General features: G+C 41.9%; 2 protein-coding genes across 2 annotated transcripts; one reads left to right on the top strand and one right to left on the bottom strand.

The window, feature by feature from the left end:
- The first annotated feature begins 44,216 nt into the window (after nucleotides 1-44,216).
- Nucleotides 44,217-92,360, top strand: Palmd (palmdelphin). The gene is made up of 8 exons (XM_057794137.1): nucleotides 44,217-44,707; nucleotides 59,102-59,182; nucleotides 63,578-63,702; nucleotides 83,672-83,786; nucleotides 83,919-83,952; nucleotides 84,071-84,184; nucleotides 86,625-87,722; nucleotides 91,994-92,360. Exons 1-8 carry the CDS (start codon nucleotides 44,663-44,665, stop codon nucleotides 92,035-92,037), a joined length of 1,656 nt encoding a protein of 551 aa, XP_057650120.1. The 5' UTR covers nucleotides 44,217-44,662; the 3' UTR covers nucleotides 92,038-92,360.
- A 14,113-nt stretch (nucleotides 92,361-106,473) lies between these two features.
- Frrs1 (ferric chelate reductase 1) lies at nucleotides 106,474-143,964 on the bottom strand. The gene is made up of 16 exons (XM_057793643.1): nucleotides 143,936-143,964; nucleotides 132,817-133,040; nucleotides 130,872-131,008; nucleotides 129,202-129,296; nucleotides 127,771-127,918; nucleotides 124,868-125,050; nucleotides 119,301-119,399; nucleotides 117,539-117,686; nucleotides 113,976-114,089; nucleotides 112,650-112,765; nucleotides 110,375-110,461; nucleotides 108,732-108,829; nucleotides 108,420-108,478; nucleotides 107,173-107,316; nucleotides 106,661-106,722; nucleotides 106,474-106,583 (listed from the first exon to the last, which is right to left on the bottom strand). The coding sequence occupies exons 2-16, from the start codon at nucleotides 133,010-133,012 to the stop codon at nucleotides 106,491-106,493; spliced, it is 1,779 nt and encodes a 592-aa protein (XP_057649626.1). The 5' UTR covers nucleotides 133,013-133,040; nucleotides 143,936-143,964; the 3' UTR covers nucleotides 106,474-106,490.
- Between the last annotated feature and the right edge of the window lie 215 nt (nucleotides 143,965-144,179).

Here is a 144,179-nt window from a genome sequence, read left to right as displayed (position 1 = left end):
GAGAGAATTACATCAGACTTTTCTTTCTCGTCTATGGAAATCTCTTCCTTCTGTGTGACAGGGTAAGACAGCACAAATGCCCCTTCATCCTGGATTCTTGCAGAGGCCATTTCTGGTTTAACTAGAATTTTATTTCCTTGATGGAAAATCACACACTCTATTCTAGAAAGCCGAGGTTAGGATGTTCTAGCTTGGTTTCTGTTAAACAACCTGCTCATGAAGAACCTACCTTCAGCTAACTGCTTATCCTCGCTTCTGTCAAATTGCTTTCTTATTTAGCTGTCCACCCCTATGCACCCCGTGCAGCTGCCGAGTGATCTGAGATGCGAGGAGTGCCCTGGACACTCAGAGTTACACAGAGGCCCTGAATACCTGAGTGTAGTCCCAGCCAACTGGAATATAAACTGTCTGAGTGGTTGTCTCTCGTGGGCTTCCAGTAACATTAAAAATACAAACTTCTACTAAAAGAGAAAACAAGAATTTAACGATAGAAGAAAATATAATATTTGTTTTTAATGTAATCACTAAGTAAACTTGTATTAACCTAACTGGCAAACACATATGTCTTGTATTTGACAACATTCACAGACTTTTAAAAACTGAAAGGCATCTTAAGAATAATCATTGTAATTCTTCATCTTCACATGAACAAGAAAAAAAAAGCTCAATATTCTATAAGGGAACAATTCCTTAGTGAACAAAATGTAATAAATTAATGGACAGTCCCAAATCTCCTTTAAAATTTCTTAAATACCTAATAAATAGTTAAGTAGGTAGGAATTACCTAACATGAAAAGTGTTCAATAGAAATGTTCTCTGTGTTAATACGCTCACTGTGTTCCGGCTCCAGTTAACATTCCATATTTATTAATGTCACTGCAGGAGGTTTTTAAGAGTGTTTTAGCCCTCTGGCTCTGTCTCAAATCACCAAATAGTTTGGAACTTCCTTATTGACTTTATTCCCCGCTAAAGGGTAAACTCCGGGAATAGAGAGGTGGCCTCCTACTTGATCATCAGTTTTATAACAGTAGCTGTTTGTTAAATGAATTAACTATTAAGATTTTAAAATCAGGGCATTGAGATGGCTCTGAGGGTAAAGGTACTGTTGCCAAGTCTGAAGACCTGAGTTCAATCCCTTGAACCCAGATGGTGGGAAAAGAAGAGAGAAGAGAAACAAATGTTCCTAAAAGATTTTAACACCAAAGCTTTCTTTTAAATTTTCTTATTTTTTAATAACTTTAGGCTTATCTCTATCATTCTATTTATCAATAAGACTCAGGAGTCAAAGGCTGGGGTGAAAACCTCCTAGCTCAGAGAGGTTGAGTAGCAATTAGCTGATCTTGCTCTTTGGCCAAAGATACCACAAGAGACACATCTCTACCCTATTTCCCTTCTTCAAAAATCTCATGGTTCCTACCCTCCTGACCTACACCCAACTCATGCACACTCACACACCTGTTCAAACACACACACACACATATTTACATGGACACACACATACACTCACCCACACACATGCATACATGCACACAGACATACACACACAGATAATTTATTAGAAATTAAAATGTGCATTTGAGAGGGAACATACTGTATTTGTCTTTCTGAGCCGGAGTCACCTCACTTAATGTAACAATTCCAAGATCCACCCATTTTCCTACAAATTTTAGTTCATTTTTCTTATGGTTGAGTAAAATTCCAGGATGTATTTCTGTGTTTTCATACACCACAGCTGTGGTGAACATCTAAACTGATCCAACTGCCTTTCTATTGTGAGCAGAGCAACAATAGACATGGATATAAAAGAGTCTCTGCGATAGTGTATTGAGTTCTTGGGTACATGTATAGAGAGAGAGAGCTGAGGAGTGCTATAGCTGGATCTTTTAATTTTCTGAGAAGCCTCCACGCTGATGTCCATAGTGGCTGAACCAGTTCACACTCCCACCAGCAGTGAATAAGGACTCTACTTTCTCCCACATCCACGCAAACTATCAATCTTAGGAACATTGCTCACTAGTTTCCCAGAATCATTAGTGAAATCCATCTTTTCAATAGCTTACATTATACAATTTCCACAGACATCTTGAGTCAGAAACATCCCCCAGAATATTTGAAAGTTATCCTTTGATGGTCTACATCCTTCTTAGACCACAACCATGTGCTTTCTTAAGAATGTTTTTAAATCTGTTTGCTAAAATATAAACCAAGTTTCTAGTTCTTCAGAAGTGTGTTTCCTTTATTTATATTTCTGAAGCTCCAGAGTCAGAAAGAGAGAAAATGGAAGAAGTGACAAATTAACATACAGAAAACGTGTCTTCTCATCCCTGTGATCTCCTCTCTCTGTGAAGTCATACCAATTTCTGAGCAGACAAGCTAATTAGGAACATCAATCCTCCTTCACTGTTGGAAGAAACATCTCCTGTTCTACATGTGGCCTTTCCCTAAAAGTGGGAAAAAGTATAGAGGCAAGCGTTCCAAAGCTTCTATGTGCCTGCACACAAGGCAGGCCGAAGCTTTAAAAGCGAGCTTTGCCTGCCACTCTGCAGCCCTTTGAAGGTATGCAAACTGCCAATCTTTCAAACAAGTTATCTTCAGTATAGATGCACTTGACAGTCTGGGAGAGAGAATACACTCTCTAAGTCATAATTTCCCCTTTTCCAAAATGCCATCTAAATAAAATGGTATCATCTGATGCCCTCGGGGTCTTGGGGGTTCACACAACACCTATTCTTGCTTCCATGCTCTACTTCCTGTCGGAAAACAGCATGCTTTTGACACAGGACCTGCTCACCTTCATTTTTCTCTGGGTTCCAAAATTATATAGGTTTACATGAGAGGACCATCTTTAACCCCTGAGCAAAGCCCTAATGGGTCATTCGTAAACTGGACATCATTCTTCTTCTAACAGAATCCTGTTTCAGGGCCATAGCCTCCTAAATCGAGCAACTTGGTCCTGCCCAGAATAGAGCTCTATGAACTTCCTTTCTTTGTCAGGAACAAGGACAAGGCAGGTGAAAATAGGGAGTGGTACACAGTTAAAGTTCTTCTTGGCTGTCTTTATACTTGGAGGACTATCTCCGTGGTCCTGGTTCCTAACAAGCTTTATCGCTGAAGAGGGTGTACCTGGGAACTCCATCTCTGTCCCTAGTTAGTTCTTCCATTTTTTGCCCCAGGACCTGGGGTCAGAGAGGATAAGGCATCATGGACAAGATCTGGCACAAGACAGGTCTGAAAAAAAAAATCACTATCATATTCACTGGGCTTTTAGAAAAGTGGGCATATTATTTAGACACTGGGATCCAGTTGCATGTTTTCTGCAAATATTTATGGTGTAAATTGATGCTATGGTGTGCTATAAACTATGGAATGACTCAATTAAGCTTATTGAAGTATAGATCACCTCAACACTTGGAGCCTTTGTGGTGAGAACACTTGGGATTTGTCTGTAGACACCAAAGTGTGGAGCCCCTCAAAAAGTTTATTTTTCCCATTTTAACTGTAACTTTATGACTTTCTACAACCACCTGCCCAGTTCCGATCTTCCAGGCTCAGGTAGCCGACATCCTGACCTCTGCTAACTCTACGAGTAAGTCAGACTTCGCTGCATCCGTCCTACTGTGCTTGGCTTGTTTCACTTAGAGTCGCCCATGCCTATTCTTGGTTGCCTTTCCTTTTTAAGAATGAACAAGATTCCATTGAGTAGATCAGCCATTATGGAGGTTTAAATGAGAAATGCCTCCCACAGTCTCGGGCATTTGAACACTTGGTCTCATTTGGTGGCACTGTTTTGGGAGAACTAGGTGTGGATTTCCCGCAGCTCTGCTGAAGGAAGTACATCACATTGAGGTAGGCTTGGTGAGTAAAGCCCACACCACTTCCAGTTCATTCCCTCCGCTTTGTGTTCTCAACTTCCTGCTCTGACCACTGTGCCTGTCACTTGCTACCATGCATCCTTTCCATAATGGACTCCTACCCCTCTTAGAACCATAATATTAGTATTAGTAGAACTATACATTCTTTCTCTATATGTTGTCTTAGTTATACTATTTTATCACAGCCGAAGAAAAGTGAGTAAAATACCTATCAACAACTGGTCATTTTTATTCTAAATAATATCTAGCAACAGGGTTTTTTAATTAAAAAAAAAACTTTTAAACTCAAAAGTAGTAAGTGTCCAATAAATATTATTATAAAACTCTTCCCTCTACAAAAAAAAAAAATGCATACTCCCAGGAGGGTGATTAAATGACTCCTTGGGTTCTCCACTAGAACCTCAGATCAGGAATTTTTTTTTGATCATGAAAAAGTCCTTCTTCCCATCACTGTCCCAAACTTATGGAGCCCTCTTATTAAATTGTTGGGAAATGAATAAAAGGAGAAGAGTGAAATATGTCAACAATACCTCTTAGCACAAGTTTTTTGCAAGTTGACTCACCTCTATGAACAAAGCCAGTAAGCCTCTCCCTCTCTTCTCTCTGCTTTGTGTTTAAAATATGAAAGGTACAAAGGCAGGTAGTGTTTAAATATATAAATGTATTGAGGTACTGTGTGATGTTTTAATAAATGCATCTAATATGTACTGATCAAAATAATTGTTTCCATTCTTTTATTATAACTTTGTGATTGGAAGGAACCTTTGAGGTCTAGAAGATTGTGTGTGTGTGTGTGTGTGTGTGTGTGTGTGTGTGTGTGTGTGTGTGAAGGGCGGTGGGGTAGGTGATTGAAGAGAGAAATTGTTTTTGTTTGGGGAGGTTTCTTTTTTTTTTTTTCCCTTGAGACAGGGTCTCTCTCAATGACATAGAACTCACCAAGCTAACTTATCTGGCCAGGACACAGAGGGGTCCTCCTGTCTCTACTTCCCCAGTATTGGGATTAATCACATGCACACACCTGGCATTTTTTTTCATGGTTCTGAACTCAAATTCAGGTCTTTGTACTCACAAGACAAATTTACCAACTGATCTTGCTCCCAAGACCTAAAAGAAAGCTTTTGTAATTTAAATTTTGTCTAAAATCATTACTTCTCTTCAAGGGAAGTGGAAGAGAGAGACCCTATTTTTCACTCATCAGAATTTCCATAGAACAATAAATAACTTGGTTTTCTTCAGAAAAACAATCCCAATTTCAGTGTCTTTATACCAAAGACATCAGGTTAAAAATTAACCCTCACAATTATCAACACTAGATGATGTAACCAAATTCCAAAGCCATACCTTCATATAGAACATTGCACATCAAAGCTGTTCAGATTCATATCTGATCAATTTCCAGTGTTCGGTGGTGATAAGCTATCTAATGTTTTATTGGACTCTGTACATCCAAACCTACCCCGATAGTCACCTAGACATTGAAACTATGGCTTGATGGCTTTGTGTGCACCTCATGTTGATACTAGCCTTTGAAAACAAATAACATTAACCAAGAGGTTGGTGTCCCAAGGGGCATAGCCATAGGCTGGATCGTCCTCCCACTTTCCAGAAAAAAGATCAACTCACTCCAAACATTTTAGATTACTTTGCTTCAAGTTTCTAAAGCTACAGAAAGTCATTTCAGTATTTTTTTTTCATTTTAATATGTCTCTATGATATTCCCCAGAATAAAAACACTAATTCTGTTATTTAGTGAACCTGCATACCCACTAAAACTGTCACTGGACTTGGGAGTTGGAGAAATGCCACATCTGTTCCCATTATTTTTACAATCCAGAAAACAGAGACCACATAACTTAAGTGACCTAAGCCAGCATCAGCTTCCAGCCTTCGGGCCCTGCCTCCCGCCCACGACCTTGTGCCTTTTGCCTCCTTCCTCCTGGCTAGAATTCCTTCAGTAGAAAGTGAAGCCACTCTTAAACAGTTTATTCTTTCATATTCTTGGGGGAAAAAAAGAAAACAACTACCTCTTTGCAGAAATACAAATGCTACATATTCTCCTTTATAGCAAAAGCTGAAAAGTTGATCTCAAAGAAGTGGAAAATAGAAAGTGTTTGCCAGTGCTGGGTATGAGAGGCAGGACACTCAGCAGGTGGTTACATTGTTGCAGAAAAAATTTAGGGAGTGATTTCTAATATTCTATAACACAGTAGGGTAACTATGGGTGACAAAACCACATGCAGAGACAATTTGAAGGTGTCTGAACCCAATAAATGATATATGCCCTAGGAAATAGATAAGCCAGTTATACTGATATTATCCTTACCTATTCTAAACACAATATACCCAAGATTGTACTATTACAGAGTCAGGTAAAAATAAAAATAGATTTACAAAAGGACTGTCTCTTGCTGGGTTCCTTTAGAATGCATGCAATGTGTCAGAGAGACAAGAGATTCAAATGCAGGCAAGATTCTCAGCTACAATAACCTGTTAGTGGTTATCTACAAATTTTTGGCCTCATTTAGACAAAGAAAAAGAAGATGGGCTTTTGTTTGATTGGTTTGCTTGCTTGGCTTCATCATTTTGTTTGGCATTTTTGCTGTTGTTTGGTTTGTCATTTTGTTTTGTTCTTTGGTATAAGACCCATTCATGTGAGGTGAACAGCACTTACAAGGCACTACGTGTTTAAACACCAACAGAGTACAAGATTGGGAGTTAAGATCAGAGACTAATAATAATAATAATATAGTAATAATAATGCCTGCACCAAGTCAGAAAGATCATAGCTTCTGTTCATCATATCATCACCATTATACATGGTCCAGATGTACATTCATTCAAATATGAGGGGTTTTTTCCTTATCAAAATAAGCATGCCATATGTTGAGTTTCTTCACCAAAATCCGCAGAGCTTATACGTGCTGCAGCACTGTCCAACATCAAGAGCAAGGAAATCCCTCTGAATGTTTCCAAGGTTGCCAGTGTTTCCACGGGCAGAATCTCTTCAGAGGACTCCCTCCCAGCTGTGATGGCTCGTCCAGGTCACCCTGTTCAATCCCACCCTTAGGTCATGACTAACTATCATGGCTGTTGTTACACACCGTGGAAACTTGCTGAAAGGATATCTTCTCATGCTCTTCCTAAACATGCTGACTCAGAAGTTCATCCAATGGGAACAAGAAATCTGCCTTAGTGAAGGCTCTGAGTGGATCTTATTTGTAATGTGTCTAAAGAGACACATTGGCCTTGTCTACCTCTCTTCACCTTAATTGCCCCTGATAATAGGGAGAGGACAACTTAGGCATAATGAAGATTTGAAAAGGGCCTGAAACTCATATTTTCATTCAGCCAGAACTGAGGAAGACTTGAACGTGTTGACAGGGGTGGGAGAAAGTCTACTATAAAAATGATTTGAGCCAGTGAGATGGAAAAGGCACCTGCTTCTGAACCTGACAACCTGATTTTGGGCCCCAGGGCCCACAAGATAAGAAAGAAAGAAAGAAAGAAAGAAAGAAAGAAAGAAAGAAAGAAAGAAAGAAAGAAAGAAAGAAAGAAAGAGAAAGAGATTCCCAAAGTTGTCCCCTGACCTCCACACATATATCATGGTATATGCTTGCTCATACACATGCATATGCCCAATAAATAAATAAATAAATAAATGTAAAAGAATGAATGTTAAATTTACAGACTTCTTGAATGTTGACTTTAAAAATCATTCATAGAAATTACAAACTTAATACAGTCTTCATAAACTCCCACATCTTACCTTGTAATCCTTCAGTTAATAAGAAATAAAACCAGACAAGGAGACGTGAAGCCCATGGTACTGGCATTCCTGGGACAGAGGATTAAGGCCAGTTCAAGGTATTTAGAAAGAATGCAGGGCACAGAGGAAGCTTTGAGTGAGTAGAGTCCTTAGTTTGCATTGTTGACATGAGCACAGCCGTGACAGCACTCCAACACCTCAGCCCCAAAGAAGCAGCAAAACATTACCTGGGTGAGACTCAAGATGCATGGCAAAGCTCCCCCCAGGGTCCACGTATGAGCATCTGTGAATGACGGATCAGTGTGTGTGAAGTCTAAAAACTGTAGCTTCTTCCCCCTGAATGTGCAGAGCCTGAGAGTGCTCACCTACAAAGACCTCCTACAACACTAGCTAACACCCTCTCGTGTGCTGGGCATAATAAATACACTGAGGCTCTGGGAGAATGGAGGTAGTACATATGCTCCATCAGAGGGAGCATGCACATGTACGCACCCAGCTTTCCTGTACATGTCGATGTGTTTGACCTGTCTTCCTTTTCTCAGTGCCTCTAGTCAGAGCTGTAGGATCAAAGCAGCATGGGTCACAGCACGAGACTTTGTCAGGAGAAAGACAAAGTGAGGATAGGGAAGGAGGAGTGGGGGGGAGAGGGAAAGGAGTAGAAAGAGGAGGAGGAAGAAGAAAAAGAAGAGGAAATGGAATTAAGGATACAGTAGAAAGGAGACTATTTAGAGGAAGAAAAGAGACCATAGGAGGAGAACGGAGGACAGGAGATGGCCAATAGTGTGGTGAACTTAAGGAAATGGTGGTCATATAAGAAACTGACCAACATAAAACCCGTAATATTTATGCTACTTTTTAAAAATAATTTTAAAGTGTCTTTTTTTTTTAATGTAAGATGAACAAGTAAGTGTACCAAACTTGTACTATGTGGACTTAGTGAAATTTCCAAGCATTCTCCTCCTTGCCTAAACCCGGCAGGATTTGGAGTGCAAGAGAGAAACACACATGTCAGGAAAGGGAACCGCAGCCTCCCTGTGCTCTTTGAAGGATAGAGCCCTGTTGTTGACATGCTGCTCACCTGCTTAGCTGGAGCAGCCCAGCGCGTGATTTCCCATCCTGCTGAAACACCTGTTCCAGCTTCTCCAAGTCCTGAGCCAGGTGTGTGTTTAGCTCTGTGACCAGGGCTGCCAACTTCCCTTGCCGGACGTGCCCATCAATCATGTTAGAGGCTTAGAGTCAGGGAAAGAATGATTAAATGCCAAACTGTCTTCAGGAACAGTTGGTATTCTCTTCCCTCCCGGGATGCGTATTCTGCAAACAGCAAAAACTCCATTTCCAGATGCAAAAACATCAGCTTCGTATAAATCCTGCAATCAACTCCACAACCACACACACAAATCTCTTTTTAAAATCCTTTTACAGTACACCTGTGTCACTGGTTTTTATGCATAATAAAGCATGCTTATATGTAGACTCGGTTCTCTTTGCAAACTCTGCCCTGGTACAGGTATTTTGGTAACTGGAAATAGAATGTTCTGCAGCAAAAACCTGAAGTATAAGGGAATGATTAGAGACAGGGTGACCCACAGAACTAGGGAGACCTTGAAAAGATTATTAGTAAAAACCTAATGGACTTGGAAGAAAGGGCTGGTGAAGTCCTGGGGTGCTTCAAAGAGACTTTCAGCATACATTTTAAAGCAATTGAGTGAACAGATCACTAAACTGTGACCCATCCAGATAATGTCGTATTATTCAGGGCTAAGAAGAAATGAGCTCTCAAGCAGTAAAGGGAAGGAAGGAAACTTGTTGAAAGCGCATTACTACAAGACTGAAGCCAATCTAAAAGGGCTGCAAACTGCATGAGTCCAAACAGGTGATATTCTGGAAAGGGCAAAACTATGATGACGAGAAAAAGGATGTATGTATTGTACTGGTTAGTTGTAACCATCAATTTGACACAGACGAGAATTTCCTGGGGAGAGAGTTTTAATAAGGAATTCCATGTGAGCATGTCTTGGGCGGGGGGGGGGGGGATGATTTGTTAATCAATGTAGGAAGACTTAGCCCTCTGTGGGTGGTGCCATTCCCTAGTCAGGAGGGTTCTGAGCAGCATAAGGAAGGAGACAGCGAATATAGTGCAAGCAAGGATGTGTTTCTTCCGTTCTTGAGTGTGGATATGATATGAATAGCTGCTTGAGTTCTTGCCTTGGTTTCCCCAAAATGATTAACTATGACTTGGAATTGTAAGCTAAATAAACCTTTTCAGATCCTTTGTTGGTCTTTTGCCATAGTATTTTTCACAGTAACAGAAATAAAACCAGGAGACATAAGGGTGTGTGTATCTGTGTCTGTGCACACATGCATGCACATGTGCACTTTATATAAATGATACTACATAACACTATACCATTGAATACATATCTATGTTTGTCTTACCCACAAAGATTGAATGCTGTGACCATGCAGTCTCGCTGGTTATACAAATTCTCCAGTCCATCAAGGAAGTTGGGGGGGGGGGTGTCTCTGGATGTGTCAGGGAAGGCATGTATGGGAACTCTATTGTGCTAAACTTAACTGTTTCTAGAAAATAAGGGGAGAGATTAAAATGCAGGATTCATTACTGGAAGACTGATGAAAAGGCGCCCTACCCACATAACAACAGAAAGCTTAGCCGTGCCTCTGCCTGCAAACGGGGAAATGTATTTAATGAACTGGATGATCCACTAAGGAGGATTCCAAGCAGGGTGCTAAAAGTGCCAGCTGGCTTCTTTTTCATGCCTACAGTTAAATAGAAGAGGAGAAAGGAGCTGAAGAAAGAAGAAACGCCACATATAAAAAAGCCAGGGTTGAGTGAGCTTAAAAATGAAACTCTCATGCTCAGCTCTCTCAAGATTATCAAACTAAGGAATAAATTTAAATCGATAGCTAAATTCAGTGAAAACCTTTAACATTCTTGGCAACCAGGCAGTGGTGGCACACGCCTTTAACTCCAGCACTCGGGAGTCAGAGGCAGGCAGATCTCTGTGAGTAGGAGGCCAGCCTGGTCTATAAGAGTGAGTTCCAGGACAGGCTCCAAAGCTACTCTGTGGAAAAAAAGCAAACAAAAAAAGATCCTTGGCCAAAACTTTAAGCATACCTTATGGCATGTTCAAAGAAAGCATTCATTCAGTCAACAGGTTCTTTAAGCTGAGTCATCTTTAAAGAGAACATATTCTAAGACCCTTAAAGGTATTCCTCGGTGGCCTAGGAGGAAGATCGTGGTAAAAGGAGAGGTGGATCTTGAAAAGGCATGCCTGCTTGAGCTTTTGTCTCATGGAGAAGACTGGTCACTAGAAACCCACAAACATTTAAAAGAATTACTTTGTATTCCTAAGACTCCAAGAAACTTTCTATTCCGAATACAAAAATTAGAGAGTTTTAATGCTTCAAACCACTATGAACAAGAAGCAAGTTTAGAAGCCTACTTACCTGTAAATTCTGGCACTAATAAAAGAAAAAGAAAGAAAGCTTAGGAGGTGGAGCCAAGTCCCCATAACCCATAAAGATGCCTTCCCAGGGAATAAGACAAGTACTCATCTGGGATTAGCAAGGAATGTTTGACTGTATTTCAGAATTATAGTTGCCCAGTGGCTCATTTTCTCCCTTGCCTATTCCATAAACTAGGGGTTATGGGTGCATAGGAAACTCATACCCAAGCCTTTAAATCTAGAAGAATAATATTCAGGTAACCACAGCCTGATCCGACTGATGTAATGCTATCATAGACTTTGAGACAATACTGTAACAACATGAGAACTTGAGGGGCTTTAAGACGGCCAATACGTTTTTAAGTAAGAGGCACTGGAGAGCAGAGCTTAGCCTGTGGTAATCAGTTCTAAACATAATCTACAGTGATCCTTGCCTCCAGGGACTCCTGACCCTCTTCAGATGAATTGGGACCACTCATATGACCAGTTCAATATGGCAGAAGTGACAGCATGTGACTTTTAAGAGTAGAGTATAGACAATATTTCAGCTTCTATCTTGACCTCTCAGCTCATTCACTTTGGGGTAAAGCAGCTATATATTATGGGAAAAACTCAACCCCGTGTTATTAACCACTGCAAGAATAAGAGAGGCTGCAGGCCAATATCTCCTTTAGAAGACCACCTTGTAAATGGGATTTAACTAGCCCCTGTCAAGACTTCAGTAACCCCAGCTGGCACGTGACTGCAGTACTGTGACATGAACCGAAATTCTTGACTCAGAGAGCCATGGAACAGGATTGCTTACTATAAGAGATGATTACTATATTAAGCCACTAAGGTTGGGGAGAGCAATTTATTACATACTAAGAGATACTAAATAGAGCAAATTTGAAAAGTTAGATCACTGTAGGAAGGGACTTTATCACTGTGGATAGTCCCTCTCTGTGATGAGCGATAGCAGCATCCCGGCCATTTCAGAAAGCAAACGGCACTCCACAGGAAGGTCATAGTTTGACAGAGAAGCTGAAAGTGAAGTTTAAACATTTCGAAATACTCTGACATTCTTTAATAAAGTTACTGAAATGGTTGTACTTGCAGTGTTTAGATAAGGATGGTTGTGGAATCAGTCATTTGATCGAAAAAAGACTCTATGAGTAAATAATTTACATGTGTCTGGTACTTAGACCATTACTCTCACATTAACCCTTTGAGACCGTTATTATTATTACAATTTTTCACAGAATTCCAAGACTAGGGGTGTTCCACCATTGTCACCCAACATACAACGCAAGCTTTTCAGTCCAATCAATCAGATCATTTGTTCTTTCTGTTGTTAGGAATAGTCATGATGTTTCTAGGGAACTAAAGATGCATTTCTATGGCTTAAGGAGGAGGTGAATCAGTTATAGGAAGCTTCCCAGCTCCCCTAGGGCTTGGGAACATGAACTTTGTTTCACCCCACAGGTAAAATAGAGTCTGAGGTCAAAATGATCGTATTTAGGACATGGTGCTCTTGCCTATTCTGTTGTTCCCAACAATAGAAAATGGAAGCTCAGAGATCACATCCCAGCCACACATTTGGGTAACACAGACAATAAGCAGAAATGGGGGCAAGAACATGAACCTTCAAAGTCTTCCCCTACTGACTTACTTCCTTCAGCTAAGCTACACCTCCTAAAGGTATCTCCAACTATCCAAACACCACCAAGGAGAATCAAGTGTTCAAATACATGTATCTATGGGGACATGTCTCATTCAAACTGTCACATACACCAAGTAGATACTTCATGATGACTAGTCATCTTTTCTTATAGAAGCAAAGAAACAATGCAAACAGCAAATGTCACTGGAATTCATAGAAAAATATTCATGTGAGGAAAAAAGCTTCATAGAAAGAAGGATGGATTTAGTAAACAAAGGATAGAATTAGAACAGGGAAGGGAAAGGCTCACGCTGTGAGGAGCTACTGAATAAATCTCAGCCAAAGCTCTGTGAGCCCATATGTGCCCTGGGACTCCTAACTGAAGGAGTGGGTGGATCTCTGACCTTTTTCCTGCTCTTGGGACTCTTTTCCTCCTATCTGGCTGCTGTGTACAGTTTCTCTGCGAAGGTTCTTGCCTAGCCTTATTGTATTCTGTTTTGTTGTGTTTGGTTATTGTATCCCAGGGGTCTTCTCTTTTCTGAAGGGAGATGGAGGGGCTGTGGATCAGGGGAAGAGATAGGGACACTGGGAAAAGTAGAGGGAGGGAAATCTGTGGTGGGTTGTATGGTATGAGAGAAGAATCTATTTTCAATTTAAAAAAAAAAAAAAGAACTCAGCCAAAGCTTCAAAGTGGGAAGCATATCATGTTTAGGAAACAAACACGAGACTGCTTTGTCTGACAAAAGATTTTTATTAGAGCCCCAAAGAAGAACTGGAAGTGAGGTTCCTTGGTGGCTAAAATGAGAAGCTTGAGCTTGTTGCTGAATGCAGTAAAAAGTCGTGAGATTTCTAGACAAAGCAGTGACCTGTGCAAGTGTTGATTTGTAGAGGGGGGGGGCTGCCATCACGTGTCTATAGAGGTGAGGCTGCCTTCCAGTCTCTGTAGAGGTGAGGCCACTATTCAGTGTCTGTAGAGGTGAAGCAGTTGTCCAGTGTCTGTAGAGGTGGGGCTGCCTTCCAGTCTCTGGAGAGGTGAGGCCGCCATTCAGTGTCTGTAGAGGTGAGACTGCCATCCAGTATCTGTAGAGATGAGGCTGCCTTCCAGTCTCTGGAGAGGTGAGGCCGCCATTCAGTGTCTGTAGAGGTGAGACTGCCATCCAGTATCTGTAGAGATGAGGCTGCCTTCCAGTCTCTGTAGAGGTGAGGCCGCCATCCAGTGTCTGTAGATGTGAGGCTGCCTTCCAGTGTCTGTAGATGTGAGGCTGCCTTCCAGTGTCTGTAGATGTGAGGCTGCCTTCCCGTCTCTGTAGAGGTGAGGCTGCCTTCCCGTCTCTGTAGAGGTGAGGCTGCCAAACAGTGTCTGTGGAGGTGAGGCTGCCATTCACTGTCCATTATAAACAGTCACGTCTGTTATCTTTGCAATTGGTTACTGGACCTCCTTCATCAAAGAGCCTGCCAATGTTTTCTTAAAAATGTCACCCTCATTCTAACCTAATTGTCCAAGAATTCTAGGGAGTAGTACAGTTCAGGGCTCAGTTATTCTTCCAGGTTCTAGGAGAACAGAGAGAATGGTTGGACCTCTTGGTCCTCTTCCATCAGAGCTTGACTCAACCTTACAAAGTTTGAGAACTGTCAGAAGGACACTGTCCACTGCTAAGGTCACAACTAAACCCAAAGATCAGAGTAATGGCCCCAGTGGCTCTGCATCCTTGGATTTCAAGTTTATCTTTAGTTCTCACCTGCATAGGCACTGTCCTGCAGTATCACCTCAGACAGGAGCTGTTGGACCCAGAAAGACACTCAACACAGATGAGAAGTCAGTAGCTCCCACTTCATACATAGCTCTCTCTTCATAGTAGCTCTGAGTTCATGCATAAAAGTCAATCTCTGGCCATTCAACCCTTCCCTTAAGGTAGCACAAACATATCTTAATACCTTTAAGTGGTATCGAGAATTAAATGTGTCGATGGATGTAAACCATTTAGAGTCTAGTACTTGGTAAGTTCTCGTTAAATGTTGTTATTACTATTATATATACTTGATGTTGCCTACTGAGTGGCAGAGAATGTCTCAGAGATATCGACTAAGAACATTAGTGCTACAAAAGTTATGTCAAGCTCCTCTTGGCGCCTTGGAACTAAAACTTGATCATCTCTCCTTCCCACAGTAAATACCGAGCACTGTCCAAAAGGCAAACGTTCACACTAGGTAGTCACTGAAAGTGAGAATGGGTGACTCAGGGTTTCCAGCCCACACTGAGCTCTGTGTGTTATAAATAGCCCTTCCATGTTAGAGTGAGCACGCTGGAGCAAGGAGCTCTAGTAAAGAGAGAACAGCAGAGCGGCTCTTCCAAAAAGGGAGGGCTCATTGCTGTAGCATAAAAGATTGGGTTCACTTCATAGAAGACAGTGTGACTTTCTGTATGGCTTCTATACTGTGAATTTAATGTACAAAGTCCTTTAATATCCTGTCTTCCAGCCTGTATTGAGATGGTGCATATTAGTGTACATATGAAATTTAGAGGAGAATACTACTTCACACTCAGTATCTCTGCCATTAAGAACCACAAAGAAGAGCCAGCAAGATGGCTCAGCAGGTAAAGACACTTGCCACCAAGTTCAATGATGGGAATTTGATTCTTGAAACTCACACAGTAGAAGGAGATAACTGGCTCCCCCAGGATGTCCTCTGACCTTCTCATGCACACCAACGAACATGCACACACACGCACACACATGTTAATAATGTAATTGATTCTTCTGTTAGTAACTACAAAGGAGAGTGGGATAGTACAGGTTTCCACAGAGAAGCTGGGATGGGTGAAGGTGCTGGGCTGCAATGCTGGCACTGGTGTGGATCACTTTTCTTTCCTTTAAATTACAGTGCCCAGGTATCAATAACACCTCTGCTGAGTCCAGTTCTTAAGGATTAACCCATCCCTGGAGGAAAGGGGCTTTTAGGAGTTATTGGGGTCTGCTCCAGAAATTCCAACCTTTGAGAACTATTACTTAAATAGATCCAGCCAAAGCTGTTTCACTTCTAACTAACCCCGGCTCCCCGCTTTACCCACGCACTGAGATCACAGTTCAATAACGACAATAAAAACAGTATTTTAAATTTGTTCTTTCCTGATTCCCAGATCTATTCTGATTCATGAAAGCAGCATTTCATGCTGAGAGACCTTGAACCAAACCATCCCTTCTCCTTTAAAATTTTATTTCCTTCACTGGGGCTCTTTAGTGATACATCATGCCTCTTTTCTTTATAATATTTTCACTGGCTTTCAGTAATAAAGCTGCCTTGGTAACCAAGAAAGCTACGCTATAATCAAGTGTGACTGTGGGTGTCTGTCAGTCACATGGAAACAAAGAACATTCTAGAAAGCAGCAGGGAACTTGGTAAGTTTCCGCTGCAGGTAGTCAGCTGTGGTCCTGCCTCTGCCACTTTTTCATCTCCTGAGTCTCTGCAGACCTCACAACAGGATTCGGATGTCTGAAGTCATCCATCCTCCTACACTGGCTATAACTACTCGCTGGCCCCAAAGCAGCCAATGGACAGAGAATAGAAGGGCCTGTGTTTCTAAAGCTGTTTTAAATTACAGGAACTACCTGTAAACAGCAAAAGAAATGTCGGGGCCAGTCCCTAATGAACAGCTGATTCTCCCTCCCAACAATGACATGAACATTTCTGATGTGTCATCTAAGTGACAGGATTGGAATAGCCAGACTCCCTGGAACCAGAGGGTCAGATCCAAACAAAATTAGCTCCCTGGAACCAGAGAGTCAGATCCAGGCAAAATTAGCTTGGCTTTCCAGCAGGGTAATGACTGTAATCTTTAGCACTCCCTAGGGTGCTTTACAGTCAAGGCCCTGGGGAGAAGCCGCCAACAGTTAATCTCAGTAGGGTCCTGCCAGTTTCACAATAGACAATAACTCTCACTTGCTCTTTTCTTGTCTGTAACATGTTCTTACGTGGAGCTGCCTGTGCAAATGAGTCTTTCAAGCCACATACAATGATATTACATATTTAATAAGTTGATCTTATGGCGGATTTGATGCCCCACACTGAGTGCAAAAGGATATAGCTACATGACGGAGCTGGCTGTAAAACAGAGCCTTTAATGAGACTGAGAAATGCATGGGTATTTAGCCACCAAACGCCTTCCAGACTGTTAGGGACCTGAAAGTCACAAGCAGAAACTAGACCTGGGGCTGAACCACTTTATATGAAGTGTTCTATGAGCACAATAGTGTTTTCGGTTCAAATCCGAGTTCTGTGGAAAAAGAGAAACCAGCAAAGCAGAAGCAGTCGCTCCATAAGCATGGCAGAAGTCGTTCCCTTTGACAACCTTACCCTCAGTACTGTTCATTTTGCTCACAAAAGAGAGAGAACTGTACAATCAAAAATTTTTCAAACAGGAAAAAGATATCAACTTTAAAAAAAAAATAAAGTATTGATTCCCGCCCCCCAACAAGATTAGGTGTGCTTCAGAATGGGACGAGCAGGTACGCGGGAATGTCTTTCACTCACAGAAGAGGACAGAACTCTCAGGGAATCTCCAGGAATAAACCAGAAGCCAGGAATTTTGAAGCGAGAAATGAGAGTCCCAGGGAAGGCCAGATAGGAAAGAAGACAAAACCAACATGACTTCCCACACTCAGACCTGCTTCAAAGATTGCAGACAATAATGAAGGGCCCAGCTCTCGAACAAAGCAAATGCCTCATACAACCCCATGCTGAGTAAAACTGCCAAGCGCTTTTCCACCGAGCCTTGCAAGGGCTCCCGCAGGCCTGGCAGTAAACACGTGACATTGATCAGATACAGTCTCTGCCCTGAGCTCTCTCCTAGGGAAGTTAAGACAGTAATGAAGGCAACAGATGAAAGGGTTGGTGGTGTGGGTAATGGGGCACAGGGTCCTACAAACTTACCCGCTTAAAACAGAAAAATGCATCATAAACACAACCACTATTAGCCAGGCAGTGACACACGCCTTTAATCCCAGAATTTGGGAAACAGAGGCAGGCGGATCTCAAGGAGTTTTGTTCCAGTTTTCTCTACAGTTCTAAGACAACCAGGGCTACACAAAGAAGATGGCCACTGCTTAAAATGATAGAGTAGGATTCCCCAAGTTGTCTGACAACGCTATATGGTCTCTCCGCTTCTAAAAATTCTTTGCACAGCTGCCTCTATAGACGCTCACATTCCGAGTTATTCTCAGCTGTCAGCTAGATTTGCAGCAGTTGGAGAATTCCGAGGAGTCCTCAACACCAAATTCCAGGACTTGAAGCTAATGCCACTATTTCAAACTTGTCTTTTTGAAAATAAATGCATGGCATTTGGAAGGTTCCAGCTATCAAAAGAATGATGCTAGAAATGTAATGTAAGCAAAAAAAACTCAAAGATTTTTATAGCAAATATTACATATATATTTTATATATATTATATATATATATCATACTTAGTAATGATTCCAGCAAAGAATATTGGTATTTAGTAGAGTAGATTAGTACATTTAAATTAATTGGTATTTAGTAGAGTAATTTAGTAAATTAGTAGAACAAGTTGATCAACAAATTTAATAGGCTATACTGATGGATTATTTGCTGAGCAGCTACTATGGGATAGCATTTCTTGGGACAAAATAGTTAAAAATCCCAAGCATCATGAAGCTAGCTAGCATCATAGTGTGAACAGACAGAAAGAAAACACATCTCTGTGTGTGTATGTGTGCGCATGTGCAAGTGGGCACACGCATTGTGTCTATAGTTCAGGTGGGTGTCTCCACTTGAGTGCGCATGTGTGCATGTACTTATGGGGCCCCAAGATCAGTTCTGAGTGTCTTCTTCAATTTTTAACCACCTTGTTTTTTTGACACAGGTTCTCTTACTGACAGGGCACATCAACCTCACTAGTCTGGCTAGCCAATAAACGCCAAGGATCTACTTGTGTCCACTTCCTGTGCCTGGCTTTTACATGGGCACAAGAAGTACAACAGAACTGAAATAATATCATTTTTGTTTGGCAAGCACAAGTGAGATGCCTGCGCAGCACCCCCCAAAATAAATACTTTTAAAATGGGGAAATGATAGGGTGTATTTAAAAAGCAACAAACACTACGCAAAAACAATTAAGTGGAAAGTGTTAAGAAAAAAAATAAGAAAGGGCGGCTCCACTGGCATAAGAAATCCAACTAGGTCAAATCAAACTAAATCAAGATGCACATCATTTTATTAAGCATGACACTCTCAGGTGACCGAGCGCATGGCAGGGAGACAGGGCAGCCCATTTAAATGCCCTGTGGGAGTGGTCCTGACCCCTCCCTGGGCATGCTGAGATTTGGAGTCCAGACCAAAGCAACCCCCAGGTCAGGGAGACTGGGATGGATGCCAGGACCTGGGGCTACGCTCCCAACTTAATGGAAAGATTGGAATGAAGTTGTCATGCAGTTATAACTAAGGTAGTCTGAGTAAACTGTGTAAGAAAGCAACACAGCAAACAAGAGAGATGGCTAACGGGGGAACAGCATTACAGGTAGAGACCTGAGTGAAGACCCCGAGGTACAGCATGCCAGTTTGTGTGAATAGGAAGAGGGGTGCAGAATAGGAGAAAATGAGGTAAGGGTTGAGGGAAACTTGGTCCATACAAGTCATTGTTGATGTGTTGGCCACCTACATTAAAGGCTTTGCACAGAGGACTGAAATGCTATCTTATGCTTTACAATAGCTGTTCCAATGATAATTAGGAAAAATGGGATCAGGGAGACCAATTAAGGAGACAGAGACAGTCAAAGAGTGGCTTGTTGTAATATGTTGATAATAGAGATAGGGAGAATTGATCATATAAAATACTTAGTGTAATTTAAAACTAGGCACATGGGATTTTCTGAATCAGGGTACAAAGGAGAAAAGTACAGGGTAGGTAGGATGTGGTTCTGAGCGATTAAGAGAGTGGGATTGCCATCTCTTAGGGGATAACTGGGGGTGATGGACTAAGATCGGATGTTCTGCCTTGACACATTGGGCTTGACTATTATCAGCTTTAATAGTAGTGATCTCAATGAGCCGCAGTGGAAACTCTTTCAAAGTATTACAACAAACGAAAACCCTAAACGGGTAACAAACAAGAATGTCAAGAGTCAGCAGGAGGCTTCAGTTCTGTGCTTTGAAATAGAAAATAAGGAAATTAGGGTATATCTCAACTGGCAAAATCCTTGGTCACAGTTCCATTCCCAGAACCTACATAGAAAAAAAAATATTGGACATGTGGTGTGTTTATCAGTATTGGGGAGCTAGAGACATGCTGCTCCCTAGGACTGGCTGGCCAGCTAACCTAGCCTACTTGGCAAGTTCCAGTGAGAGACCTGTACTGAAAAAATAAAAGGGGGCAGGGTAAATGATACCCAAAGTTATCTGCCTTTTATATGCACACAAGTACACACACTCACATAAATACGCACACACACTCAACATAAAAATAAAGTGTATGTCTTATACCTACCATAGAACACCTCTCTATTCATATTAAAAGGAGATACTGTTTAAGCAAACTGGAGACTTGATGAAGCAGGAGAGGCAGGTGAGGCTACGTGAACAATGGTTTTCCGCAGGTGAGGAGAGATGAGCTGAGCACACAAGTGGAAAGACCAGTCTTCTCAGTGAGGAAAATGAAGAGAAGCAAGCACTCATGGCATAGTGCATGGGCAGACACTAGTGGATGAATAAACAGTACCCAGAGTCTGAATTCTTTCTGTTGTAATTGAGGATTATGAAGACATCACTTTTGAGAGAGATGTATAAATAAAAATTAACAGGAAGAGTGGGGACGTAAATGAACTGGGGAATCATCACTCAAGACAAATGTGGACCATTGTATCAACATCATTTGGTGGCAAGCATTCACTCACAGTGGGGCTTCATCCGCAGTGGGGTGGTGTTACCTAGTCCCACCAAGATTCATCCACACGGAAGTACTGTGGAGAGATACATAAACTTAGTTTACAGCCTCAGCAAGCAGGAAGCTAAAATGAAAGCAAACCACAAACTGGAATGGTTAAAGATGGTAGAAGTTGGGTAAAGAACAAAGGGAGGAGGTAAGACCTAAGATTCAGGTGGAATATAGAAAGTTCTGTTGGGACCGTGGTTCTGGAAAAAATGCTACAAGAGAGAATGCTCTCCTAAGCAAGAAATTGGGGAGAAGTTCCGGTTCTAGGCAGTAACAAAATTCAAGATAATGACCTTGTGATTGTCTCAGGGTGAAGTATTACAGAAAAGAACAATACAATGTGCTCAGAAGAAAATGAAAAAGGTCTTAACACATCTCTGTGGCTTAGTAGCTTTCCAGAAACTTCAGATTGCTGAATTGCTTCTGCTGGCACTTTGTGGGTGTGGAGAAAATGACAGACTCACATAGTGTCAGCAAAGACCCTGCAGGACTTTATTTCTCCAAAGAAAACACTCACAGTGGTTTTACAGATTAGATATTTATTGAGGTCATACACTTCCCTTTAAAAAAAATCCCGTAATGTAGAAGTGTATTGCATATTAGTGTACCAGATTAGGTGAAATCACCATCACTATGCAAACGTGGTGAACTAGTATCCTGGTTGTATAATAGTTAGTCCTTGATATTTTCTAAGTGAGCCAAATATATGGTGAAAACAGACATGCCAAGCAAATTGTTATCAAAATAAATATTTAATGGGAAATAAAATACATTTTGTGTATATTTTAGTTTCGTTCTGTCACTGTGACAAACGCTACAAAAGTAACTTGGAGGATGAATGGATTTAAATAAATATACTTCCAGGTCACACTTCATCACCAAGAGCGGTCAGGACAGGAACTCAAAGCAGAAACAACTGAGACATGCAGCTTGCTGGCTCACTAGATGGCCAGTGCTCAGCCACCTTTCTCATACAATACAGGACCACCTTCCCAGGGACTGGCGCTGCCCACAGTGGGTTAGGCCTTCCTATATCAATTAAGAACCAAGGCCATTTCCCCTAGACATGCTCACAGATCAGTCTGACCTGGACAATCCCTCAGGAGACTCTCACTGTGTCTATTTAAAGCTAACTAGTACAATGTATTAGTCATCGATACTATAGCACAAATTGTGATAATTAAACTGACCCAGTGTTCTCTAATCCCTATACACAAAGCTGCATTGAAGAAATTGGAGTTCTTGGTAGAAAAATGAAAATACTGGCTGATATTCCAATATGTATTACTCCTACTAGTCAAAACATAGGAGTATTCTAAATGTTCATCAACTAATGAGCAGGTAAGTAAAATGTGGTATATTCATAAAATGATATATTTGGCAATGGAATGTGTGAAGTTCTGATGTACACCACAACATGAATGAGATTTATTATGCTAAAGAAATGAAATCAGCCACGAACCAGACCATTTATTAAAAAATTCCATTTATGCAAAATGTTCAAAATGGGTCAGTCTGTAAGTCCTTGAGTACAAAGATTGGGAGTGACAGCTCAGAGGCAAGAGGTTTCTTCTGGTATTAACCAGAACATTCTAGAACTAATTGTGATACAAATATGCTTTTATAAAACTGTTTAAAACTGTGAGTGGATTGTATGTTATGTGATTTATAACTCATTAAAACTATTTTTAATTTAAAAATCTTTTAAGCCGGGAATGTGGCTTAGTGGCAGTGCATGTTTAGCCTGAGGCCCTGGGATCAATCCTTGGCACCACAAAAGAAAATTCAAGAGTTATGGTGGAGAGGAAACTCTGAACAAGTTCAGGTGAGCTTTGGATGGATGAAGAGTGGGATTAAAATAGACTACAAGAAAAACCTTGGCAAACACTATAAGAAGCCCTCTCTATCTTGGAATTTAACCCAGAGCCCAGCAGGTATTCTGTGCACATTGCTAAGCCACCTCTACCTTGGATCCACTGCTGCCTGAGAGGGCCTATGCTTCCCCCAGTAAACACATCCCAGTCAACCTGGAGTTTTTGGGGCACCATGAATGAAGTTCAGTATCTAGTGTTAGGCTGAAATGAATTGAAATCTTAGTTCTGCTGCAGGTTGTGGGTGTGACTTTACATAAGTCTCTATGCTGCTCCTAGTCTCCACACCAGTGGGAAAAACACCTAAAGGACCTAGCTTATAGCGTCATTATAAGAATTAAATGAGCTGAGAAAAGCAAACACTTAGGAAGTAGCTGTTGCACACTGTCTGCTGAGTCATAGTAATGGGACAACTTTAGGAATGGGAAGGGAGGTTCCAATGTGTTTTCAGATTCATACTTACAGCATTCCCCACTCCAGGCCATCAGAAGAGAGGGAGGGAGGGTGGGAGGGAGGGAGGGAGGGAGGGAGGGAGGGAGGGAGGGAGGGAGGGAGGGAGAAAGGAAGGAAGGAAGGAAGGAAGGAAGGAAGGAAGGAAGGAAGGAAGGAAGGAAGGAAGGAAGGAAGGAAGGAAGGAAGGAAGGAAGGAAAGAAGGAGGTGAAATATAGTACTTTCAACTCTCCTCCCTTCTCTCCCAGACAGGATTTCTCCTGTGACTTATACTTTTGTCTTTGGATGAAGTAATTCTTGCTGTCAAAAGAGGTGATGCTGTTACAAGGAGAGCTATATCTCCACCCAGATACTCAGAACCAATGTAGAATAACTGCTGTGCTAACCTAGGAAATGAGTCAGGCTCATTGCTACCAAAACGGCCTTTGTAAATGCATAGAAAGGTTCTCTTTAAAAAAAAAATCATATGAATTGAACGCTAATAGTTCAACAAATATTTACTACCAGGAATTACGACTTTCTGAATTTACAGACCTATGTTCTAGCAGGCAGACAGATACTCTAGTTGAAACTACAATTTATGAACTAGTGAAAGATAGTAGCTACTTACAAGTGCATTTTATTAATACTTATTATTTCATTTAATAATAATACATATTATTATTACAGTCATTGAGTAGTTACTAATAATGAAATTAGACCGAATGTGCTGTGGAGACAAATGAGACAATGACTCATGCTGTCTCTCAAGGTGGGCTTCAGAGAGACCTAGTCTCAGCAAGTCTTACAAGGTAAGAAGTGAGTGAGTGGATCTAGGAGCACCAATTAACTATCTCACCAACATGTATCAATCAGAAATTATGGGATGGGTTAAGAGGAAAAAGACCTGACACCCTTGAAAGGGTCATACAGAATTCTGTGCCCTATACAGCTGATCAAAATGAATAAAGAACAGATGTCAGTTGTGGGGCAGGACAGACACTGGGGGAATATGTTTTCTGAGGAGGCCGGTGGCTCCTCTGTAGGTTAACACTGCCTATATTAATATCCCTTTTCATATAACTAGTTTCTGCAAAGAGCTAAGATAAATTATTTGGCAACTTCTTTGAGTGAGAAGCCATCATAATCACAAAAGCATATGGAATTACTGGATCCAAAGTACTTCTCACTGGGGGGAAATATTATTATCTCTGAAAGTAGCTATTTCCACAAGTAGACCATGGCGATTGAAGTCTTGAGTCAATTTTTTAAGTACCACCAATTACCTGGAGGTAATTTTTCCTAGTTAGAAGATACTGCACTTACTAAAAGGAAACAAACATGGAAACAGAAAAAAAATTACCTGCAGCTAAAAACACCAAGCACTTTTGCTTCAGGACATGAAGAAATTAAGGTGGGATTGAGTTGGAAGCTTCTTTCATAATGGTAGTGTTTATCATGCTTCAGAATGCTCTGCAGGGTACTAGGAAAGAACTATATGTAACTCATAATTTTACTCATCTGTGGTCCCTTCATGCAAGATGTACTGCTTATGCAATTATGGCTGGACTGCTATGGTGTGACCACCAACTTCTAGGTTGATTTTGTGCCTGTTCTATAGGTATGAAATTCACATCTGGTACTGTAGACCTGGTCAAAGGTCTGTGGCTGGGGAAGTCATAGTGAAGAAGCTACTGCTATTGCTCTGTTAAGGAGATCAAATGTGCCTGTCCAAATGCCTTCTAAACAGTTATGCTTATGCCTATAGATCAGTGTGCTTATCAGTGAGAGGGGAGCTTCTTTGTGTAGTGAGTAGTAATTACGACAGATTCATAACTGGTCACAGTGCAGAGAATATGTGACTGCTGAATGTTCATATATACTCCTCTGAGGTTCAGGGTAGGCAAAGGTTGGCCTAATTTAAAAACTGTAAATAAAAGTAATAAATGGGGCTGAAGAGATGACTCAGCAGTTAAAAGCACTTGCTGCTCTTGCAGAGGACATAAGTTTGGTTCCCAACACCCACATGGTGGCTAATAATCATTACCTGTAACTCCAGTTCCAGGGAATACAGCATCTCTTTAAGTCCCCATGGGCACCACACGTATATGGAGCACCTACATAATTGCTTGAACAACACTCATAAAAAGTCAAATATTTCTCTAAACTCCACGCGTCTGTAAGTATGAAAAGAGGGAACGGACTCAGAAAGAACCCAAGTGTTCACCTTGAGAAAACTCAAGTATTACCACCTCAGAAAAACCTTCTGTAACATGAGCAGTCCTGTTTGTTGTTGGGGTTTTTGTCCCGCCCAATACAGGACCCCTCATGTTACAACCTTCATTGGGGTATCCGTCTAAATTAGATACATCCCACCAAAGTCCCTGCCCCGTCTACTAACTGTGTGAGTTCCTGCTTTGTTTTCTCTGTAGCATTGACCTCAGTGCAATACTTCGTTTGTGTCTGAAGTCTTTTTCTCATTATGCCACCTCTGCTCTTTGCCCAGTACCTGCCCACAGGAGACAGGTCGTAAATATCCATCGCATGGACAGAACCAGCTGCCCACAGCAGTCACCACTGTAAGATGCACGGCAGCAAAAGTGCTCGCCCTGTCAATAGGTGCTCATGGAAGTTTCCTTTGTTATTTGGTGCTCACAACCAAATTATTTTATATGTGTGAGTGTTCTGTCTTTGTATCACATTCATGCTTGGTACCCATGGAAGCCAGAAGAATGTGTCTGATCCCCTGGAACTGGAGTTCTGAGTAGTCACAAATGGCCACGTGAATGTTGGGGACTGAACCTAGATCCTCTTCAAAAACAACTGGAGCTCTTAACTACTGAGTCATTTCCCCAGCACCCCCCCCACAAAACAATGTGAAACCAAATTAATTTGACTCTTCGATGAATTCCTCCTTTCCAGCTAACCGCACAGACACTAATGTATGACCTACTGACACACAGAGAGTAGGTACAATGAATGTCCTGGTTATCCTATTATAGGCCTGATCTCAAGCTATTTCCTTAGGGAGAAAATTCCTTTTTAGTGCAAGGATTAACCACTCAGCAGAACAGAGTCTGAGTGATTCAATGCACATCTCATTGAAACTATGGGAAGTACTTTCACCACTAACTGTAAAATTAAAGTTAACCAAAATGCTCGGAGAAGTGATAGACTAATAAATACACCTAGACTTTTTTCTGTTTTTCCCTAAAAATAGTAAATCGATGATTAAGTGGAGGGAGGGGCTTCATTAAGAAGTGAGGATACAAGAGATAATGACCAAGAAATCTGTGCACATTTGGAGGAAAGAGATAAATTGAAACCAGCCACGATATGAGATTAATTATGCATGCTGCTTGAGTCGCTATGTTGGCTACAAGCTCTAAATGTGTTAGCACTTCTTGGTTTGGCAGCAAGAACCAAGAGCTATTGACAGAAATGGGAATAAAAGCCGCAGTGCTTAATTTTTTATCTTGATATTACAAAGGCCATTGCCCACTGCAAAGAACTTTCCTCAGGCCACCGCCCAAGACAGTTGGGCAAAGCATGAAGGAGAAAGCTGAAACTGCAATGGCCTTGGACTCTCTTCTTCCTATCCAGGGAGGACACAATACGCCTAAAAGCCCAAGTCCTTTCTTTTGACCCCAAGAGATTCCCATAGTCTCCTATTCGTCTGTTGGAATTCTCTGCCTGTCTTCTAGAGATCTCTTTCAGCTGCTAATTCAGTGATACTGGTCCCTCCTGCTGGACTTTTCTGTTATCTACTTAATCACGCTCAGAGTTTACCAAGGCTGAGAGACGTTCTCTTACCCTCCTTTGTCTTTAGAGGCAGCCCCTTGTACAGACTGTTTGAGACTTATTTTTGCTTTATTTTATGTATATAGGTGTTTTGCCTACGTGCATGTCTGTACATCATATGTAGAAACTCAGAGTAGCTCAGAGCCCTGTTATTGAAGAACCTGGCATATAACAGAGAAAAGACTTGATTGATTTAAAAAAAATTAAACAAATCATTGGTTTAGGTCAACATAAAAAGAAATACTGACTAGACATCAGCTAGCATTTAGGACTTCTCTGTAGGAGCAAAATCTTCTCCCAAGTAGGGAGGGCAGTAGGCTGCCAATGCAACATGTACTCTGTCAGATAGAACGTTTTGCAACATTCTGATCTTTAAAATAGAGATCCCTGTAAATAAAGCTAAATTTTGAGTTGTTCCCTAGGGGATATCATGCAGTCTGCTTTTGGTGGACTGTCAAGACTTAAGAGGAAAAGGGGGAGACCATCAACACACAAATGCACAGAACTAAATTGTCCCATTCCTTTTTGTGCACATGATCGTCTTCATTTGGGGCCCTATGCTAAGTCACTGCCGCTCTTCTTTATAAATAGCTTGGCATTTGGCGGCTGCCATTTGTAATAGAGTATGAGGATCCCTTTGCGCATGTCCCCTGCTGTGTACCCATCCTGTACTGTTTGTTTGCCTTCCCTTTGTCCCCATGTACATCTACACTTGCGGATTTGTAGGAAAAGGGGAAGACGCTACCGTCACCCAAAGCTCATGAAAACTGAAACTATTCACCTGGCCTGACAAGCTTACTCCTTCTGACAGCTCCTAGAAACTACTCTACTAAGTCTGCAAAGTGAGACCCACCTCCTCTCTTCTTCTCACAGATGGACCGGCTAAGTTCAAAGAAGGAAGATGGACCCACCCACTCCCAAAAAGACTGTCGTTTTGTTTTGTTTTGTTTCCACCCCTTTCCATTATCAAAGAGGAGATACAAGCAGAAGAGGGAGGTAACAATACAGTTCAAAAGGAATCGAATTGTCAAATGGAGAAAGTTTAGCAATAAAGCCTTAAAATTAACAGAAGATAGTTATCTGCCTAAACCTTGGTTTCCCGGTTGAACGGCTATTGTTACTCTACTCAGGAACTGACTTCTGTGGCTACTTATAATGTGGGCATCCTAACAGCCTCACATTTCATCTTAAAGAATTCCAAGACAGAAATAGAAAACACTATCCTGAGTGAGGTAAGCCAGACCCACAAAGAGGAACATGGGATGTACTCACTCATATTTGGTTTCTAGCCATAAATAAAGGACATTGGGCCTATAATTCGTGATCCTAGAGAAGCTAAATAAGAAGGTGAACCCAAAGAAAAACATATAGGCATCCTCCTGAATATTAACCTTCATCAGGTGATGAAAGGAGACAGAGACAGAGACCCACATTGGAGCACCAGACTGAAATCTCAAGGTCCAAATCAGGAGCAGAAGAAGAGAGAGCACGAGCAAGGAACTCAGAACTGCGAGGGGTGCACCCACACACTGAGACAATGGGGATGTTCTATCGGGAACTCACCAAGGCCAGCTGGTCTGGGTCTGAAAAAGCATGGGATAAAACCGGACTCGCTGAACATAGCGGACAATGAGGACTACTGAGAACTCAAGAACAATGGCAATGGTTTTTTGATCTTACTGCATATACTGGCTTTGTGGGAGCCTAGGCAGTTTGGATGCTCACCTTACTAGACCTGGATGGAGGTGGGTGGTCCTTGGACTTCCCACAGGGTAGGGAACCCTGATTGCTCTTAGGGCTGAAGAGGGAGGGGGACTTGATTGGGGGAGGGGGAGGAAAATGGGAGGCGGTGGCGGGCAGGAGGCAGAAATCTTTAATTAATAAATAAATAAATTTTAAAAAAAAAGAATTCCAAGTTTCCTGAAAGGGGAGAAGGGGAGACTGACCTTAGGAATTCCACAAAGAGAGAAATTTATATTTCATTTTAAATATCTCTCTTCAAAATATACTTATATAACATTTCAATTAAATATATTAAAAAGATATTTTTAGTGCCGGGATTTTAAGAATTCAGTGCCATACAGTGATGAAAGCATAAACAGGCAGCTGTCACTGTCACTGTTGGGTGACATTTTAAGTCTTCAAATTCCACAGGAAATATGGACTCTAGTTAAACCCTAAGGAGGTTCCTACAGATCTGTTTGGGGTAATTCTATTTCTTGGAGCTTGGTGCTGTTTAGGATCTCACCCCACCCACACCACAGCAAGGCAGTATAATGCGATCCTTTCAGTCTTTGCCCTGAACACACATTAAGCAATCTAACTCCTACACTGAGAATCTCACCAGAAAAGAAAAGGGAACAGAAGGAGATGAGGGGGAGGGAGAAAGAGAAAGGGGAAGGGAAGAAAGGGAGGAAAATAAAGGGTATGGACCCAAAAGAATTTCACTTGTATAATAAATTCAAAGATGAAACAACAAAGATATTTCCTTCCATTTTAGAGTATCACTTCCAAGTGGAAAATGACAAGGATTTACAGGAAGGAGGGTATTTTTTTAAGCTCTTCTCTAAAGATCTAAGTAAGACATACATAATAAACACTGGCAAAGCATCCATCTCCCTAAAAAGAAACCCATTAAATATTTTGGAAGTAAGCTTTCAGTTGGCATCTTTCAAAACACTTATTTCCAAAAGTCTTGAAACTAGGATTACAATTGTCTGGAACCCAATCTGTCAGTAAGCAACCCCCAGCCTTCATTCTTAACAGGGAAATGGGCTGAAGGGCAGACACACTGACAGCTGGCTCATTTCTTGCTTTGCCATGTAAATCCACTTTAACATAACTGGCTCACACCCTGGCTTTTCAAGTGATGGTTCTGCCTAGAAGCTGAACTAATTGGATAAGCTTATAGAATATTTCCATAATGACAAAGAATCAGACCCAACCTTCCAAGGTTTCCAGCCAGTCTAATGGAAAATCGGCTGGACAGGGAATGTTACCATTTAGTGAACTGGACCCTGCCCAAGTTGGCTTCAGTTTTCCCAAGTTGGAAATAAAATCTTTGGGTAGCTTTTTGATCATAGGGAAGGATGAGTGTGCTCTTTCCCTTGAACCAATCAGTTATGGTATTGACGTATATATGCAGAGAGATGCACTCAGCAAGTGTGAAAGCACTAAATGAGAAATAATGTACACTCTAGTTTCCTTTCTGTTGCTATGGCAACACACTCTGGTTAAACATAGTTTAGGGGATGAAATAGTTTGCTTTAGCTTACATCTCCAGGTCACAGTTTACCATTGAATGACGTCAAGGCAGGAACATGAAGGAAGGAACGCGTTTTATTATACATTGCATTACCTCCTGTTGAGGAGTTCACTTCACAGCCAAAGAGAACCAAGATTTTGATATTGGATTACAGTGCCATTAATAAATACATAGAGGTAAATGTTTTTATCCTGTATGTGTATATATACATGTGTGTATGTGATATATATATATATGCAAATATACAGAGAGACGTAATTTGAAAACCACATGCCTTTTATAACAAGCTGGTTTTATAAGCCTGTATGTGAGAGCTTGGAGCATGTCACCCATCATCTCCTAAGGAACCCGCAAAGAATAGCTTGTCTATGAAGATCTCAGAAAGCAAGGACTGTGGCTATAGACTGTCCCCTTTGCTTCCCCCTTGGACACTCCTGACTCGTTCTCGTCATTAACTCTGATTTGTACAAATCTAAGACTTTCAAACAGCCCCACTGTCCTCTGTGCTAGGCTGAACCTAACAGTCCCTCTGCCCTGACTGTGGTTTCAATGATTTTTTTTCACTTTCTTCAGTGTTTGCTGTCTCCCATTGCCTATCTTCCTCTCGAAATGAGTTCACTGTCATATTTGTCTGTAACACACGACATGTTGTCGCACAGTCAGTAGATGGTTTTTGAAGTGCGTGATGGAGGACAGAGGAGGAAGCAACTGGAGCTCAGAACTGCGAGCTTCTGCTCAGAGAGCCATCCCCTCACATATCTGTATCCAGTTTCCCAGTTGCTCACATGTGGGGTGGGAAAACGTTCTATGAAACTTCTTAGAGAGTACAGCTATTTGAAGAATCCCCAAGTCCAATTTTGAGAAGCTAATAGAGTCATGGAATCAAGAATTGATCGTGGGGAAACAGCTCCTAAAAGTATGTTCCAGGCTCTCTGGTGGCTTTTATTGGTTCTGTATAATTGCCGGATTCTTGTTTGTTTGTTTGCTTGCTTGCTTACTTTGTGTTTTGATTTTTGTTGTTGTTGTTTTTTTTCTTTTCTTTTTTCCATACCTATCAACAAATGTACTCAAGCTACAGGAAAAAAATGAAAGGGGAATGTAAGATTTTAACCAGCTAGAAAGGACTTAGCTGGGCAGTGGTAGTGCACACCTTTAATCCCAGCACTCAGGAGGCAGAGACAAGGGATGGATCTTGGTTGGAAGCCAGCCAATCTGGTCTACAGAATGAGTTCCAGGACAGTAAAGGCTACACAGAGAAACCCTGTCTTGGGGTGAAAAAATAAAAAGCAATTATTTTTGTTAATCTGGGGCTGAAACTTTCAGCTATTCAAATGTTAAAAAGTATAATCAGTTACTCTTCAAACTAAAATCACGATTTCTGCAGATAAAAAAGAAATAACTTTTCAAAGCCAAAAGCAAGAAGATTAGAGAGGTGGTTCGGCTGTTCTACAGAGGACCCAGGTTCAGTTCTCAGAACCCATCTGGTGACTCACAACCACCTGTAATTCTAATGCCCCTTCTGAACTCTGCCTGCACCAGATACATGCAAGCAAACATTCACATGCATAAAAGGCTTTTTAAATTTTTTTAAACTAATAATAAAAGGTAAATATTTTTAGTTCAAAAACTATCCGAGTACACACAGAAGCAATCTAGATATTTAAGTTTTAAAATTTAGTTTAATTCAGCTATCAAGTCCAACATTTCCATTAATTTGGCAGTCTTTGTAGTTAATCAGCCAAACCCAAAAATGTTGTCATGGAGAGGCATACTAAAAAAGAATAACTTCTTGAACAGGATAAGGGTTCCCTACCAAGCATGTTCTATGTGGCTCTCCCTCGAGCATAAAACATAGGAGGGACAGAAACTCACTTACCAAGGACAGCAGGAGATGAACACAATTCAAACTACATTTTATTTCAGAAATTTGTTTCGGTTCAAACCTTTTAACTATCACATTGGATTGGCTGTCTAAAACCGAAAGTGTCACGTGAAGGTACCACAGTGGGCCAGCATTTTGGAAAGCATCCAACACGAAAACAATACTGAGGGAAGGGCAGCTTCCTTCCCTGCTAAGTGAGGAAGGAAAATGAATAAGGCGGACGCTCCTGTGAAAATGTTCCTGCTCAGAGCAAATAGAGTCAGTTGTGGACCAGCATGGTCCTTTCCATCATCCTCTTCAGTGTCCACTGTCCAGCGGGATGCTCCTGCATGAATGTTCCTGCTCAGAGCAAATAGAGTCAGATGTGGACCAGCATGGTCCTTTCCATCGTCCTCTCCAGTGCCCACTGTCCAGCGGGATGCTCCTGCATGAATGTTCCTGCTCAGAGCAAATAGAGTCAGATGTGGACCAGCATGGTCCTTTCCATCATCCTCTCCAGTGCCCACTGTCCAGCGGGATGCTCCTGCATGAATGTTCCTACTCAGAGCAAATTTGAGTTAGATGTGGACCAGCATGGTCCTTTCCATCATCCTCTTCAGTGCCCACTGTCCAAGCGGCTGCTGCATGAGCAGTAAATTCGTAGAGGTTCTCAAATATGCTAAATGTTAGCATTTCGTTTATGTGGACAAGCGAAGAGAAATAAATAAGGAGCCATTTCACTTGGCTTAGTAGGCAGACGGGGAAAATGACTGTATAACTTTTGTCTGTTAATATGTTATTTTTTTATCTGTGGTTATTTGTAGTAGGGTGGAAACAGCTGCACCCTTTAGCTCTTGCAGTCAGACAATTGGTTCCATTAAATAGCCTTTTCCAGCAGCTGTTTGACCTCTAAGAAACCCGTCTGAAGCAATTAATAATGTTCAACGAGAAAGCAGGCTGATTAGCCACACACAGAGGTCTAAGATTGTAGTCACTTTTAGTGTGTTGGTGTGCTTTCAGAATGCGTCCTTTGCTGAATAGTTGCAGGTTATTTTTCAACAAATGCCTAAGAAAAGTGATTATGGTAATGTCCACCCTTAGAAAGTCTGATTCAGAAATCATCAAAATGATGACGTTTTCATGCTATTCACAATGCATTATTCTAGGTACATGATTATGTATTGTTTAACCTGGTGGTAAGCATCTCATTATGACTATGTAAACTTAGATTTAACCTGGTGGTAAGCATCTCATTATGACTATGTAAACAGAGGTGGGATGGATTATCACACTGAGATGAAGCTTTAGGGCTAGGTGTTCCTAGATTTAAGTCCTTATTTCATAGTTCACCATATCTATGACCTGTTCATACTTCAGTATTTTTGAGTGCTAATTTTCCAAACTATAGAAGCCCTAGTACACAGATAATGATGTATATTGCAACATAACTAAAGAAAGTCTTTCTCATCTTTTCGTCTCAAAGAAATGGTAAATGATTGAGGTAATGACTAGGCTAATGACCCTGGTTTGATTCTGGTGCAACATATACACGCATATAATATGTCTATGTCTATTACAAATAAAACCTTATGACTGGGCAGTAGTGGCATATGGCATAATCCCAGCACTCAGAAAGCAGAGGCAGATACATCTCTGAGTTCGAGGCCAGCCTGGTCTACAGAGTGAGTTCCAACACAGCCAAGGGTATGCAGAGAAACCCTGTTTCAAAAAATAAAAATAAGGGCTGGAGAGATGGCTCAGTGGTTAAGAGCATTGTCTGCTCTTCCAAAGGTCCTGAGTTCAATTCCCAGCAACCACATGGTGGCTCACAACCATCTGTAAAGAGGTCTGGCACCCTCTTCTGGCCTTCAGGCATACACACAGAATATTGTATACATAATAAATAAATAAAAAAAAAAAAAAAAAAAAAAAAAATAAAAATAAATAAAAAATAAAAACTTTATAAGTCCCCAGCCTACTAGGCAGGCTTATAAAGCACTTGATACATATTGAAAAGTCCAATTAATCAGGTGACCATCCATATGACAATTAATTGGTATCCATTAACCATCCAATCTTACCTAAGCATTTAGAAGACAAACAAAAAACTCTTTGTTATATGGAAGTTGCATTGTAGATAAAGAAGACAGACAACAGCAAAAGCACATTTTATGATATTGTAGAAAACAATAAAGGCTGTGGTGAAAACAAAAAATAAAGCGGGGTGTTGGGGTTGGGACTAGCAGAAAGATCTTGAGTGTTATATAGTGTGGTCAAGGTCGGGCCCTTTGGGAAGAGATTATCTTGGAAGATGTATAGGTAAACGTAAGTGAATGAACCACAGAGCCATGTGGGAAAGTGAACTCTGTACAGAGAGAACAGTCTGAACCCTAGGGCAGAGGTCTCAGCTGGAGCTGTAAGTAAACTTGGATCTTAGCATCTGACTGGCATGAACTCTGTAAGATACATAGAGCATAGACCAAAACCAAAAAGAAAGGAAGGAAGGAAGGAAGGAAGGAAGGAAGGAAGGAAGGAAGGAAAGAAAGAAAGAAAGAAAGAAAGAAAGAAAGAAAGAAAGAAAGAAAGAAAGAAAGAAAGAAAGAAAGAAAGAGATCACTATCAACTAGGCACCAGCCGATGACAATTTTCAGAGAAATAAAAGAAGGAACCAGAAAAGGAGGTGAAAGGGACACCAGCGACGTGGGATGAAAGTGGACAGTGAGACATTGGGCGGCCAAGAGAGGAAAGGAAGAGAGGAAGGGGAACTCTGCACAACACTATGTACAGTTACAGGAAGATGAGCAACCTCACTGGGTACCATACTGACATTAGTTTATTTTTTCAACCTTAAAGTTCAAATCATCTAGCAAAGGAATAAACATTACTGTAGCCCTGGCAATAAGAAGTGCCTTGGAGTGAAAATACACCAGCAAAAAAAAAAAAAAAAAAAAAAAGAAAGAAAGAAAGAAAGAAAGAAAGAAAGAAAGAAAGAAAGAAAGAAAAGAAAAAAGTACATCAGTACCAGAGATCTCTTGTGGCATGTGTGGTTCCCCTAGTCAAAGACCACTGTATTTCTTGGCCCACAGCAATTCAGTTCCATTGAGCAGTCCACTGTAGAAGGGTACAGTCGGGGGCGTCGGACAGTAAGAGTCAGGAAGGACTGACCCTCAAGAGGGATTAAGCTTGAAACTTGTGATTCCAGGATTGTCTGGATGAGCCATCCAGAGGTACTATAAGGAAGAAACACATGCTTGTGATGCCAGGAACAGGCAGATAAGGCAGACGATCGGGAGTTAGACACTAGTCTGATATCCATAACGAGTTCAAAGCTAGCCTGGGCTATGTCAGGAGACTCCACCCCAAATAAGATCTGTAAAGGAAAGATTTCAAAATCTTTTTACAAAGGAAATTGTAAATAATTTATAAAATTATTTTACAAAGGAAATCAAGCGGGTATGAGGACTTACAACTACAACCCCAGACTCAGGAGGCTGACACGGGAGATTACTGACACGGGAGATTACAAGGTGAGCCTAGGCCTTGAACAGCTTTGAGACACTGAGACTGTGGTAGTTTGTCTGTAATTGGCCCCCATAAATTCATAGGGAGTGACACTATTAGGAGATGCAGCTTTGTTGGAGTGGGTATGGCCTTGTTGAAGGAAGTGTAACACTCTGGGTGTGGACTTTGAGTTTCCTATGATCAAGCTACTCCCAGTGTCTCAGTTGACTTCCTGTTGTCTTTTGATGAAGGTGTAGGCAGTGCCATTTCTGCCTGCAGGCTGCCATGCTCCCCGGCATGAAGATAATGGACTGAACCTCTGAACCGTATGTAAGCCACCACCTCAATTAAATGTTTTTCATTTACGAGAGTTACAGTAGTCATGGTGTCTCTTCACAGCAATAGGCACCCTAAAACAGAGACCCTATCCGAAAACAAAAACTATTTCTAACTCTTAACCTTAGGCTTACACCAATTCAGGCCTCCAGAAGTCTGAAAAAGTTAGGAGTTAATTTCCTCACACAAGACCTAGAATCAAAGATTCTAGAAAAAATGTTTCAAATATTCATCCTAGAAATAACTACTCTAGGATGTGTGTAATTGCCTAATATTCACATTTATATCTATATGCATACCTAAGCACTGAGATCCCATTTGCTTTATCCTTTCTATTCATCCACGTTTGGTGCTGCTATAACAACTACCACCAGCTGTGTAAATTCTAAACAACAGAAGTTTATTTGGCTCTTAGTCTGAAGACTGAATATTTCAAGGTCAAGAGGTTGCATCTGGAGGGGTATCGGGCTGTATCATAGAGTAGTGGAAACTATCATATAATTAAAAAAGCTCAAGGAAGGAAAAGAGAGACTCTTCACACACACAAACACACACACACTTTTTAAACTAGTATAATACACTCACAAAGTGGCCTGTGTACATGTATTAAACTTCCTCCTGCATTTTGGAAGAGATACTTAAACCATACCTTATGTCTGTGTCTAGACCTTCTTAAGATTAGAAAGAATTCTGGGTATTTTACCTCTTAACAATCATCAGCAATGTTGTTGTTGTTGTTGTTGTTGTTGTTGTTTTTTTGATTTTTCGAGACAGGGTTTCTCCGTAGCTTTTGGTTCCTGTCCTGGAACTAGCTCTTGTAGACCAGGCTGGCCTCGAACTCACAGAGATCCGCCTGCCTCTGCCTCCCGAGGGCTGGGATTAAAGGCGTGCACCACCACCGCCCGGCATGAGCAATGTTTTAATATATTCCTATAGGTACTCAGTCCCAGAGCCTATAGCCTACCTTTTAGTATTAGTATTACAGTATTATTACTAAAAAATATTCCTTACAATATATTTTGATGATGTTTCCCCTCCCCCAGTTCCTGCCAAATCCTCCCCATCTCCCTACCCATCCAACTTTTTGTCCTTTCTTTTGCTCTCTTTTTTAAAAAGGAAACACAAAAATGAAAAGCAAATTAAGTTGAAAAACTATACAGGGAAAAAAAGCCAAAACAAAGAAATATGAAAAAATCCACAAAAATAACACTGAGTTTCTTTTGTGTTGGCCACCTACTCCTAGGCATGGAGAGTGCCCTGACTTGTGGTTGATAAACCCAGTGATCCTGGAGAAAACTGATTTTCCCTTTGCCAACAGGTATCAAGTGCAGATAGTTTCTCGGTCAGGAGCAGGACACTTTGTTCAATTTTCCTCTCAATTCTGGGACCCCATCTGACTCGAAACCGTGCAGGTCTTGTGTGTGCTACCACAGTCTCTATGAGTTCATACGTACACCAGTGCTATTGTCTGGGAAAACGGTGTCCTCAGAGTCAACCATCACCTCTGACTCTGAACCCTGAGCCTTAACAGGTGAGGTTTGATGAAAATTTTTGACTAAGTGCTCCAGAGTCTATTGCTCTCTGCTCATGGTCCAGTCGCAGATCTCTGAGTTAAGTCCCAAGAAGAAGCTTCTCTGAAGTGGGTTGAGCAAGGCACTTCTGTCAATATAAAAGTTTGTCATTGGGAATTATTTTAATGCTGTGTTCCTTTAGCATAATATCAGTATTAAGTTCTCCCCTAGACCCATGATCTGTGTAGTCTCAGGTTCCTGGCCGCTTTAGTAGTGTTAAGTTAAATAGTGTTAGGTTTAGTAGTGTTAGTGTTAAAATGGGCTCCATCTTGTTGAGAGGACCATAAATCCAATCCTAAAGTGGTTGGTTACTCCCATAACATGTATGCCTCTGTTGCATCAGTATATCTTACAGGGAGGTCGCTGTTGTAGATCATAGCATTCATAGATGGGTGATATTAATCATTACCTTTCTCCTCTGGTAGCATGAAGAGAACCTTCCAGTACCGTGAATATGAGTTATGAAGCTTCTAGTTAAACACCAGCTCAACTTCTCTGCTTTCTATGACATATATAAGCATTCTCTTCAGCAATTGGGCCTTATCATCAGGTTGTGGAGAGTAACCAATAGCTAGACAATAGATTTGAGGATTTCCATGTGGTCCCATTGAACAACTCACCAAGATGTAACCCGTTCCTGGCACTAGTGGTTTTACTTGATGGTAAAAGATGTCTAGTTCATGCCATTTTCTTTATTACTATTTAGTGACTCTGTTTATATTATTTTCAAATATTTATATATTTTAAGAAGTTTCTAAAGTCAGAGGTTTCCATATGGTTTTGCAAATGGCCTTTAGTGTAAGCAATCTTTCCCCATATTCTCTCCCTTACACTTGTCTTCCTTCCCTATTTAAGTCTCCCATTCTAGTTTCCCATTTACCTCTCCATAATACTATATCCTATGTCCCCTTCCTTTGGAGATCCTCTCCTCCTTTCCAGTACCTTATTAGGCACATAAACTCTGTGGTTGTTCTGATTATAGCACATATATTGAAAGCTTAAAAGCTAACATTCACATGTAAAAGAAAACATATACTATCAGTCTTTTGGGGTCTGAGTTATCCCACTCAGGATAATTTTTCTATCTCTATTTACCTTCAAATTCATAATTTCAAAACTCTTAACAGCTAAATTATGTCTTATTGTCACTCAGTTCTAAAAAGGTTTTAATTTCCTTCTTGAAGTCTGTATTGACTCATTTTTCATTCAGTAGTGAGCTTTTCGGTTTCCATAAGTTTGTAAACTTTCTGTTGTTTCTACTGTTGTTGATACCTAGCTTTAATTCATGGTGGTTATATAGAACGCAGGGTATTGTTTCAATTTTACTGTATCTGTTGAGATTTGCTGTGTTTCCAATAGGAGTTGCATTTTGGAGAAATTCCTGTGAGCTGCTGAGAAGAAAATATATTCTTTAGTGTTAGGTAGAATATTCTGTAGATGAATGCTTTGACTGAGCTACACATTTCTCCCAAACTGTCTTCGAGATCTGAATTCTCTCTTCCACTCTTGTACTCTGTTGGTGAGGTTTACATCTGAAGTTTTTGTTTGACCTCCTAAATTTTTCATTTCCAGCTTTAATTCAGTTTGTGTTTTCTTTCATGATTCTACTTCTTTATTAAATTCTACTCTCATGTATTGAAATGCTTTTATTACTTCATTCAACTATTTATGCTTTCGTGATCTTCATTAAGGCATTTATTGGTATCCTTTTTTAAGGTCCTTGAACATATTCATGGTTGCTATTTGGATGACATTTCAGTCCACTGACCTTAGAAAATGTCTGTTCTGCTTTCAAGTCCAGCTTTCTCCTTGAGGTAACTTGCTCGCTCCTCGCGTTCACAATCTGTGTCCCCCTCCATTCACTGTTTGTGCTGCCTGTGACTGTCACTCATATGCTCTATGAAAGGGGCCTAGTGGCAAGCCCCAAACACCACAGGATATTGCCAATATCTCCAACAGTGTGATAGTTAACACTTCATTACATCAAGATTCAATGGTGGTTGGCTTATTGGTATGTTTTATTTTGTTTGTTTGCTGATTTTTGTCAAACACATATCTTACCTCTCCATCCAGACAGTGAAATTCTTTGCAAGAAGAGGAACTGTTTCAAATCTCTTAGACCCCGCTGACTCTCAATGAAAATTAGGAAATGCTGTAGTTTGAATATACAATGTTCCCCCACAGACAAGTGTTTGAGCATTTGATCCCCAGTTGATAGTCTTGTTTGGGAAAATTGTGGACTCTTTGAAACAAGTGGCAGGGCTAGCAATGGTGAGTCAGTGGGTACTAGCTTTTAGGGTTATACCTCATCCCTGTCTCCGGCCCACACTCTTTTTTTCTTGCATCTGGACCACAAGTTCTGCCATCCCAGACCAAGCCACCTCAGCCTCCATGTCATCCCTACCACAGTCTCTATCCCTTGAACTGCGAACTTTCCTTTAAGGTGCTTCTGTCCGGCATCTGTCATGGTGATGAGGAAGGTGAGAAATGTAGGTAATAAAGAATAACTTCGGTCTCCTCATCCTCATTTATATTGGTTGACAAACACAGGAGATGTAGCTGGACAGTTTTAATAAAAGCATTGAGAGCAGGTAGAGCCGTACTGCTATTCCACAAAAGTCTCTAATCATGACTTCATAATTAATACTTAATGAAAGCTAGCTCACTAGGCTACACTGTTATGTGAGTTACGTTTATAACTCTAGTTTGTGATCCAACTTACACTTCTAGAGGTATCATAAATTTTATAAATCCATCTGAGACATTGTTCATTAATTCCAAAGTTCATAACCAATTGCTTATTAGATAATGGATAATTAATTGGCTTGGCAAAAACATAATCTCTCAATAGTCATATTCAATACCCAACCTAACCCATCTTCTCCCCCAAAAACAAATTTCTCTGCTTCAGTTGATGGATGATATTCTTTCCTCAGACCAAAACACCCAGATATCCAGAACTTTTTTTTCTCTCTCATCCTATGTCCCTAGAATCTTTCTGATTCTACCAAAAAGATTAAAACACAGCTCTAACAATTCCCACCGCAGTTACTGTTACCACCTTAGACCAAGCCACTATCATCAGCCATACAATTCCATCCCATTGTCTCTCCTCCCATCTTTGCAAGACTCCTGTACTAAAAATTATTGGTGGAAATCTATAGCCCTAACAGTGGTTTGCAGGGTACTACGGGATTGAGATCTATCATCTTCCCAGATACATCCCCTGTCATTGCCCTTCCCTTGGTGCCCACCTCTAATAACACTAGACTGATCCTACAGTTGTAGATCTTTCCAAGGGCTTTTCCTGGTCTGTTCTTGCCCTTGGTACCTTCATGGCTAACTTCCACCTCCCCTTAAGGCCTTATTCAAATGTGACTTTCTTATCTAAGCTATCATAACTACCCAGTTCTAAACTGAAATCTTCATTCTCCTTCATACTTTTTTCTCTGCAGCAATATCACTGTTTCCTGAGAAAGCATCTCTCTTGGTCATCAAGGACAGACGCTCCACTGAGCAAGGATCTTGTTTGCTGTTCTCTGAACTCCATCTCTGTGTTTGCATCTAAGCTCTGTTTTCCAGGAGCTACTCCCAGCCAGTCATTGAATATGACAAGAGTACTAGCATGAGCTCATTCCTACAGGACACAGAAGCACTCTAATAGTTGCCCTGGACTCCAGGACTCCCAAGTGTTACGACTCATGTCCCTTAGACAGCACTGTACAATCAGCTGCTCCCACACAACTCTCCCTTTTCCCTCCACTCAGATTCCCAAACTGCTCCAGCTTCAGCCTTTTCTGCTTACCTCCCAACTTTCCGTCTTGTATTCATGTCTCGTAATAAACTTTTGCCCACGTAGCCTTTCTTGGCATTTGTTTCTCAGGGATCCCAGTATAATACAATCACCTTATATATTGCATTTTATATTTTTCTTTTATTGTTTGCTAGAATATGAATTTCTAGAGAACAAGACTTTGCTTATTTAAGCATCACAAACACCTAGCACATTAGTGCCTGATGGGCAACCAGTAAGTGAATGAAGGGGAGAATGCCTGAAAGTGTTTGAAAAATATTATCAGCTTTAACAATGTTAATTATGTAAATGAAAAAACACACAATACTTACCAGCTCCCACAGTTCTGCCCCATCATAAATTCCTCTTGCTTGCCTCCCCTGCCCCAGTAGAAAATTTTTTGCGTTTTCCTACAGCAGAAATGAGATTTGGGGGATAAATTGATTTTAGGAAAAGATCCACATTATTGATTGGGTGACTGCCCATTCGTTTTGGCAAGCAAACACAGAACTGACTGAGATATTCATCATGGCTGTTCTCTTGCCCTTAACATCTGTCAGGATCTACAGTTAAATAAGCAAAATCAAAAACTTTGAAGGTTTAATCTTTTTTTCTTTTTGTTTAAATATTCATCCAAGAATAATCAAATTTGATCCCTGCCTAATTCAGGCTCTTATTGTCTTTTCCTAAATATCTCTCAAGAACAGGAGACAAAAACCAACTTTTCTGAAGCATGATCTCAGACTCTTTTTGAAGTATATTTTTAATCATGTGTGTAGGTGGTGCCCATGTGCAGGTGCCTGCAGAGGCCCTGGTGTCAGACCTCCTGGATCTGAGGTTACAAGGGATTATGGGCTCTCTTCCATTTTATTCCCAGACAGATCTCAAAGCCCACCCCAGTGCCACACCTCTTCCTTCAAGGACACACCTTCTAGTCCTTCTTAAAACAGTTCACTAACTTCAGATCAAGCATTTGAATGCTCTCAGCTGCTTCTCCAGCGCCATGCCTGCCTGCTGCTGTGCTCCCCACCATGATGGTCACGAGTTCAGTCTCTGCAACTGTAAGCCAGCCCCCAGTTAAATCATTTATAAGTTGCCGTGGCTTTGGTGTCTCTTCTCAGCTTTAGAGCGGTCCCTATGACAGAACCCTTTATAGATTCTTATGCTTACCCATATTAACTCCCATCTGTATTCACGTAGTTAACAGAGGTCACGATTCCCACGGCAGAGAAAGGAACATTCAGTATCCTTCTTTCTGAGCCTGGGTTACTTGACATAAAATAATGTTTTCCAGTTCCATCCATTCTCCTACAAATTTCATAACTTTGGTTTTCTTTATGGATGAGTAAAATTCATTTTCTTTATCCGTTCGGCTGCTGGCAGACATGAGGACTCACTCCATTTCCTTTCTACTGTGAAAGGAATTGCCCTCAGCATAGACACACAAGTGTCTTGACAGGAGGACATGGCATCCTGACAAACCTCCACATCAATACTACAGTGGCTACATTAGTTGATGCCCCTACCAACAGTGCACATGCTCCTCTTCCCCACATCTTTACCAGACTTCTTGTCACCTGTTTCCTGCATGTATTTCTGATGGCAAAAGATGTAGAACACCTCTCAAATACTTGTTGGCCATGTATATTTCTTTTTTATATATATTTGTATTTCTTCTGCTTAGATCATTGGCCCATTGATTTCTTTGGTGTCTGATTTTTGCTGCTCTTTATATATTCTAGATATTAATCCCCTTGTGATTTCAGATTCCTGAAAGTGACGAGCTTCCTGTGCAGGTGACTGACTCAGGGTGTGGCCTCTGTGGGCATGGGGAGATCGGAATAAAAGTATGACACAATCTTATTTCACTAAGCCCTATAAAATTCCTCCAGAATAGAATAACAGAGGGTTCTGCCTAAAGTTTTCCATCCAGCCCTTAGGCATAACGAGTGCTTTCTTGGTAGAAGAGAATGCTGGAGTCCTACTCCCTTATAAAGATTGATTTAACCTTCAGCCCGTGTCTCTCTTTGCCCTGTGTCCTTGGACATTGCTCAATGAATGTCTGTCACAAAGTCAGACAGCTGACATTCCCATCCCAGCTTTGCCACCCATTAGCCATGTGGCAAGTGATCTCCCTGAGCCTGGAGCCTCATTTTAAAATAGGAATAATAGCACTTATCACTCAACACCTCTCAGATAAATAAGATGAAATGCTTTTGTCTATGGGCAAATATTAGCTACTGCTATTACAATGATCAGAAAGACAAAGAAATGTAAGCCATGCGTTCAGTGCCAGGCTTGTCTACTTAAGCTCTCCAACTGAATGGTGACATTAAGGGGCTGATAGCATCCGAACACATAATAACGTGGTGGACGGTAATTGGGGTTCACGACATCAAACTGCACCTAAAGAATAGGTAGGGAAAAGAAAACAAAGTCAATTGCAGCGCTTCCTGGTCTCTGCTTTGACCCGAGTTTCACCGGGCTTCACTGCCTTCCTCTAAAGAATAGGGACTGTCCACCCAGGGTCACAGAACGCCTGATCACACTTTCACAGGCGCCCTCCTTTCTCTTGCATAACTGCTGAGGTCAAAATGGACACCTTCCTGAAATTAAATAGTGTCATTTCTGAATGGGATCCAAAACAGGAGCTGCATTCCCCAGACGTCCAAGGATAGCACCAAGAGCTCCCAGGGACCTAGCATTTCAAAATCGGCACCTTAACACCTTTGATTTTTGCCAAGACCTAAGATTCCAAGGTCGTGACAGAAGGCTGAAAGTGGAACTTAGGGAGGGGAGGGGAGCTTAATGTAAATATTCTGCTGTAAGGGTTCTTAAGTAACCGCAGGACTACAGAAGCCATTATTATTACCTAAAGCCAAGCAGAGGGAGCATGACAAACAATTGGCCTGGCACTTCTGCCCCAGTGTGTGTGTGTTTCTCTCTCTCTCTCCTCTCTCTCTCTCTCTCTCTCTCTCTCTCTCTCTCTCTCTCTCTCTCTCTCTCTCTCTCTCTCTCTCTCTCTCTCTCTCGTAAGCTCTGAGGCCAGCGTGAGGCAAACTAAGTGAGGTAACTTTAAGCATACAGACTCACAACACACAGTGCGTGCTGCAGGAACCCAGGCTGCTCTGCTACTCCGCACGGCAGTTCCCTGTGCTACTCCGGGAAAATAATGACTTGGGTAAGGAACAGTTAATAAGAAAATGCGCCTCGCTAACCGTGCACAGAACAACAAAGAGCTGGCAGCCCCTGAAGGAAAAGGGCTTGTGCGGCTGCCGTTCAAACTTGTCAGTCAACTCCTGCCAACAGCCTCAGCGTCTGCCTCCCCAGCACACCCTCATTACATGTGTCTGTCTGGCCTCGTCTGTGCCTCAGCTCAGAGACGCTCCTGACAAGCCGGGGCTCTCTTCCTTTCTCCCTGGTGCAAAGAGCGGATTTCTCTCCACGTCTCTTCTGTCACCTCTGCCTCCTCTCTCCAAGGAGGCACCTTGATTTATGGTAGCTTGGGACTTCCTTCGGCATCTGCCTGTCCTTGACTTCTAGAATGGAAGAAGCTGAGCTGGTGAAGGGAAGACTCCAGGCCATCACAGTAAGTCTGCTTAGTTTTAAATCATTAAGGTGGTTGCTTAGATGAGCAGCACCGTTGCTAGCTGTCCTTGTCTCCCAGTCCTCCTAAGTGGAAAAACAGAACTGTCAGCTTTTGTGGCCTCCTCTCTGTTTCTCTTAACCCTTGTGACCCCCTGTGACACTGGGGCTTCGGAACCTGAGATCAAGGGAGATGCTTCTGGATTTTACGGTTGGTGTTTGTGTTTTAAACAGCCATCGAGAGGTTTTTTCTTAAGGACTTTGTAAATCTCCCTCACCTTCTGTGGAGATTAGAAACGTAGTTTTTCCTTCAGGTTCCTTCGCCTGACAAAAATTTTTAATAGCTACCCAATCATAAAACTTTTCAAAGCAATGAATATAACCCCCAGAAGTTAATTTTCTTAAGAAGGAGACCAAAAGGAAGAAAATCTGAAACTTTTTCATTCTTAGTGATAGAGTATACTTGAGAAAACCTAACCGGATTAAAGCAAAGCTTGGTATCTACTCAAGCGAAGTGTTAAACCGGAGGAAAGTGGGGAAGGCACGGACCTGCGTAGTTCTCAGAGATCAGTTTTCCAGGGCAGACACAGCCTGAATAAGATCTCAATAAAGGAAAGCCATGCAATAGATGGATTGGAAAATACTTTCCTAATGCCAGGAAGAAAATTAGTACATTTTATGTTTGTTCCGGGAAAGAGTCAAAGCAAGAAATGAATTACTTTTCTTAACTGATACCATTCTTTTGCTTTTTGCTTCCAAAATGTTGTATCTGGCAGTTACCTGGAAGTCCCTGGCCCAATCATCCGTCATCGTTAGCTGTAACTTGCGATAGCATTTTTGAGGAGAAGCAACTTCGCAAGTCCACACCCCTATGTGTCACCTTTTCTGCCACTGAAATCAACTGTCAAAAAAGAAGTAAATCCTTTCCTCAGAGCTGATACTAAATCCTAGGAGGCAGGAGGCTATTCCTCTGTGCTCTTCAAAGTCTCGTATTAATTAAACTAATTCTAATTAAGGATTTTTTTTCTAACTCGGTGAATATAGTGGGGTTTTTTTCTACACAGAAAAGATTCAATTAACAAAAATATTTTCTTCATCAGTGAAAAGAAGCCAAGAGTCCAGAGATAAGATTGGCACTTTTCTATAGAAACTACTTTTTAATTTCTGAATTGAGTTACTGTATTTTCCCAAAAAAAAAAAAAAAAAAAAAAAAAAAAAAAAAAAAAAAAAAAAAAAAAACCTTGGGCTGGATTTTTGTTTTGTTTTGTTGTTAAATCCAACCCCGGTTTCAGCTGTCCTTCTTGAAGGGACAGGAACTGCTCTGCGCTCTGTTGTTCTTGGCATGGTCTTTGCACATTACAGCTGTCGTCTAAAGGTTACTTCACTGCCCAGAGTTGTTCAGAACTAGGCTCCTTTCCCCCACCCCAAAGATAACCAGATGAAACCACGCATTCATCGAAGCTCGCTTCTCCCCTGTTTCTGCTACTCAAGTGAGGAACATCTTACTTTAAAGTCTTGTTAGGTATGGTTAGTAGCTCAGACCATTTAGTGAAGAAGCACAAGGTCCAAACAGACTGCTGATACAGTTACCCAGAGAGCCTGGGAGTTCTCACTGAGGGTTCAAATGTAACAGAGATAGAAGGTAGATTGAAACGCCTTAAAAGGGATTGAGTGGGTTGGTTCCTGAATACAGAGATATTTTTAATGATTAAAAATAATAAACTTTTTTTTTGATGATCCTATGAGCCCAAACGTATTCCATTAGAGTTAATTAAGTCTTTGAAGTAAGGTCGCAAAATTTAGCTTGAAAGTAAAATTCTTGCTTAAAGCCTGCAGGGCAAAAACTGGCAGAAGTTTATAGGAACGAGTTTCCATTAGCCCACACCTCACGGGGCTCAGAGTATTTGTCACCACCTAGAGGGGAAGTGAAGCAGTGCTGTGTCCATGGAAACAACACAACCGCTCTCCTCCCGGGCACCCTGGGAAATGCCAGCTTTCTCCACCCTGGCCTTGCCCAGGAAGCCGCCCCAGCTATTCTTTCTACCTAGGAAAAGAAAACACGCAGTACACAGGGAATTAACTGTCAAGGGTTATCTCGTTTCTAAACGACATTAAAATTATGGGACCCCAATCCAGACCAAATCATTTAGCCATGCTCCTACAGTAAAATACTTTCTAGATACTTCAAAGACCGCACCAGGAGCGTTTTCCTAGGGCAAAAAGACACAGCAACACACAGACTTCATTGGGTAAGGAAAGAAAGCAAAAACAAACTTTGACTCTGCAAGAACAGTTCGGTATTTTTTTTTATTAAATTGTAATCCTCTAACTCCTAGCAATAAAATAAAATAAACTCCATTATTATACTTACTCCACAGGGTTTCAACTGACTGTGAATAATTGAAAAAATTCATCTGCACATAATTTGGCTGAACCAAGTGACAATATTACTGTAAAAATATTTTAACCCTGTGATGATGCCATTCCTTTCTCATACCAGCAAATTTAATTTTAAGATTATTCATAAATTTTCTCAAAGATTTAAAACAATGAAGGCCAAATTTTGAGAGTCCTCAGGAAGAATAATGTAAAGGAGGGTATTTGGGTCTGAATGCTCCAAATAGACACTTTTATTTCATTATCTTCACATTCTGTTTCCATCGCTCCACCCCATAGCACCTCCTCACTGCTAAATTAATGAGCAAAATACTCTTTAGCCAATGAGTTCCATTTCCAACCGTGATCTGAAAACAGGGCAAATTTACACTGACTAAATATTATGCTTTGGACCTCAAAAGTTTCTTGTTAGTGTAAATTTAGCAAATAACTGATTTTTATACAAAAAAAAATGCAGTTGAAATAGACCTTTAATTCCTCCCCACCCCCTTTTTTTTAAATGAGGTTCCGCTATGTAGCCCTGGGTGACTTGGAAGTCACCGTGTGGACGAGGCAGGCCTTGAACTCACAGAGATCGGCCTGCTTCTGCCTCCCAAGTGCTGGGATTAAAGGCGTGCACCACCACATTCAGCTTGAAATGGATATTTAGTGTTACTGGAAATGGCGATACCAATTTCTCTAGTACTTTGAGAGGTGTGCAGGATGGCATGTCACACTGACAGACAGAGCTCTACAAAGTTACTCTCTGGAAGTAAACACAGTCCAGTTCCTGGAGAACAGAGAGATCCCCCTTAGCTGAGTAACATTTAGTTGGTCCACATCCCCTTCCATGGGGAACATATTGCCGTATTTTATTTCCTCTGGGTATGCTGGGACACACAGCACCTGACGTAGCACTGCTCAAGTGGAAGTACTGGATCTTAAACATCTGGAGATTATAGATGTGGGAACACAGGATGTTTCTGGGCAATGTTCTGATGAATTCTGGGAACTAATGTACATTTGCAGAGACCCAACCAGGACATGAGAGGTGATGAGTTAGCCGGTATGCTTATTCTCTCTTGAAGGCTTAACTTTGATGGTTAAGGATGTGCCTGTCAACTCATCCGCTCACACCTTTCTTCAAAGTCTGATCTTATATTGAGTCTTATGCATTGAATTTGCAAGCTTTATGAGGAGAAATTGGGGGCATCAGGTAGGAAGATGGAAAAGCGCTGCAGCTGTGAGTGGAATGGTTTGGGGGGGACCTCCTGAGGGAGCGACACCTGGGCACAGCCATGAAAGAGGTGGGCTCTGTCAAAAGTTAAACCCCAGCAGGAATCCTAAGCCAAAGCACCTGCCAAGGCCTCCCTCCATCTGGCAAGGGGCCACAGAAAGTCCTGACGTTGCAATCTGAGCAACGGAGCCAGATTTGCAGGCCAAAGCTGCCCATGACGCAAAATAACACAGAACACAGCTCTCTCACGTGGCCTGGATCCACTCCCTAGTTCTTCCCACTCCCGGTGAATATTTTCTTGACTTGTAAATACAGGAACTTGGGAGGCAAGAAGTTCTTGCGTAAAATTGAGGAAATCTCCCCATCTTAGAAATGCATATAAAATCGTAACCTAATACTAAGTTTCGATAGCTCTTTAGTTCAGAGTACCTGTCCCTGGATACTCCCACTCACCGTGTTCTGGTTTCGTCAATATTTGTGATCGTCTAGCAGTCAGTAAAGTAACTGATCACCCAGAATCAGGACGTCCTGTTGAAAGGTGAGGGCCCCAGTACACAACCGAAATGCAAGGACCCAATATTTGAGATTTCAAGGGAGTGACATCAGAATGTTAGAATCAGAGCTGGCCCCTTCTGGGCACACTGTCTCTTGTGACATCACAGGCCACATGCCCCCAAATGCCACTCCTTTTGTATGTTCCAGGCCCAGCATATCCACCTTCTCTGCTCATTCTACCTATACAAAGGAAACAGCGAGCCCCAGAGCAAGCAAGCCTGGTGATTGATTAACTGTACCTCTTAATTGTGTTTGGGCCGCTGTATTGCATAGAAGTCCAAAGACTTCAAGTGTGGAATGCACATACATTGTGTGCACTGTGAACCAGCATACCTCTGAGTTAAGACATAGCTATAAAAACAGCTTCTGTTTTGTCAGGAGTGTGAAGACACAGCAATCTCCTAAAGAGCCCTTGAGCCAGAATGTTCAAACAATGAAGCTCTGCTGTTTTCCATGGTCCTGTACCAAGCTTACATGTTCCTTCCAGAGAAGGCCGTGTTTCTTTGCCAAACATAACAGCCCACCCATCCAGGAGGTTGTGTGATGAGGTACAATAATTCTGATAGCTCATTAAGGAAACTTCTTTCTGATAGTGGGAAAGTTTTTCCAGTGTGCTACCGAATGATAAAACCACTCTGCTAGATGCTCTACTGACAGGATTTTCTGGCCCTCAACTGGATGGACTAAAAAAAAAATATATATGCTTCTTTAGAAAACGGTGATTAGGATAAACTCTAATATCCAATGTTTAATTACAGACTCAACAAATGTCGCCTATCTCAGTGCTAATATTGAAACCGAATTTCCACTTCCCCATCTCTAAGTCTCAACCCTTACTCACCATGTGTGTTTCATGTGGGGCAAGAAGCACCCTTGGTGATTTCTTCACTGAACCTCACTTTCCAACACACGATTCCTCTACCACCTGTAGGGTCCTTCCTTGGTCCGCTATGACGAGAGTGGGCAGAGAGGGCCTGGTGCCATTTCAAAAGCACTTGGTACTGGTCTAGGAAGGTGTGAAGGACTCAAAGTCAACTCTCAAGGTAGATACTCCGTTTCCTCCGCCCCATCCCACATCCATTGCAGTCATTTCCTGCCTTCCAGAACTTAGTAAATCCAGGATATCTTTGTATCTTTCAGAGATCCCAGCAATGAACTCAACAGTAGCTGATATACCAAAATAGTAATAACAATAACAACAACAATAATAATAATAAAAATAATAATAACAATGGGTGACTGAGTGAGCAAATACTGTTCAAGCTCTGAAGGGGGAGGAGCAAGCTAATGATCACGTGGCCCACTAATACATGTGTTTTCCACTCAAGACCCAGCCATAACTTGTTTGTGTTTGTTAGTCGTCCATATTTGTGTGGTCATCGTTAGACAGAGGAGCCAAAGAACAAGCCGAAACTGCTAGAATGTCCTGTAAGGTTAGGAAACAAGATTAACTTTGCAGCATGAAATGAGATTTAGAAAACTGGAGCTTTTGAGCTTATTCTGTAAGGAGCGACAACCCGAAGCCCTACTGCCATGGCCGATGTAAAGATGAGGGTACTGGGGCTGGAGAGACGGCTCAGCAGTTCAGAGCACAGACTGCTCTTCTAGAGAACTTGGGTTAGATTCGCAGCATCCACATGGTGATTCACAACCATCCTTAACTCCCTTTCCAGAGAATCCGATACCCTCTTCTAGAACCTGCAGGCACTATACACATGAAACACAGACATGAATGCAAGCAAAACACCCACACACATTTTTTAAAAGATACAAAAAATAAATAAATAAAAATCAGCCTATGTTATTTGTTTAAGTAAGAGAAATTAAGATGCTCCTTAACCACATGTAGAAATCATCACAGGACCCAGCGAAAACAGAGATTTCTTTCCACACGCTGTCATCTGCTTCATGCATCTGTATCCAGTGTTTCTGGTGTGGTGGCTCTCCTGGATGTTCTTCCACGTGAGAACAATTCTCGGGGTTTGTTTCTTCTATTCGTTCCCCTTGACTCCAGACACTGAGGTCACACAATTTCACTTTGTGATCTTTCAACTTTCCTGAGAACATTTCTAACAACAAAATCCCAGTCCACTCTTACTTCATTCTTGAAAACTTGACACAGAACTCTATCTAGATGGTTTCATCTATATGCTTGTTGCATTTGGCTTCAGTTTTCTGTCTTCTTACAGAGGACACTAAATGAGCTGATTTCAGGGAGGTAACTCAGGTAGTGGGTTGTCTCCAAATAGACATTGTTGATTTTTAACCCCTAGAACCCACATTTAAAAATCCCTGTTGTAACAGGGTATATTTATAATCTTGGGAAGTTAGAAACAGACAGATCCTGGAGCTTCATGGCTAGTCAGCTCTAAACCAGTTGGCCACTGACTTTCATATGTACACACACACAACAGTCAATTTCAAATTAATATACATTTTCACAAACTTACAAAACAGTGTTGTCTGAATTAAGGTTTCATTGCTGTGAAGAGACACCATGACCATGGCAACTCTTGTAAAAGAAAGCATTTAATTGGGGCTGGTTCACAGTTTCAGAGGTCTAGTCCCTTATCGTCATGGCAGGAAGCATGGCAGCGTGCAGGCAGACATGGTGCTGGAGAAGGAGCTGAGAGTTCTATCTACCTGCCATCCAGATGGGCAGACAGCAGGAAGTAAATGTCACACTAGACCTGGCTTGAGCATTTGAGACCTCAAGGCCTGGACCCCTAGTGACACACTTCCTCCAACAAAGCCAAGTCTACTCCAACAAGGCTACACCTACAAATAGAGCCCCTCCCTATGAGTCTATGGGGGCCATTTTCTTTCACACAGCAAGTGTGTTTGATTTTTTTTTTTTTTTTTTTTTTTTTTTTTTTTTTTTGAGCTGTGATACCTGAGAGGACAACGAAGGGAACGAAAGGTTCATTACAGCTCAGAGTTTCAGGAGTGTGGTCCTCTATTGCTTGGCCTCCTACCCTTGGGCATAGCATCATGATAGCAGAGGTGTGAGTCTTCACAGGCCTTTCACCAGCAGCCTGCCTCTCTCTAGCCTGATCTCCTGGAACTCACACCATCTCCTACATTAGCATCACCAGCTGAGGACCAAGCAATCACCACAGGAATCTGTGAGGAACATTTCATATTCACACCCTACAGTGAAGCTTTGTTTAAGGGCACGGGGAAACCACAAAATACTGCATTCCTGTGATCCAGGTATTCCTGGGTTCTTTCACATATATTATAGGAATAAAATGGTCCCAACCTCACAGAGATCTGAGGAGGATAAAGTAAGTTAATGTGTTTATGTGCATTAAGTGGATCCAGACGCAAACACTTGATCAGTGTTAGCCATGATTTGGGTTGTCATAGCCCTCGTCTCTGGATCTGGAAATAATTAAACCACACAGGCTCCGGGGGTGGGGGTGAGTTTCAAATATTTGGGTTTGTTGTTTTGAAGTGCTGAGGATGAACCAAGGCTTCACATATAATAGGCAAAGAGTAACATTAAGCTACGTCCTCACCCTGTCTTAATTTTCAGAACCAAACCCTGCCTCCCAGACATTCCTATCTAAATACAGCATCCCTCGTCTAAATACAGCTCATTCTGCAACGTTGCCAAGGAATAGTCAATGAATTTATCAGTCTTCAAATACTCATAATACATCTTTATACCTCTCCCAAAAATTGGGACATTTGCCATTTTATGTCTTTTGATACCTCTCACTTCATCCAAGATTCCATGGAGTTTACATCACACAAATTTTACAGTTTGTTTATAAACTTTTGTTCCCTCAAAATGAAGACCACCAAAGACTGAAACCCAGTGTAACTGTTGTAGGTTCCACTCCCTCTCAAGTACCAATTTCTCTTTAGGTACTCATGTCCTGCCCTTTCTAGGATCGAGATTTTTCTCCTACATTAAAAATATGAAAACAAAATATGGATAGAACAGTCTCATTTTATCTGTCATCTTAACACATGTACAATGCGTTTATCTTCAGTAGTTTTACTACCTCCATCATTTTGCCATCAGCATAATGTACCGCTCACACACACACACACGGTTGTTCTATGTTTCCCAGTTACATGTCATACTGAATTTTTGCAGTATTTATGCTACTAAAAATGGTTGTCCCTACCTTATCTTCTTGTTGTTGTTTTGTTGGTTAGTTGTTAGTTTTGGTTGTATAGTTTTTTTGCTATGGGGGGTCATTGGCAAGGTCCCAGTTAGATATTAAACTTCTTCATCTGGCTTGTTTTGTTTGTTTTCTCTCCTTCTCTTCCTTTCTGAGATGATTATTCATTGTGCTCAGATATTTCCATTCACTAATTACCCTTGTCTTGTGATCTGTCTTTACTATTGACATATTTGTTCCCTTTTAAGCGTTCATTTCCAGTATTGAGATCAAACCTTCCTGCAGGCTGGGCAACTGCTCCGCCACCGTGCTAGTCCTCCACCCACCTCGAGAATTTTTTAAGTCACTGTTTCCAAGAATTCTTTAAGTCTACTTTCACTAAAATCTAGTAAACTTCTTCATGGAGTCAGAATTGTCTTTAAGAAATGCCTGTTCGCTGCCAGACAGGGGTGGCACGTGCCTTTAAACCCAGCACTCGGGACGCAGAGACAGGAGGATCTCTGTGAGTTTGAGGCCAGCCAGGTTTATAGAGAGAGTTCTAAGACAGGCTCCAAAACTTCGCAGAGAAACCCCTGTCTCAAAAAACAGGAAAGAAAGGAAGAAAGAAAGAAAGAAAGAAAGAAGGAAGGAAGGAAGGAAGGAAGGAAGGAAGGAAGGAAAGAAAGAAAGAAAGAAAGAAAGAAAGAAAGAAAGAAAGAAAGAAAGAAAGAAAGAAAGAAAGAAAGAGTTCTTCCTGCTTCCTGAGAAAAGTTGCTTTACTGCTTAAGGTAAACTCTTGCTTGTAAAATGAAGTATTTGGACCATGTGAGAAATAAATCTCTTATATCTTACACAACCAAAGCCCAGTTACTGGTTTTTCTTAAGATTTATTTAGCTTTCTTCTTCTTTTTTTATTAAGAGTTTTTTATACAATTTTTTCTCAGTTTACACAGCTATCCTCAGTCCAAGTCCCTCACCCTCCTCCCACTTCCTCCACCTTCCCTACCACCCCCCACATCCCTATCCACTCCTCAGAAAGGGTAAGACTTCCCATGGGGGGTCAACAAAGTCTGACACTTCAAGGCAAGACCAAGGCCCTCCCCCCTATATCTAGCAAGGTATCCTTCAAAAAGAATGTGCTCTTAGAAACCAGTTCAAGTACTAGGGATAAATTCTAGTCCCACTGCCAGTGACCCCACAGATTGTCCAAGCCTCACAACTCTCCCCCACATACAGTGGGACTAGTTTGGTCCTATGCAGGTTCGCCTGCTATCAGTCCAGAATCAGTGAGCTCTCACTAGCTCAGGTCAGCTGATTCTGTGGGTATCACCATCATGGTCGTCACACCTTTGCTCATATTATCGCTCCTCCCTCTCTTGGGCTGTTCTCAGACAGCTCCACCCAGTGCTTCACTGTAGATCTCTGTATCTGCTCCCATCAGTTGCTGGTTAAAGGTTCTATATGACAATTAAGGTGGTCATCGGTCTGATTACACAAATGTCCCAACTTTTATCTCTAGCTTAGAATCTTCTTTTCAGCTCCCTCCATCCTTATTCCAAGCATCTAAGTCCTCCCTCCACCAAGTGGTCCCAAGGGCTCTTCCAACTCGATATGAGTCCCAGAGTCTTCTATCCTGAATGTCCTGTTTCTGTGACTGAATCTGCTCTTCTCTGTTCCTTAGCACTGTAACCACTTGATCTTTGCTTCCCCCTCCTCCATATTTCTCAGAACCCCTTCACTCTGCTGCTGCAGTCCAAACACTCACAGCCTTTTGTATTGTTGCAATAACCTAACCAGGCTTCCCTTTCAACTTCCCCACTACACAATGAAGCTATGTTCAGTTTCTAAAAACGGGATTTCAACAGCCCTTTTCTCCCTGAAAACGTTCCATTGTCTACTATCTCACACATAAATAACTGCCAAGGCCCTTGTCATGGCAATCCAGGGGTCTCCGTCAGCAACCTGTCCTTTTCCTGTTACTCTTCGCTGATTGCATGCTACTCTTCATAACAATTTAGATTCCATATCTGCTGTTTCAAATCCTGTACAGTGTTCCCATTTCAGACTCCAGGTCACACTGGGCTTTCACTTGATGCCCTCTCTCCCCATTTTTGAGTCTCCAGTCACAACCGACCCCACCCACTCAGATGCTGTCCCAGAACCTCTCCTAATACCGTCAGCTAGAAGCAACCTCTCCCTGTCTGTCCTCGGCCTCATGGCACCTTCCTTTTGCCTGAGCAATAACTGACACTGTGTTTCTCAGACTGCAGTTTCTCACCGAAATTCTTCTTCTTCTTCATGAGAATGTAAGCAGCTTAGAGAAAGTATTTCAGAAGCATATATTTATTTATTACAGCATATTTGTGATGTGTACGTGTGCATGCTGGCACACGCATGCCACCATGCACTTGTGGAGGTCAAAAGGCAATCTTCAGGAGTCACTTATCTCCTTCCATTTTATTAAGGCAAGGGTCTCCCTTGTCTCTGCCTGTCTCTGTCCCCCATCTCCCCATAGGAGCGATGGAATTACAAATGAGTGCCACCACATCTGGTTTTTGGTTTTTATTTTAAGGCAGAGTCTCACTCTGTAGCCCTGGCTACCAAGTAATGCACTGTGCTGACCAAGCTGTGCTCAAATTCACAGGGATCTGCTGCCTCTGCCTACCAAATACTAGGATTAAAGGCATGTGCCATCATATCTGGTCTAGTAGACTTTTTGTTGGTTTGTTGTTTGTTTTGTTTTGTCATTGTTTTTCTTTTTCTTTTCCTTTTCTTTTAAAACAGGTTTTCTCTGTGTAGTCCTGGCTGTCCTAGAACTCACTTATGTAGACCAGGCTGGCCTCAAACCCACAGACATCTGCCTGCCTCTGCCTCCTGAGTGCTGGGATTAAAATCATACATCACTACACCCTGCCTATGTTTTTTTTTTTTTTAAATGTGGGTTCTGGAGATAAAACTCAGGTCACCAAGCTCGTGTACTATGCACTTTTATCCACTAAACCATCTTGCCAAAACCTCAATAATTTTGAAACACTGCAAAACTACTGATATAAATATTACATTTGTACATAAGTATCTAAGTATTGGATAAATTAATAATAAAATAACAATATAAATCCTGCTTGGAAGAAACAACCATATGTGAATATTACCAATCAATAATTAATCAACATCTCCACAATACATTCTTAAGTATTGTGCTTACTTTTGTGAGGAATGAGGTAGAGGCAATATCATTGCGCACTAGCTGTTCATTTTGACTTTCAATTGTACAAAGTGGATAGATTAATTTTCCAAATAAGAGGTCATCTTTGACAGAATTGGAATTTGTGGCTTTCAACTGTTGAAGTGAGCTAAGTAAAGCAGCCAAGAACCCAGGCAGTTGCTCATTGAACGAAAGTCTAATTGAGCAAAAAGTCTAGTTGTGCATTGATGAAGTAATCAACAATGAAAGTCACTCGAAAGAGTCAAATTAATAAATGCTCAGCTTGCCAAGTCTCCTGCCAGGGCAACTGGGGGAAGCAGGTGGCATTTCACATCTATTTGCTTCACATTAGGTTGGAGAGGGTCTATCTAGCTGGTCACCTCTGTACAGCAGCAGTAGAGTTCCAGAAAAGTCTTAAGATCAACTCAGAGTTTATTTGATGATACTGAGACTAAATTATCCCCAGAATAGTTTTCAGTGATGCTTGTATTACTATCAGACTTAGGAAAGAAATGATAATCTACTGCTAATTAATGCCTTGTAAGAAAAAAAAACACTCCTATCTTAAAATAAGATCACGCCTGTAACATTATAAAATTACGTTCCCACCTGCCTTGACTGATGGGAGAGAGGCATCACATTGAAAAACACTGGTATTCCTAAGCAACACTTGTATAATCCCTGTGTTGTCAAAACACTTCAGAAGTCCCGCCTCTACCCATACCTTCCACTACTTGTTATTAACTCCAAGAGAAAATCAGCACAGACTGGTAGCCAGCGAGAATAGGGAGGGATTTCTGGGTTTGGCGGACACTCAGTCTCCTGTGCACCTCTCCGGGAGCTACTCCTGGAGAAGAGGGGAGCGATCACCCCTGGGAAACCACACTAATGACAGGTCCCATTTCTGGCTATCTGTCCTGAGGCTGCCTCCAAACCTTAGGGCTTCAGAATGCAGAGAACAAAGAGCTTGCTTAAGGAATTTCCTACTTGAGAAAAAGCTACAGTGGTTTGGTTAAGAGTGAAGTGGCTGATCTCAAGTTGTCTGGGTTCAAATCCTAGTTTGATCACTTAGTAGTTTTGAGAATCTGAGTAGTTACTCTCTCTAAACATCTATTCCCCCTTTTGTAAAAAGAAAATTATTATGGTATATCTTAGTTATTATAACTTATTAAGTGAAAGAGTGCCTCTGAGACACTTAACAAAATATTTGGCACAAACAAAATGCTACTAATATTTGCTCAAGGACAATAGAGAATTGATTCACAGAAGTTTAGAAAATTTTGTGACCAATGACTAGATTCCATTCCCCACCCTGCCAAAAAAAAAAAAAAAAAAACCTAAAAGTTAAAAAAGTGATTCTAAAGACCCAAACTTGTTTGTTGCCTAGTTGCTTTTTCCTGAAAGAACTATTTATAAAAGTTAAAAAAGCAATGTTGATGAAGTCATGTATTCTTCCTACGCACAAAGGGAAGCCCAGCACAACAGCTGGAAAACAAACAACTGTTGTTTTTCTTCAACAAATGTACCTGAACTTACACATCAAAAAAGAGGAGTTTTAATCTTCAAAGGGATCACCTCGGGAAGCTGTGTACTTTCAATAGAGCTGCCAAAGATTGTCAGAGTCTCCCTTCTGCATTAGCTCCTGGCTTGGCCTCACATTCCTAAATGTTGCTTTAGTTGGCAACAAAATTTTATGTTCTGAGAATTTTCAGTTTTGAATCGGATTTAAGAAAAACTCGTGAATAAGATGGAGAATAATATTTCCTTAGGTTTTGGGGGAGGTTGGGTTTGGGGGGGCAGGTGTTGTTCTTTTTGTTTTGGTTTGATTTGGTTTGGTTTTTAATGAGAGATAAGGCTTTTTTTTTTCTTTTAACTTGAATAGTCAAATATATCGATCCCAGCTAGTGCATCTCTAGGGCATTTAGGAGCAACAGAAGCGTTGTCAGCGTGAGCTGGCTGCTTTCTGTATGCACGCTAAGTTATGTAGTTATTTATTGAATTTTACCAAACCGACGCCTCTTGAGCACTGAGAACCTTGACAAGTGCTAGCTTATCCTGTGTTTCTGTCTTACAAGGAAGGTACTTTCAGCTTCCCCATTTCACAGTCAAGGTCACTGATGTGCCACGGAATTTGATCTAATGTCGTGGAACAGATAAATGGGAGAGTCAGAAACCAAACGCAGGCTGCCTGGTTAGCGCGTATACTCTTTTCTAGAAAACAGAACCTGACAGCAGTAATGATTCTGCTCTTCTCTTCTGGAATAGGTTGTAAGGTTGTTTGCTTGCTTGCTTGCTTGGTTGACCCATTCATTGAGGTACTGTGTTTAAATTTGGTGGAAAATATATCTTGCCATGAATTATTCTTTTTTTACCTCAGCGGATGGAGAGTAACATTATCGAAGCTCTCTTTCTTCACTGTCTGGCCTGTTGCACCAGGAGGAAGCCACCCCACTTTCTAGCTTCCTCACTCTCTGAGGATCCGGCCCCTGGCGGTCTTTCCTGTTTTCCGCATGTGTAGGCCTTTTACCCAGCAACGTCTTCAGCCTGTGCCAGGAGCAGTCTCCTCCCTCCTGACAACTCACCTTTTTCCATTGCTTCACTCCGAAGTCTGTATCACCAGCCTGATGGGGAAAGAAGAAACGGGGCAAAGAGAAAGAAAGACAGTGGAAGCTTCCCTCCCCGTTAAAAGACATTTCTGGGTTATTTTCCTTAAGTTGAATCTCTTCGGTTACTGCCCCATCATCACCAACTTGTATCTCCTTTGTTGCGAAACACACATTTCCAGGGTGGCTTCTTATCAAGGCCAGCCACGTGGCGCTGCCTACCCTTTCAGACAATGACAATTGGCCAGATCTCAATCCCACATAAACTTTGAAAATTAATTATGCTTAAACTTTTCTTTAATTTCAGGATAAAAGAAAAATACAGGAAGAAATCTCACAGAAACGTTTGAAAATAGAAGAAGAAAAATCGAAACACCAACATCTCAAGGTACCACATCCGACTTCCCTTTTCCCTCGACCGCTCTGTGTTCAAACAGCCTGACAGCATTTAGCAGCCCACCGCCATAAAGATGCTTTAGGAGACAGAGGCATGCCAGGTTAGCTCACCTTCCAGTCTAATCACCCGGGAGGAAGCCAGTAAGCCACTGATAATTGCTTCTGAGATTAATACCTTTTGGCAAATCTGAGGAAAGCTGGGAACACGGTTTTATTGCCTCTATGATTTGAGAGCAGAGTTTCCAGATCTTCCTCAGTAACCTTGAGAAATCAGCCTTGAGAATTTGGCCCTGGCGAAGCCTTGCTTAACATCCTGGGGAGGGGGGCGGGGAGAGTCGATCCAGCTAGGAAGTTCTTTTTGAAACCAATGAAAGGCCAGCCCTTCCCCAGGGGCTGCAGAGCAGACAGTGTCTAGGCTGCCTGGTCAAGGATGCCTGTGTTCCAAAGCTCCCTGCAGTGAGTTCAATGTTGTTTGCATATGGTTGGGTTTCTATTTTATTTTGTTTTGACAGAACATGAGATCATAACTATAAATAAATCTCCATTTGAAAACTCAGACTTTACATCTTGCACAGGGTGTGGTCCTTTTGTAATTAAAGCACATAGGGTTTCGACATTTTGTTATGTAGTTTGGTCAGAGGATCCAAGGAAAGGGCAAACACGAGCTCCTTGTGAATAGGCCCAAGCAGGAAACTGTCCTTATCTGGCAGGGGCGCTATCAATAGATCGAATGAATTCCCTCAATGAACAATGCCCCACAGTCAGAAAGTCTCCCAACTTAAACTTGCCAGATTCCACTAAATCCATTTTTCTAATGGAAAAAAAAAATATTGACGCTGAGAAGGCACATCATTCAGGACTCGGGTTAGCCTCTGTCCTCTGGATCCTGTTGGCTGCTGTGCTCCTATTGAAGGTGACATTTCCACTGTTTGATGGATGGCAAAAGCCATAGTTAACCTGCTCTCCTTACAAAGTAGCACATTAAATTTATGTTGAGTGGTGGACACGCTCAAGAGATACAACATTTATACCCAGGAAAATCAGTGAAATAAAAACAAACTTAGCAATCCAAGGGAAGTCAGTCAATTCTCAAACATTTGAGACAGATCCTGAATAATCGGTGTCCCCTTTTCCTTCCCAAACATACACACACACGATTTGAGTCATGCTATGAAGAGTTTCCTACTTCAGAGAAAACATGTCCATCTCTGGCACTCAAGGACCGCTACCCCTGCAGTATGGAAGACCGTGTAACTGCCGAGCTCACCATAACAAAAAGAGTTTAAATATTCCCTCAGCTCTTTTGAGGAAGTAAGGTTCCCACAGGAAAAGGCGGACTCACTCCAAGATTCATGTCCGAGGTGGCCTTGGTGGCAGTACGTGTCAAAACAGTCCCAGCAAGATTATAGACTATTTCCTATTGATATGCTTTCCAGAGCCAAGGAGCGTCTTCCAGTCCAATCAATGTGTGCACCAAACTTTGGATGGCTGTCCACTGCTGTGTAGGTTCTATGCTGCACCATACAAATGAGCTGCTGGAAACCTACTCGCGCCCCCTTGCCAGCTGTGCCCTCTGCTCAGGGCCTGCCTATACCTGAAGCAAGAGATTTTCGTTTTTTCTGGTCCCAAGGTGTTCTCCTCTTTCCTTCAAGGACCCAAAAGGGAGGAGATGAGGAGAAGGGGGAAATAACGTGTTCTAATTTGAGAAATTAAAGATTAAAGTTAAGAAGACACGTTAAATGGTGGTGTTTTTATGGTGGTGTTTTTATGTAGACAATAAACATTAACTGTGCATTCTGAGGTCAGAGAAAATGTTCATGAAGATGTGGGTTTAAGTAGAGCCTTAGATGGTGAGTGGAATTTACTGCGCTACACGTAGGGCCTCACAGTGAACGTAGGTGACACCATAGTGCCTATTAGTTTCGAGGAACTATACAAGACCCAAAAATAGGACAAAGCTTGCCCTGTGCCTTTTAAATAACTGACACATGACTCGCAGTGGCATTTGTTCTGCCATGAGACACTAGACTGGAGCAACGACCACAGAAGAAATACAGGACAAAGAGTAGAAATTTCACCATTCTTCCAAGTGTGCAGAAATTGCCAACTAGTCCAGCAGAAACCAGGCCCCCAACTCCAAAAGCAGGCTCACAAATGTTGCAAAAGTAATTTTTAAATGGATTTTATGCTATTTTGCCAAGTTTTGAAAGTTCTATTATCTATATTTCTTTTCCATCCATCCAGGGAGTTGTCCTGGCTCCCCATGACTCTTCACAGCTTCACTGATTGCAAGCTAGTTTATATTACACCATGATGGATACACTTAGACATTGAAAGCTTCCTCTTCTGTCACACACACACACACACACACACACACACACACACTGTGATCCTTAACTCCTGATGCTTGGTCCCACAATGCATTGCACTTCCATAGACATTTATTAACATTCCAGTCTAATGATTCTGAAATACATATAATGTGTATACTGTGGACCCCTTCGCCTATAATAGCATTTATCAGGAAAAACAAATTGTAGTCAATAAAGAATTTTTTTTTGCTATAAGTCCATTCAACTCATAGTAAGAAAAACCAATTGATTCCAAGTCTACTGTAATTGCTGAGTGCCGTGTAGTAACACCTTGGAAGACCTTTTTATAAAAACTGAGAGAGATGGCTTGTATGTCACTGGTATTTTCATTTAGCTATTAGAGCTTTTGGTTCTGCTATCTGCCTTTGTGGTGATGGTGATTAAACCCAGGGCCCTGTACACACCAGGCAGGCGGTCTCCAGGGAACAACCTCAGCAGCCCATACAGCTTTTGGTTCTGAACTTCACTATCATGAAATGGTTAACCTGGTGGCATCACAGATTCCTGTCTGCCCCATCCAGCTTAGTATCAGCGGACTATGCCATCTGAATGTTTCTTAGGTCAACAGGCAAGCAAGTGGCACTGTCCTTTGGGATGATTCAGAAAGACTCAGACTTACTGATGTGTGAGAATGGATTTGCATGTAAATAAGACTTAAAGGGCAAAGAAGATGACTCACTTGATTAAGTGCTTGCCATAGAAACACAGAGACCTAAGTCGAGATCCCCAGTACACATATAAAACCGCAAGCACCTGTAATCATAGGTAGAGACAGGCTTGCTGTCAACCAGTCTGGCCAAATCCTGTCTCAAAAATAAGGTAGAGAGCCAGCAAGATGACGTACTGGGTAAAGCTGCTTACTGCCAAGCCCGGTGACCTACATGCAACCCTGGGATATAGTTGGGGGAGAAAACCAGCTCTGGCAGGTTGTCCTCTGACCTCCATGCGCCTCAGCACACAAGGCATGAGCACCACTCCTGTATACAAATTAAGTAAATCAAATGTCATTTGAAGAATACCAAGGTGGAGTGTGAGAGAGGAAGACACCAGCAGTGACCTCTGACCTCCACATGTACCAGCACTTATGTACATATGCAGTCACATGCACAAGTATATACACACACAAACTTGTATACACTCATAGACCACACACATACAAACACACACAGACACACGCACACGAGGTTTCAATATCTAAAAGGAGAGAAGAGTCTGGAGGTTTCACAGAAGGAAAACATCAACTTTATGGAGGCAGGATAACAGGAGAAAATGAGTCTCTTTACTATGCCCACGACTACAATTCATGAAATTTGTGGGCAACAGGAGGTTTGTGAAATTGTTGACAGATAAAAAGAAATAAATGTCTTCTTGACTACACATTAACTATCCTCAAATTCCATCAATAAAAAATAGATTAAAATCCAGATAAAATCTTAAAATGCTGATCCATATTCTTGGTGTCCTAAACCCCAGGAGTCAAATATGGGCCTATATTATTGTTGTTCACTGGGTCTGGGAAGGAAACAGTTTTGTAAGCAGCTCATCAGCTATTATTATAAAAGTCTTGATTAGCTGGGGAAGATTGTCTGGCCCCAGAACAGAATAACACAAACTGCTCTTGTATTTGGTGTTAGTCCCAGAAATGATTGCAGAGTCTGAAAGGGTTAACAAAACACGATGATATAGGTCTCTTCCTTTATACACTGGTCTGTAACCCAGGTTCTGCACATCTGTCTGCAGCCTTCAGACCTTCTTACTTTGACAAATTTTTTACATGATCTCAATAGTTATTTGTAGTTATTGTAATACTGATTTGGTTTCTTTTTAAAGAAGAAAAGAGCCAAGAAGTTTAAAAAGAAAGAAGAATGCCAGATTTGTTGACTTAAATCAGTGGGGAAAATAATCCCTCTTTTTTCATATGCCCACTATTGCCATACCTAAGATTTGCAAGCAATAAGAGATTTGGGGAGTTGTCGGCAAATATAAAAACATATGTTTATGTTTCCTGACATCAGAAAAAAGCCTTGAGGGAGAAATGGCTCCTCGATGGAATCAGCAGTGGGAAAGAACAGGAAGAGATGAAGAAGCAAAATCAACAAGACCAACACCAGACCCAGGTTCTAGAGCAGAGTATCCTCAGGTATGCCCTTTCTGGGGTACTTCTCAAATCTCCTCCCCCGAAAGTGAAGGTGGTCGTCGTGAAGAAAATTGGGAAGGGTAAATATTAGATGGGATTATTAGTAATGCTATGAACATAGATATCATGGAAGAAAGATATAGGGGAGGGGGTCAAAAATCATTTTCTAACCTATACACAGAAGATAGATGACATGTTTTCCTTTTATGGGTGTATATGTGTGTGTGCATATGTGTATGTACAGGTATGCTCATAAATCGCTATCCTGTATGTGATAGAAGCCAAAGGTTGATGTTGGCATATCTTCCTCAGTTGCTTCTTCCCCTATTTTTTTTAAATATTTTTATTAATTTTTTGAGAACTTTATACAACGTATTTTGATCATACTCACCCTGAGTCCTCCCAGACAAATAAATCTCTTTCTTCCTACCCCCAGAACTTCATGTCCTCTTTGTTGTTGCTGCTGCTGTTGTTTTAAATAAGTCATGGGCTCCAGTGTGTGTTGACCTGGGTGTGGGGACCTCCACGGAAGCCTGGTCAGTCTGCCAGAAGCTCCGCCCTCAGAGAAAACTGGATCTCCTTCTCACAGAAGCCACAAATGGTCCGCAGCTTCTCACTCAGGGGTGTGGGCTCATAGACCCTTTCCCACTCTTGCTAGAATGTTGCTGCCTTGATCTTATGCAGTCTTGTGCCTCAACTGCTGTGTTCAACATACCTTGGTCCATGGAATCTTGACTAGGGGCAGGCAGTAATGGAGAAAGGACAGACACACAAACAGAAAGGCTGGGATTCTGAGGGTTATACATGTTCTGGAGGAGCTGAATCATCTGCCACAGCAGCCCAGAACCTCAACATGTCTACACAAAGGGAGGAGTTAGCTAGTCTTGATAGGAGGTGTCTGTAGGGGAGCAGTCTCAAGGCTGTAAACATCCAGGGGCAGGAAGTTAGGGTTGCTAGTTTTTACACACACTGATCAAACACTTCCACTTGTCCCACAAGTAAGCTTTGCCATTCTAAGCCTGACCTGTATAGACAAAGCTTTACTAAATCTTCAAGGGTCTGAGGCATTGATCTTTGACATGGTTGTGTCCATGTCAACAATACACATTCACTCAGGACTTTATCTGCTCTTTATATATTTAGTCTGGGCTTTTTGGCTCCCCAAAGGCTGCCGTGTGCTCATGAACACATGATCCTGTCATGTCCAGAAGATGCTGTTTAACTCCAGTCTTCCCTGGTGTCTGACACTTGCAATATTTCCAAGCCCTTTCTTGGTCAGTCTTTCTGTTGTTGTGATGAAACCCCATGACCAAAACAACCTGGAGAGGAAAGGGTTTAATTGGCTTACACGTCCACAACAGTATTCAGCATCAAAGGAAGTCAGAATAAGAACTCAAACAGAGAAGGATTCTGGAGGCAGGAGCTGATGCAGAAGCCATGGATGGGTGCTGTTTATTGCCTTGTTCCCAATGACTTTCTCAGCCTGCTTTCTTATAGAACCCGGGACCATTAGTCCACGGGGGCTGGGCCCTTCCCCATCAATCACTAATTAAGAAAATGCTATACAGGCTTGCCTGCAGCCTGATCTTATGAGGCATTTTCTTAATTGAGGTTCTCGCCTCTCAGATGATTTTAGCTGGTGTCAAATGAACATAAGTCTATCCAGCACATTCTCTTCCTTGATGGTCCCTGATTCTTGGGAAGAGGATATAATATAGATGCGGTATTTGTGGCTTAGCACTCCATGGACACTTATTCTCTGCACTATGACCAGTTCTGAGTGTCTGCATTAACCACTGTCTGCTGTACAAAGTAATTTCTCTGACACAGTCTGAGATCCGCACTCATCTATGGGTAGAGAGACACACTTTTTGAAGGCAATTTGATACTGTTGGTTTTAACAGAATAAGAGTAGCTGGTTCATCCTTGGGATCTGAGAGCTCCCCAACCATGGGTCCTTGGCCAGATTCACAGTACCAAGCATGAATTTCCCCTGTGGAACAGGTCTTAAATCCAATCAGAAGGTCATTGGTCCACTCCTATTTTTTGAGACAAGATGTCTCATGGAACTTATGAGTCAGGATGTCTCACAGCAGCAGCTAGGCCACTGGGCAGCAAGCTGCGGGGATGACGAGTGTGGCACCATCATGCCCTGCTTTTGAATAGATTTAAATAGATGCTGGGGGCTTGAATTCGGGTCCTCGTGCTTGTGCAGCAAGCCCTTTACCCATTAAGCCCTGCCCCCAGCCCCCAAAAGATGAAATGTCTTGTGGCCTAATCATGACAATGGTTTAAAGTCTACTCTTCTTTGAAATAGAAGGAACTTCCAAGATCTCACTAACGTAAGAATTGTGGGGAAGGACTGGGCAGGTATGGCAGCAGGGTCTTCAGCAGGCCTGCTACGATCACATTCTCTCCATGCTCACTAGAGAAGAAAAACCGATCTCATTAGTCCCAAAATGAACAATTCGGGAGAAAGGCTTTTTTTTTTTTTCTGATGGTTTCTACTGCACTTGCTCATTTAATAGGTTAGACTTTTGGCTTCACTACCTTGTTTCAATGGTTTTAAATGAACACATAATATAATTGGGATTTTTAATTCTATTACTCCCCCGCCCCCAACACTAGTTGTTTGCTCAGTATGTCTCCAAATAGTAGATAACAAACATTTTCTTTAAAACCAAGACATGGCAAAGACCAACTGCCTCCGCAGCTGGACACTCCTTCCCTAAGCTGATGATGTCCCTTCTCCACTCCCCAACACAAAATCCTTATCTCTAATGACTCCCAGGCTAATCCCTGTAAGCCTCCCCACTATGCTGACACCTCGAACCCCCCTTTCCAGCCTTTCCACATATTAAACACCAACAACTCTCACTGTGCCTGGTCATAAATAAATGGTTATGTGCAGTGAGGCCACGGGGCAGGGCTACGGAGCAAGTCTTTAATCCCGGAGTATTTACTAGGATCCTCTGATTGCCTTTCAGCCTTGCCTGAACGCTCCAAGAAGCGCAGAGCTTCTAGCCATACTGATAATGGCTGTCTAGACAGAGCTCCTGGCTGAGCCAGAATTTTAAAGCAGGAGTAGATGTTTAATGAGGTATAGAGAATATGCTGTCCCCATTCGGTCTTAATAACCTTTAGAGAAAGACATCCATCACCTTTTGGAGAGAGACCTGAAAAACAAGCGGACAGACAGGTATTCCCTTATCCAGCTGTCTCAGTGACACAGCAACCACTGGGGACTCAAAAGGTCTCTCACAGGAAGGTTTTATCTCTCATAGGAAGTCTTTAACCATGTTCTGTACTTTTATCAAATTGTCACTCATATGCCCTGTTTCCAGCATCCCCCTATAACTTCATTTTGGACTTTGAGGATGCTGTTATGCCATCAGGACTCCTTCATGAGTACCAGGTGAATTTAATCCACAGATATAAGTAATAAATTTATAAAGCATTTGCCGAGACATGAACTCTTTAAACAGTCACGGCAACCCTAAAAATAAAATACGAACAATTCCCTATCATGGATGAGGAAATGGGCTCAAAGAAGGCAGGGGACTTTGTGCCCAGCCACGGGGCTCACAGGAACAGGCTGAGCTCTAAAGTCAGAGCTCTGCAGCTAGAAAAGAAAAAGAGAGCTTTAAGTATATATGTTTTGGAAGCTAACATACAGCTGATATAGGCAAGTATCTAGAATAATAATTTTAAAAATTTTTGAAAAGCTTTTTTTCAAACAAAAAAGAGCTGCATTTGCAAGGCGTTAGTAAAGAATCCACATCTTTGTTGGTCCTTAGAGGTATGTTTATCTTGTTTTTTAAAATATGTGCAAGAACAGAACGTTCTGAAACGAAATATGAGCGTGAATAGTACGTGTGCCTTGTCTGTCTTTCCGCAGCTCCGCGGGTGCTCTGCACTGTACAATCGCATGGCCAAGCAGCTTTACCTGCCCTCTGAGCAGCTTTTTCTCAGCTGTTTCTGAAGTTGCTAAATAATCAAGTGCATGTTTTCCAATTCGCCCACATGCCTAAGTAACTACCGCGGTGCTTAAGAGGCTCCTGCTGGTTCCCCACAGCCAACTGAGACAGTGAAACAGAGCAAAGCCACGCCTCCTTCCCGGAGCAGAGAAAGAGTCCAAGGGCTGCCTGTGATTTATCACTGAGGTGCCTGCTCGGGAGTGACATTTGCCGCTCTGCCAGGCCCCTCGGCGAAAGGATAAGAGTTAAATAGGGACATCAAAATAGAAATGATGCCATTACCTCAGAGTTCGCAACAAGGCCAGACCCTGCCTGTGAAGTGTTTATTCCTTCTATGTTCATGGTTTTGTGACGGTTCGCCATTAGCATCTTGCTCTCCTCCTGCCCGCAGTCTGTGAGCTCAGCTAGTCTGCGTTCACCGCTCTCAGCTTCCTCACTTGTAAGTTGGGACAATTGGAGCCACATCACAGGACTCTTGAGAATACAGTGATTTCCCTGATGCACAGTAGGTGATTAATATATATTAGAGAAATATATTAGAAATATATTAGAGAAAGATAATACTGTTCCTCATTGAAAGTATGAATCATAGGACTAGTGAGCTGGCTAAAGCCATTGCTGTGCAAGTGTTCTAGTGTAATGCCACGACCAAAAGCAACTTGAGGAAGAAAAGGGCTTTTTTGGCTGGCTTGGAAGTTACAGGTCTATCGTTGGGAGAACCAAGGCAAGGCAGAAACCTAGAGGTAGGAAATGAAGCAGAGACTATGGAAGAATGCTGCTTGCTGGCCTGCTTACCCTAGCTTGCTCAGCTAACTTTCTTACACAGCCCAAGGACACTTCCCATCCATTAACAGAAAATAGAATTTCCCACAGATCAGTCTGATAGAGGAAATTCCTCAGACAAGGGTTCCTCTTCCCAAGTGTGTCAAGTTGACAACCAAGATAATCCATCACAGCAAATATGATGGCCCGTGTTCAGATCCTCAGCATTCATGCAATAAGCCACGCATGGAAACCCATGGCTGTGACCCTAGCAGTAAGGGCTGCCGTGGGCGGGTGGGGGGAGGGGCCTTCGTGCTGGCCAACCAGTCTAGAAGACTGCAAAAAGTAGAGGAACATCTAAGGAGAACATTTCAACATCAGCCTCTGATGTTCATAAGCTCTCATGTACATGTACACATGTGTGTGAGAGAGGGAAGAGGGTAGGGACAGGGGAGAGAAAACAGAGAAGCGAGAATACATTCATTACAAAAAAAGAGGTCTACCTAAGACTGAGCCTTACTTGAGCTAGTACTCAGCAGAGGAATATAAAATTGGAAGCCAGTCTTGGCGACATAAGACCCTATCTCAGAAAAAAAAAATATTGTTTTAATTAAGAAAAATTCAGCAAAATTAGAATATTGCCTAGAGCCTTATCTAGGTCCAGGCGGGCTTATTATTTGCCCTCATTCTCTCTCACTTCTTTGAATACAAAAAGTACGTGTGTGTGTGTGTGTGTGTGTGTGTGTGTGTGTGTGTGTGTGTGTGTAACAAAGTCTCACTGATCTAGGAAGTATCACTTTCCATTTGGAAATGACTGGTATATATTCCATTTGGTTAAAAGGCTAAAATGCTAATAGAACTGAATTACTTTAGGACACTTCCTATGCACCAAGCACTATGTACATAGATGTACATACATACACTTGATACATATAAGTCATTAAATCTCACAACCCCCTGGGAGGCAGTTAACGAATAGAAGAATTTGCATTCATAAGGGTTAGCTCACCCTTCCTGGTACAGCTAAAAAGGTTAAATTGCTTGGGTTTTAATCTGAATTCAAATTCCTAATCATGAAACTGTACCTCCAATTCTCCAGAAATATCCTACAAAAGTTAAGGCCCGAACACTCTGACAGCATTTTGGTTGTTTTTTTATTTTTTGTTTTTTAAATTCTAATACAAGCAGCTGGTTCACCTTTAAAGGCATCTCACTATTTAGAGAGACATTGGCCTGAGCACTTAGCAAAGCTGAAAGGGCTCCAGGTGTCCCAGACTCACATATAACCTTTGAGTAAAGCCATGTCTTTCACTCAACCTTGTGTCTTTTCTTCTTCCAGAGAAAAACAACATTGCACAAACTAAGTACGTTTCCATGGCTTCTGTCCCTGAATCACGATTGTAGCCCAGGAACATATTACTAAGTATTTTGCCTGATTCCCTGATTAATACCTGAGGAGGCAACATTCCCAGGAGAAAGTCACATTAGGCATCTTCTAAACTACTTTACTCAGAGCTTTGGTTTGCCTCTTAAAGGATCCCTGCTTGTCTTGTGACCTCTGAACCTTTTACATCGTGATTAACGGCACAGCTACTTCAGCCTCTTGGTCCAGACCTCCATGCCTACAAACATGTGGGCTGGTACAGACATCACCTCTCACACTTCACTGCTGTCCCACACCCCCAGACTTCGTAGGGCATCCAGGATTCCCCACACACACTCAAGAAGTCTGCAAAGGAGCTTGTTCCCAGCCAGTTGTCGTTACTGGCCCAGCTCCTCCTCAGATACTTTTTACTTCTTGAACTGTGGCCAAGGACCTCTGACTTTAATTGGCACATTCAGAGTGCCTGACAGAAATGTCATAAGCATAAAATGTAAGAGGTGAAGTGCCAGGGAGGGAGAATGATGCAAACGCTCTGCATTCCCTCTGAGAAGGATAAGCTAAGCTGCTTACGATTAAATGTTCTCTAAGCTTTTTTTTTCACATTCCCAAGGACCCTTCTGACCTTTTGCCTTCTGTTAATAAAGCTTTCATTGGTGCCCAAATAGTTAGAAGCTGCTTTCTCCATATAGTAAAGTTGGGCAAAGGTACATGTGAGGTCTTAGATTTCTGTGTGACTATGCATCGTAAGAAAAGCCAAGAGCTGGACTGTGATAACAGCTGAAGCCACGTCCCACAGGGGAAAAAAAAATCCCTCCACATAGGGGGATAGAATATGAGACAATACACTCTGCTTAACATCATATAACAGGAATCCACTTGGTTAGCTCAGAAGACAGTGGGCAAGATTCAACTACAAATTGAAACCCAAAATATAAAGTTCAGCTCTTCTTTGTTGCTTAGTGATCTTATTTACCTAATGCAAAGCCTTTGTCCCGCCTGAAACTAGTGCCTCATCAAATAAGAGAGTGATTGGGATGAAAATAGCACATTCTAAATGTTTCTGCCTTCCTATTTTGACCCAGCTAAGTCTATCTAACACCATATACCAGGGACATAGTCAAGCTGTTCTCTGTGACAACATGAGAGAGAAGAGAAAGAAAAGGAGGGGGGTGAGAAACCCACCACTTGTCTCTTATTAAAGTCTGTTGCCTAGAAACCTTTAAGAAGTCATTCTGAGGCAATTACATGAGTCAAGATCGTTCCAAGCTTGTTTTTCACTCTCCGTCTTCGACTAATTGGTTTACCAGATTTGTAATAGTTCATCTGCTGCTGTTTTTAATTTCCCAGATAGACCGATTATTTTTAATTCAGGAGCCTCGGTTTCAACTTAACCAAATAAACAAAGTAAAAACCCAACTTCCAACTGAAAGGGGAACAAAGGCTGCCCGTTCCACCAAATATACACAGAGTCCTCCATGTACTAAGAATAGCTCTGAATATATAGGTTGTGATAAGAGTTGTAGCTGACAGATGCGTCAATGGATGAGCAAACGAGTAGACTTAAAAATAGAATAGTAAATAACTTGAGTAGTAATGAGCTTGGAAGGAAAACCTCCTTAGGTATCTTCCAAAAACAAAAAGAATAAACGCACAATAATCTTTGGGTCAAGAGAAAGTTGTATGATAGCAGTACCCAGGGTTCTGAGTTGTTGATGGCATGTATTTAACATTCTTTTCTTCTTTCATGCTCTTTCATTTTCTCAGCCCATCCCCATGCCTTCTCTCTTGCTCAGACCTAACAATCTCATCTCGTGTCATCAAAAACAGAGTTTAAAAGCTAACAGGCCCAGAATAAATACCCACCACCATGGTAGATAGAACAACCTCTGACCCTCAATGAACGGCTTTGACCTAATGATGCCAGCATTCCAAGCTCTACTCTAAGTCATCCTCCAAAGGCAGTCCCAACCTAGTTTTACACATAAAGCAGGAAGGAACAGAACCATATAAAAGTAGTAACAGCCAGGCTTTGAGAAGGCTGATTTTAGACCCATGTGTTCTTGAGACATTTCATTGAATTTGCCCTCCACTCTCTGAAGGTGATTCCAGACCCATACACCTCCCAGAAAACACGAATATTTGTAATTGCCTCTCTTTAGATCCCTTAACTTTTCAAAGTATTTTTACATTTACATTCTCATTCCAAATGGCATTCCATGCCTTTAAGCGCAAATTTAAGAGCCTTTGCAAGAATGTGTGAATCTTTGGCTCTGATGATGTAAGAAAACACAGAAAAAAAAAAAAGCAGGAAATGAATTTCAAGGTCCATCCTCTAAGTCTTGGTTACAGAAAATAAAAAAGATCTTCAAAAGCAGAGACATTGTATCAGAGGAAGGATCTGTGCTGCCATGGAGACCAGGCTTTTCTATTTCCAGTGAATATTTACCGACTCCAAGATGAACCACGCCCTCTCCTTGCAACAGCATCTTTTGTCTGCCATCAGACAACTATTGCTGAGGGAGTTTAGACCACACACAGAGGACTGCCCGCCCCCAGCTATCAGATGTTATATTAGAATTGGAATTTATACTTGTTGGTCTTCAAATAATAAAACCCTCTTCTTGAAATCAAATAAGAACAATAACACTAAGAAACAAAGTAAAACTGAAGTGCACAAAATACTGAAGCTACTCTGTGACACCATTGGAGGCAAATGTTAAGGGTTACCCAGCTCAAAGCCAATGGTCATTTCTGAATGAAGAAACTCAAAGGCTGTGTAGATCTCTGTATCTTTTTCCACATCATTGCATGGCTTCAAATGGTTTACTAGAAAGGATTTTCTCCTCCTCCCCACTCCACCCTTTTTTATTTAAATATCTAAAATGATTTGAAATATTTAAAAGTAGTTAAATTGTTATTACTTATACAGCTACATAATTTTGACATATAATATGAAACACCTACTTACATTGCCTATAAAAACTGTTTTTAGGGCTTGCAGAATGAAGCACTGTCCTTACAATTTGAACAAAGTTCTGGGCAGGGTAATACCCTCTTGTAATGCCACTCTCTGGAAATGGAGGCAGGAGGATCAGATTTGGGGCTCAGCCAGCCAGGGCTACGTAAGACTTTGTCTCAGGAATGAATAAATGAATGAATGATAAATTAAAAAGAAATAAATGCCTTTGAGAAACCTTTAACAGAGTGCTTAGGTTCTCCCTCGTTATTGGCATAAACATTATGTAAATTTAACTTATGTAAGAAACAAACCAGAGAAGAAAAGCAGATAAAGTGAGGGAAGTGAAACTTTGAGAGCAACAGATGATCTGTCCTCAGACTATTTTCAGCATCTTTTCTCCTCAGATTTTTTTATTATTATTCTCTCATATATTACATTCTGACCAAAGTTTCCCCTGTCTCCCCTCCTCCCAGTCTCTCCTTGCCCCAACTCCTCTCTCCCCCATATTCACTTCCCCTCCATCTCCCCTCAGAAAAGATCTTGAGGCAGGATCTTACCAAGTAGGTGTTGCTGGAACTCACTACGTAAACTATTCTGGCCTTGAAACCTCAGAGATTCACCCACCCCTCTTTCCCTAGTGCTGAGATTAAAGGCCACCATGCCTGACCCTCCTCTACGTTTCTAACAATTAGGGTAGATGAATCTCAGCTGGGCAATCTTGAGCTAACTCAACAGTATTCTGTCTGCAACAGTACTTGAAAGTCACTCAGAAACTCCAGACACCTAGGCAGAGATCAAATCTAACTCTTATTACCATGATTTTGCTCTTGTTAAGTGCTTGGCAAGTACTACTGGATTCTCCACATGCCCTAATTAAAATCTACCCAGTCCACTTCTGTCCTGCCAGATCATTTGAGAAACCCCAACCTAACCAAATCCCTTTTGCCACAGCAGTTTGTGTTTATTGGCATTCCTTTGAAAATGACTTTTCTAATAACTTGCACATGGTACGGATGACTCTATAGAAGCCAGTTTTGCTTCTTATGTTCTATGACAATTGACGTTCTTAATATATGAAACCTGACTCTGACTGAGCAAGTAGGCTTCTCTGTGAACTCACTGTATTCTAATGTCACTTGTCTGTACATCAGTGGGAAACCATGTCATCTTATCAGCCTATGCAACAGTGAAGAGTGCTTACAGAGTCCTATAAGGAGGCCAGGCTCACCTCTGCACAGCTGTCTGCATATGATTATAAATTATTTAGCTCTCCTAAACACCTGCTGTTCCCATCCTCAGCATAGACTGATACTTGTTTCCATGCCCATTGTACTGCCTCTCCGCTTGTCCTCATCTGAAAGCTGCATTATTTTCCTTGCCCTGTTCTTAAACGCTCAGAATTAGAGTCAATAGGTCTAGCTCAGGGCAAACTGCATGTTTGCTATTATGAGTGCCCTTTCTTTCTGACTTGGTTACCCATAGTATGTGACTATTATCCTGGTAGGTGAGTCTTCTTTGTTATACACATGCCTCTTCACAATGGACAACAATTTGTGGCTTTAACTACCTGTGTATGCAATGTGCAACATCTTTCCGAATACTCAAGTGAGCAAAACAAATAAATTTGGCATATAATCACATTCTTAGTAAACATGTTATTAGTGCTTAGATTTTTAAAATAAAATAATGTTTTAAATCTCCTCAGTTAGATAACATAGCCTCAATTTTATTTTTGTTTCCTTCTTTTGGTGATGGGGTCTCACATTATAGTCCAGGCTAGCCTTGAATTCATAATTATATTCCTACCTCTCCTTGGGGATGCTAGAATTACCAGCATGAGCCAGTGTGCCAGATCATATTCTCAATTTTATTGAAAAAAATTAGTTTGGCTGGCATCATAATACCTTTAACCATTGCTTCACTAGTATTAACTAATGTTCCCAGTGAAGACCATCTGGCTAAGATTATTAATTGTGTATAATCAATAACATCCACTGAGTTTCCAAAGGGATTCACTCATAAGCTATGATTTAAAAAAAATAAATTAAAATATTGTCTTTTTTCATCAGGTTTTAGCCATTCAAAATTAAGCTGTTGCTAACTGTTTTCTAATTAAAAATAGAGTTAAGCAAAAATATATGAACTGTCAATATAAACCACACCATATTTTGTATATCTTTAAAAAACCTAGCAAGTCTTTTCATCACTAGGAGAAGCAACTTGTTTTTCTTTTTTCTGCTAGTTCATTACCCGAAATGGAAAATACTACTGAAGAATTCTTCAACACAATAAAAGAAACTCAAAATCTGTCACCTCTCAACTTCTGTCCCATGAAGTTATACAATAGTTAGTATACCCTTAGTTCTGTTGATTTAAAGGAGTCTATCTAAATGCTTTTAAATATCAGATTAAAAGTCTCATTTATCTCACACAGAAAAATCTGAAATGATAAACATTCAAGAGGAGAGGATGCCAGTGTTTTGAGAGGTCAGAGAGTGCATTCTCCTTTCCATTTGTTCCACTATATATGTTTGGCAGTATGCTCAAAACCAGCTCACCATGGCATTCAAAATTAGGCAGGAGAGATAAATGGAGGGCAAGCTTCTCTATTTTAAGAATATGATACAAAGGCTACAGGCATATGCTAGTATCCTACACTGTTTAAAAACACAAGAGAATGGGACATCTGGTCTACCTCCAGATAGCCACACCATTTAAATACACCAGAGAATGGGACATCTAACCTACATTCAAATGTCCATTAAGGCAGATGAAACTTGGTGACATATTTTACTAAAAAGAAAAGAGGAATGATGTGGCAACAGAGGGAATAAGGTTCTCATAATAGAGTCAAAACAGGGATGGTGTTATGTACCTGTAATCACAGCACTGGACTGAAGAAAGTTCAAGGCCAACTTGGTCTATGTGCAAGTTCATGTCAGGCAGAGATACATAGCAAGAGCCTGTCTCTAAAAAAATGAAATGGAAAACTTAAAGTTGGATGCTCTTTCTGCTAAAATTTATTAAAAGACTCCACCACAAATATTACAGCAAAGTTGATGCTAGAGAAGTATCACAGTTTTTTGCCTAGAACAGTATTTTTTTTTTAAGGACAAAACTTGAGGGTGAAGGAATTCCATAACAGCGACAAATTACCACTTTTTCTTCCTCTGTCTACTGAGCCAGGGTGGGCCATCTATGACAATCCCAGTGATTGAGATAGCTGGGGCTACCTTTACCTTGTTACCATGAACAATAATGCATCCCTTTTATACTGCCAATCAAAATTAATGTTAGATCTGAGTTCACCAGAAATAAATTTTCAATTTTAAGACTTATTCCCACAGTGGTTAACTGAGGAAGACTAAGTGGAGATCTGCCTTTAAATTTCATCCAACCTCAGATTGCCTATGAACCTCAGGTTCAATTGCCCATTTAGGTGACCTGCTTGCTCATATGTTCAATAGAACTAAGAAGCTACTCACAGGTAGCTGTGAGAACTCATTATGCCACAGTTAGTACTGTGTCAACATGGAACACTTGTTGAACATTTTTCTAACCACTAACATGTCCAGTCCTAAAAGGTTCTGACTGTAAACTTTTGAATTGGATTGATGGTTATTTTTTTCCTCATGAGTTCCAATCTGATTGGCCCCTAATGGTGAACTTCTTTAGGCTGTTAGTCCTTGTTAAAACCACCAAAGCCTAAAAGAGGTAAATGGACCCTTAGCTGCAGAAAAATTGCTTTCTGAAATTACCTCTTCTTGACATATCCAGAATTTAGGTGCAGGAGTCCTTTTCTCTAAGACAAAAAGAAGAAGAAAGTTGTTGGAATTGGATTGAGGATACTATCTCCCAATCATTAGGGGAGTTATTACCACCACAGAGCCCAAAATGAAAGCCACCTGTTTTCACATAGAGAGCTCTTGGAAATAGCCCTCTTTTCCCCTGAGTAAATAGGCAAGGAGAAGAAAGATTCCAATAATGGATGGCGTTGAGAACGCTTTCTCGTGTGCTCCATTTATCTAAATTGGCTCGTGATGCCTGCCCACCATCTCTCAGAGGTTACAAGAGATACTGGCTCATCAGTCCCCACCTCACAGCCCAGAACACCAAAAAGGAAAGGGTTTTCTCTATACTGCCTGTCTCTCACTAAACCGAATCAGCAATTCAAAGAGCTCAGTTCCTACTCTGAAAGGTTATACTTTCTAAAGACCAGAAGACAGCACTTAAGGAAATTCTAAGCCATCCACTAAAATTTAGTCAGGGAAGGCTAAACTTAGTCCCAGCAGCATCCCTATATGCTTTTCTTATTAAAAAAAATTAACTCTTACGTGAATTATGCATATATACTAATATGTATATAAACATATGTACAGATATAGAAATATATAACTATATACAAATTTGTGCTTATAAATGTATGCTTATGCACATGTATATAGCTCCTCAGTTATTGTTTTAGATTATTTTATGTATATGTGCATTTATCTTGCACGTATAGATGTGTACCAAGTGCATGCCTACTACTCACAGAGGTTAGAAGCGGTCATCAGATTCTCCGGAACTCGAGTTACAGATGGTTATGAACCACCATGTGGCTTAAGGAAGCTAACCCAGGTCCTCTGCAAGAGCAACAAGTGCTCTTGACCACCAACTCATCTCATCATCTAGTCCCTCAATACCTCATTTAGAATAGCTAATTTCTTTCTCTTTCCAAAATATATATTTGGAAGAGATTTGGCCTGAGTCCCTAAGGTAAGCACTACATTATTTAACCTTTAAAGCAATAAAGAAATAAATATGTTCTTATATGGCCATTGAATTGGGGTAGGGGCAGACAGATGCACTCATATCTACATTGGAAAGAGAAAAAAAATGGAGAAGGAAGAGGCAATGATGAAAATTTTTAAACACCAAGCAAATGATGAACAAAGCCTGCATAAGACATGTAGCAGGAAGTCCACACTGTACCAGACATTGTCTTTAAGACTGTTTCTGTACATTGTGGGATATTTAGTAGCATCCCCAGCCTCTGCTTTAGTAGATTCCAAAAGCATTCCAGTACCCAACCATGACAACACAAACGTATCTCCAGACTCTACCGGGATATTCCAAAAGAGTTCTTCTCTTCTGGTTGCAATGCTGTTATACACCTTAATAGTTCTCAAACTCCTGATGCCTTATCAAGTGTAGCAATAGCCAACTACTTCTGTTTCTTTTTTTTAATTAAATTTATTTATTTATTTTACATCCTGACTAGTTTTGCCCCCTCCTCTCCTCCCATTCCCTCTGCCCCCTCCCCCAAACCCACTCCTCCTCTCTCTCTGCTCAGAAAGGGGCAGGCCTCCTATGGGTGTCAACAAAGCATGGCATATCAAGTTGAGGTAAGACTAAGGTCCTCCCCTCCTAATAAGGCTTGGTAAGGCAACCTAGTATGAGGAAGAGGTTCTCAAAAGCCTGCCAAAGCATCAGCGTTAGGCCCTGCTCCAGAGTCCCACAAGTAGACCAAGCTATGTAACTGTCTCACATATGAAAAGGGCCTAGGTCGGTCCTATGTGGGTTCCAGTGTCTGTGAGCTCCTTTGAGTCCAGATTAGCTGTCTCTGTAGGTTCCCTTGTGACTGCCTCCCTTTCTACTGTTGGCCTTCTCTTGTTAGGCTTTTAGGGAGAGAGAGTAGAGGTCAAGAGAAGGAACTGCTGAGTCAGGTTGTCTTTCGGGTGAATGATTTACTAACAACAAAGCAAACAATTGAGCAGATGTCAAAAGAGGTTTCAGTCCCACCAGACAAGGTATCTACTCTTCAAGGTTTTCAGGGAAAGAGAAGGTCTTTTACCAAGAGGAAGCAGGCTTAGTTAATATGTAATCTATGCTACCGTGATTGAGGTAAGGAAGCTGGTCATACAAGGAACATTCTTCTTTGTACATGATGAGAGTCGGGCTAGTGGTGATGTGTGGCACAGGCAATGTGACAACAAGCAAGCGGTCTTTGCCCTCCAGGTGGCAAGGGAAGGAGCAGGGACTGAGTGTGTTCCCACACTGCCCTCAACCATCCTGCTACACAGGGAGTCTGCCTTCTTGGATACTGGTGAGTCCTAAGCAAGGGCAGGGACTCTGAGAATTTCTAGTTCTTTATGCTTGGTCACTGTTATTTAGATTCTCACCACTAAGCAAACTTCCCGATCTTTTAGGAGGATTCCAGAGGAACAAAACAAATCTTGACCATTTATCTCTTCATGGTAACATCCATAAATAAGAGATGTAAGTGAGAAATCAAGGTACAATAATAAAAAGCTGAGTTTGCACCTAGTGAAAATTACAAAAGAAATTCTCCATCAATAAGCTCCTCTCGCCAGAGGCTTCTAAGTAATTCCACCAAGACGCTTTCTTACTGTTCTGGTTGAAACCAAGGAATGACGCCTGGGAGGGAAGCATTCGCTTTTGTTTCGTTTTCTAACATGTCGTGATGTGTCCTTAGAGTGACGTCTCCTAGTAATGCGGCTTTCAGCCGAGACTTGAGAAGTTTCACAAACACTTATTAGCAAAGACTTTATGGGGTTAGCAAGCCCATTCTTATCATCTTATTTAAAACCATTCATGTGACTCATACAGAATTACCTTATCCAGTGCCTTCTCTTCGTGGGGGTTGGGGATAGACAATACCTGATACCAGTGTATATCATAATTTATCATAATGACACTGGCCAGGCAGATGAAGAACTGAATCAGATAGAGGCAGAGACAGAAGAAGGCAGCATCTTCCGTGTTCTCTACTTCTTTTGTTTCTTGGTTAAGTCCTGATGAGTATTTAACATTGACTAGACTTCTGATTATCTAAAAAATACATTTTTATTTTCTTGTGAGGAAGTGGTAGGGGATCTACAGGTGCTGCCATGTGCCTGTGGAGGTCAGAGGGCAACCTGCAGGAGTCAGGTCTCCCCTTCCACCATACAGGCACCAAGGATTGAATTAAGTTGACAGGTTTGGCAGCATCTTTATGCTCTGTGCCATCTTGCAGGTCTCAAGCTTGGAAATTTTATCTATCGCTTTTACTTTCTAGGAAATCTTGCCCAGGCATATGGTTATACATACTTACTCCTTCTAAATCTATTTCACCTCTGTATCACACTTGACTGTCTGAGATTTAGCTAAGCCCAGAAGCCTCCCGCCTTCATCTCCCAAACTGTCACATTTGATTTGCAGGTTCTTGTGACTCGGGTCCTAACAGAGGCATCCTTCTTCTCATGCCCCCTCACACAAACACACACACACACACACACACACACACACACACATCTATCAACAAATTCTCTCTTTTAAATATTTCCAGAACATCATCATTTCTCACCCTCTTAACAGCAAACACCTTAGATTAGGCAATCTTCATTCAGACTATTAACAACTGACTTTTATGCTTGCCGCTCCAGTGCAGTTTCCCATCCAAGTAGTAACCAGGCCTGACCTTGCTTAGCTCCTGAGAGTGATAGGCAATTGACCCTCTGGTCCACACACCTACCTATGTCCAAGGTCCTGTAGTCTCCCCTCATTTATAAGCTCTTTCTTCCTTACTCTTTCTGCTCTTACCTCAAGATTTTTAGGTACCCTGCTCTCTGAAAAGTATGTTTTTATGCCCTACTCTAATTTATTTTCACAAATAACATTTGTTTAAAGAGACTTTCCTGAATGATACTATGTGCCTTTAATCCTGGTAAATCAATTATTCTGCTTTTCTTCATAGAAATATTTTTCTTCATACATAAATTATATGTGCTTATAAACACATTTATTTATTATATGTATATCTATGTATATAAGAAAGTAGGTGCGTGTATTCATAAACAAACACAAATACATACATATACTTGTTAATGCAGGGACTGGCAAACTATGGCCTAGAACCCATCTAACTCTGGCCTGTACTTTTATGGACACAAAATAGGAATGGTATACACACACGCACACACAGACACACACATGTATATTTATCAAATTAAAGGGTTGCACAGCAAAAATAAGGGGAAATGAATGAATGAACAACATAAACTCTTTGTGGACTATCAACCTAAAATATTTTGCATCAGGTCTTTTACAGAACAACCCTGCCAGCCTGTGTATTGATGTATTGTTCCTTGCTAGAATTGCCAGCTTCTTCATTTTTCACAATCATATCCATGCCATATTGAATGGTCCCTGGCACAATGACGATGCTAAATAAACATTTTTATGTGGATGTGCAAATGATGACGACAGTTAGGTTACACGGGAAGTTGGCAGATGAAGCAGAATTCAAACCTGCTTGTCTTTCATTCCACAGTTGGGTCCTGAAATTCAAGAGCATTAGTCATTTGAACCTCCTTCATGTCTGCCCAGGTTCCCCTTTATACACCATGTCTTACACATATATTAGGAAGAGCGCTCTTAGGTGGGTGATGGAAGGAGACAAAGTTAGGATGTGTTATGGAGAGCCTCGGGAGCTCTCGCACGAATCAGCTTACGCCTGGCTCCTGCCATGTTCAACTGAATCTTATTGCCTTCGTCTCTTCTACCTTCACCTAGCATCTGAACAAAACAAGGCCAGCATTCTGTTCTCACTATGCACATTGTGAAACTGAGTTTTGAGGAGGTATAAGCAATTGACTATAAAATGTAGCAAAAATTATCGACTCCAGAGCTATTACTTTCAGTGGTTTTCCACTCTACCAAACTGGATCAGCACACATTTCATCATTCAGCACACATTTTATAATTCTGCTGATGGGAAAAAAATGTTACCAGAGACCTGGAGGAATTTTTGTAATGGCGGAACTCTCCCAGCAACCCCTAAGAAACTAGGGGTGCTATAACTCACTTGAAGTTCTACGAGGTGCAGGAAAACCTCCCCAGCTACAAATGACCTAAGTTTGCCAGAGGCGGCATCAATATCAGAACCTACAGTTAAAGCAATGAATAGAACAGCCAAGACAATCACATCCTGGGATTTTTATTGATATAACAATAGCCCAAGATCCAGGAGCAGCCAGGCCCGTGGCCACCTTTAAGAAAGAAACCAAGAGAACTGACGATTATGCTAGCTGGCATGAAGAGCCACAGCTGTCATCTTTTGGGTCAGCTGCTGCTTCAAATCAGTCATCCTCTGAGGCAGCTGCCTTTCGAGTTCAGGGTGTCTGGCTAAGACTACACGTGTTTCATAGCTTGAAGGGCAGCCTTAGCCACTGCAACTGCCAGGGTCAATGGCATCCTACCGAGAAGAGGCCATGGTGACACACCCTGGTCGCATCCAAATGCTGGTTATAAGTTCAGTGTGTGTGTGTGTGTGTGTGTGTGTGTGTGTGTGTGTGTGTGTGTGTGTAAGTAACGATCCATCTTCAAACGCGACTTATTCTAATTCCCTGATGTATGATCAGGCTGTACATACCTCCCACCTGCCCACCTCCTCCAACTCTTCCCCCTTCCACGATCACCCCACAGAAAATGTAGTCTCTGTAACAGAAGCAGGATTTTGTCCATTTCTCCATCTCTTCACCCTACTCAGAAAATAGCACCGTGCTCAAGGAGCTTAAACAAATGTAATTTTTGATGTCAGAATATGGCAGGACCAGGTGTGGTGGCACACTCCTTCCTTTAATCCCAGGACTCAGGAAGCTGAGGCAGGGAGATCTCTGTAAGTCCTAGGCCAGCCTGGTGTACAGAGTGAGTCCAGTACAGCGGTACAGTGACAGCTACATAGTGAGACCCTGTCTAAAAAAATAAAAAAGGCGAGGAATTTACTCATTAAATATCTATGATTATTATGTGAAATTTAACAATAATATTTTTCTAAATCTATGGAGACTTTAGTAAAAAAAAAAAACGTTTAAATGACAATGTAACTACAAATGTATCACTTCTTTTAGGTAATTTCTCTCTCTCCCTCCCTCCTTCTTACCCTCCATCTCTCACTTTGAAGCAGCATTGTTTGTAGCTCAGACTAGCCTCAAGCCCTCATTCTTTCTCCCTTGGCCTCCTGAGTGCTGTGCCACTACATTTGGCTTTAAAAGTCTCTTTATAGGGGGCTGGAGAGATGGCTCAGTGGTTAAGAGCATTGCCTGCTCTTCCAAAGGTCCTGAGTTCAATTCCCAGCAACCACATGGTGGCTCACAACCATCTGTAATGGGGTCTGGTGCCCCCTTCTGGCCTTCAGGCATACACACAGACAGAATATTGTATACATAATAAATAAATAAATATTTTTAAAAAAAAGTCTCTTTATAAAATAAATCATCCTGGTTTCTATGGAAGCAACATTAATCATTGCAGTGAAGAAAATAAGGCCAAAGTCAAATGCTTCAGTAATGGGTTGGTTAGTTTTCTCATCGCGGTGACAATGGGCAACTTAAAACGGGGAAGGTTTATTGGAACTCATGATTTGAGGAGATGCAGTCCTTAGGCAGGGAGGGCACGGCAGCAGGGGCAGCATAGAGTAGCTGTTCACATTGAAAACAGACGGAGAGGAGTGTCGGTGCCAAGTTAGCTTTCCTGTTTCCATCTCTGTTCAGTCTGGGGTTCTCAGTCCTTGGGACGGTAAGTCTCCTCATCTCAGTTAAACGCCTTGGAAGATAATACCTCACAGACCCGCTCAAAGGTGTGTCCCATTAATGCCCTGGTACTCTTCAATCCAACCGGCAATCAAAACCAACCTTTACACCTGCGAAGTCTTTGTGTTAAAAATAATAAAAGTAAGCAGATGTGGGTTGAGAGTTCGTGATAGTCGGTGTGAAGCCATGACATTCACTGGATGCAGTATACTGCGAAGATGTCTGGCTCCTGAATCCGCATGTGAAAAAGATGCATCTGAGACCCCTGCCTGTTCACCACATCAAGCATTAAGAAATGTGTCCTTCTTATTGTCAGGCTTGAGAAAGAGATCCAAGACCTTGAAAAGGCTGAACTGCAAATCTCAGCCAATGAGGAGGCAATTCTGAAGAAGCTAAAATCAATTGAGAGGACGACAGAAGACATAATAAGAGTGAGTGTAACTCAGCTGTAAGCTATGGTTCCCCCTGAAAAGAATCCACAAATGTTATTTCTTCAAAGTATTGCTATATTTAGATCTTTACTTTTTAAACTAAGCTCAGCATGGAAATCTTTTATATTACAGTCTGTGAAGGTGGAAAAGGAAGCAATCCCAGAAGGTATGTTTTGTAAGCAACCTGTTCCATGTCGAAACTGGATCATTTTCATAAGATTGTTGGCCTTGTTTTAATATTAGAAATATCTTACGTGTACTTTGAATTCCTATCAACTTTCCAGAGTCAATTGAGGACATCTATGCTAACATCCCTGACCTTCCAAGTTCCTACGTACCTTCCAGATTAAGAAAGGAAAGACATGAAGGCCAAGATGATGATGAACAAAACAGAAAAGGTATTTGAGAGCCTGCTTTCAATGACATGCTTTCAATCTCAGGTCTCTTCTTCTAAGATTGGTGCACGTATGTATAGTGCGTGTGAGTGTGGAAGCACGCATGCCACGGCATTCACATAGAGGTCAGAGGACAGTTTTCCCTCTTCCTCCCTTGGCTGAGGCAGGGTTTCTCTTGTGTCTGCCAATATACAGCATACTGCAGGCTAGCTGACGCATGAGTTTCCAGCCAGTTCTCCTGTCTGCATCCCGCCTCACCTAAGGACAGCTGCACACCATCACATCTGCCTTTTTATTTTAATGTTGGTTCCAGGTATTGAACTAAAGTCATCAGGCAGCAAATTTTTGCCCACTGAGCCATATCCCTGGCCCCTCAATTTCAGAGTTTATATTTAATCTTCACAGCTTGCCTGTGTTTCCAGTTTAGGCAAAGGTCCATTTTACAAAGTTCTCAGGGCTACGGGGCAGTTCCCACGGCTTGCACAGTTAGGAATAATGAGGGTGAAGTATTTATTCCGTGCATTTTGTTCCCTTCCAAAATAGGCAGGAACAATAAGATAAGGCCTGAAACAGGCAAGTAACGCTTCCAAACCCCTCTGCTCAAAAATTTCATCCAGAAGATATTGAGTTATGAAATATTTTTGAAGTGAAAATGTCCCCTTGGAAAGATCAGGTATTATTTAACTTCATGGGATAATGATTTTCATAGAGCTAATACTTTAAAGTCTCAGGGAAATGAAGGTTTGGCCAAAGAGGAAGAATTTGAATTTTAGAATTGAAGGAGGAGCTAGTTTCCATCTGCAGGTAGCAGTCCCTTATTCAGGTAGCAGGTATTTAATAACTAACTACTATACACCAAGCTCACTTAGGCACATGGCAGGTGTTTATCAAGCATTCAGGGAGTACAATGCAGAAGAAAGAGGAAGAGATGTGAGGCAGAGGGAAGATGGATAGAGACCTTGCAGGTTTAACTGGGTACCCAGGGAAAGGCATGACACATCAGGCAACAGGGGACACAAGAAGTATAAGATGAGCTAAAGGAAAACCGGAAGATATACCAAAAGCAAGTGCCGACACATTCTAACTCTATGAATGCTGTTCCTGTCACCTGTTAAAATTCCATCCACGGGCTCTTGCCTGGGTCAGGAGACAGACGCCAGCTTCTGCCCCCGCACCGCCCCGTTCACCGGTCACCTCCAGTTCAGTTGTCCAGTATAGTTGCTGCTGCTCTATTTTCAGCCCTTCATCTGCTTGCAAGTGGTGTTAAATTGGGAGGATAAAAGGGAATGTCTAGAGAGAAGTATCAGCAATTAAGAGCACCTGCTACTCTTGCGGATGACCAAGGTTCAAGTCCCAGCAGCCACATGGCAGCTCACAAACATCTGTAACTCCAGTTCCAGGTGTTCTAGTGCCCTGTTCTGATGTCGTTGGGCACCAGGCATACACATGGTGCATAGACATACATGTGGTAAAACACCGATAATGCATAAGATAAAGTATTTCTGTATTTTGAAAGAGAAAGAGAGAAAGGGAACTCCAGGCTTCTGACTTCTTCGGGTACAGGGACGCATCTTACCACTTTCCACACTGTGAAGACCTTAGAGCACTTTACAGTTTCAGTCGGCAACTGGGCTTGCAACAGGGCTGTGAGAACAGATCCCACTGCTGCGTGTTGTACCTGCCACAGCCCACAGTATGGCTGGTCTTCCAAAGAAGAAGGCAGGAATTCTTCTTAATAAGGAAACAAAAGTGTCTAGGTCTGGCTGGCCACTTTTAGTCACTGGAAAAGGGTATCTTTTGGTTCTCTGTGAAAATATCAGCTACGTAGACCTGTTTCTCTTCCTCACTCCTCCATACTATTTTTTCAAAATTCTTCACTTCTTCAGCCACCATGTTGCTATATGGTTGGTTATTATAAAACAAATTGGTAAAACCGAAGGGGAGATTACAGATGTATTTTTATGTGTATATGTGTGTGTGTGCACCACGTTCGTGTAGGGGCATGTGGGGGCCAGGGGGCATCAGATCCCCCTGGAGGTGGAGTTATAGGAGGTTGTGAGCCTCCTAACAAGGATGCTAGGAATGTAACTCAGTCCTTCTAGAGCCATCTCTCCAGCATTCAAATCACAAAGGTGGTTTTGGGGGGTTTGTTGTTACTATGCTTTACTTTGCTTTGCTTTGCTCTGCTTTGTTTTGTTCGAGACAGGGTTTCTCTGTGTAGCTTTGGCTGTCCTAGAATTTAATAGACCAGCCTGATGGCGAACTCACAGAGACTCAGCTGCCTCTGCCTTCCGAGTGCTGGGATTCAAGGTGTGTGCCACCACTGCTGAGTTAAAAGTTTTTAAATGTCATTTAAAAGAACATCAAAGGGTATAAAAGCAAACAAACTAGTTTATAAGAGAAAGGGAGTACTAAATCTTGCATTAAATTTGTCTTTTAACAGCTTTGTATGCCATGGAAATTAAAGTTGAAAAAGATTTGAAGACTGGGGAAAGTATTGTTCTGTCTTCAATACCCCTCCCATCAGATGACTTTAAAAGCATGGGGATAAAGGTATACGATGATGGGCAGAAGTCAGTCTACGCTGTCAGCTCCAATCAGAACACAACCTACAATGGCACTGATGGCCTTGCACCCGTCGAAGTGGAGGATCTCCTGAGACAAGCCTCAGAGAGGAACTCGAAGTCACCCACGGAGTACCATGAGCCCGTGTATGCCAATCCGTTTTGCAGGCCTCTGACCCCACAGAGAGAAAGAGTAAGCCCTGGACCAAACTTTCAAGAAAGGATAATGATGAGAGCTAACGGATTGGGCAACCATGCAAATGAATCCATGCACAATCTGAACGATGGGCTTTCAGAGGGGAGAAGCAATGGTCCCTCTCACACCAGCCCTATTCGGCCAACACCTCAGCCCCGATCAACAGTTCAGCAAGCAGAAGAGATGGTTCACACCCAACAAAAGAGGGTGGGGACTCCCTGGGAAGAATCGAACACCAGGCAGAATGAACAGGAGGTTTCTCCAAGGACAGGACTGAGCCCCCGCAGAGCGAGTCCTGAGAAATCAGGACCTCAGGGTTCTTCACCCACTTGCCAGGAGGAGGCCGAAGATGTAAGATACAACGTCGTTCATTCTCTGCCTTCTGATGTGGATGACGCAGAACCGGTGACGATGATTTTCATGGGGTATCAGCAGGCAGACGACAATGAGGAAGAAAAGAAGCTTCTGACGGGGTACGACGGGGTCATCCATGCCGAGCTGGTCGTGATCGATGACGAGGGGGAGGAGGATGAAGGACAAGCCGAGACGCCATCCTACCATCCCGTAGCTCCCTGTAGTCAGGTTTACCAGCCAACCAAACCAACCCCGCTTCCTAGAAAGAGATCAGAAGTTAGACCTCTTGAAAACACAAACCATAAATCTCCCCACAAAAATTCCATATCTCTGAAAGAGCAAGAGGAACGCTTAGGCAGCCCTGCCCACCACTCTCCCCCAGGCGTCCCAATGGCTGGAGATGGGACTGAGGATCCGTCCTTAACAGGTAATAAAAATGACAAGGCATGCTACTGCTGTTTACTTATGTGATCGTCTTCTCTGTGTTAATGAACGTTCTGACTTTCAGCTCCTATGACCACCTCATAAACTAACGCTCACTGACAGTCTTTCTTAACACCGATCCGAATTATTATCATCAGGCCAGAGTAAGTCACTTCAAAAGATAATGAAAGTGAAAATTCTGTCGTGAGGTTTCAATATCACATTGAGTGCCCTTAACTACTGGAAATGTGTCTTCTATGAGGGAGCAATACCAAGTGTGAATAATTGGGGTTGCTAATGCATGTCATGTCCTGGTCATCAGAAGCAGACTTTCCCCCAGAGAATCCAATGACAACTACTTGCCCGTGCCTCCCCATGACTTACACTTTACTCATAAATTAACAAGTAGCCTTAATTTTGCAAAGAAATAGCAAACACGGACTATTTTCCTCTCATTTTATTACTCTGCTAGATCTCCTTTCTCTATACTTTTATACTTATATTAACTTCGGTTCTTCAATTTTCTACACTTTAAGCTTAGAATGTCATTTTATCTTGCATCATCTACGACTCAACTTTTCATAGTCTTCTCCAACTTAGCATATCTAATTTTTTCTGTTTTCTATATAGCTACATTTCTCATCCTCTATGAAGTTTTTTATGGCTTCCTATCTATCTCCTTGGCTCTCTTAACACTGAATGGGAAGTAACTGTAACTTTTTCTACAAACTGACAGCTCCTCAATTTTAAGTTCCTTGTTATCACTCAAGCATAGCAAATGGTTGTCATTTGTGGCAAAATAAATAAGGACCTGACAAAAATAATTAGAATAACTGAACAAACCCTAGCGAAAAATCTAAGTCAAATTATACAAATGCACAGGCTCTAAATGTTAGAAATGGAAGGTCATTTTAAATGTTGCTAATTGAAGGATGCACATTGAAAAGCAATAACTACTCAGTAGCAGACAGCCCAGCAAGTATAACCTGATAGTTTTATAGAAGTACCTATAAATTCAAGCTGTTTCTTCCTCTTCGAACCATAAGCCCAATCTTGTGTTGCTCATAGACCCATATTGGGGACATTCTTCCATTCTTCTAAGTCCTTAAGTTAGATGAACCCATCGTAAGTTGAATCATTCGGAGAATTTCTATCCTCTTGAGAAATGTTCACTCACAGATATTCCTCAGACTCTGGAGTAATGTTCCCCCATGATGGACAGCTGCAGATACTAAGTTCCTTTCCATTTGGAGAGTGAGCTTTGTTTGCAGTCAATCGTTTCCTTTGAAATTGGTTCTTAAAACAACACACGAGGCACGGAGAAAAGGAACGCCATATTTATGGGCAGTTGCATTGACATGAACCACTGTAAAGAACAAAAGCAAACACTCCCTTTTTGATCTGGGATATTAGCCAGCTCCTCCCAAACACCCTCACTCTTTCTCCCCCTAACCACATTAACATTTACCCCAAGAAAAATGGCAGGAAGTGACTAACATTTCCACACAACATTAACCATGCTACAGAACTAAAATTGTGAAAACAGGAAAACCTGTTCCAGACAAGTAACAATGCAAAGTCTTTTACTATCGAACTAAATATCTTGTAAAGAGAATGCTCCAAATTCCTTACGTTTCATTGTGGTGTTGTTTTACCTCTCTGCCTTCCAATAGATTAGAGTGGAGGTGTTTAGTATGAATGACTTTTAAAAAATAAGTTAATCATATTATGCTTTCAGGGGCCATCTGTGTACTTTAAGAACATAGCTACTACCTATGTACTTCAATTTCAATTTCATAAGTACATTTTACACCATGCTTTCGACATTGCACACACACACACACAGAGAGAGAGAGAAAAAGAGAGAGAGAGAGAGAAATGCTACATAATTAAAAAAAACACAATTTAAGTCAATTTCTTTATATAAAGTACAAATATCCTATTAAATACTAATGGCTCTGGTAGACACAATAATTAAGAATTATAAGTCTCTTTTTGCTTGTTATACATATAGTTATCAAAATCATATCTCAAGAGCAATTCATAGGGTTGTGGGAGATAGCTCAATGGGTAAGAGCACTTGGTCTATCAAATAAGGACATGAGTTTGATTCCATTCACCCATATGGTGAATGGTGTGCATACCTGTAACCCCATCATTACAGAAGCAGAGACTACCCAGCCTAGCCAGAACAGTGAGCTTCTGGTTCGGGGAGAGCCCTGTCTCAAGGCAACAAGGCATGGAGTAATTAATAGAGGAAGACACCTGATGTCCTGCTGTGGCCTCCTGTGTATACCAGTGCATGGATCACAAACACACACACACACACACACACACACACTGAGTTTTCAACTTGAAAGACTACTTGTAGGTGGAAGAAAAATGAAAACTAGTCCAGTGTGGATAGTCTAAAGACAGTATATTTTAGTAAAAATTTGAACACTGTAAAACATGACAGAAAAACTTAGGTAATCTTATGTCTATCTGCTTGATATGGTCCAGACACACCCACTATTGTGTGGCTTCCACAAGCTTTCCATGAGATTCTACTACCCCCACCAACAACAACTAGACAACTGTCTTTCTTTGTTAGACCTCACACACCTATTCTTGTCCCAGATCAATATTCTGTGGACCATTAAAACATCAATGGTACTTTGGGGTGAAGAGGTAGAAAGACCTGATTTAGGATTGGAACTGCTAGCAGGGGTCAAGGAAGACTGAGGGTGGAACTATCTGTCTGAGTGGTTGTAGGGGAACAGGACCGGGATCAGAGAAGGGCAGAAGGGTCAAGAGAACTGATGCCACATTGTTTAGGGAGATGCTCCCTGCATCACCTGGGCCTGCTCTATCTCCACACCCCCTCTCTGGAATTAGGGCTATTGCCACAGCCTTAGGAAAAGGAGTACTGGTGCTAGCTGACTTCACTGCATGTCCTGGCACACAGGGTGGGCTCTGTCTTCAGACATAACCGTAGGGAACAGGATCTTGTCCCTGCTGTAAAACAGACCTTTAAACAATCCCTTATCCCTGCTCTCTCCCGGCACTGGTAATGCAAGGGGCCACAAAACCCAAGAGCAGCCCTTCATGAAGCCTTGCCTGCTGCCTCTTCTGCTGCTGTGGGATTGCAGACTGTTCCTCAGAGGTCTCCACCCAGCAGCTCCCAGCACCAGAGCCCAGCCGGCTGACTGAGCAAAGGAAAATCTCTCAACACATCCTGAAGTCAAAAGGATATTCTTGTTCTTGTGGGTAGAAGTGATCATTCCTCTTTGCTTCCAAAGGGAAATCATGCTTTTTACCTTCCTTGAAATGAAACGATCTCACAGAACTAGCTAGCATGGCAATGAAGATGGCCTCAGGACAGAAGCAGGTCCCCATCTCTTCTTAGATTTTTATAAAAGGCTTTTTGGAGATAGAATCATTTATTTGATTAAAAGATAATAACGTGTGGCATAGAGATGGGCAAAAAAGCAGGTCTTCCCTTTTATTGTTTCATTAAAACAAAATTGTACAATTAGTTAAATGGTTGCTTCTTGGGCCATTTTACACATGAATGTAATATTACATAATTAATATAATCATTTGCTCAGTGCCTTGAAAGCATCTTTTAACTTTTGGAACACGACTGAGGCAGCTATACTCAAAGGCCCTAAATATTAAGGTATGATACCAGGACACCAAAGGAGTGTTATAAATTCTACACTCACATTTTTGAAAATGTTTTCTACAGCCAACACTTCATCAGCGGTAGGACATCAGAGAGAGACACCTGCCATTCGAAAGTATAATCACACATTACTGCCCAGTTATTGTTCACACTGTTTTATATATACACTTAGGCTTGTCATTGTTTATCCTTTGGCCAACCAAGCTTAATGAGATTTTTTTACAAGACCTAATCACTAGATATAGTTTAAGTATTAGTATCTTCTTTTGTTCAGTGGTACATAGTTAAGAATGTGCACAACATTGACGTAAAGGAATAGATATCTAGGCTGACGGTGAAAACATGTGACATCCATCTGTACTGTGTGTGCTCTGCTCATCCTCTGACCTTTGTAGACACAGGCTCCTCCTAGCTCTCACCTTACCCCTGCCCTAAGTTAACCACAGCTCATTATTTCTATCTTTTTATGCTACTATAACAATGCTCACGCTGTTGGATAAAACCATCTGAGGTATGTTCTCGACTTTCCTGCCTTCTATGAAATGGTCATTTAGAGTAAAAATTGTGATCCTTTTATAACTTGCTTTATTTTTTACTTTAATTTACAGCTTTAAGGATAAGAATGGCAAAGCTGGGGAAGAAGGTCATCTGAGAGCCTTAGTGCCCACATGAAGAACCTTTGGAGAAGCCAAGAAATGCCTGAAAATTTCTCTTCTGGATACTTTTATTTCTTTTTCCCAAAGTCCAAATATATATATAATTATTCCCATAGTAAGTCACATAAATAAATAGTAGTCTTTATTCGTGGAAAAAAATTCTCCCAAAACTGGGGAAAACAAATGCTAACTTTTCCAGTTACTTGACATGACTCAGTGGGTTGGGGGAACCAGTATATTTTTATTGTATTGATACCAAAGCATTTCTAATAAGAGCTTGTTAAATTTAAGAATAAAGTTATTTAAAATATCTTGACAATCTTAACTGGTGTTGTAATGTTGCTAATGCAAAGATCGTACATAGGTGCACCTCATCCCAGAGATATCAGCCGGAAGGGAAGTGGAAGGAAGTAGGAACTTTGACGCAAACTCTCTAAAGTTCAGTATCTCTTTAAGGTAGCTGAAATCTCATGCCAAAGATCAACCCAGTCAGCTCAGTTGAGATTCCAAACCACCGCACTCATCCAAAAGGCATACATGACAATTACGCTCGTGTTTTGAGAGCGCGCTTAGATCATTTTGCTAACGCACATGACTTTCCAGAAGAGAACAGGCACATTCATTTTTCCTCTGGTACCATCCTCTCTTTAACTCAGTTCAAAGTGCAGTAAATTATTGTAGCTTAAGAACACTAGTAAGGAACTTCCCACATTCTCTAAGGGCACAAAGCTGGTCTAGGCGAACAAGTTAGATTCTTCACCCTAAAACTAGAAAGAGGGGCTAAAGGAGGATGGTTCAGTTGGTAAAAGTGTTTGACTTGTAAGCATAAGCTCAGTCCCCAAAGTCCATGTAAAGTGCTGACCATGGTGGCATGTGCTCATGATCCCAGCGTTGGAGAATCTCTGGAGCTCATTGGTCAGCCAATCTGACTTAACTGGTGGTTCCAATTCAATGAAAGATCTTTCTCAAAAGAGATCGACAATGTTCCTGGTGGCACCCTAGGTGGCACTCCAGCCTCCACATATATGCCATGAATGTGTAGCTGCAAATTCACACATACACACACACACACACACACACACACATACCCCAAAAACCAATGATCATGTCATTCCTAGGTAGTCTTCCAAGCTGTTCAATCCTGATTTGAAAGAGAATATTTCTGTGCTAGTCATTATCCTGTCCTCCATCTAACACACTCAAGATTGTGCCCACATGGAACTGGAGAGATGGCTCAACAGTTAAGAGCACTGGCTCTACTTCTAGAGGACCCAGGTTCAATTCCCCACATCCACATGATGGTTAGCGGTGTCTATAACTCCAGTCCCAGGGGATCAAAAACCAACCTCTGTAGGCACTATGGATGTGATGCACATAAATGCAGGCAAAACACTCATACACATTAAAAATAAATATATTCAAAAAATAAAGACTGCTTCTACATATCTTTCCCTAGGCCATCATATAGGTATGCATTACCCAGGTCCTCCAAGTTGAGTGACTAACCTGTTTCTTTCCAGGATGGACATTGACTTTCCCTGCTAGAGTGCTGTCTGGTAAGGCTTTCTCTTAATTATCGGCCTTAATTAGTGGTTCTCAACCTGTGGGTCACGACCATTAGAAAACACATATTTCTGATGGTCTTAGGAAACCCCAACCATAAATTTCTTTAGCTGCTACTTCATAGCCGTAATTTTGCTACTGAGCAGTGTCTCTGTTCCTAAGACCTTCAGAAAAATGAATTTTCTGATGATGGTGACCCACAGGTTGAAAACCTCTGCTCTAGAGGCAATGAGAGGATGGGACAGAAGGTCCTCTCAGGAGGACACTTAGCCCATAAAGTTGTCTCAGATGAGCTGCTTGTCAAAGGTCAGCTGTTCTCTGGTGGGAGAGAGCTCCTTCTGGACAATCTGAAGGTTTACATTGCTGAGATACTCTCAAAAGATACCCTAGCCTGGGTCCAAGGGACTCCTTCATTTCCTAGTTCTGGGCTTAGCATGAGTGAGCGACCCTTTTGTAAATGACCCTTTTGCAGCCCTGCCACTTACAGGCTTGCAGTACACGTTTTATTTTAAACACGATCCACAACACATGACTCTAGGTATGCCTTGGAACCTCTCTGGCTTCGTGGCACATCCCAGTAGTTGGCTGGTCTCACCCAAATTCTGTTTCTGAGACAGTTATAAAAAAGGAGCCAACTTTGGAATACAGGTCAGGGCACAGCAATACATTTGTTCCAACCAGTCAAATTCAAAGCTACTCTAGAATCTGACTATTCCGGGTTTTCCCCCATCTTCCCAATTCAATGCAAGTGTGATTCTTGGAAACCATCCTAACACAGCCCGCCAGAGGCTGTCACCATCCACTTACCACCTTCACTGCCATCTGACCAGTGACTGGATACTCCTACTGGAACCTAGTGATGGCTCTCAGAAATGATCTCAAAAGCAGGAAGAAAGACACAGGTGAGAATGACCATTCACAGCGCCAAATGAAGACAGTGCTGCAGGCAAGTGACTCTGACCGTAGCTCTATAGACTAAACACATCTAAATATGTCTTTCTGAAAGGGAGGATGCTGTAAACTGGCCCACAGCTCCCCTTAGTCTTGAGGGTCATGACTGTAGGCACTGACTCTTCCACACTTCTGGGTTGCAGTTACAGGAAAGTCACACCAGCTCCTGTAGCCTTAGAGATGGTTCAGGGTGAGACAAAGAGACAAGCACAGCACAGGCTGCGGGGACAGTGGCAACATCTCATCCCACACAGGGCAGTCCGCCGCCATGGTGGCACTGACACCAGCAGCATCTGCCACACTCCCTGTTATCACTCAGGCAAACAACTCTCCTGAACTTGGTTTCTTATCTCGAAAATGAGGTCAGTTAATGTCACATGCCCTGCAGGGTTGTCTGAGGACTCAGGAGGTCAGTCAGTGGACTATATCAAGTGTCCCAGACAGCCAATTTTAACTAAGAAGTTACACATCTAAGACTAACCCAGAACACCCCTCATTGTATGTGGTTTAGTGCTTAAGTTAGAAATATAAATGTTTAAGAGAGGGTAAATAAAACAAGAGGTAAGGTGAGCCAGGTGTGGGACACAAGGCTTTAGCCACAGCATTTAGGCAAGCAAGGCAAGGGTTCACAAGTTCAAGGCTAACCTGGGCTGCCTTGTAAAACTCTCTTGAGAAATAAAATAAATTCTAAAAATAAGAGAGATTAAGTTAGTTTATCCCAAGAGGTATCCAATTACGACGACCTGAGTTAGGGTTTCTATTGCTATGAAGAGACACCTCAACTGTAGAAACTCATAAAGAAAAATACTTAAGCAGGGTTGGCTTATAGTTCAGAGGTTTAGTCCATTATCATCACAGTGGGCACTATTTGTAATAGCCAGAACCTGGAAACAACCTAGGTGCCCCTCAATGGAAGAATGGATAAAGAAAGTGTGGCACATATACACATTAGAGTTCTACTCAGTAGTAAAAAACAATGACATCTTGAATTTTTTAGATAAACAATTTAAGTTTTTATGTCTCTCAACCTTATACATTTTGTACCACTTTTGTGACTTTCTTTTTTGAATTTGGTAACAAAAAAAATATAACTATAATGATCTCATCTTCAACTCTATCAGAGACCCAAGAAAGATATAATATTACCTGAGTAAACAGGAAGTGCAGAACAAGCAACTTCCAAAACTGTGAAATGACAGAGACACCTGGCTGCCTGGACTGTCATCCAGCATTCCTCTGCAATGTTGGGGCATCCATGTTTGGCCTATAGGGCTAGAATATCTGACAGACTTTTCTGTAAAGCAGGAATTTTGAAGGACTTCCCCACCTTATCTTGGCAAAGTTAAGGAGTTGCCTTCCTTTGTGTCTTGCTTGTCCAATTTGGACAGCATGCTGTCAGCAATTGAAGCAAGGGCAGTTTCTTTGCCCAGTGGCTAACTTTGCCACAATTGAAAGCAAACTCCATATGGAGGGTTTTTTTTTAAATGTCTATCATCCTCTTTTAGAGAAAATTGGTGATTCCAGAAGCAGATACGTCTCACTGTCATGAAAAGCCCTATGCTATTAAAACCTTAAAATGTCATACTTTGTAGGTCTCTGAAGTATTTGAAGACCATCTATTTAAAATATGCCTCTGATTGACCTTGAAAATATGCCTAATATGACTATAAATTTGATTGTTATAGATGACTAACTACTAATATATTTATTTATTATCCTAAATAGTTTTCAAGGACTAGATCTTTATATTAATTTTTTTAAATGAGCCACATGGTACAATACCTTAAGCAAGAAATGGAAACATAATACAGTGTAACAAAAATAACCTTAAATTTGTATCAATATAAAAAATCCACATCAATGTAAAAATATTTGGGAATAGTAGTTGCTTGTTTAGTTTGAAAGAAGATTCAATAATCTACCCTTCTATCCTATCATTTCTGCATCTCACCTTTTTCTTTTCAGAATGAGATCCCTGAATCTAATTTCTTTGCTTATTTTCCTCCATGCCCATGACCAATAACAGATTGTAACCAATCCCCTTAAATGATGGTAAACATCCATAACCCACCAAATGACCAAATACCACCCACCCCAACTCTTAGAAATGAGAGCATCATGTTCTCTAGACTGCTTTTTATTGTCTGGGGATGATGGCATCTTTAAGGGACCCTGAGAAAATTGGATAATAGTCATGTCTTGGAAGAGCTAGCTGTTGTTCAGTCTTGATGTGATAGAAAAGTGCAAGGCTTATCTGTGAGGCTAGATCATCTCAGCTAGCAGTTTTGATGTTGCTCTGGATGCAGAATTTTGAGGAAACTGTAACAGAGGCATTCTGAGAGGCTGGATCATCTGGACTACTTATCTTTATTGCTGTTTGATCCTTTTTTCTGAAAACACACAGACTTTTAAAGGTAACATACATATCTGTATTAACACAAGTATGGAATGAGCAGTATATACAAGTCAGCTAAAGATGATTTTTTTATTCTTTTCATTTATTTATTTATTTATTATGTATACAATATTCTGTCTGTGTGTATGTCCATAGGCCAGAAAAGGACACCAGACCTCATTACAGATAGATGGTTGTGAGCCACTATGTGGTTGCTGGGAATTGAACTCAGGACCTTTGGAAGAGATCGCAATGTTCTTAACCACTGACCCATCTCTCCAGCCCTAAAGATCATTTTTTAAATCTATCTTTTGGCAAATAAAAAGCATCTGTCAACTTTATAAGTCCATTTGGACTGCATAACCAAACTGTAATATAAATTGCTATCAATTCATATGAAAGTATGGCATGTAACAGTAAGTCATGAGGATTCTGTAGCCAACAAGATTTATCATGTCTCCTCCAGTCTCAAAGCTGTTCCCATGTTGAGAGATCAGCTAATACATTACCTCTCTTGCAATCTTTTTCAGCTTTTCCCTCATGTCTGTAGCCAATATCTTCAGGAGGTCTCTCCAAGTCAAATATGATCTCAATTAACTTTGAAGGAATCCATAGCATTTCATTTCCTCTGAAAACAAAAGTATAACCTTTCTCCCAATGCAACACATTTCCCAACTTCCATTCTGAAGCCAAGGCATACCCAAAGTATATATGCTGGTTTAATTCAGCAGTCTCTTCCACAATCCATTGTCTCTCATCAGCTGTCATTCTTTGTTCATTAGAATTTAAAAAATTCCATGTCAACAAAGTATCTACCATACAGGATCCATATGCCCTATGTATTTCCTATCTTTATGTAGTCTTTTTTATACTGCTTTACTCTCTTCAAAGACTTTATTTACTTTATTATTTTTAAACTATTTTTCTATGACCATCCATGCCCATTCTATTTCTTTTCTTCAGCATCTAAGCACATTTTTTAACATATTGTACCTTTTTAGAGATTTTCTGTGTCTGAATGTGGCTTTACTAAGCACCGGCAGTGTTCTCTGATTGTGTGAGACAAATCTTAAACTACCATGTGAGCTGCCCTGCAACTCAGGTTAGCATATAATGCTAGTTTATGGTGCTGGCGCACGGCATTGGTAGCTGACTCCAGTTCACAGGCAGCGGCCAGTGGCTGTACCTCTGTGTACCAAGCACCCACCCATCTAGAGACTGCAGGACTAGAAAGCCACATCCAGCTCCTTGTCTGGAACTTTTCTTAGCTTTCTCAGGCCCTCTGTTTGCATATTCAAGCCCCCACGCTGGATGCCATATTTAGACAGGTTTTTCTTTGGGCAGCCAGCTCAAACAAAATAGACACAGAGCTTATTAATTATGAAAGCTTGGCCTTAGCTTAGGTTTGTTCCACTAGCTTTTATAACTTAAATTAACTCGGTTATTCTAAGTTCTGTCACATGACTCATTGTCTCATCTCTCCGTACTGCCCATGCTGCTTTCTCTGAGTCTGACTGGCGACCCCACTTTTCTTCTTCTCCCATCTAACCTCTTGCTGCCTAGTGACCATTCAGCTCTTTATTAAACCAATCACAGTGACACATCTTCACACAGTGTAAGGGAATATTCTGTAAAAGCCCAACCTGTTGTGGGTGGTACAATCCCTGGGTTGGGTTCTGTTTAAAAGTGTAGTCTGAGCTCTTTTTAAAAGAACAGGCCATGTGGAGCAACTCAGTAAGCAGCTCCCCTCCATGGCCTCTGTATCTACTCTGCCTCCAGATTCCAGCCCTGCTAGAGTTCTGTCTTGACTTCCTTCAGTGACGGACTATGATGTGGAAGCGTTGGTCAAATCAACTCTTTCCTGTCCAACCTGATTTTGGTCATGGTGTTTCATCACAGCAATAGCAATCTTATGTTACTGTGTCATACTATGTAACCAGGCTGGCCTGGAATCTTATGTTACTGTGTCATACTATGTAACCAGGATGGCCTGGAATCTTATGTTACTGTGTCATACTATGTAACCAGGCTGGCCTGGAATCTTATGTTACTGTGTCATACTATGTAACCAGGCTGGCCTGGAATCTTATGTTACTGTGTCATACTATGTAACCAGGCTGGCCTGGAATCTTATGTTACTGTGTCATACTATGTAACCAGGCTGGCCTGGAATCTTATGTTACTGTGTCATACTGTGTAACCAGGCTGGCCTGTAATCTTATGTTACTCTGTCATACTGTGTAACCAGGCTGGCCTGTAATCTTATGTTACTGTGTCATACTGTGTAACCAGGCTGGCCTGTAATCTTATGTTACTGTGTCATACTATGTAACCAGGCTGGCCTGGAACTCAAAGTGATACTCGTACTCCAAATACTGGAATTCCAGCCATGAACCACCATGCCTATCGGGTCTTTAGAGTCTTGATAGTATCATTTGAAGCAGGAAAAAAATTTTATTTCAGTTTTTTCTTCTTTCATCTTTTATGCTATTGATGTTATATCTAAGAAATTCATGTTTAATTCAAAGCCAGGAAAATTAGCTTTATGTTTTCATCTAAGGTCTATGATCAAATTTGAATGAATCTTTGTCTCTAGAGTGAGGCAAAGGTCTAAAGTCATCCTGCTGCATACAGACATGGCTTTCTAAGCACATAATCTTCCTTCGGATTACCTTGGTGCCTTCTAAAAATGCTTGTATGAGCTAGAGATGGCAGCAGTTAGGAGAAGTGGCTGCTATTACAAAAGACCTGGGTCAATTCCCAGCACCCACATGGAAAGCAACAACTGCCTCTAACTCCAGATCCAGGGAATCCAATACCATCTTCTGCCCAGGTATATAGATGGTACACAGGCATACATGCAGGAAAAACACCCACCATACAGTAAGTTTTTGGATGACCATAAATGTAAAGCTCTACTTCTGAGCATACATTGTGTTTAGTTTAAAAATACCTATCCTTGTGCCAAGATCATGTTGCCTGGATTACTATGGTTTCACAGGTTCCAATATTAGGAAGTATATGTTCTCCGTCCCTGTCCTTTTTCCATAGCTCTTTGGTTATTCTAGGTCCTTCCTATTTGCATAGGAAGTTTAGGGTAAGGGGATGGAGAGATGGATCAGTGGTTAAGAGTGCTTATTACCCTTCCAGAGGACCAGAGTTTCGTTACCAGCATCCACACCATATAGTTCACAACCTGTAACTCCAGTTCCAGAGGGATTCAATAGGAGGGTATCCACATTTGCATATCAACATACTTCTATACATATTTAAAGTAATTGTTTTCGGTTTTTTAAGACAGGGTTTCTCTTTTTAGCTTTGGAGCATGTCCTGGAACTTGCTCTATAGACCAAACGGGCCTCAAATTCACAGAGATCCACCTGCCTCTGGCTCCGAGTACTGGGATTAAAGGCGTGCGCCACCATCACCCAATTATTCAAAGTATTTTTAAAAAGAAGTTTAGGGTCAAATTTACCAGTTTCTACAAAAAGAAACAGCTGGCAGCCTGGCCATGACTGTGTTGATTCTGTGGAGCTACATGAGAAACCTTGCTACATTACTGTTTTCTGATCCAAAAACACAACATCTATTTCCACTCGATTAGATTCTCTCTGATTGCTTTCAGCAGTACTTCCTAGTTTTCCATGTACTCTTGCATTTCTTCTGTTAAATTATTAGTTTTATTGGTGCTATTTTGATGGGAACTGGATTTTTCACATTTCATGGTCATGACTAACATGAAGAGATGCTGTTGATATCTGTGCATTGGTTTTCTGGATGTCACAGTTGGGAGTTAGTGGGTCTCTTAGGTCTATTTCCATAAGACTTTAGCACCCATGTGCTTCAGCTTCAGCCTCAACTACACAGTACAAAGTGGAGAGACCAGACGTTCTTTTTCCTGTCCTGCATCACAGGGAGAAGTGTCCAGTCATTCACCTCCAAGTATAATAGGGCATTCAAGCAGGCAGCAATTAGGGTCTCCTTCCCCCAAAACATTTTTCCACAGAATCATCTCAACCTATCCTTGGGTTGCTGCTTTCCATGCTGAGTTTCCAGGTTTCTAGAAAAGCTGCTAGTTTTCTGCTAGGTTCCTGACACTCTACAGCACGCTGATTGCTGATTACCACTGTCTGGAAGTGACGGAAGCCAAACAAGGCCCTGGCTCCAAAACAGAGACTTTCACCCTCTGAGTGCGCATCCCTACCAGAACCTTACTACGTTTGTTTACTCTGGAAACTAACAGTTTCCATGTTTACAAGAGTTGTTTGTCTGTTTGTGAGGGCTGGGCAGGGCCTTACTCAAAACATTATTCTTTGAACACCAGAAAACAGTGTTAGAGAACGTCAGTTATTTAGAACCCATAGTTTGAGGAAGTTTATTCCGATCATCAGTTTCAGGGCCTAAGTGAAAAGCTAAACGGTTATTGAGGTCCACACAGGGAAGCAGAGCTCAGTAAAATTGTTTTTATATGTGAATACACTGTCATATGAAAAAGACAAATTTTCTAGTATATTCTTTTAGGCCTTTCCCACCCCAAAAGCAGAGTTCAAAGACTGGGTACTCTATAATCGCATTAACTTTTCTGACAGCAAAATAAGAGATTAACCTGGAACTACGTTATGACCAGCATGACCTCTGGATCTTTTTTACCCAACATTATAAACCCCAGGGCCACACTAATACTGAAGGAAAACGCAAACAGCACAAAATTTAGCCGTCTTAAAATGGACAATCCTCGGCATTCATCTCGTGCCTCTATCAAGCGCCAAGACATTTTGTCAGATCAAAATAAAAGTTCACAACCACTAAGGAGTTCCCTCCCACTCTCCGCCTCTACTTAGCCCCTAGCAAGTGTAGATACTCTTCTACTGCGTTAGCTGTTCTGAATATTCCATATACATGGAACCGTGCGGTAGTTAACCTGTGTCTCTGGCTTCACTCAGCGTATTTCAAAGGCTTCTTCACATTACAGCAGGAATCAGCGCCGTATTCCTTTGTCTGGCTGGACAGCGCTCCTCTGCCTGCATATTCTACAATCTGTCAATGGGCATGTGGGGTGTACCATCCGTCATTTGACATGAACAGTGCCGCAATGATCATCCTTCTCAGTTTCCAAGTGTTTATTCCCATTTCAACCATGTTTGAGGCAGAGTTCAGTGCATTAAATACATTCAGAAAGTTGTACAATCATCACTACCCATTCCCCAGACACAAACTTCGTACTTGTTAAATAACAACTCCCATCCCCTAGCTACCCACTCTCAACCCACTGACATGTATTATACCCTGATTCTCCGCATATTTGATCCTGCTGGGTCCCACAACAGAATCAATTATCCTTTATATCATTTCATCTGGCTCAATGTTTTCAAGATGAACATCATACATATTCTTATAATAAAAAATACACATTTCATATGCAAAAAAATTATTAAAGTTTAGCACTGTAATTAAGTGGCAAAGACCTTACCACCAACATGTACAAAGCAAACACCTTTGACTGGCATCGTTTTGTTCGGTCCTCACAAAGTTTAGTGAGATAGTAGGTTTTGGGGGTTTTTTTGGGGGGGAAGGGTTATCGAGACAGAGTTTCTCTGTAGCTTTGGAGCCTGTCCTGGAACTAGTTCTTATAGCCCAGGCTGGCCTCGAACTTGCAGAGATCCGCCTGCCTCTGCATCCTGAGTGCTGGGATTAAAGGCAGGCGCCACCACTGCCCGGCTAGTGAGATAGATTTTTGAAGATGACAAAAGAGGACTCACCGAAGACAAATGAATTTGCCATGAGCACGGAATTCAGAAGCAAATGTGGCTACGCAGGCCTCTGAGTCCCAGGCCCTTTCTAATTCACAGCAGCATCTGCCTCCCATCCCACCTTCCACTCACCTTAAGATGGTCAGGACAAGGGGGAACGGGACAAGGAGGCACCAAGGAGAGGAAAGAACCTGAGTAAAACATAAATCTGCTGATTCTGGCTAGGATGAGAACAGAAAGGCACTGCACTGGGTAAGTAGCAAGGCTGTGGGCACAGCAGTGAGTGTGGCAAGGGTTAGACCAGAAAGGAAGACGGACATGGGAGCTGTGAGGAGGCTGATCCGGTTTATAAAGAACTTAAAAGAATCGTTGCTCCGGTTCCATTAATAATGGATTATCTTGAACAAGGGCCTTTGTTCTCTGTTTCCCCTTACTTCACTAGAATACATAGATAAATAGACTTTCAGCCAAGAGCCACACAAGCCCCCACAGCTTCCTGGTCGGCATCTGCTGTGTTATCCTTCCCACAGCCTCCCGGGCTGGAGCCGGATATGGAAGGGTGAGGTATCACCTGGCCTACAGCTCCAAAGCCCGACACACACTGAGAAGGGCGAACACGAAAGTGGCTCACACACTCACTAACAAGTTACAGACCACCTGTGCCCTGGCTTCATCACCTCACACAAGAAACAGATGGATACAAACCCAGACTTAGTTTACACATGCTACCCTAACCATGGTTTCCTAGTCCATGCTGTTTGTTTTGTTTAAAACATACTAATCCCCATTTTACAGAACCTCCCTTCTTTAAGAAAACATGATCTCGCCGGGCGATGGTAGCGCACGCCTTTAATCCCAGCACTTGGGAGGCAGAGGCAGGCGGATCTCTGTGAGTTTGAGGCCAGCCTGGTCTACATGAGCTAGTTCCAGGACAGCCTCCAAAGCTACAAAGAAACCCTGTCTTGATAAAAAAAAAAAAAAAGAAAAAAGAAAAGAAAACAATCTTACTGTTTTTGACAATATGCCCAACACAGAAAATCATTTAACTTAGCAATTGTTCTTATCAAAAGATATATATATATTTAACTACCCATATTGTTTATTACAGACACAAGAAGAAAAATTGAGGGACAAGAAGTAGCACTTTTAGTTTGTGGAGACAGAGCACAGGGAGCCAAAGAGTTGGAATGTTCCCCTAAGGGAAACAACGGGCATGCTGGGATTAAGTGGCACAGATGTCTACAGAGGAACAGATCTCCTTCGCATAAGAAGAAGGAGCAGGGTACAAATAGTGTCTTCAGGAGTTGACAGCACCAATCCGCTCGTGAACTCACGTTTGCCTGCACAGCACCCATACAAGATCAAGCTAATCCGCACTCTAGCAAGAGCAGAAAGAGGTCCATGTGCCCCATCCCTGAGGACCTATGGTGGGAGGGAGCCAGTTTCTTTAAGGGTGTGGCTTATGATAAACCTTGTTCCCCAGTGGGTGGCCTCAGATTCAGGAGTAATATAGACAGCACAATTAGAGTCGAATTTTATGTATATACATATATATATATATATATATGTGTGTGTGTATATATATATATATACACACACACACACACACACACACAGTCTGGAGGTAGGAAAGTAGTGGTAGATCTGGAAGGAGTAAGGTGAATATGATCCAAACACATTATGCAAAATCCTTAAAGAATGAATTAATAAAAATATTTATTTTAAGAGGCTATATTACATTGGCCTCAGCACTAGAAATGCAACAAGCTCACCTATCTGGAAAAAGAACCTAAGCAAATTTCACCTTTTCCCAAGAAGAATTTTTTCTTGTCAGATATTGAATATGACTTATTAAGAGAGCTGTTTTGGCCTTCAGCAGCTTATAATGGAAAATGGGAAGAGAATGTCTTCATACAGATTTAAATTGCTACTCAGAATGTCTGTTCCTCCGGTGCTAGGACGGACCCAGGGCCTCATACACACTGCTCAAGCATCGCACAACTGAACCACCTCTCCAGCCCTTTTTCTCTTGAAATAAAAACATTCTCAGGGGAGAGTGTAAACTGTAGCACAGAACTCATTGAACATGAACACAGAAAATTCTGGCCTGAACATGAACACAGAAAATTCTGGCCTGAACCCTAAGCTATTTTTAACTAAGATCTATGTAGAGGGAAAAAAAAAAAGAAAGAAAATTTTCACTTTATTTGTTAGAAATAAAAACATGATGCTGAGGTCATTTATTACTCAAAGATAAAAATAGCGTTCTGGGGCCAAGCAGAAATTTTATAATCATCAGAAAGAATATCCAAAGAAATAAAATATACCCTCCCAATTATTTTATTTTTTAAATGTCCAATTTTGCTTTTTTTTTTCCCTTGCCTAAGAAAATTATCTTCATTTGCTACAGGGTTGGAGGAATATAAACCAAAATATCGGTCACTAAAAATAATTTTTAAAAAATTAAGTCAGAATGTAATAGTACCAGTCACTAATTTAAGTTTCTCGCACCTATTTCCCCAACCCAAAAAGAAAAAAAAAAAAAACGTTAAGAGCCGTAGAGTGTAAGAAAATAGCCCCATATAAAAAAAAAAGAAAGAAAAAAGAAAAAAAAAAGTGATTAAAGTGGTCTGAGCAAATGAGTCCTCCGGTATCACAGCGCCACCCACTGGCTATAAGGCCTCATAGCAAACACTGAGAAAAGGAGAAAGGAAAACAGCTCTGCCAGTGCTGAATTCCTAGAGCACCAGGGAGGCTCAGAAAGAGCCCATCCGTGTTATTTCATCTTCACCAGAGACGAGAACACCTGCCGGACTCGCTCACAAGGCTGAGTTTTCGCAAGTGTGAAATCCATGACTTGGATCTCTCTCTCTCCCAGAAGGACTAATGTCAGAGCTGAAACCAAACAAAATGTCGTTTCAGCTCCACGGATGAAAAAAGAAATGGAATCTCTAAGCAGAAGATGCCTACTTGTATCTCACTGCTAACAAAGAAAATTTCATAGTCATACTATAATGAAAAGCTAGTGAAGCGTACACTGAGATATAAATCAACCACACTTCCGCCTTTAACCAGGAGTGATGGAACACACACAGCAAAGAAAATGTCCCCAACCTTGGACTGGAAACATGTTTTGTTCTTGTAGGTTTACTTTGTTTGGTGTCTGTGTGTGCTCATAAAAACAACAAAACGTAGCAACAATTTTTTAAAACCCAAGATCTCTGAACAAACTAGTCAACACAATGCTTTCTTTTCAGTACCCACAGTAGAGCTGCCATGAAAGTTACAGTCCCCGTAAGACCAGATATAGTGGCACACGCCTGTAATCCCACACCCAGAAGCAGAGGCAGAAAGATAGGTTCAGGGTTACCCTTGGTTACACAGCCAATTGGAGGCCAGCCTGGGCTACACAAAAGCTGTCTCATTCCCAAAGACACAATCCCCATTTATCCTTTGCCTGAGATAATTATCTTCATTTGTTATCATTCTAGTTTACTATTTCAAATCTGGTGTGTGACGCTGACAGTCATGTCACCTCGAGTACAGTGTTCCTTTTAAGGTGCAGAAGAACATAACAAAAAGACTTGACATCAATGCACAGGCTGCATGGCCTAGCTGGATAGAATCTGCATAGACCAGACTTCAGAAATCTTCTCTCGCAGTGCCCATGGGTCTTCCAAATTAAAACATATTCCAGGTAGTCAGCATGAGCCCGGGTCTCCTTGTTTTGATAATTATGACCCAGGCCCATCAAAAAACAAACAAACAAAAAAACCCAGTCTTCACTTGCTCATACTTGGTTGATTGCAGATAAGAATACCATGAGGAAAGTCACATTCCCACATATGTAAATCACCAACACCGCCTTCTTAAAAACATGACCCTGAAATAAAAACTGAGATTTAGCAGAAAGCACCGTCATTAAGGTTTGTGTCAATCAACAAGAGAGGAGAAGCTCACCTCTGCTTCGGCAACAGTTAGTGACTGAAGGATCTGAATTCTGTCATCGTCCAGTATCTCCACTGTCAAGAACAACGGTGATACACAAGTCAACTGGTTGTCAAAAGAATAAGATAAAACCTGAATCCTAACACACCCCAATTTTCTGCATTTCAAGCTACTAAATGTTGCAAACTTTCTGTACCTAGGTGGGGTGGGGTATGTGTGCATATATGTGTGTATGCATATGTGTGTTTGCACACGTGCCATGTGCAAGCACACATGGAGACTCTCTGTTTTATTTCCTTCAGTCAACATCTCTCACTGAACTTGGAGCAAGGCTTGCAGCCAGCAAATCCCAGCCATCCTCCTGTCCCCATTCCTGCACATCACCGGGATTACAGACACACATGACGATGCCCGGCTTTTCATGTGGCTGCTGTAGATTTGAACTCAGATCCTGATGCTTGCATGGCAAGCACGTATCCTGCACCATCCCTCCAGCCCACAGTAGGGCTTTTCAAGCAGGTTACCTTTTCGAGAGAGCCGATAAGCATGTATCTCCAGAAGCACCTCGGTCCCGATGTGCCAGACCACAAACCCCATCATGGCATAGGTCTTCTGTGGACTGGGGAGATTCAGCCCCGGTAAATCCATTCCTAGGAACATTGCTGCCACTGTGTAGACAAAGAGGGGGCAGTGCTCAAATACGGTGCCCAGTGAAAAGAATAATTGATGCATTACAGATTAATTATAATACATTCAACATTTATGAAAAGAATAATCTTTAGGGCTGAGAGAATCTGGCCTTCCTTAGTGTAAGACGACATAAGACAAGATAGGAAATGATGATCTAACCATTGCTAAGAAAGCACCCACGAACCAGGGAGGTAGCTCAGGGGTAGAGAACTAGCCAGCAGGCATAAAGCCCTGGCTTCGATACCCAACACCAATAACAACAACAAAGGTGCCTAACATTTCCAAAAATGTAATTCTGCAATGAAGCAAAGAGGGAGAAATGAAGAAATGACTGCTGTCCTTCTCATCCTGCACTTAATCCCACAAGCAATAGGATATACAGGTGAGAGGTGGCTCCCTTGGAATCAACAGAAGATATTTGATGGGGGGAGGGTTGTGGGGGGGGCGCTGAGGCAGGGAGGTCACAAGCTCAAGGACTGCCTGAGCTAGAGCAACGTCAAGATTAGACTTGACAAACTGGTAAGACCTAGTCTCAAAAAAAAAAAAATGATAAAAAAGGCCTGAGGACATAGCTCAGTGGTAGCATGCTTGCCTTCCAGCGATGAGGCCCTGGATGCTGATTCCCCAGTACTGAAATGAAAGGCCTTGTCAGGTAATTTCAGCTGCCCTCTGGAGACCATCAGCCCTCCAAGTCCAGACAGCAGAGAAATGGCCTGGAGCCGGCAGACTTGTACCAGCGCACTTCATCCTCCTCTCCCAGGGACCCTCGCTTACCCTGCCTGAGTGTTTGGCCATCATCATAGCCTCATTTGTTTGCAAAGGAAACGTGATGAAATGGGAAAGAAAAGGCTGAGTTTTAAAGTCTTAAAGCCATTTAAAAAAAAAAACTTTAGCTTTAAATAATGACTTAAATAGTTCCTTGTAGAAATTACTTTCTGGATTTCAATGTTTCGGGCTGATTTCTCCTCAACAACCAATTACTCCAATTACTAATGCATCTAAAATCATTTAAGCCAAATTACAACCTTCGGTGTAAACAACCAGCAATTATATATGAGTAAGTGGCATCGTGCTTACTTACCTGCTATTATTCTAGCCGCCGTGCCCACACTCCAGTGAGTCCAGTTAAATACCTGCCTCCTACCAAAATAAAGAGCCAGTAGGTCGTCTTTAAAGTGATGGAATAGCAATTTATCCCCAAGAGAATAAGAAGCATGCAATTTCCCTATTGCCAGGGAACTGGGTATCTGAAACCCATTTTAAAGTCCTTAAATGTAAATACAGTCAATCACTGTGAGCTACAAATGCAAAGTGTTTCTACCTTGAAAAGAAAGTAGTTGCCCATCTAGTGACGTACACATGAAGGGCGTGTATATGGAAGAGCTGTCTGTACCTTGGGTCATGTAAAGGTGGTCTGAAGGTTGCTAGCAGAGGCTGAAGGACAGCCAAAGTCATCACAGTACAGCCGAGGTATGGGTGGTACGCTGCACGCTGAAAAGGGCATCGTTAATAGTCAGTCTTTCCTGTCAGTTTAAACCGAGTTTAAAAACCATATACATTGTGCATGGAATGACTGCAAGAGCCAGAGTACCAGGAAGTCTGCTGGGAGGTCATGTGTCCTAGAAACGACACAGAAATACCCTTAGCCTAAGGTTTGAACATCACCACATGATAAGCATGCTAGCACAGAAGAGGGAACTGTCACAAAGTCCCACCCCTAGACAAAGAGCCACAGGCAACTCATGACAGCTGAGAGAGGGAGAATTAGTCTCACCCAGGGTTGAGGCCCCTAATTGGTAATCAATACAAAGGGTCAACCCTGAGGTCATATATACGCAGCAACAATAAATGGTCACAGCGGGTTATAGCTACATACTCATGTTTGTGGAGAGAGAGAGAGAGAGAGAGAGAGAGAGAGAGAGAGAGAGAGAGAGAGAGAAAGAGAAAGAAAGAAACTGATAATCATAGAAAAAGAGGCCACCAATTTGAGGAGGGAGGGGGAAATGTGAGGAGTTGGAGGGAGGAGACATGGGAACGGTTAAAGGAAAGAAAGAAAAGGAAAGGGGGACGTGATATAATTATTATATCTTAATTAATTTTTAAATTTTTGATATATATAGCAAGACTGATCATACTGTAGAGATGCAATTCTCTGTTGACTTAATGATAATTGTAAGAGAAAGTCACTTAAATTGATTCTGTTTCTTAGACATCACACTTGGGCTGGAAAGATGGCTCAGCAGTTAGGAGTGCTTACTGCTCTTCCAGAGGACCCAACTTCAGTTCCCAGCACCCACATCAGGCAGCTCACAACCAGTATACTTGCCTCTGGTGCTGGAGTTACCCAGATCCTCACAAATTCACATACACATCATTAAAATAACAAAAATAGCTCGGCTGTGGTAGCTCATGCCTTTAATTCCAGCACTCAGGAGGCAGATGCAGGCGGATCTCTCAGTGCAAAGCAAACCTGGTCTACAGAATAGTTGCAAGACAGCCAGAGAAACCCTATCTCAGAAAGAAAGAAAGAAAGAAAGAAAGAAAGAAAGAAAGAAAGAAAGAAAGAAAGAAAGAAAGAAAGAAAGAAAGAAAGAAAGAAAGAAAGAAAGAAAGAAAGGGAGAGAGAGAAAGGGAGGGAGGGAGAGAGGGAGGGAGGGAGAGAGGGAGGGAGGAAGGGAGGGACAGAGGGACGGAGGGACGGAGGAAGAAGCCCTAACTCAAAAATTAATGCATAAATAAATAATAAATTTTAGACATCATACTTCAATTTTTCAACATTCTAGAAGGAATACACACTCACTAAAGGAATGCATGAGATGTAATACAGCCTAAAAATACATCAGTACCAAGCAATCTATATTCACAGTCTCCCTTCTGTCCCAATCCCCAACCAGGTGAAGTCATCAGACAACTCAAAAACAGGAAAATAGGATGCACACAGAAATGTCTCATTATCCACCTCTGAGAATAAAGCAGCAATCTGCCTTGACATCAAAACAGATTTATAGGGAAACCTGCTGCTGAAGGCATCCTTACCCGACTCCAGCCTCCTCTGTACACAAAAGGCAGAACAAAAGCAACGCAGGTGAGCACAGATGTGGCAAGCATGAGCATCCGGTGCACCTGCAAGGGGAGATGGCAGGGTGAGAAGACGGCTCACTTCATAAAAGACATCTGGTATCACAGCAGGGCACTCATGGGAGATTCACTGAAGCCATACATCCCGCTTACATCAAAACAGTCAAAATAAAATGTCATAGACCATTAAGCTAAAGAAAACTCTACGCTGCCATCTCCTCACTCAAAGGGGCTCACTAAAGCTTCGCCTGCTCCCTACAGCAGAAACGGATACCACACACAAAGCACGCTTACTTGCCAAGGCCTTCATTTCCTTCCACAGGCATGTATTAAGCTCTGTCACCATGCAGAGGGCTATGCCATGTGCAGAGGGACAGCAAGAAAACCCAAAACACTGCATCCTGCAGGGCTTATAGTACAATCAGAGACAATAAATGAACATTATATGGAACATATAATTCTTTGTGGAAAATTAAGAAAATATTAAGAATAAAAATGGGCATTGTTATGTATTGGATAGCTGGTGTAAGCCAGAATTAGTCCAGGACAAGGTTACCCTACATGATACAGAGTATGACAGGTAGACCCTATAAGTTTCTGTCAATGTATGACTGTCACTAACATATCCACATATCAACAGCGTATGTTTAGGAACAACGGAAGGATGGACAAGTTGACTCAGTGGGTAAAGGCACTTGGTGAACAAGCCTGATGACGTGAATTCAGTTCCTGGTAGGCTGTCTCCCCACAACGGGAATGGAGATCTCACACACAAAGCCCACTGCTTTGTAAAGAGAGAATCAATGCCACAAAACTGTCCTCTGACCTCGACACATGCTCACTAAGGCACACACACCCCCATGTCACATCATGAGTGACCACATAAATGCATACATGCCCTCACACACACATACACACACACATGCATACATGCATACATACATACACACATGCATACATTTCAAAGAGTAAAGGCAGTAGAGGACTTGGACTGATAAAGAGCATGGTCTTCTAACTGGAAAACCTACAGAGCAGATTGGAGGAGAAAGAACGTACGCATGAGAGCTCACAGGCAGGGACGAACAGAATGGGCACATAGCAAAAAAATCGAATCAATAAGGACTGGAGAGGTGGCTTAGTGGTTAAGAGCACCGGATGCTCTTGCAGAGGACCCAGGTTCAATTCCCAGCACCCACACAGTGGCTCACAACTATCTATAACTCCAGTTCCAAGGGACCCAGACACCCTGGCCTCTTCAGGCACCAGGCATGCATGAGATACAGACTTACATGCACGCAAAACACCCACACACACAAAAAGTAATAATACAATAATTTTTAGAAAGTATTCTTAAAGAGAATAAATAAAATAAGCAACCCTGTCAACTAAGAAGAGAAATGGGGTTAAAATAAGAGGAAACTCAAGAGCTGTTTCTATGGCCAGGAGAAGTGAAGGGTGTGCTCTGAGGAGGTCAGGACTCCTCCCTTCTTCTTAGACTCAGGTGTGTGCGATGTCATGCCACACACTGACTGATGGCTCAGTACATGTGCGAATACCCACAGTCTCCTGCTCATGAAGATAAGGCTGGCCAGCCTTCCTGCTTGTTGACCCTCGCCGCCATGTTCTGTAGGACCCCAGCTCCCTAACCACAGGACAGCTCAGCATGGAAAAGAGCACTTCCCGTTTCTTATCCCACACATCATCAGATGCTCTTGACTACTAAATAGGGAGATTCCAGCTCTCAGGGGCTCACCAAGCAGAGGAGAGACACGCAGCGAGCACCAGCATTTCCTTCCTCTGCTTTCCAGACCTCCTTGACTCAAACTCACTTAGTACAGTGAGCTAATCCCTCTCAGCTTCTCCCACTACAAACCTATGGGTAAGGAAGGATCATTTGACCCTGACGTGTTCTCCAATCCAGCTCACTCATCAAGAAACAAGACTCTGTAAAGAATCTTGCATTGGTTCTTAGTTGCTTAGGAAACTACGGGGAGGGGAATGGATCTAAGACCTACAATAGCTGTAATTGAGAAAAAAAAAAAACGTGGGCCAGCGAGATGACTTAGCAAGTAAATGGACTTGCTGTGTAGCCTGATGACCTGAGCGATCCCAGCACCCATACGGTGGAAGAAAACTGACTCCCAAAAGTAGTCCTCTGACCACACACACACACACACACACACACAATGTTTGAATAACATGGAAATGGTTTTAAGCCTTTTACATTACTAACCTGAAACCAAGCTGCTTCACCAAAAAAGAAGGCTTTGGACCACACAGATCTGAAGAACCGGGCAACCAGTACTCCTATGCTAACTGTGGTCATCCACGCCACAGACATTAAGGCACCTATGGGAGGGAAAGGTACAGTGGCTCATATCACAGAGTAAGCTGCTGCACCACTAGTCAAAGTGCTCAGAAAATATAAACGACCAGCAAACTACATTCAAGAGATAGAAAAATAATCCTTCTTCCCATAAAAAAAAAAAAGCACACAATTTATCATAGTTCTTATTATACCTCCACTGCTGATGCTAACAGTCCACAAGAGCATACCCTAGCAGGTATGAGGTACGCCAAGTGTTTTACGCGTATTAGTCAAATGGTCTTTGCCACTGTTCATGAGTATTTATATGGTCCCCAGCTGGCTGATAGGGAAACAAAGGCACAGAGCACTCAAATAGCTTGACCAGGGCAACTGTGTTCTTAACCTTCTTTCTAACAGTCCTGCCTGCAGCTTTCTTCTCCAAGAGTCTTACTCTAAACAGCAAATGAAGGGAAGGACATGTGACTTCAGGATCTAATTCCTGCCCAACTGGAGGTGCAGCAGGAGCAGAATCCAGCTGAAGGTGGGAAAGTGGCTTTCAAGGTGAGCTGCGGTGACAGTCGTGAAGAACTCTGGAGAATGTCAAGGGACTACAGCAAGAAAACCCCAAGAGGCTAACGTGTTGGAATGGTACAGTTTGCACGGCTTCCCTGCTTTTGAAGCCTCTCTTTTCATCATGAGCCGCTGCACTCGGCAAGTAGAATCAACTTTCGTTGGTAGACCCAAAGCACAGGAGAGCGTTTTGTCCAAGCCACTACTCTCCCACTTATCCAAATATCTAAGCACTGCGCCGCGTATTTCCTGTGCTGAAATACTAACACAAGAGGGCTACTAAACAACCAAAACCTCCAAAGCCACAGAGAAACCCTGTCTCGAAAAACCAAAAAAAAAAAACCAAAACCACACACCGCTTTCTAATTAGCATTTATTTTAATTAAAAAAGACAAAAATCAAGGATTCAAAAGCATTAACTTAATTAATCCAGTAATACTTAACCTGGATGAATTTAAAATTTTTCCACTGTTGATTTTAATGGGTCGGGGTTCAAACCACTGAATTAGATCTTCTTCTTAATTTTAATAAAAATTGACAAACATTCAGAGAGACAATCTGCCTGAAAATGTTAATGTTTAAAGATAAAAGAATCATGCCAATTTGCTAAGTGACTCCTGGCCCCTCCCCACGTTCCTGATCCAGCCAACGCCTGTACACAACGCTGCTCTGTTCACTCACCATGCGCCTTTAAAAGGGGTGAAGAGCGGGATCCTCCTACGTTCTTTGGAGTGCCTGTCACATCGTACTTTTCATACGTTATCAAAGGTTGCTGAGGGTGCCTAAAAATTCGGCCTGAGAGGTGGACACAGAACAGAAATGTAATGAAAAACAATCAGATAGGAAGAGTTGACATTCACAGGTAAAAGCAACATAAAGATATATTTTCAAGAACATGTGGCTTTCCTGAAAATCAAGGAAGTAATTTAGCTAACCAGGAGATGAATCCAAATGAGGGCTGGGAACGGAAGAGTTAAAGTGAGAAGAACCAGCGTGTGTACAGTTAACAGATCAAACGATGTCAAAATAGCGGCTGATGACGTCATTGAAAACACCCAATGTAATTCTCCCACAGTGACAGGTATATTTTAAAGCTACAACCCTCTAACCACGCCTGCATTCTGAAGTCCTCAGACATGCTAACAGACACTGGGCCTAGGAAGACAACGAGCAGACAACAAAGAAAAGCATTCTGATGAAATAGAATTTGCCAGATGGTCAGTTCGGACTGGGTCTGGGGAACAGATCAGAGCCTCAAATAAGAGCAACAAACAAACAGAGGGAAGAGCTGGAGAGTTGGCTCAGTGTTTAAGGGCACTTGCCCTTGCAGAGGACCTGGGAACCTGACACACTCTTCTAACCTCTAAAGATTCCAGGTACACATGCAAGAAAAACACCCATACACGTGAAATTACAGAAAAGAAATAGAAAACTATTTTTTTGCTTGTTTGTTTTTCGAGACAGGGTTTCTCTGTAGCTTTGATGCCCGTCCTGGAACTAGCTCTTGTAGACCAGGCTGGCCTCAAACTCCCAGAGATCCACCTGCCTCCGCTTCCTGAGTGCTGGGATTAAAGGCGTGTGCCACCACCACCCGGCAGAAAACTATTTTTAAAATGAAAAAAAAAAGCATTATTATCTTTTCCCTTTTTTTCCTTTCTTTCACTCTTGGGGGTTTGGTTTGGTTTGTTTTTGGGAGAGGGTCTCACTGTGTAGACAAGGCTAGCCTTGACTCATAGAGATCCACCTGCCCCTGCCCCGCCATTACCTCCTTAGTGCTGGGATTAAAGGCATGCACCACCATGGATGGCCTTATTTGTGTCTTTTATTACTATTTGTTGCCCATAAAATCAAAACAGGAAAACAAGGAATTATTCCAAATGTGTGCATATATTTGTATATGTATGTCCCCTACTACACAGGTAAAATAACTTTTTAAACCCTAGCATCTGGTTAATGTGCCCAGTAACATTGTATTAGAGAAAATCTATCTTCCCTTCTCCAGCAGGTATCAATTGCAAATAGTTTTTTGGTTAGAAACAGAACTCCATGTCCATTCCCCTTCTCTTTGCTGGGGTTTTGTCTGGTTTGAAGACGGGCAAGCCCTGTACATGCTGTCACAGGCTCTGTGAGTTCATACGCACATCGGCCCTGTTGTGTCTAGAGGAGGATGCTTCCTTGACGTCATCCACCTCCTCTGACTCTTAGGATCTTTCTTTCTCCTCTTCTGCATAATAGTTTTGAACCAAAAATATAGGCACAAGAATATTCATAACAACATTTTTATGTTACTTAAAAAGAAAACGTAAACTAAACATCCATCACTAGAACAAAATAAATTACAGAATATGCAAACATATTTTTAGAAAACTATTCAAGTACAAAAATAGTTAAGAAACTTAATAATCTATACATTTTTATTGAAAACAAATGCTAGATATCAGGCAACATTCTAGGTCACAGAAATTTCAAAAGAATGGGGCTTGTGAGCTGTCGCGGAGGGTAAAAGAACTTGGCAGTGCAAACCTGGCGACCTGGAGGAGAGAACTGACTCAGCAAAGTTGTCCCCTGACTGCCACAAGATCACCATGGGTATACCTGCATACACACTATAAAAATAATAATAATTGAAATAACTAAATTTTTAAAAATCTGTGAAGGATATAGGTTATACTATCTGTATAACAAAATGAAATAAAAAGAGGAAAGATGATCCAGCTAGATACTTACAGCACTATTTTTTAAATAATTTATTTTTTTTCCTATGTACATCGATGTGAGAGTGTCAGATCCCCTGGAACTGGAGTTATTGACAGTTGTGAGCTGCCATGTGGGTGCTGGGAATTGAACCCAGGTCCTCTGGAAGAGCAGGACTGCTCTCGGATGGTAAGCCATCTCTCCAGCACCGAAACTATTGTGTAAGCTATTGGTTTAAACAGGAAATCAAAACTAAAACCACAGGCCTTTTTAGAGATGCTAACACTGAAAACACCTCAAAACACTTGGATGCAATAAAAGTAAAGATCAAGTATTGAAGTGATCGTTTAATTTGTGGTTTAGTTAAAACAACAAGATGTAACCACACTGGTTAGTTTTTATCAACTTGCTACAAGCTGAGGAACTGCCACCATCCGATTGGTCTTTGGACACGTCTATGAGTCATTTTCTTGCTTGATGGTTGATGTGGCAAGGCCAAGACAACTATGGGCAGTGCCATCCCTAGGCTGGCAGTCTGGGATATATAAGAAGCTGAGCAAGGCAGAGGAACCAGTATTCCTCCACAATCTTTGCCTCAGTTCCTGCCTCAAGCTCCCACCTTGGCTCCTTGTGAAGATGGACAGTAACCTGTCAAACAGAACCTTTCGTCCCCTGTGGGTGCTTTTGATCAGAGCAACAGAGAGCCAAACTAAATCGGCAGTCTAGAAAATCAGGAGGGAAGTATCAATAGACTCAATTAAGGAAATATCAATAGACTCAATTAAGTGTTTGGTAACTCAAACCACAGAAGTCACAAACAATGTTAGAAATAAATAAGATGGCAAAGCTGCTGTTACTGAAGACACTGTTTACGAAAATGAAGATGAGGCTGTATGTAGTGGTGCATGCTTTTAATCCCAGACAGAAATGGGTGGATCTCTATGAGTTCAAGGCTAGACTGATCTACAGAAAGTTTCATGGAGGCCACTCAGGGCTATACAGCGAGACTCTGTCTCAAAACAAAACAACCAACCATTCAGATTCCTAAAGTACACCGGGACCACAGGGTACCCATTTTACTTAGGAAGATGCATGACAAGAAATGACTGCAGCAGAGCAACCAGACGCAATCCCTTCTAGTCTGAATGGCTGTCTGGGCTCTTACTGCACCCCCTGGAGAAGCTCGTGTCCAAGGAGACCAGATCCAGATCAGACAGACTGTCCCACCAGAGCTGGTATATCTTACAACAATCCAAAAGGCACTGTTCCTAGGAAAGTGGAGCAAAGCCCAAAGACATACATCTTACAAGGCGCTTACAGTTCTGATTCAAATCTATTGTACAAAGCAGGGGCCATAGAAATCATAAGCCATGCTGCCGTGTAACTTGACTAACATTCTCTCTATGAAACACAGCCAGAAACTTAACTTAAAATTCAAGGAGAACCCCTTCCACACCTTTAAATGAGCAACTGTAGTGGTATCTGCAAAGGAGAGGGGAAAGGGAGAGAGAAAAACGACGTGCAAAGATAGATTTAACCCAAGTGCTTACCTTCATGAGCGGCTCCTTCTGCTAGGAAGATGTAGTAGCTTTCGTTTAACACAAATCTGTTCTTAACCCCAGGAAGGGTGATGTTTCTTCTGAATGAACACTGTATGACGCCGTCCACCAGCCTCCAGGCCATATCCTCGAGGGTCCCCTACAAACAGAAGAGCTTCTCAACACTTTCCTAAGATTTGCTAAAAGCAAGACATGCTCCAAACCCTGGCCTGCTGCATTTCCTTTCTCTGAGGTTGGAGGAGCATGTTTTATCTTCAGTGTCCTTCCTTAGTTTTCCCTATCAAAGAACACCAAGATTTTTTTTTTAATTATTCCAGTTTATCTTTATGTCACTTGGCAAACGTTATTTTTCACTCTGAGCTGGATCTCCCCAGTTCTTCCACCCAGGCTAGAAAATCTAGCGGATGTGCTAACCCAGCACACCAACAGAAATGCTGAAGAATGCCCTGCAAGCCAGCAGGGAGCAGGCGTTCAGGCAAGAGTTCCAGGCTTCTGAGGAAGTTGACCTCACAAGAAAGCTAGGCACGGCAGCACTGGTATCATGGAAGAAAGCCACTGCCCAGCCACCCTTCATTCACTGTGACATTAAGGAAGGGCCACTGCACCTTCCTAGCACATTCACTTGTCAACTGTCCTAGAAAACAATAATTATACTCCACATTGGCACAGGTGCCAGCAAGAGGCAAGCAAGGCAACCATCTGGGCACCGGGGCTTACATGGGTTCTTCCTTCCCACTAGCCAAGAACCACCTCTGTAACTAACAGAAGTTTGGCTGTTTGTTTGATTGACTGTTTTGGGGAGAGGGTGTAGTCCAGGCTACCCTTGAACTCTCTACGTAACCAATAGTGAACTTAAAACTATCCACTCCCTTTAGGATTTACTTATGTTCCTCTATGTGTATGCGTGTTTAACCTGCATATAGGTATGCGAATGCCTGGTGCCCACAGATGTCAGAAGAGGACATTGGATTCCCAGGAACTAGAGCTACAGAAAGTTGTGAACCACCACATGGGTGCTGGGATCATAACCGGGATCCTCTACAAGAACAGCGAGTGCTCATAATGGTTGAGCCACCCCTAGGCCCTATCTCGAACCTTTTCTTTTCTTTTTCCTTCTTTGTTTTTTTTTTTTTTTTTTTTTGTATTTCTAGTTTGGTTTTTCAAGACAGGGTTTCTCTGTGTAACAGCTCTGTCTGTCCTGAACCTCACTCTGTAGACCAGGCTGGCCTCAAACTCACAGAGATCCACCTGCCTCCCTGAGTGCTGAGAATAAAGGCATGGAATACCATGGGGTGAGGGTAGGGTGCTGATCATGACATTTGACCCTGTAGCTCCACCCACTGAGTGACAGCATCACTGGCATATGCCTCCAAGCCCAGCTTCTGCAGTTCTGGGGACTGAACTGAACCACGGGGCACCCTTCCCTCAAGTCTCATCTTATAAACCTGTCCTATAAGCTTTTGGGAAGGGGCTGATCATGTCAATAAGCCATAAAATACTTTTCCATAAGATGTAATGAAAAGAATTTAAGTGACGTAAGCAATAATTGATTGTTTCCTGACAGAGAACTTCGCCTTGTACTTCTTAAAGTATGGAATGTTTCTTGGAGATAATTCAGAGAAGAATGCCGCTGCCGGGCCCTTGCCTGGGTGAGGTTAACTGCGGGGCTGGCCACACACACAGTCCCATCAGTGGCAGCCACATAGCAGGAAGGAGGACCAACTAAGTGTGTTCCCAGCATGTTCACACTCACCCTGGATTCCATCACAGGATAACTTCGCCCTGTCAAATAGGAAGGCTGTATATACACTGTCTGATCTTCGCGGATACACAAGTAAGCATCGTCGTCACCCTGAAAAACAAGGGCATTATTTCAAGAAGCCCCTAATCAAACAGGACTTGATACTTTTAAAATATAATTGACTCAGTGGTAAATGATCTATGAAGTCTAGAGAACCAGTTGTTTATTTGTGAGCTTAAAGAATGTTTTATCTACATTTGGTGGTACACACCTTTATGCCCAGCACTCAGGAGACAGAGGCAAGCAGATCTCTGTGAGCTTGAGGCCTGCTGGCACGGCTACACAGTAAGGCCCTGTCTCAAAAATAAATAAATAGCTGGGGGTGGGGGCACAAACTTTTAATCCCAGCCCTGGAGAGACAGATCTCTGAGATCTAAGCCAGCCCAATTTACATAGCAAGTTCCAGGCCAGGCAGGAACTACACAGTGAGACCCTGTCTCAAATGTTAATTAATAAAAGGGCACTAAAATTCTAAAGTAATAGATCAAAAGAGACATGTTGGAGGTAATACACAGCTCAACAGCAGAGCATCCTCCTAGCATGTGAAAGGCCCCGAATTGTTTTTTGAAAAGACACGAAGCATGCTCTCATAGTCCTGCACCCACAAATGGGTACCACTTAGTGCTTCCATGGGTGCGGATTCAAACGCTCGCATCTGTCCATTTCCGCCTTCTCAGGAGAGAAAATAAGTTCTGCGACCTTCCTTTCACTTACCTGTGAGCACTGACTTACAGAGAAATACACATGTCCTACATGCATGACTGAGAATATGCAGCATCCGGTTATGTATATTTTGCTAAGATAACAAACACTGCTGTATATTGTCCATTTTCACTGGATGTGGCATGACTGAGAAAAAAATACCAGAGTTGATGGAGAAACTTTTCACCAGTACAATGCTTCCCTATCCTTTAGTCTCCAATAGTCCTGAACTCTGAAAGTCATGTTCTGACTCTTTAGATTGGATCTGAGGAGACAGGCTGCCACTTCAAAGGACTCTGAAGCAATGGAACAAATGAATTATGTCGGTCTGAAATAACTGCCCATATGCCAGTAAGCTAACAAGGCTTTTTAGTTACTAACTTCTTTTGTATTCTTTCTTGTTATTACGTGTGTGTGTGTATACACACAATGTGCTCAGTCTATATATATATATACACATTTTTTCAGGGATGACCATTTGATATTAGACAACCAATTGGTTTGCTCTACTCTGGGGAAGACTATTTCTCTCACTATCAGAATTTTATAGTTGCCTGTAACTGCGGGCTACTGACTGAGCTCTCCCCATCCATGGTAGCGTGTCTATTAGTGCTGTCCTTGTTCAGGTTATATTTAGGCAACCATGCAAGTGAGACTTTGCGGGTATAGCTTCTAACATTTCTAAGAGACAAAGTCTCACAACGAACTCCCTGTTCCTCTGGCTCTTAAAGCCTTCCCATCCCCTCTTCTACACTGATCTCTGAGCCTTAGGGGCAGGAGTTCTGTTGCAGATGTACCAGATGGAACTAGAATATATAACAACAAATAAAGAGGCCATGAACTTGAAAGAGAACAGGAGATGGGGAGTTACATAGGAAAGTTTGGAGGGGGGGAGGAAAGGGGAGAATGGAAATGATATAATTATATAAAAACAAAAATAAATAATTTGTTTAAAGAGATGGGCGAGAAGCAATGAAATGGCTTAGTGGGTAAACGTGCCCAATGCCAAGCTTAATGACCTGAATTTGGTCCCTAAAGCCAACACAGTAACAGCAACAACAACAACAAAAGTACCCACGTAAAAAGCCAGGCATGCCAATGTACACCTGTAATCCAGGTGCTGTGGGAGATAAGACAGGAGGAACCCAGTCTACAAGAAACAGTGAGAACATCAGATCTAGTGAGAGACCTTGTCTTAAAACATGAGGTGGAGAGAAATTGAGAGAGATTCCTGTCTTCAACCTCAGACCTCCAAATGCACCTGCAAATCAGTGCACATACAAAAAAATAATAACAACAATACAGTCAAAGCAGCTGACTTAGCAGCAACCTGATTAGAGCTACAGTACCAACAAGAACAGAGAGGCATCCTGAATATCAGAGAAGACAGCACAGGAGAGAATGGGAACAGATAACTCGATCTTCACCTCCTAAATGAAGGGTAAGAGAAGATGCCACTGTTTATAAACACCAAAGTTACAGGAATCCGTGTCTGAAGCAAGGAAGCACACAATATAGGAAATTTAGAGGGGAGACTATGGAGACAGGAAGACTAAGGAGGGGTTCAGGAGCAACACAGCAAGGCCAGGTAGAGGTACAAGTCACATCGGAGATGGTGACAATGCAGTGAAGAGAATTAAAGCACAATGTTGGAGGCCATGGGAAAGTTGGTGAGACAGCTCAGTAGGTAAAGGCACTCACTGCCAATCCTGACGACCTAAGTTTGGTCCCCAGGACCCACATGTCGGAAGGAGGACACACACACCGTCCTATACTCCCACATTTGTACCTGCAAAGCGACACATACTCCAAGTAAGAAAGTATTTTAAAAAAGTGTTTGTAAAAAGTACATGGGAGAGCAGATGTGGGTAGCTCAGTAGTACCAAGTACTTGCCTATCCTGAATACGCCCCTCAAAATCAATCCACAGACAGATGAGCATCCGGTAACATATGAGCATTCAAATATTAACTTCTCTGAATTATTCCTGCTCAGAAGCAACGGGCTATTTTGAGGAATGATGAAGTATGAGCGGAAAGCATCTTGTGACACCAGGGCAAACTGAGACATGCTAAAAATGGATTGAGAAGCCAAGAGGGGCCAGAAGGCAGCTAAAGAGACTCCATCAATAACCTACCATGCAATGGGCTAGAAGAATCCATTAGTCTAGGAGCTGAAAGATGACTCGGAAGGTAAAGACGCTGGTAGAGCAAGCCTGGTGACCTGGGTTCAATTCCCAGAGCCCACAGAAAGGTAGAGGGAGGAAGATGGCTCCACAAAGTTGTCCCCTGACTTCTGCATGCACGCTACGCGTGTACACATGCACGCACTTGGTTTGTCATCCCTAGAGCCAAAATCACAGGTCAAACAGCAGGAGGTTGGGCAGTCCAGGGGACTGAGTGCTCAACCTAAGGGACCTGACTCTATCTCAAGGTTGAATGCCTGCTGCAAAATCAACCACTTGCTCGATGTGTGATAAGATATCCCCACACTTCAGAGGATCACAGAAACAGCCGTGTTATGAGTGTATAGTTTGAGAAATTGACTCTGTTTTCTACTTAAGAGGGAAATGGGGATAGAAGCTAGTAATATGTTTGCTTATTAGACTTTATATCTTAAAAAAAATCACAGACAGAGAAGGCCAAAATGCAAAAATAAGTAAGTCACTATTAGCAAAAATTTGGAAAATTATACTTTTCAATTTTTGTAATGAAAGCAATTGCTATCAATTTATGAGTTCCTTTTTTAGGTAGAATTTAGGTTGTTATCCAATCAGCATTTAAAATATCAAGCATCTTCAGTATCTCAACTTATTATATAGTCAAAAATAACAGGACCCTGAATGTGGTGGAACGTGCCTTTAATCTCAGTACTTAAGAGGCAGAGGCAGGCAGATCTATAGGAGTTTTGAGGCTAGTCTGGTCTACAGAGTTCCAAGCTAGCCAAGGCTACATAGTGAGACCCTGTCTCAAAAAGAAGTTCATAAAAATACAGTAAAGTTTTGAAAATAACAACCTTAAATAGAAATAACCACTTTTAAAGTATATCCTGAAGATGATCCATTTCCACCAATTTAGGCAACCAGGTGTATAACTGATTTTAATCATTAAGCAGGCTCTCTCTGTAAACCAACTGCACCTGCATAATTAAGTCTTTTTATAAACACTTTTGATGAGCACTATAAGAGAAATAGGTAAGATTTCTAAGTGAGATTAAAATATCTCAAATTAGAGATAAACGCTTTTGTGCCACCTTGCCTACAATTTACAAGAGCTAACAACCTACCTGTAGGACATCCGCCATCACACTCAACAATGAAATCCTCCCCTCTTTCTCATTCACTGTGGCCAATAGCAGGAAATGGTGCTATTACATTACAGCGTGAATTTGAGCTCTACAGTTACAGAAACAAGTTGTTTTTTATTTTTCAATGACAAATAAATATGATATAATATGTCACATCTAATAATACATAACTGACATATGTAAATGAATGCAGTGCCCCAGAGATCCACCTTAAGGAAATTATGCGTTTAGACAGCAAGGTCTTCTAATCCTATCTGGACCCCTCTTCCACATTTGCCTCACAGCCAATTCCATCCAGTTCGCACAACAAGCCTTGCCTTATTGCTTTAGAGTCACATTTGACTCTGATCTCAACCTCAGGCACCAAATTTGACTCATTTCGCTAGTACTGAGAACCCCCAAAAGAATAAGCTGCAGGTCTGACGGTAATTACAGAGAGAAAGCAGGGGGAATATTTTGCACAATCACAGCATCAAGATGTATAAGGCTTCCCAGAAAAGTAACTCTGCAGAGAAAAGGTTGACGCTTTCTTCCTTTTGAAAGTGCATGAGGTAACGTGTTGCTTTGTCACTATGGTGCTATGTGTTTTGAGATGGGGACTTCACAACCCCAGGCTGTTGGCCTCAAATCTGCCATGACCTCGAACTCCTGATCCTCCTATGCCTATGCCAACAACTTGGGTGGCATGCATTTCGGAATAAATCTTGGCTCGTCTTTCACGGCCATGTCAGAGTTCTGCTTTGCTTGATTTTGTTTGGTTATTTTGATTTATGGTCCCCTAAAAAGGTGGGGGAATAGATGTCAAGTTTAAACCCTGACATGAAGAAAAGTCTCCAAAGAATTTGCCTTCCCTAACGAGGAAGTCACACTGGTGGGCATCCAATCCACTCTGCTCACTGCCAAGCCTCTACAAAGAGGATTTACGTTTGCCAAGGGTTCTCTTTCTTCTCCCTGGTGGAACTGGACCCTTCTGTCGCATTCTGCTTTTCCCCAGCAGCACAAGGCTGCCTGCCACCTACAGAATCCCTAAATCCAGCCAGCAGTCCCCTCCCAGGAAGAGAAAGAATCAGGAAAAAGAGGTTGCCTTGCACACATCAGGCAAAGGAGCAGTCAGAACGCCTGCACATACGTGGCATGCATAGGTGGGAAACTGGCTGATGGCGGTAGGACAGGGGCACCAACAGGAAAGGCACCAGCTTTAGTTTCGGCGCCTGTGTGAACAATAGTCTGAAGGGCATTACAAACACGGCATTTTATGCAGACATTTCTCTTGCCTGTGGTTCCTGCTTTTGCACCAAGAGACAAGGACATAAGATGGCAAATGGTCTTCCCTGCTGACCCGCTCTAAGAAATCACTGCCCACCTGTTAAAATCAGGAACCAGCCACTGAGATTCAGATCGGTCCTTAGTGCTTTCCTTTCCCATTCTACCCTTAGAGCTGGAAGGCGCAGCTAATCTGCTGTTGATGCTAACCTCCTGCCGTCATCCCACAGGCAAGCAATAGATACAAACCATCCACTGGTCACGGGACAAGGCAAATGACAGGTAGCCTTCACTGGGACCACTCATTTCGACCATCACCGACTGGTCATCTCTGGTGAAGGACAAGAAGAAGCAGGCAGGCTCGGTCTCTGGGTCACAGTTCAAAGGACTCCGAACACAGAACTTCTTGCTCCCACACTCGGAAGCACTGAACTAGGAAAAATGACAAGGAGAGAAAGGTCTTAATTATGAAACAAGCCGTTCACGGCCAAGGACTGGACAGCCATTACCTTCAGGTATGGGCTGCAACAAGAACGCCTTCCAAACAGAAAGCAGAGGACACACGACAAATCAGAAACAATGAGAGCTTTCTCAGCTGGGGATCTTTAACTGTGGTTAATTTTAATTACCATTTGGAAAACTATACTAGTCAGTCTGAGGTGGTACAAGAGTGCTTCTGTTCATTTAATATAAAAAAGACTTCGCATCATCCAAGACTAGGAGGAGCAAGGTTCCCTGTAAATTTTGAGAAGTTTCCTAGGAATAAGACCACACTGACAATCTTGCCTAACAGGTACCCTCTAGTTTTCAAGAGATGGGAAAAAGCAGGCAAGTCAACCATTAATGAGTCTTTATGTATAGGTCTTGGAAAGAGCTTTTAAAATTCACACTCAAAATTTGCACTTCAGTGATACAGGAGATGTCACACTTGAAGATCTAAAGCACTCTAAACAACCATCGGAGAAACTCTATCGTGTCGAGAGGCACAGCTAACGTTCTACACTCACTGAACCCAGAGAGTCCCAGTGTGGCACCTAAGGAACCCCAACCACACCCCCACCACCACCATAGGCTTACTAGGTATATTAAATACTCCATAGTAGGGTAAAGACAGAAGACAGAGGACCTTGAAAACATGACTTTGGTCTATGAGCTCCGCTTTGATCTATTCCACTTGTCCAAGATCCTACTGTCTAAGAGTCTCTTTACTTTTGGCAATCCAAAAAAGAGGTCTCTTTTAACCCTAAAAGTGCCAGGGCTCTGAATGAATCTCCCTATAATTAAAGATTATCACCTTGGCACAGAAGCATGGTAAAATCTCAAAGAATAGATCTCTTTTATCGACAGCATGAAGGGCAATATTTTCTATTCCAAAGGTGATGTACAAATCATTCACTCACTTAAAGCAGTTTTTCAGTGAGTATTAAGAGTGAAATGGGAGCTGATACAGATAATAACCTCTTCAATAATTTACAGTCAAACAAAAATGCACCATGCATTATAATGTGATCAAAAACAGCACCCACGGAGGTCTTTAAACCCGTGGAAGAGAAGGGTGCTGAAGAAGACAACTGTTATGTAAACTAAATGGTTTATTTAGTCATTTCTAGTTTTATTTGTATGTATATGTCTGTGTGAATGTATGCTTAGGGTCCAAGGAGGCCAGAAGAGGGCACCAGAGCCTCTGCAGCTGGACTTACAGGCAGCTGTGAGCAGCATGTTGTGGGATTTGGAACTAAACTTGGGTCCTCTAGAAGAGCAACTAGTGCTCTTGACTGCTGAGCCACCTCTCCAGTCCCTTATTTGGTGAAAGCAGAGATATATACAGATAAAAAGAAAGGGGGGTGACCGTTTCTCAACATGTGGGTCACAACCCCAAAGACCACTGGAAAACACAGATATTTATGGTAGCAAAACTACAGTTATGAAGTAACAACACAAATGATTTTACAGTGGGGGGGGGGGTCACCACAACATGAGGACCTGTATTAAAGGGTCACAGCATGAGAAGCCCTGACCTAGAGTTTACCTCCTATCTGTGTGGCACAAGGCACAGGGCAAGGCATGTATTCGTTAGTTTGATGCCTTTTCTTGGCCATAAAGAGCAGCACGTGACTCTTTCTCATCCTTAAGTGAAGCTGAAACAGGAATAATTTCCTCTGAAGACCCACTGAAGACAGCTAAGTCACCATTTAGGCACGAGCATGTGCTTTCCATTATGGCAACGCCCTGACACCTTTTCATCCTACGTATGCACTTCTGCAACACGCAGTCTAATACATAGCACACCTTCCTGGGGTTTCTAGTGTGCCTTACCCTTCCCAAATCTCTTTATCCACCGTCACTCTTTTGAATCAGACAGCCTAAGTGGAATTGTAGCTAACAGGATTTGCAAGCGATTCTTTTTCCTGGGACTCGGCACACTGAACTTTAAGGTTCTGTTTGGGTGCGGGAGGTGGGGACATAGAGAGCAGAAGCTCCTGTAACTCAGGCTAGCCTCAAACTTCCTACGCTGTTTGCTTCATCTGTTTGTTTGCTGAGGGGAAGGAAGCTGAAACAGTCTTATTATCTGGTTCAGACGGACCTAGAATTTACCCCATAACCCAGCCTGGTCTCGAATGTGCAGTGATCCTCCTGCTTCTGCCTCCTGACTGCTGGGATTCTGGGCAGGTGCCACCATAGCCCATGAGTTCCCCAACACTCTAATCTGAATAGGATAAAATCTGTATTATACACCACTTCAAGGCTCCCCTCCAAATCGTGTCTACATGTAACTGAAACTTCCCCTCTATGCTTGATATTCCGCAGAAAGGAAGACTGGAGAAAAGAAAGAGAAGAGAAGAGAAGAGAAGAGAAGAGAAGAGAAGAGAAGGGGGCGGGAGGCTTTCTTGGCTTCATTTCCAAAGGGAACACACACTCCCCATTTGCAAAATTACCTGTGAGTTTTGCAACTATATCTGAATGGAGACTCTTTTATGTCCTTTACTCAAACCTATAAATCAGAATGTTGCCCTGAAGACTTCCTTCAGACTTTACAGGGTACCCCAAAACTCCCTCCTACAGCACAGGACAGCTAATGCCGCCCACAGGACCAGCTGCCCAGATAGCCACTCTAGACTGCATTTGGTGAAGGCAATGGAGAGGCTACTCACCGACTTGGTTAAGTGGGAGACAGAAGGTGACGCTGTCAAAGGTTGTGCTGTCGCTGTAGGCGTCGTAAAGGGAGGAGCATTTGGTTGCGAAAGGACGTGACTGGGAATCTTCACCCAGTAGATTTTATATTTCTCAACAACCGTGGCCCTGAAATAAAAGTACCAGTGGGATTAGGCAAAACCCTAGCAGTGGCCCATCAGATGCAAATCAAAACTTTAGGTGAAAAAAATGTGCAAGGGAAGGGGACAATGAACACCCACATGTGAGGCCAATCTCTTATGACTGTCCTCCACCCGCTACTAGATGAGCTTTGTCGCTTTCTCTCCCTCACTCCCTCTTTTCCTATCCACTGTCTGTTCTTCTATTAACAGCCATGCATGCTGGACGGCACGACTCAACCACATAGGTTTCTGCTCCCTGCTGAGAGCACACTCGTGGTCAACCCACAGTGCACACTAGTCACACCCCTCCAAAGGGCATGTGTAAGACGTGATCTCCGACCAAAGCTCCATAGGGGTTACCGAAACCTAAGCGCTCACTGAGGTCCACCTCAGCAGCTGACACACGGAGGCAAAGCAGTTCTCCAGTGTGCCAGGGGTCTGCGGACAAAGCTAAGCAGAAAAGAAACACGCCCAGAGGAGATTCCCTCCTATAAGATAGGCATATGTCTGGAACACCACTCAGGAATCATGACACGGCTCATGATATTCCATTCCGCTTTGCGCAGATGAATAGGAAAAGGACGCTATTGTAATTCTGATTCCATGATTCCAAGAGGCATGCAGAGATTTACTTTCTGATAAGCTATAGTGCCACCAAGGAAGCCACCCTACTTTTGGGCTTGTCTTATCTAGACTCTCATACTAAAACAGAAAGTATTACTCTGTACACACATACTCAAGTACTAATTGACGGCTCTTAGGAGTCCTAAAGCAGTGTAACACTTCGCTTGCTCGACAATGTCTAGTGATGTCTAGTAAATGCCCCTCAAGTACCAAGTCCTGCCAGACTTGGCGGCGCATGCCTGTAAACCAAGCACGTGGGAGGATAAAGCAGGAGGAGGAGGCTTATAAAAAAAAAAAAAAAAAAGTACAGTGCAAAGTCCTACGCTATGTGCTAAAAGTTTGCTTTGGAGGAAAGGGGGTGAAAAAAAAGAGCCAGGTCCATTCGGGAGTCGGAAGCAGGAGCAGGAGGACTGCTACAAGTTCAAGGCCAGCCTCTTCTACACAGGGAGTTCCTAACAGTCAATGCTGGATAGCAAGATGCTGTCTCAAGTAACAACAAAGGAAAGAAGCAAGATAACTCTTTTGTCTGTAAGCTGTAACTGCTAAAGCTCTCCTACACGAGTGAATGGTCCAGGGCAAAGCAGTACACATCACGGTTTCAGGCTTAACAGCAATGGTTTCAGAGACGTGTGCTCTCGTACTCACAGAAATCGTACGTGATTTGGGGCACTGCGTGGAGCATTCCAGTAGACTTTGATTTCGGTCTTCTTGGATGAAGACGTATGACTCACAGCTAAACCCTGAAATAAAACAGGAAAGAACAACCATCCCATCACCGGACAACTCGGCATGGTCAGGATGCACTCACTGGCAAAATAAATGATTGCTGTATGATCGAAGCATTTGGAGGAAGACTATTCTATAGAGAGCAAGACCAGGACCTCAGTAAACTCATACCCACTGGTTGACAATGTGTTATCAGTCATATTTATCAGCTGTTAGAAATTAGAGTCATCAGAAACTTAAATACGGAAGGAAGACATGAATATTGGGTGTGTTAATATTATTTGAAGATTGTTCTTTGTCTTATTTTACACTTTAAATTTATATTCCTTTCATTAATAGATATGAATAAAATACAAAATATCCCCCCCAAAAAAATTCACACCTTCAAACATGTATCCTATTTTAGCAATTCTTACTTTTGAACAGTCCTGTTTCCATTTTCTTTCACCTGGCAAACGCCTACACATTCTTCAAAGTCTGACTTAGAATTCACCTGCTCCTATTATGGCTTCCCCTGCTACAATTCCCACGGACTCTGTATGCACGCCGACCTAAGTTTTCACTCTATTCTACATATGAGTCTGTCCTAAGTGCACATGCCATGCCATTGTGCCAGCTACCCTGTGTCCATAGGCTCCCTCCTCTGTATAAGAGTCTGAGTTTTTCGCCATGCAGTGGTGGTGCAAGCCTTTAATCCCAGCAGAGGCCTGCGGATCTCTGTGAGTTCAAGGCCAGCCTGGTCTACAAGAACTAGTTCCAGGACAGGCTCCAAAGCAACATAGAGAAACCCTGTCTCAAAAACAAACAAACAAACAAACAAAAAAGAGTTTGAGTTTTTCAAGGAAAAGGAGCAAGTTTTGTTTGTTGCCATATCTCTGGCACTCAGGAGAGCTCCAGACATAATGTCTATTGGGTGAATGAATGAATGAATGAATGTCAAACCGTACATCCCTATCCCATCCTAAAACTGTCTCTTCATTACTGAAATCCTTTAAAAGGCAGTAAGACAGCTCAGCTGATAAAGGCACTTGGTGTCCAATGGCACAAGTCTGACCCTTGAGTTCGATTGGCAGAACACATGTAAAGATGGAGAAAAACCTGACTCCAAGTTCTCTTCTGCCCTCCATACACATATGACGGCATGCCCCCTACTGTTCCTCCTCCTACACACACACACACACAATTGCCTTTAATATTTTGTTTGTTCACTTGTTTGAGACAAGGTTTCCCTGTGTAACCCTGGCTGTCTGGGAACTAGCTCTGTAGATCAGGCAGGCCTCAAACTCATAGATCCGCCTGCCCCAGTCTCCCAAGAGCTGGAGTAAAAGGCTTGTAATTGTCTTACATTTTAAGTCAATATTTGCCATTGTAATGTAAACATCACCAATTATAAACTCTTCAAGCTATTAGCTATTACCCTCCCATTCCTAGATGCTGCTGCTAAGTAAACCAGTGGCCTGGTCTGATGCCTGTAAATCTGTTTGAATGCCTGCTACACATGGTGATGCCGCCATTGACCTAGTCACCACCCTCAAGTTAAAAGCAGCCCAGAGGAACCAATAGAAATGAACTTCAAACCCCACACAAACCTGGACATCTTCACAAGTCAGAAGCTGTGACACTTCACTGTCAATCAGTGTGAAGGAGCCAACAGGAGGGCCACTCAGATCCTCGGCATCACGAGCTTCCAAGAGAAAGCCTTTAAATTTTGGCCCTGATAAGGTAACTGGGCAACAGATAAAAAGACAGGTTAGGGTAAAAGATTTAGTAATAGTCCAGGAAAAAGCGTTTAGAAGTTGTTTAGTTAGAATCTGATGTATCTCTGCAAAACACACAGGACAGAAATCACCCGATAGAAGAACATCTAAATCATGCTCCCTGGAGCATGCACGCCACGTTTTGGGAGGCTGATTTATTTTGTTTTGGGTAGGTGGGTTGTTTATTCTGCAGCATTACAGGTAGGACCTTGCACACGCTAGGCAAACACTCCACCATGGAACTATGTCTTCAACCCTCTTTCAGTTTTTATTTCGAAACAGAGTTTCAGTAAGTCACCCAGGCCAGCCTTGAATTCATTCTGTAACACAAGTTGGCCTTGAATTTACACTCATCTTGTCTCAGCCTACTGAGTGTCTGGGATTATAGACCTGGGTCTTTAGGCCTGGCACTGTAAGATATTAGTAGCTATTCCACACGAGGGTAAAAGCATGGACAGTGACTAGGTAAGTCTATAGAAAACATTAATTTAAAAAATTCTCGAAGAAAGTAAGAACATATTTCTTTACTAAAATTCTGATTATCTTTAGTACTCTGTTGTCTCAGAGTAAAATTCTAAGAGATATCTAAAGCACACAGAGTGTTCGACGTTTATTTCTTCATGCATCCTTTTTGTTAAGAACTCCTATTAACAAGCCGGGATGTGGTGGCACACACCTTTAATCCCAGCACTCTGGAGGTAGAGGCAGGCAGCTCACTGAGTTCAAGGCCAGCCTGGTCTGCAGAGCTAGTCCCAGCACAGCCAGGGCAGTAAAACAAAAAAACCCTGTCTCAAACAACAAAAACACTGTCCTATTAGCATCATGTAATTCTATAATTGCAAAACACAGGAATCTCAAATGTCATCACAGATGTACTTTTTGTTTTGTTTTTCTGAAACAGAGTCTTGCTAAATAGTCCAAACTGTCTCCTACCCTGATCCTTCCTCAGTCTCCAGATTGCTCGGATTATGGCACACGCCACCACACCTGGCTATAGATAAACCTTAACACTCAACCTACGTTTTGCCAGAAGAATCAGGGACACATAAGAGATTGCACTCCTTTTAAAAATGGGAGGAAGTCGGGCGGTGGTGGCGCACGCCTTTAATCCCAGCACTTGGGTGGCAGAGGCAGGCGGATCTCTGTGAGTTCGAGACCAGCCTGGTCTACAAGAGCTAGTTCCAGAACAGGCTCCAAAACCACAGAGAAACCCTGTCTCGAAAAAAAAAAAAAAAAAAAAAAGAAAAAAAAAAATGGGAGGAAGTAAAACAATATAAAATTATTTTTTTCCTGTTCCACTGAGTTAATAGTGTTCAAGATACAAAACACAGTGAATGTAATGTTAATATAATAAAACAAATAAATTCCTTGGTATCTTTAAAAAAAACTTATTTGGGCTGGAGAGATGGCTCAGCAGTTAAGAACTCTTGACTGCTCTTCCAGAGGACTGGGGTTCAATTCCCAGCAACCACATGGCAGCTTACAACTGTCTGAAAATCCAGTTCAGGGAGATCTGACACCTTCACATTGATTCACATAAAATAAAGTTAAATAAATCATAAAAAAACTTATTTTAGACCTTGTTCTTAATAAGGAATAGATGTCACTGACACAATGCAGACATCTGTAGTAAACAAAACAATGAAAGTAGATAATGCCATGATAACTCAAGTGACTAGGTTAAAATGAAATTGTTTGATTCCAGCCATAGGAAAAATTCAACGAGTAGGAAAAGACTCAAACTCAAAATGCAAGTCTTTATTCCCAGCACTAGTACCTTGGATCTGGTCTCCAGGTTTGAACTTCATCTGACTCAATGTGATTTGGTGAACAGGCTCAGGCTGTGGGCTGTGGCCATGTTGGGGGGCCATCTCACCGCAGGACATTGCTACTTTTCCATTGGGGTAACCAGCCACAGAGCAAATGAGCAACGCAGACACGAGGGCACTGACGGTAAACTCAGGAGCCGCCATGTCCAAATGGAGATGAAGAGCACGTCTCCTGCAGACATAATGGAAATACAATATGGCAGCTTTAATAACACAGGGCAGGAATCCTACATAATAACTTGCTTTCAATGATTGGTTCTCCAAATTCTTGAGCTACGTAATAAAAAGAATGTAGTATGTGATCTAAATCTCAGTTTTATCAAAAACGCCAACTGTGAGACTTCACCAAGATTCTATTTTCCAACCTGAAAAAAAAATGAGTTCTTTTATTTTAACAAGATGAAAATATAACCCAACGTCCAAGAGGGGAGCTAGTGAGCGATTTTATGAATATGACGGAACCAGGTATGGTGCCAGCATCAGAAACAGAGGCAAAAAGGCAAGAGGATCCCTTTGAGATTGGCACAAGCCTGTCTACATAGAGAGTTCCAGACCAGCCAGAACTACAGTAAGACCTGTCTCTAAAGTAAAAAAAAAAAAAAAAAAAAAAAAAAAAAAAAAAAAAGTATATGATGAAAAAACAGTAACCTGGTTCAATAAAAACAAAAGGTTTCACTCCATGTCACCCTGAGAAGCTTAGAGGAAAGCTTCTTCTGGATTGTTGTTTGTTTTCAAGACAGGGTTTCTCCAGAGCCCTGGCTGTCCTGGAACTAGCTCTGTAGACCAGGCTGGCCTCAAACCCACAGAAATCTGCCTGCCTCTGCCTCTGCTGGGATTAAAGGTGCACCCAACCACCTTCCTTTATCTCTTCTGGATTCAACAATCATTATCTGAACAAATTTCTCCCAACTTCCTATTAAACTAACTGTAACAGCAGGTGTATCATCTAATCTGTAATATGGAGAACAAATAATGTCCAGAAATACCTGGAACCCCAGACATTTCTGAATTAAGAAATGACTGTCAGCTAAATGTCACATAAACCTCTTCTTGACTTCCTCTTCCCAGCTGTGTGTTAGAAAAAAACAGCCACTCTATACCAACCCCATCCTCCTCTAGCCCAGATCCACAGTACTCCAGGGGACTAGAAATAGCTGGGCAGGGTCATGTTACATGGCACTGTGTTTAACTCAGTGGACAGGCTGCAGACGGCTCATTCTCCACAGAAATGGAACTTTCTATGTCATGGATGTGGTCAGAAACCAGTATCTGTTCTGGAGGCTATACACTCTATCTCAGGAGCTGCCGTGTAGACGGCATGGGGCCCAAGAGTCCTGTGCTCTCCTACCTTCTGTCAAACATCAGTTATATAGAATTCTCCTCTGTAAAAGTGAGAAGTGCAACCAATCATGACCTTCAGAAAAAGTATGAGAAGCATAACGCTTCTAGGAAGACTTAGAAGAAAAGTGTGACCCAAGGAAGCAGAATATTAACAAATGTCAATGGTCCTTAGGCAAAGCAGTTGGAGATTTTTCAAGTAAATCCTGGCTTCCAAGGCCTTCTGTTAGGAGCAAACCGGTTACAATAATTTTAGGGAGAAATCCCCCAGCACCAGGTACCCCAACAGGCTAGGCTCAGCCACCCATCCCGAAACTCCGATTGAAGAGATATGTAATAGCAAAAATCAGAGACAAAGGATTCCATCGATTCTTCCATCGGGAAGATAAACAACAGAGGGGTTCAGTGATCTGAAGAACTGGGGCAGTGAGCAAGAAGTACCAGAGTGGTCTGACTAGCCCTAATGTCAGCTCTTATCCAAGGACCCGTCGCTGCTGTCACTGCTGGAGGGGAGCAATCTGGTTCCCCTAAAATGATTGCCCTACTCCAGGATACCATTTCACCATCCAATTAATTGTCCTCACCTGCCCGTGAGTTTGTACTGTTTCCAGAATCCAAGGTGAAGCAAGTTGACGACCATGAAGCTCATCTGACTCCAGCCTCAAGCATTTTTGTTATCCCATGTGCCCAAGGAAAAAGTAATGTTGTAAGAGACTGGCTTGCCTTCACAACCAAGCAAGAGGCACAGAAGAAGGTGGAGGTCACAATTTAAGTGGTCTTGGCCCAAGGTATTAAAACAAGTAAATAGAGTTATGTGTCGTTCATTAAAAATATATATACAAGCCGGGCGATGGTGGCGCACGCCTTTAATCCCAGCACTCGGGAGGCAGAGGCAGGCAGATCTCTGTGAGTTCGAGACCAGCCTGGTCTACAGAGCTAGTTCCAGGACAGGCTCCAAAGCCACAGAGAAACCCTGTCTCAAAAAACCAAAAAAAAAAACCAAAAAAAAAAACCAAAAAAAAAAACCAAAAAAAAAAAAAAAAAAAAAAATATATATATATATATATATATATATATATATATATATATATATAGCAGGACCTGTGCCACAGCTCAGTGGGTAAAAGCATTTGCCACCCAGTCTGACTACCTGAATTTGATCCCTGAATTCCATGCAAAAGCTGAAGTAGAGAACCAAGTCCAAAGAGATGTCATCTGACCTCTGCCCATGTGTGCACATGTGTGTGCACATGCACACACATACACACTAGTAAGTTTTACGTTTTTGTAATGTATGGGGTGTAGTCAGTGGTAGAAACCTTGCCAAGATAACATGCACAATCCTTGCCCCCCACAGACATCCCCATAAGAAAACAAAAACTTGATTGATTAAGCCCACAAATGACTAATCAAGTGCTGTCATACCACATTCAAGGTCTACAAACTATATAGCCCTAGCTGGTGCACACGGCAACAGCCTCTCTTAACTAGAAAGAGTCATGTTTTTTTTTAAAAAAAAAAAAAAAAAAGCAAGGGGCTGGAGACATGCTCTGTGGCTAAGGGTACTTGTTCTTTTAAAGGACCAGGGTTCGCTTCCCAACACCCACATCAGCTGACTCCTGTATTAGTCAGGGTTCTCTAGAGTCACAGAAGTTATGGACTGAGTATCTGTCTATCTATCTATCTATATCTATATATCTATTATCTATCAATCTAAACCATTACTATCCTTAAAGCACTTGAAAGCCTTCAAGATTTTTCGTTTGTTTCAGTTTGGTTTGGGGGGGCAGCATTCAAGAGAGTTTCTCTGTAGCTTGTGCTACACTTCAGGGCTGTTCTGGAACTCACTCTGTAGACCAGGCAGGCCTCAAACTCAGAGCGATCAGATCACCTCTACCTCCCAAGTGCTGGAATTAAAGATGTGCACGACCACTGCCCAGCTAAAGCCTACATAGTTTCAATAAACTCATTTTAGCATGAAATAATCACTTCTTTGCTTGGGTATTTTGTATACATGTACATCTGTACACCACATTTGTACAGTGCCAGGGTTTTGGGCCCTTTGGAACTGGAATTGCAAACTGTTGTGAGCCACCATGTGCATGCTGGGAATCAAATCTGAGTCCTCTGCAAGAGCCGCCAGTGCTCCTAACCACTGAGCTAAGACATCTCTCGAGCCCCTTTGTCTTAGCTTGAGTTTCTATTGCTGTGAAGACACCATGACCATGGCAACTTTGATAAAAGAAAACATTTAGTTGGGCAGCTTACAGTTTCAGAGGTTCAGCCCATTATCAACATGGCAGAGTGCAGGCAGACATGGTGCTGGAGAAGGAACTGAGGGTTCTACATCTTGCAGGCAACAGGAAGCAACCTGAGCCACTGGGTGTGGCTTAAGTATATATATGAGCTCTCAAAGTCTGCCTCCACCGTGACACACTTCCTCCAATAAGGTCACACCCACTCCAACAAAGCCACACCTCTTAATAGTGGGGACCATTTTCTTTCAAACCGCCACACCCTTCCTTTTTTCTTTCTTTTTTTTTTTTTTTTGAGTCTCCCATTTGTCATCTGATTTTACTATAAGAATTACGTGGATACTCTTTCGGAATGAGTACAAAGTATCACCATTAACTTCTTAGGTAAATATACTAGATTTCACCATGAACAACATGAGTAGGGAATTCATTGTGACAATTGTTCACATAGAAGCAGCATCCCTCATCCAGGGCTTCTGCTTCAGTTTCTGCCTGCAGATTCTTGGTTGGACTGTGATGTGAAACGGTCAACTGAAATAAACTGTTTCCTCCCATGACTTTTGGTCGTGGTGTTTATTGAAACAATAAAAACCCCAAGGAAGACAACAGTCTTGCTTAATTCAAACTGTTCAGTCACTTTATGAATCTGAGGAACAATGCAGAGATTCCCCATAGGATCTTTAAAGAAGAATGGATGTAGAACAACTAGTTCAGTGCTTGGAGGGAAAAGTGTCCACAAAAATCTACAGGAAGCCCAGCAGTGATGGTGCACACCTCTAATCCGCACTCCAGAGGCTGAGGCAGACAAACCTGTCTCAGGAAGGCGGGGCCAGGAGGGGGAGACAAGTGGGATGGTGGTGGTGCACACCTTTAGTCCAGCACTCAGGAGGCAGACGCAGGTGAGTCTCTGAGCTCGAGGCCAGCCTGCTCTACAGAGTGAGTTCCAGGACAGCCACAGCTACAAAAAGAAACCCTGTCTTATGGAGAGAAAGAGAGAGAAAGAGGAGAGAGAGAGGGGGGCGAGGGAGGGAGGGAGAGAGAGAGAGAGAGAGAGGGGAGAGAGAGAGAGAGAGAGAGAGAGAGAGAGAGAGAGAGAGAGAGAGAGAGAGCTGAGAAATGGCTCAGTGGTTAAGAGGTCATACTGCTCTTGCAGAAGACCTGAGTTCAATCCCAAAAACTCAAAACCCAAATCAGACAGCTCACAATTGCCTATAACTCCAGTTCCAAGATGATCTGATGCTTCTGGCTTCTGCCAGCATTCACATGCACACACACAGAAACACACACATCATTAAAAGTAAAAATGAATCTTTTTAAAACATTGGTAAACCTGGTCACCGTTATGTGCCATCACTCTTAACTACTGTATCAGCGTTTCCACTCATTTCTTCCAGACACCGCAGTGCTTAACAGCTGGGATTTGCCAGACTTCTGCTTAAACCTTCTAAAATATTTCAGAAACTCTGTCTCTCCTTCATTCTAGTAACTTCACTTTCCTAGAAAACTTCCATACCAAGGAATAAATTGACTTCGATAGCTGAATCTCAGATGATAGAAAAGTCAAAAACTGGGTCAAGGATTTCCGCTTGTCCAGATTTAAAAAAAAAAAAAAAATTTTAAAAAGTTCCAGACTTCATTTTCACAGCAGGAAACGGTGGCGGGGGAGGTAAAAATGACCCAAGTAAGGACCTGATTCAGACACCGAAGTCATGGAAAATGAGCGGTGAGAAAATGACTGTCATACTTTCTGAGCTCGAATCCTCAGGTAGGGAAGGCATATGGAGGCGAGAGGGTTCCGTTGAGTGTGATTTTAGTAAGACCCACAAAAGAATCACAGGAAGAAAAGAAGAGGTGAAAATAAACTTTAGGGGACAAGTGAAGAACAATCTAAGCAGAACAAAAGTCAAATGTCACAAATAGTCTTTGTAAACATATTAGGGGCCACATATGTAGCTCAATTGATAAGAGTGCTTGCCTATGGACATAGGAAGCCCTGGGTCTCCATCCACATCACTGCACAAAACTAGGTATGACGGTGCACACATATCTGTAATTCCAGGACTCAGGATACAGGGCTAGGTGGGCCAGGAGTTCTAGGCTATCTTCAGTAACATTGTAAAGCCAGGTTCTATTACATGACTTTTGTCTCAAATTAAACCTACCTTTTACATGAAGATAGCCATTCACATGAGTTTCTGTTTTTCTAGTGCTCTCTCCCCCTCCTGACAAGCCAACTCCCTCCTCTCTCTCTCCGAGTATGTGTGCCTGACTGTCTGTGTGTTTACTGTGCATGTGTGTATACAAATGTCTGTAGACCACATGTATGTGCAGATATATGTCTTCCTAGCCAGTTTCTCCCTTATGTATTAAAGCAGAGTCTCTTGTTTGAACCAGAGCTCACCAATTTGACTAGCTAGCTGGCTCCAGGGGTCTTCATCGCTGCCTCCTAAACCCTGGGATTACAGGCAGGACACCACAGTGCATTGACGTAACTGTCCAGAATCCAAACTGGAGTCCTCAGACTTCTGCAGCAAGTCCTTTACCCACTGAGCCATCTTCCCACCTCCATCCATCCATCCCTGTGACTTTCAACCTTGGCCACTATCTTCCCATTTCTCACCCCAGTTTCTCACCGGCTCATCACCCCTATGCTGTCTGGGATGTTTCATAATCTTCCCACTGTTCTAAACCCACATCTACCATCCTGTGACTCAACTGACTATGTGAGTGACAGTAAGTTCAACTTGCTGAATGAGATGCACACTTTTTCCTCTGGCCGGGTTCTCGTGTCTGATTATGGCCTGTCGACATATCTCCGATCCAAAAGACTCGAAACCTCGGCCTCTCAGAATGTGATACCACTCACTTGCACCCAGTCTTCCACCCGTGCTGTGTAGAGCCCACCACAACTGCCCAGCCCTTTTCCATCTTCCTCTGCCATCTGTTTCCTGACCCTGCTGCGTCTGTCTGCTGTTTTCCTCTAACGCCCTCTCTTTCATCCCAGGCTAATGAAGCACTCTCGTTTCAGTACTTGCTCCATCTGTCTTAGTCAGGGTTCTCTAGAGGCACAGAACTTGTGGGATGAACATGTGTGTGTGAATATATGTGTGTGTGTGTGTGTGTGTGTGTTCGTGTATGTGTATGTGTGTGAATATATATGTATATATGGAATGTATTGAAATGACTTACAGGCTGCAGTCCAACTAACCCAATAATAACTATCATCTGTGAATGGAAAGCCCAAGAATACACAGAGAAACCCTGTCTCAATAAAACAAAAGTACAAAAAATAAATAATAAAAGCACAAGACTAATAAATATCAGTATTACCAAGGATATAAAGAACCGAACACTTGGAACCAAATAGAAGACCCAGATATCAATCCACACATCTTCGAACACCCAATTTTTGATAAAGACGCAAAAAATATCAAATGGAAAAAAGAAGGCATATTTAACAAGTGGTGCTGACATAACTGGATTTCAACATGTAGAAGAATGAAAATGGACCCATATCTATCACCATGCACAAAACTCAAGCCCAACTGGATCAAAGACCTCAACATAAAGCCAACCACACTGAACCTTATAGAAGAGAAAGTGAGAAATATGCTTGAACTCATTGGCACAAGAGACCACTTCCTAAATATAACCCAGCAGCACAGACTCTGAGAGAAACAATTAATAAATGGGACCTCCTAAAACTGAAAAGCTTCTGTAAAGCAAAGGACACTGTCAACAAGACAAAATGACAGCCTATAGAATGGGAAAAGATCTTCACTAACCCCACATCAGACAGAGATCTGATCTCCAAATTATACAAAGAACTCAAGAAATTGGACACCAAAAGAAGACATAATCCAATTTAAAAAAAAAAATGGAGTACAGACCTAAACAGAGAACTCTCAACAGAGGAATCTAAAATGGCTGAAAGACACTTAAGGAAATGTTCAACATCCTTAGTCATCAGAGAAATGCAAATCAAAGCAACTCTGAGATTCCATCTTACACCTGTAAGAATGGCCAAGATCTGATGACAACTTATGCTGGAGAGGTTGTGTGGAAAAGAGAACACTTCTGCATTGCTGGTGGGAGAGCAAGCTGGTACAACCCCTATGGATGACAGTGTGGCGACTTCTCAGAAAACTAGGAAACAACCTTCCTCAAGACCCAGTAATACCACTTTTGGGTATCTATCCAAAGGATGCTCAATCATGCCACAAGGACATATGCTCTACTATATTCATAGCTGCTTTGTTTGTCATAGCCAGAACCTGGAAACAACCTAAATGCCCCTCGACCAAAGAATGGATAAGAAAAATGTGGTACATTTACACAAGGAGTACTACACAGCAGAAAAAAATGACAGCTTGAATTTTGCAGGCAAATGGATGAAGGTAGAAAACATTATTTTGAGTGAGGTAACTCAGACCCAGAAAGACAATTATCACATGTACTCACTCATAGGTGGTTTTTAAACATAAAGCAAAGAAAACCAGCCTACAAACCACAATCACAGAGAACCTAGATAACAATGAGGACACTAAGAGAGATATATAGAGATCTAATCTACATGGGAAGTAGAAAAAGACAAGATCTCCTGAGTAAATTGGGAGCATGGGGACCTTGGGGGAGGGTTGAAGGGGAAAAGGGAGAGGCAGGGAGGGGAGCAGAGAAAAATGTAAAGTTCAATAAAAAATCAATTTAAAAAAAAATAATAATAAAATAATCAACTTTAAAAAAAGAACCGAGCATTCATGCCGAGTAGAGAGCAAGCCGTCACAATACTTTCAAAAGAAATTTCACAGTGCCCTCTTAAGCTAAAAATAAACTTAACCTCTGACAAGACACCCACTTCTACAAATTCATCCTATAGGAAAAAACACTCAGTCAAGGAAAATTTAAAATAGCAAAGCTCAAAGATAATGTAAGAGAAGAGAAGTAGTGACACATGCTTTTAATCCCAGCAATCATGAGGCAGAAACAGGTGAATCTCTTTGAATTCAAGGCCAGCCTGGTCTACAAAGTGAGTTCCTGGACAGGCAGAGCTGTTATATAGAGAAACCAGGCTCCAAGAAAAACAAAAAAACAGCAACAAAAAAAAGATAATTTAAAGCTTACAAAAGTAAACTGTGTTATAGCCAAACTATAGACTACTACCTACCAAGAAGGAACACAGAAGGCAGAAAAGACATCACAGAGGAGACAGAGGTGAGGCCATCAGGAGCTCAAGGGCACCCTCAGCTACACAGCAAATTTCAGGCCAGTCTAGGCTATGTGACGCATGAGATTCTGTCTCAAAAGCAAGAGAAGAATGAAATAGTTCCTAAAGACAAAGACAACAACTAATTATTAAATGTTTCACAAGGATTAACTCAACTCGCAAAACTCCTAAAACATTTAAGTAAAAGAATGAGCAGGGCAGTTGTGGCGCATGCCTTTACCCAGCACTCAGAAGGAAGAGGCAGGCAGATCTCTAAGTTTGAAAACAGCCTGGTCTACAGATAGAGTTCCAGGACAGCCAGAGCTACACAGAGGAACCCCATCTCAAAAACAAAGCACACACACACACACACACACACACACACACACACACGTGCGCACACACACACAAAGTCAATGCACATTAATGCCACATTGAGAAGTAAAAACTTCAGGAAACAGCAAAATGAATGCTACATAGTGTACCAAAACGTACATAAATGAGCATAAAAGGAAAAAGAGAAGGAAAAAGCACTATACAATGCTTCTAACAGTTCTCAACGGTGGCCATTCACCCTTAGAATGCACAGAACGGAAAGTAGAGAGCATTTCCTCTCTTTAATGCCCTTTCTCGTACAGACAGATGACAGAGAGAAACAGACATATAGACATACATACACTCACATCTATGTGAATTAATATATGTAATAAATCTTTTTTCCTTTCAAAATCTAAAACTGCTATTTTATTGTTCTAGGTAAGTATTGCTCATATCTGTCATTAAAATGTTATTTATGCTAATGTACATTACTTACTGTTTTAACTTTCAGTTTGACTTCCTTTTTTGTTTCTTTGAGACAGAGTCTCACTCTGTAACCTACACTGGCCTTGAATTTACTGTGTAGCCCAGACTGGCCTCAAACTCAAGGCAATCCTGCTGCCTTGGCCTTCCAGGTATTAAGATTACAGAGGTAAGCCACCATACCGAATTCCAGTTTGAATTTCTAATATGACAAATACCCCAGTTGACACAGTAGACATAAACAAAAGCTCTTTGACAACTTCAATCCTCTTCAATGAGAGCAGAGCTCAGCTTGGGATCCACTGCCAGAAGTCAAGGTCATAAACTCAGCCAAGGCTGTACTGGTGGGAAACAGACCAGCTATACCCAGAGCCTCACTTCTTTATTGAGAATTTCATGCATGCACATAATTCTTTAATCAAATCTAACCCCTAAGCGGGCAGCGGCACACGCCTTTAATCCCAGCACTCCAGAGGCAGAGGCTAGTGGATCTCTGTGAGTTCAAGGCCAGCCTGGTCTATGGAAAGTTCCAGGCCAGTCAGGGCTACCGAATGAGACCATAAGTCAGGTCTCCATTTAAAATAACCTTCTTTCTTTGGAATCTTGCCTAACTGTGACAACCTGATATAAGTGTCCTCCTCTTAGAAATATTACCATAAAACTTGTAACGTAATTTTCCTGCCACAATTGGTGACTGACAGGTAGCAACAAAAAAGACATGCCCCAATGCTTTTATAAATTGAATTTCAAAAGAGTCTGACATTCCATGAACAGAAAGGTATGCCACTGAAGGCAGAGCAAAAAGAAACATCTGCCTACTAACTGACTACTAAAACTTTGCTGAACAAAACTTCCTCTGCAAATTCTAGCTTTGATACCAAGAAACCAACAGATAAATCCCACCTCTGTATTAACGAAGTGTAATAGACTTGCTCTTTTTCCTTCTCTTAATTCAGGAAAGGAAGACTGTAGTTGAACTGAAAGTTCAAAGTTTAGCTGTGTTACAAAAACTTCCACATACCAGTTTAGTAGTTGAAAATTTCCCTTTGACCTTAGGCCGTCATGACAAAAGCAAAAAGGGGAGAGAGAGAGGAGAGAGAAGGAAAGAGAGACAGAAACGTTCACGTGGGCAATTATGACATTGGAGTTAAATGTAAAAACCAAGTTGCTGTTGTTCAATTTTTCTTACGGTGCACAAATAAAGTTAGTACTTTGCAGGCCTACTTGCCTGTCCTTGCAACTACCCCTTTCTTGGGATTGGGGCTTGTCACTCAAAGTCACGAGGCTACGAACCTAAATCTTCAGGGAAATCAAGAAAACCCTGCTGGCGAGCGCAGCCCCCATCCCGCCTCCTGACAGCCCCTGTCGGCGCAGCTGCCAACACTCGCCGCTGTCGCCCAGCTGGCTTCGATTTTTATAAGCTTTGCCAAGAGTCTTGACAGCGAAAACTAAACAGAGCAGGACTCTTACCTTGGGCAGAGGCAGCCTGACCGACTTCCGCCTCGGTTCCAGCCTGTACCGCGGAGCAGCAGCTGGGCGGAGCCAGTTCACTGGGAAGGCAAGCTGCCTGGTCGCCAAGCTGCACGACCTGATTTCCAAGCAAGGACAAGGACTACGTACCTGAAACTAAAAGGGTTCTGTTTCTAAAATGCTCTTTAGGTTTTTACTCACTAGTAATTATTGCCCTGAGGAAATGTCACTTTTTTGTCTGTGT

Source organism: Chionomys nivalis, chromosome 18, assembly GCF_950005125.1.
Source record: "Chionomys nivalis chromosome 18, mChiNiv1.1, whole genome shotgun sequence".
Taxonomy (NCBI): domain Eukaryota; kingdom Metazoa; phylum Chordata; class Mammalia; order Rodentia; family Cricetidae; genus Chionomys; species Chionomys nivalis.
The sequence above is the reverse complement of the archived record's forward strand: the minus strand, read 5'-3'. Positions and strand labels throughout refer to the sequence as shown.

What these genes read in the sequence shown, in the direction of transcription:
- Palmd (XM_057794137.1), top strand. Translation starts at nt 44,663, where the DNA reads ATGGAAGAAGCTGAGCTGGTGAAGGGAAGACTCCAGGCCATCACA. An exon ending in CTAGAGCAGAGTATCCTCAG is followed by an intron (nt 63,703 to 83,671) that starts GTATGCCCTTTC and finishes TCTTATTGTCAG; the next exon opens with GCTTGAGAAAGAGATCCAAG. An exon ending in AAAGGAAGCAATCCCAGAAG is followed by an intron (nt 83,953 to 84,070) that starts GTATGTTTTGTA and finishes TCAACTTTCCAG; the next exon opens with AGTCAATTGAGGACATCTAT.
- Frrs1 (XM_057793643.1), bottom strand. Translation starts at nt 133,012, where the DNA reads ATGGCGGCTCCTGAGTTTACCGTCAGTGCCCTCGTGTCTGCGTTGCTC. An exon ending in GTGAAGCAGCTTGGTTTCAG is followed by an intron (nt 110,462 to 112,649) that starts GTTAGTAATGTA and finishes CTCCCCTTGCAG; the next exon opens with GTGCACCGGATGCTCATGCT. An exon ending in TTATCGGCTCTCTCGAAAAG is followed by an intron (nt 106,723 to 107,172) that starts GTAACCTGCTTG and finishes TGTTCTTGACAG; the next exon opens with TGGAGATACTGGACGATGAC.